General features: G+C 40.1%; 8 protein-coding genes across 14 annotated transcripts; 6 read left to right on the top strand and 2 right to left on the bottom strand.

The window, feature by feature from the left end:
• Window positions 1-6965: 6965 nt before the first annotated feature.
• Window positions 6966-43525, top strand: LOC306754192 (zinc finger protein 385C-like; the record flags this gene model as incomplete). Its single annotated transcript, XM_079238116.1, has 8 exons — window positions 6966-7239; window positions 34647-34801; window positions 35762-35872; window positions 39928-40099; window positions 41806-42195; window positions 42290-42492; window positions 42680-42778; window positions 43295-43525. The coding sequence occupies 8 exons, from the start codon at window positions 6966-6968 to the stop codon at window positions 43523-43525; spliced, it is 1635 nt and encodes a 544-aa protein (XP_079094242.1).
• Window positions 43526-48305: 4780 nt separating this feature from the next.
• Window positions 48306-55573, top strand: LOC306754191 (dnaJ homolog subfamily C member 7-like; the record flags this gene model as incomplete). Of its 2 annotated transcripts, none has more annotated exons than XM_079238114.1 (14): window positions 48306-48376; window positions 50072-50160; window positions 50458-50582; window positions 50734-50847; window positions 51016-51090; window positions 51462-51580; window positions 51702-51855; window positions 52438-52602; window positions 52755-52846; window positions 52935-53008; window positions 53115-53261; window positions 53353-53508; window positions 54622-54747; window positions 54862-55573. In XM_079238114.1, the coding sequence occupies 14 exons, from the start codon at window positions 48306-48308 to the stop codon at window positions 54897-54899; spliced, it is 1545 nt and encodes a 514-aa protein (XP_079094240.1). In that variant the 3' UTR covers window positions 54900-55573. The 2 variants fall into 2 exon arrangements, with proteins under 2 accessions (XP_079094240.1, XP_079094241.1); XM_079238115.1 differs by having other exon boundaries at window positions 54622-54717.
• A 4359-nt stretch (window positions 55574-59932) lies between these two features.
• On the top strand, window positions 59933-74724 carry aclyb (ATP citrate lyase b; the record flags this gene model as incomplete). Of its 6 annotated transcripts, none has more annotated exons than XM_079238106.1 (29): window positions 59933-60091; window positions 60622-60744; window positions 61773-61835; window positions 62256-62446; window positions 63243-63322; window positions 63672-63802; window positions 64042-64160; window positions 64450-64586; window positions 64850-64911; window positions 65198-65315; window positions 65583-65737; window positions 66403-66496; window positions 66730-66790; window positions 67431-67465; window positions 69109-69250; window positions 69627-69795; window positions 69918-70022; window positions 70193-70389; window positions 70545-70626; window positions 70747-70857; window positions 70964-71091; window positions 71185-71278; window positions 71782-71936; window positions 72039-72189; window positions 72365-72508; window positions 72695-72808; window positions 72991-73073; window positions 73324-73400; window positions 73487-74724. In XM_079238106.1, the coding sequence occupies 29 exons, from the start codon at window positions 59933-59935 to the stop codon at window positions 73579-73581; spliced, it is 3375 nt and encodes a 1124-aa protein (XP_079094232.1). In that variant the 3' UTR covers window positions 73582-74724. The 6 variants fall into 6 exon arrangements, with proteins under 6 accessions (XP_079094232.1, XP_079094233.1, XP_079094234.1 ...); XM_079238107.1 differs by having other exon boundaries at window positions 66730-66786; window positions 67436-67465; XM_079238108.1 differs by having other exon boundaries at window positions 66730-66786; window positions 67439-67465.
• Window positions 74725-75507: 783 nt separating this feature from the next.
• klhl11 (kelch-like family member 11) lies at window positions 75508-83001 on the top strand (the record flags this gene model as incomplete). Its single annotated transcript, XM_079238113.1, has 2 exons — window positions 75508-75938; window positions 81366-83001. The coding sequence occupies 2 exons, from the start codon at window positions 75508-75510 to the stop codon at window positions 82951-82953; spliced, it is 2019 nt and encodes a 672-aa protein (XP_079094239.1). The 3' UTR covers window positions 82954-83001.
• Window positions 83002-85678: 2677 nt separating this feature from the next.
• Window positions 85679-89135, top strand: LOC306753464 (7-methylguanosine phosphate-specific 5'-nucleotidase-like; the record flags this gene model as incomplete). Its single annotated transcript, XM_079237329.1, has 9 exons — window positions 85679-85759; window positions 85995-86093; window positions 86615-86684; window positions 86871-86917; window positions 87315-87400; window positions 87636-87725; window positions 88121-88283; window positions 88730-88930; window positions 89019-89135. The coding sequence occupies 9 exons, from the start codon at window positions 85679-85681 to the stop codon at window positions 89133-89135; spliced, it is 954 nt and encodes a 317-aa protein (XP_079093455.1).
• Window positions 89136-92201: 3066 nt separating this feature from the next.
• fkbp10b (FKBP prolyl isomerase 10b) lies at window positions 92202-97819 on the bottom strand (the record flags this gene model as incomplete). The annotated part of the gene is made up of 10 exons (XM_079237330.1): window positions 92202-92637; window positions 92897-93060; window positions 93219-93361; window positions 93446-93635; window positions 93912-94057; window positions 94146-94335; window positions 95341-95486; window positions 95718-95907; window positions 97165-97310; window positions 97623-97819. The coding sequence occupies 10 exons, from the start codon at window positions 97817-97819 to the stop codon at window positions 92443-92445; spliced, it is 1707 nt and encodes a 568-aa protein (XP_079093456.1). The 3' UTR covers window positions 92202-92442.
• A 1142-nt stretch (window positions 97820-98961) lies between these two features.
• LOC306753466 (endoplasmic reticulum protein SC65-like) lies at window positions 98962-101659 on the top strand (the record flags this gene model as incomplete). The annotated part of the gene is made up of 7 exons (XM_079237331.1): window positions 98962-99420; window positions 100088-100237; window positions 100375-100546; window positions 100689-100817; window positions 100906-101051; window positions 101152-101235; window positions 101531-101659. 7 exons carry the CDS (start codon window positions 98962-98964, stop codon window positions 101657-101659), a joined length of 1269 nt encoding a protein of 422 aa, XP_079093457.1.
• Window positions 101660-105578: 3919 nt separating this feature from the next.
• adam11 (ADAM metallopeptidase domain 11) lies at window positions 105579-126390 on the bottom strand (the record flags this gene model as incomplete). The annotated part of the gene is made up of 26 exons (XM_079234750.1): window positions 105579-105621; window positions 107145-107235; window positions 107672-107783; window positions 107886-108054; window positions 108557-108676; window positions 108821-108926; window positions 109067-109130; window positions 109209-109259; window positions 109343-109423; window positions 109555-109647; window positions 110025-110096; window positions 110240-110339; window positions 110586-110637; window positions 111083-111173; window positions 111356-111440; window positions 111604-111770; window positions 112346-112417; window positions 112579-112689; window positions 113627-113748; window positions 114541-114604; window positions 116565-116622; window positions 117397-117479; window positions 122470-122536; window positions 123015-123091; window positions 125936-126087; window positions 126333-126390. 26 exons carry the CDS (start codon window positions 126388-126390, stop codon window positions 105579-105581), a joined length of 2361 nt encoding a protein of 786 aa, XP_079090876.1.
• Window positions 126391-128765: the final 2375 nt, after the last annotated feature.

The following is a 128765-nucleotide window of genomic DNA, read 5'->3' on the forward strand; positions in this document are numbered from 1 at the left end:
GAAAACTCCCCGGTATATGTATTACAATTTATATTTTGTATTGTTCGAATTATTTGTTTACTGTCACATAAGACACATTTTGCGTTGCTAAATTAATACATTATTTAAATGAACTGCAGAATAATTGTGAACTGTCAATTCATCGATTTACCATTGCTTCAGCTCTGACATACAGTATATTCCCGACTGCAAGCAGTAGTCCTGTGCCAAATCATGTATTGTGTCTCAATAGCTGCAGCGTTCAGCATCTGTTTTTGTTTTCATCCTGATCATTTATAATTTCTGCCTTTTTTTTGTTTTAGTTTTTCCTGCCTGCCTGTGATTCCCGTTTGAGAATATTATTTTTTTGCCTCTGCTGACTGCGTGCCACTTGTTGACTTCTGCCTTGAATCCAGTAAACCTCTTCTTGATTTGTCTCTCACAGCACTCAGTTTTGGGAAAGGTTGTGGAAGAGGTTAACATTTTACGAGACAGAGACTTGGACATTCATACAACATTCATACAATATTCAGAACTTTAACAGCAGTAAACAACTATTTACAATTTTTAAGATACGTTGGAGAACAGAATAAAGTCGCTCTCCGTCTGTGTGTGTTGCAATCGCAGCTTCTCTCTGTTCCCTTTGTTCACGTAGCCGGGCTGGCTGCGAGTGACCTTTATTGCATAGGGTCGTGCTCATAACCACCGCTCTGCACAGCCCTCAGACCCACCTCTGGTTCGCACTGTTAGCTGCAAGCCGCAGGCTCAGCCGTTGCCATGTTCATTATGTGGTGACAATATTAATGCTCAGAATTTTTAATGTAGGACGTTTAACCAAAACCTCAATCTTCCAAAAGTGCTTTTGTGGCCTAAACTTTACCACATGCAGAACTTGGGATGCTTTGTCTGTCCACTTCCCTACAATCGGTTTGCAGTATAAACGTATTTGAGAAAATATTTTTCCCCATAGAACGTAATCCAGACGGGAATTACATTTCCTCACAAAATGGAATTGGGTAAAATAAATACCACCAAGAAGCGGTTGACGGCATGTACTGGCCCCACTAATATCACCATCAGACCTAGAATCCTCATTGTTTCAACGTCACAGTTTCATGGTCTTAAAATAAAACTGTCTCTATATGCTGAACGAATGGGAAATGCACCACATTTGAAATAGTATTGATCTCTAATGTAGTTCATCCACATGTCAGAGATCAATAAATGTTCTGTCATCAGACCGAAGTCCTCCAGCGTTCGTTCGTTTCCAGGCCAGAATCTCTGCAGAATTGATAGTCTGTGTTGCAGTAAAATGTTTTGCTCTTTTTGTCCATTTCTTTGCCTTCTCTGCACAAATTACAGCATAATTGAGCTGCAATTTGTGTGAAAAAAGGTTCCAATTTATGTTCTCAGCGGATGTGCGGGGTTGCCTAGCAACACAACTGTAATTGTAGTCCACCTGCCGATCAGTTGTTCAGTATGTCTTTTTGGCTGTCAGGGATGAAAAGACATGGAGATGTTGGTGTTTTGCATGGGGGGAATTGGTGGTGCTTGGACCCACGGACTCATCAGCCTGCAAATTTGAATATGAAGTGATTATTAGAAACATGACCAAGAATATTACTTATATTCCTCCAGCGTCCAGTGTCTTCATGCCTGCCATCGCACTCTATCTGCTGCCATCGGCGGTCGATGTACTGTGATGACAGGTGTTTGCGCCGAGGTCACTCATCTTGGCCCGAGTGTCTGGAACAAAGCCATTTTTAAAAGAGCACGCTCATGCCGTCACATCCCGTTTACAGCCGACTTGCCTATAGATGCTGATAGTCCAACACATTTGGATTAGACCCGCTTGTTCCAGGATGTTTCCCAGGTCGCAGACCAGAAAGAGCTGCAAGTTCTCAGGTTCAGGTGGACTAATGGGCTGGTGATGGATTTGCTCTTTCTTCATTCATTCAGGCCAGTCTAAACAGAGGATGTGTTTCTTTGAAATATGTTCTTCGGTCACCTTGTAGTTGTGTGTGATTACTGTGGATCCAACAGACCGTGTCGGGCAGTGTGCGGTTAAGGAACAACAAAAATAATAATTACTGCCATAAAGCCTTTATAGTGTAATAGATCTCCAGTTGCAGCGAATCAAGTGTAGCTATATATAGAGAAGTGCCGTGCAGTACCAAGTCCCCTTGAGAAGACATAGGACAATGATCCACATGCTAACGAGTGCTTTACTCATATAATGAATGTAATGGAACAAGATCTTTTTACAGTTGAAAGGAAGGAAGCGTCTGTTCATTTGGAACATTTATAACGTACATTTGTGTATTCAGGAAGAAAACCTGATATTCCAAATCAACTTTTCCACTCTTCACAATGCCAAAGCTTTTCTTCACCTCATTTGTCAAAGCACAGTGCAAAACATATTTATCCCGGATGTGAAACCAGAGCAAGCGGATAAAGCACGTCATGCAGATGGAGAGAGCAGCTTAAAGGAAACCAGCCCAACAGGTTGCCATATTTATCACAAGACACATCATCAGAGGTTCTTAATCTTTTTTTAAGCCGATGACCTCTTACAAGATAGAGAATATACCAGGGACCCCCTTATGTATGTCCCGTGGAATAATTTGAATTTGTTTTGCATTTCTATCGTCTTAGTTATGTTAAATAACGGCACAAGAGAAAACTATATTAGATGTGTATTAAACTAATTTGCATATCGTCACCTTCCTAAAATAATGGCATACGTCATTTTGTGACAATGATTTTCTTGCCTAAATCATCTCCTCATGATACTGGCCACCTCTGGTAAAATTGCCTACATCCTCAGTTGAACAGATCATGCGATTCTACCCCTGTAGTATAACGGCCTATGTCAAGAGTGTGATTTAGGCCATTTTATTTTGCCTAAGTCAAAAGACAATATGATTTAGACAATTTTACAAGCTTTTCAAGATGGCATTTTGAAGCTAGCATTTAAGCTAATTTAGTTAGCATTTTTGTCAATGAAAATCTCACTCGAACATAATATTAGTAATCATAACATAATTTGACTGGTATTACAGTATGCCTGTTGTGCAGTGTCTAGAGGCAGCTTGAGCACCCCTATTACATTTGGTCAAGTTTTTTGTGTTTGCTAAAAAACCTGAAAAAATTATTTTAGGAAGGTGACGATATTCTAAGTGTCAAAGGTTTGATCAATTAGAATGTAATCTTTGAAATATATTTAGAAATTTAAATGTTTTATCAAACTGATGTATTTTCGAGAAAAACAATTGTATTTAAGAATTTAAATGGAAATGAAAACAAAAGTATAGATTCAGAAAACTTTTAACCAATCTTTTTTCAAAGCTACCAAAAATGGGTTCAGCTAGTAAATAACACATTTACATGTCATAGAGCAAAATTAATGATTCCTCATTCATGTAGCCACTCATGTGGAGTTTGTGAAGTTAGTAGTTTGTGAAGTTGACATATCAGTTCCATGCAGCTGTCTCAGGCCATAAAGCAAAGATGTGGAGCATGCAAGTGACGGGGAAAGCTAATTGTGACACAAAGAGAAGAGACTTAGGCCTACGGGCGTGTGAACTTTATTGTGTCTGCTCGTTTGGCTGCTGACACGAATTAGTTGAAATCCTTTTAACAAGATGCAAATGCAGAATATACACTACGGAATATTTTGGACACTTTCTACTCTGCAGAGTCGTAATAACTCTTAATAACAGAGTTTAGATGCTGACGCTTTTAGATGGATACCAAACGTGATATTCAAGTGTGGCTTTCATTATATTTTGAAAAAAATGTTTTTTCATTTTGCCACAGTGCAGTTTGGAGTCGTGAAAAAGTGCAGTTTTGGGTGGGATTTCTTTAACAGTATTTGCACAATAAATGGCTTAATTCATTACTGTGAACAAGAAACTGTCTCAGGCTGACTGTATTTGGTCAAACAAACACACGTCCTACTATAGTACTTTGTGTCATGCTGATTTGTCTATGATTTCTACTACTGTATATAAGGGTCAGCAGTACATGGAGAAGCAATTACAACCTTTGCATAAATATTTTGGGCCTTGTCTTTCAGCCAGACAGGCTGATGAGTGCTGGTATTTAAAGAGCTGCTGAGGCCAAATAGCTTCACTATTAACTGGACAGCACAACAGATACTGAGTTAAGAGATAAAGCTGCTGGCTTTTAAACAAAGTGGTTCCTTCAGATCCTACTGCCAGCTCGCTGGGATTTATCTCCAACCACAGGGCCGGTGTACTGAGCTCTTTATCCTGCATGGATGATAAAACCAGTAAGTAACTCATACCGCTTTACTGTTCGTCAAAAAAGATGCTCTGCAAGCAATTATGATTCCCATAAGATATTGCAGTGGATTGCAAAACTCATTTTTAAGGGACATGATGTGTCATTTTTTGTTTATATTTTGCTGTTCGGACTTAATTATTTGTCTCACCTGTGCAGAATGGAATTTTGTCTTTCTTTTTTATAAACATAACTTTTTTATAAATCGAATGCCGAACATTTGTTTCAGAAAGTTCATGAACAGTAATGACAACAATGCCTGTTACACACACTCACTTTAAAGGATCAAATGTAGGCCTGTTAAGATTAAGTTTTATTTATTGATATAATTTCAACGCTGACAAAAGTTAACAATTTAAAAGTCACACCTGCCCTCTACAAGGTGTTAGGTCTGCTTTAAAAATACTAATTCATTATTGATGGACCTAAAGCAACAGCTACAGCACAGTATAGTGTCTATCTTGCTTTCAGCTTCATCATAGATGTGCCGGAAAGCTAACCTGCAGTTTAATATAAATGACACTTTATCTTTAGTAATAGTTGGAATTTATTAATATAAAATATACCTTTTATCCTTTTCAAATGGGACTTGATGTAATGCACTATTCTGTGTTAAAAAAAATTCTATGAAAAAACATGACACTGAATCCGTGTTAAGATCAACTTTTAAAGGCATACTTTACGCACCAAATGACAATTTGTATATCAGTCCCTCACCACTTTTTACCTTAAATTCTTGAAGAAAAACTTTGTTTTTGTCGCATGCCCCCACTGTGAATACGGCCGTGGTGAAGGGTGTTCGCTCCATAGCGGAGGACTGAGCAGTTTCCATCGGCCCACTCAGGTGCCAGACAGGCAGAGAAGCTCTGGCTGTGTTACAACGTGCCAACAGAAACCAGCAGCTGCTGGCCGGCTTGTTGTTTTGTAACGGAGCCGTCAGGTGCCAACTCGACTGTAGCTGACCACATAAAGATGACGAGTGAGAGGAGCAGCTCAGGTGGCTCCAAGTGTGATGGAGGGTTTACACATAGAATAGTGGCGTTAATGTGCCGTGTTGCAAAACACATGAAAACATTTGTGTCCCCAGAATTGACAGGAAAGCCTCAAAGACGACAAAACTGACTTCTGGTAGTTCTACCCTCCATTTCAGCCGAGGGACCGTTTTCGATGCAAACCACCTTAAAGTGAGTTAACCGGCCCACACCTCCCTCTGACTGACCCTGTCCATACTGTTCTGTGATGGCAGACCATTTACCGACAAAAGACTTTGGATCCAGGAGCTAAAGTCTGAGTTCTTATCCAGCAGCTGTCTGGCAGACAGCCAGAGAGTAAAATCATATTTCTGTTTCTATTTCTTGTTTGGGCAGGGAAATGATCATGAATCGTGGTATTTAAAAAAGAAATAAGGAAGAAAGGAAAACAATCACATACTTGCATGTGTTGCTACGTGGTGATCAATCAAATCAAAAAGTACTGATCCAGTTAAGATTGGTTACTCAGTCAGTTGATCAACCTAAAAATAAAATTCCCGTTCTGGACATTTGAATGGCCAAAAAAAAGCAATTCAAAGACATCGATTTGGGATTGAAAATCTGAATTTTCCCAATTCTGTTACTAGCAAATGTAATCCAGTCTGCATTACATCTCCTCTAAAACATAATTGCTGGTCTGTATTACAGCAGTGGCACATTAACATATATTTGTTTGTTTTTTTACACCTAGACACTCTCTCATGTCCCTGTCCTCTGCGAGGCTGTAGTAACATAATTGAAATACTCATGGAGATGGGCTACAGCTTTGAAGTCTATGCTGCTGGTCGGAGGCTGATGAATTCCAGCGAACACATTTCCCTTTCCACTTTCATCTTTCCAACAGTCAAATTGAATTTTCAGAACGGCAAAGATTTTCACTCGTGGAGGCTCCTTATTGGTGGGGGGCTGCATTTAGCGAGGCGGAGGATAAAATGTCCAGCTGCATGAGGACTTAACTGATGCCATTATCATGTGAACCGCACCAAACAAAGAACCCAGCTAGACTTTGGGGGACATTTCCACATGCTCAGCAGAGCTCGCATTATAGCTGCAGATTGATTTATGCTGTCAGTTTGCCGCAATCACTCAGCCATTACAGGTATTAAGGCTATGTGGTCGCACAACGAAACATGTCGCTTTGTGTACCCCGAAAATTGGCTTTTATTATCTGATAAATAAAAAGAAGCTGCAACAAGAGACTTATCTACAGACTGTAGTCTCTGTTGTAATGCTGTGATGGGTGATAGACATAGGCCATTATTTTCAGCGGATGCATGTTTTCGGGCTGGGTTATTCTAGAAAAGACGTGGTATACTATCCTCTTAATTTGAGCTCTTTAATAGAACAACATAGAAGTTTGTGGATACATCCAAGAGATGAGCATCTTTTGTCTGCCTTAGAAATCACTCTGTTTGGTACAATGACATATCAAGCACTATAATGGTGGTGCACATACTGCAGTTTGAATCACACTAAAGAAAAAGACCAAGACTACTCTGCTCTGAATGGAGCCATGCTGCTCTGTTGCCCCCCTGTGGATCCTTTAGCAACATGCATTTTGAAGAAATGTCTCATATGGGAAACTGTATTGTTTCTATATCACATGAATCGCTAACACTTGGCAAATGGCCTTTTTTACTTTCTCCAGATATGAAGCGTCCAAAGAGCCCCGACTCGCCGGACAGCAGCCGTCCTCCCAAGAGTCAGGAAGGACACGAGGAAAACATAGAAGAGGAAGATGAGGAGGAGAGGAAGGTGGCAGCGGTGCACAGGGCCAAACGTGAGCGGCGTCAAGGCAGCAGCAGTGCCACTATGTGCCGGGTGTGCCACATACAGCTGAATTCTAACGCCCAGGCCCAGATCCACTACAGAGGGAAGACACACCAGAGGAGGCTGCGCCGACTGGCAAAGGTCATCAGCACAGGTAAGGATGCACTGATGCTATTGTCTCTCTACTCATTTCATCTACCTGTGCAAAAGTTGATTTTCCTGCTGATTCACTGTAGATTATGATAATTATTTAGTTTAAGATTAAGTCTGGCCCTCAAAAGATACACTTTATTATTTTGGTTTGTAAATGTATGTAGGATAGAGCTGTCGGGTGCTTCTTTTTTATTCATTTTTATTTTGCACAATTCAAACAATAAAAAAAAATAATAATAATAAACATAACAAAGATAAATTAATACCACAGTGCAGGAAGAGGCAAAAAGCCAACTGGGTTTATTTGAAACCTCCACCTATATAATATTTAAAATTTTACAAAATTACAAACATAAAATGAAATAAGCATAAAACAGACAATCAAAGAAAGCTATATCTTCTATATCTTCTGCTATATTGGGCCTTATGCGATCTGTTCTTCATGTAAACTGTCACACAGGTGACTGTCTGTTTCTCCTCTACCTGACCACGGCAAAACACCACTCACCATGGGATTGTTTATTTCTGTTATTTACCTAATTTATGTGAACTTGTTTTAGCTCAGCTCAGTGTGAGAATTTCTTGCGGTCATCTATGGTGCATGGTGTTTCACCGCGGATCACACACACCACGCCGGAGAGCCAACGACAACCACATCCACCACGCCACTGCAGGTGGCAACATTAGCCCTGCGAGCAAAAAGCCCAAAAGAGAAATGTATTAATGTGATCCTCGCAAAGGATGGACAGACATAAACAACGTAACACATGTAGCACAGGTGCACCGAAGCAACACTAAAGGACACTTTTTAAAGGGGAGTGAAATTCCTTCAAGACAGCAACAATGCTCAAAAGATTGATTTCATATGGGCCTGGCCCGGCCCTAAATTAAATATGAAATCAATCTTACGTATGAAGAAAGTCAAAATTGATATTTGTAGAGTTTGATGCTTTCGCAAAACAATTTATACAAAGAGATTTTTTATAAATAGTCATCCGTAATGTGGATGTAATGACTAAGTGGGTGAAGGCAAATACTAGAACAGCTAAGAGTCTGGTATGTTTAGAAAAGTATATCACTTTCCTGTATGCAGCCTTTAAATCCAGGAACACTGAAGCCATATTATAATATTGCAATATCCTAAATCTAAGGCAATATCTAGTCTCATGCCATGATATCGATGTGATAAATATATTTTGCCCAACCCTCCTTTCAGGTACTTGAAGTGTGCACTGTGCAGCAAGAAAATAGAAGTATCGGACTGGGACACGGTATCGGCGGATACTTCGCTCGGGGCCAGAAAAAACGTTATTGGGACACTGCAACTTACAACCTCAAAAACACACGTACAGTTGTATTGATATTTTCTGACAATGTCAATTAACATTTAACATTATTATCTCCCCGCCCATTATTTTTTTAACCACATCAAACTTTCTTAAGATCAGTGGATGGAGGTTTCTCAGCTGGCATTGAAATAGATCTGTTGACATGCAAGCTCAGTAACTGTCATGTTTTATCCACTTTGATGCTGATGAAGAAGATTGTGTGACACAGTTGAAAGCTCTAGAAAAGGCAAACTAAGAGGAACATTTCTTACTTAGCTCTGTGGTTAATTTTTGAGGCTGTAGCTTGCAATATAGTTTATTCTGTACTTCAAAAGTGAATCATATTAAGATGGCGATCAAATGAGAATAAGTGTGAGCTTTAGCAGACAATCACCATTTTAATTGACATTTCAAGGCAAATTAAAACGACTTACAGAGACACAAAGAGGCCAAGAACTCTCAAGTGAATGGGCTTTTCGACATTTTGAAAACCACTGGTGTAACTAATAACATTAATAATGGCTCCATTATATTGAAGCGTCCCAGTAAGCCATGCCAGGGCGACATCATGTGCAATACCAGAGCCCTGCTGCAGAATCTAAATGGAACAGAGCCACGTTATTAATTACACCTTTTCGCTTTTCATGCGTTAAAATGTCTGCTTTCAAGGGTGTCAAATGTCCGGGCTTGAATCTCAAATATTGTGATGTTTTGTAATGAAACAGCTGCACCAGTTATTGCTAGAGAAGAACAACATTGACCAACATTGTCTGAAAGGCTCATAAACTGCCTCAAAATGACCACAGTTGTATCAACAGCTCTTGCAGTCTGAACAAAACAGAACATTATGAACTTCTCCAAATTGCTATTTACTGCAGGGCTGCTGTATTGTCAATTGTTCTGTTATTTTGTCATCCGGAGTGTTTTAATCATATTTCCCTCCTTAATCATATTTCCCTGTTTACAAGTGCTAGAAAAATGCTTCTTGGTGCTGGAGTTTGATATGAAGTGCAGGTACTGTGTCTGGTTTTCACACTGTTATCTGCTCCATAGACAGACAGGTTTGTGCAACATAAAAAAAAGCAAAAATATATGATGTGGAGCCACCCCAACCTGTCAGAAAAGCTTAGCTTCTCCTTAGCACTGACTGTGCAAGTTGTGCTGTATAGTTTAACATGTAATAGTCGTTCAGCAGACTCGGGAACTGTACCCTGATACCTAACACACCTTGTTTAGTCAGAGAGTATACTAAAAGTCTGAAATAAATAAACACCTCACTCACGATCTTGTAATTGTTCACATTTGCAAATCATGAGGAGCTGTTATGCATTCAGTGTATTTACTATTCCAGAAGAGCCCCTCGCCATTTCCAAGCACACCTGTTTTGATGACGAGGGGCCATTAATCACCTTCCCTCACCACCACCTTTGTCACTCTGCCACAGTGACCCGCTTGATCAGTCAACACAAAAAAAGCACCAAAAAAAGCCTCTAATGAACAACTGGCCGATAAGATGGCACTTTTTAATGTTGATTTATGAGGCTGTCTTTCTCTGTTGGCTTACCACACATATTTAGCAGTTTCAATCACAGGGCATGAAATTAATATGATATCCATTGTTTAATTTCTCCCTCACTTCAACCTCATTTTGTTACCATCAGAATGGTATTGACTATTTCTGTGTCAGATAATATTGCCTTTGCAGATCATCATTCATACTTAAAAGTGTGAGACTGATCCAGAGCACGAGACAATTTTGGCCTGTATTTATCTACCTTGTATTTTTGACTTTCTAGGGTCTTTGGTGCTTAAAGAGGCTTTTCTGTGAATGTTAACTTATGTTTTAGCAAGTGAATAAAAATGACTGGTGACTCTATGGTGGTAGTATGTGCTGCAGGGCAACCACAGAAGTTAGCACTGCACTGGTTGTTTCGACAAAAAAGTTTGTCATACGTACACATTTTGTTCCGCAAGATAATCATCGCAACTGAGCACCACTTTCAGGATTTTTGTGTGAATGCAATCAACAGAAGTATAAGGCTCATGTTAGGCTAGAAACGAACTACACCACAATGAAATGGGAGCCGGTAAACACACTGCGGCTGTAAAAGCGGAGTCGTTGGCGTGATGACATTTTTGTAGCAACCACCTATAGACACTTAAAAGCTTCAATTCTACTGGTATGTTTTGTATTGTAGAACCAACCGTTAAAATATCCTATGCTTGTGTTAACCACAGACCTTATTTTCGACATCTTATCAAAATCCCCTTCAAAAAACCCATTGACTTAAAATAAGGAAACCTGAAGTGCAAAAACTAATTTCCGGCTTTTAGGACCTATTCCTGCAGCACTCTATAGTGCACTTATTACCAGTTTTGGACACAGCCAAGACTTTCAGTGCCAGGGGAATTATCCATTCCAAATTGGGTAAAAATGTGAAAAACCAAAGCTATCCATCAGTTATGATGAAGACATATTATTTATCATTGGAAACATCTTCTAGTAATAAACCAGAAGAAAAACCATCGGCAGAAAGAACAGAGTGGTGCCATACTATAGGTGGTTTATGTATTGTATATGCATAAGGCAATCTCAAGTCTGCTAACCCTAACATGGTCCACAACAGAAATGTTACTCTGTCTCTGAGAATCAGATTTAGGTCATACTCCAATTTACAAAAATCTGGATTTTTATATCCACATGACATCACCATGCAGGCGACATGCAGCAGTGGTTTCCTCTGTGATGATAGACTTGACACAATGTATTTATCATTATTACTCATAGTCCTTCAGAAGGAATAAAGTTAATAAAACGAATGGTGGTTGACTGTCATTGGACTTCCTGCGAACTGCTATTAAAATATATTCTCGTTCGCTCGTTTGTGGCCGCAGATCGGATCTCACTGTATTTTATATATTTTTTATTCTGCATAAGGACCGTTTTAAGCACTTTATTTGTCACTTTTCTCTTGTACAGTAAACACAATGTATACTCAAAACCTGCATAATTTATGGAATTGGGTCACAGCTTATGTCTGTTTGTGGGTAGCTGTTGCCCATCATTTAGACTGCATTGGCATATTTATTTGACTGAAGAGATTTATTATCTGGAGAACCATACGAGTGTCACAACAATCTGAGAAAGTGTGAATGTGACCTCTATTCTGCTACAGTTTGCTGGCAACACAGCAGGGAGCTCTCAGATGTAAATGCTGCACTTACGGACTAATTTTTCTAAAATGGGGGGGAAGGGGTGTTTAAGAAATACTTCCCTACTATAAAAAAAAACACTTTGATATACAGAAACCTTTATGAAAAAAAGGACCTTTTTCTATTTTAGTGTAGGGCATAGCAAATATTATATGTTTATTGTTCATCATTGCATGCCTTTCATAATGCACACGGGTTGAGAGGTTAGACATCAATAGCATCAGCACCGACAGCGTTTAAACACCCAACATGCTGCAGGCCACACATGTCAGAGCTATCTCATCCAATAATTGATAGTTACGATGAGGCTCACTCACGGGCAGCTTGTGTGGGCCCTCAGGGTGAAGGGCCTCTCGTTTTCTCACATGGGGCACAGTGATTTCACACCGGCAATGTTTGAACTGGTTAAATGAACCCTAGAGTGTTTAACCCCTTTTGTTTGGGTTGTTGTGAAATTGACAATACCACAGTCAAACAGCTGCCGGTCCTAAAAATAGCCGTGAAATGGTTTTATGTGGAGCGAAAATGCAACTAGACCGTAGACAGAAAAATAGCCTGTGAATTCTCCTTTTAAAGACAGACTGCCTAATTTATTGATATGTCCTGTACTCTTTCATCATATTTGAAGCTGCAACATATGCATTTTTTTATATTATTATTATATATACATATATTATAATAATAATAATATTTTAAAAAATGGATTATCCTGGAGTCCAAAATTTTCTAACAATTTAAAAAAAAAAAAAAATTCTATCGATAGAGTAAGCGATAAAATACTAATGATTTAAGTATTTTTTGTTTCTTGAAAAATATTTGTCTTTGCAAAAGCATAGCTAATACGTCACAATATATTAGATACCTGTAATAATTATTTCTAACATATCTGGAGAGCTACAGTATGAATTGTAAATATGTGTTTACTCACACATATACACACATATGGTATTTTGTTAAGCGCTGGCTGTTATCAATGGACCGATAAAAACCTTAAAGGGATAGTTCACCCAAACATCTAAAATACATATTTCCTTACCTGTAGTGCTATTCATCAATCAAGATTGTTTTGGTGTGAGTTGCCGAGCTTTTGGATATATGTAGAGATACGTAGAGATGTCCGCTTTCTCTTGAATATAATGGGACGATCGATAAGATAATCTATCCATATAAATGCAAAATAAAGACAATACACAGACCTTGTTGTAAGCAGTTTCATATAGGAATTATGGTTGAAAGAAAGTCGTTTTGATACCTCCAAAACTAGGCAACTCGCACCAAAACAATCTAGTTTGATAAATAGCACTATGTAAGAGAAGAAACATGTATTTTAAGATAGAGTAAAAGTCCCTTTAAGATTTTATACCTAAACAACAAAGCCTCCAGTAGGATTTGTGTTTATATATTGAACTCTCAGCATCCAATTAATGTGGTAGCTGATATATCATTTTGTAAAAACAACATAACTCGTTACTGCATTCAACAACGGTTTGCCGAAACAAAATGGCAGCCAGGCATATCTTTTGTTAAACCTTGATAATAAATAGGAATATTGCTACACGCAAATGGCATGTTTTAAACAATATCTCACAAGACATGTTCTCTGTGTTGCTTGTTTCAAAGTAGAGAGACGAAAAGGAGGATGAGCCAAGTCAATTAAGTTGACTGTTAGTATAATTCAGTCTGTGCTGCGATGAAACCAGCCTAATAATACCCATCCCATCCCCACAGCTGAACTAGCATTCCCTTTATTCGGTCGCATGAAGTGATTGCTGAAATGAAAAGCGATTTTAATAGGGTGCTTCTCACTGGGGGTTTTTTGAAAAGAGAACGGACCAGAGCAGTTTCCCCTTCCTGCACTCAACACTAAGCTGCTGAACCACTGTGGAGTAGTTTCAGTCCAGAAGTTATGGTGTCCAACTTTTCAGGATGATGTTTGTTTTTTGTGTGATGCATATAAACTCACGTGAAAGTGACTTATCTCAAATGTTTTATTGTGCCCCAGATGTTAAGTGCTTTTAAAGGTAAATGTGCTTAATTCAGCGTCATCTATAGATAATAGCCCCTTTCAGACATGCATACCTTTATGTTAATCTGAAGGCAATCTTGTTGGTTTAAAAAAAAGAACACAAACATTTTCCCTTAATTTCTGCGTTTATCTGAATGTCACGCCGACATCTCCTAAAGATAGCACTCCTCCCCATGATTGGTGCTGTTTTATGAGGGAATGTATGTTGCCTTGGAGGAGGTACAACCTTAGAGGTTTAAGTCAGGCAAAAATAAAGGTTCTTGTACGCAGTTAACACCACATCTATGACTGTAACATAATTTCCAGCAAGCTTAACCTGCAAGATGTGCACTGATATGTATCTTTGGCTATTTTTAGGAGTATATATACGCGCTGTGCACGCACCACTACGTTTCAGCGTAATCTAATGTGACTGTACTTTTTTTCTTCTTTTTTTTTCTTCAAATTTAGTGTGTTCAAACACACACATCCTAAATCAAACCTGAACATGATGTTCGTGAGAGAGGTGACCTGCAGCATTTCCTGCACCCTTTATAACAACCGTCCCACATACAGTAAATACATGTCTGCAGCCACACACAGAAACGCACATTCATGCTGAAACACACTGTGTGAGCTTTGAAATAGGACATTTATCAGCTGGAGTCGTGTGCTGCTTGGCCTCATTTCTTGCAGCAAAGTCTGCTTAACAAAAAGCAGCCATTTTTAAGACGTCACTTAATCTGTCATCAACGGCCATTCTGCACAGTCTGAAGGCCTGCAGGAGTGGAGCTGGATACGGAGAGACAGAATAACAGGGGGCTTGCCTGGCTCACCATTTTCTAGTTTTTTTGACTTAGCTGTTGCCATAGAAGGCATCAAAACCCTCAGGGACTGGCTGTGTCATGTACAGCTCAGTGAAAGTCTGAGAAATTACCCAGGGAGCTGTACCTGAACTCTAGACCCAAATAAAACATATAAAGTCAGAACATTTGAAAACTTTAATACAAATATGAGGAAGGCTAGAGTCATATTTGTAGTGAAATAATCGTTGTGTAGTTTGAAAACTATACGCATGTATGCAATGGGCTGCAAAACTGTTCAAATACAGTACAAAGGTTTTGGGAGGTGAATTAGATTGAGAGCAAAGAGGCTTTGAAAATCCTTTCCCTCTAAATTTCTGTCTCCCTTTACCAAGTTAGTGATTTCCATAAGTAACCTGGCACGTCAATCAAACGCACCTAAAGAGTTCATATAGGTGAATAAGATTATGCATAGTAAGTCCACAGCTAGATGAACGCATGCTGTGTGTAGCCGACATGCAATCGCTCTGCTCAAGGCCGTCTCCCTGCACAATCATTTGAATGCAGCAGGCTGAAGTCAAGTGTATAACTGTCAGGATTCGTCAGTGTTGTGCTTCCACACCACATTTATTCAAGTGGACAAGGAGCCAGCAAGGAGCACACAGGGCAGACACAAGCAGCGCGTGTGTGTGTGTGCCTATGTGTATGTTGACAACACTTGTATATGACATTTGGTTTCAGGGTACAGACTATGAGAATAATTGTGTTTATTTGAGGTGATTATAGTGACTGTGGAATGAATAACAATGCATCAAGGGCCTGACCTCCCCAGCGGTGCGTCCGTGTCTCTCTGTTGCCTTTACAAATATCCAACGACGTGCTTATGGAATGAGTCGAGTTCTCAGATGCACTGAAACTCTGCCTCTCCTCCTCTTCCGCAATTATAAGCAGAAAGCAGTGAATCTTAAGATTCATTTATTAATTTAGAGAGAAGAGAGAGAGAGAGAGAGAGAGAGAGAGGTGCATATTTAATCTTCATCTGCAAAGCAACTAGTTGGGATAGCTGTACAACTAAATTAAGTGGTGTAAAGTTGGAGCGGCTTCATACCGCACTTGTTCTTGTTTTGGTATAAATCCGGAGTTTTAGTCCTTTTGCTTTATCTTTTGATGTCTTTTATCTGTTTCATGTGATTTCTGTGTGTCTTGTGTATGTTGAAACTTTGTCTATGCTGCTATCTTGGCCAGGCTTCCGTTGGAAAAGAGATCATTGTATCTCAACGGGACCGACCTGGTAAAATAAAGGCTAGAAAGTACAGTATGTATTTGTTAAATGTAGTAAAGTAAGTATAATGTAGGAGTAACATTGCATTTAATACAGCCCATGAATGAATATACTTAATTTTTTTTCTCCAGTGCAGGCAAGACCATTGCTGTCATACTGCAAAGAGCCTTTGAAGATGAATAACACAAAAAAGAGCCCAGAATCAAACTCTGCTCTACAGTGTGTCAATACAGTAATCATCCAAAGATTAGTCTGGAAAATGAGCGAGCTATTAGATGAACAACAATCTCTCCCACCTGCTCATTAAAATAAACACTCTGCTAGAGTTGCACGCTGCTGATCTCAAATAGTTTGAAATTAGCGTTGAGTATGGAAAGAGCTGCACTATCAATATGTGAAGCGTCCATAATTTATAGTTGCGTAACTCGTTACAGAGCGATAACCCTCTTTTGCATGGAAGCACTGGAAGATTGACTTCTACTGATAATCTGTCTAAAAGATATAGATGCAAATGAGTTATGCCTTTCCATAAGAAATCAAATATATATTTTCATGGAATATACATATATTATCATCGATGGCAAATATAGATTATCCCAAAGACGTATCTGTAACAAGGTCCTGTTACTTCTGGGTTCCCCCCAGCACCAATGACAATAGCACACTTGAGATATCGTTGCAACTGTTTTTATTGTCATATGCAGACTGTGCCTCTGCTCCTTCCTCTCTCCTCCGTCCATCTTACGGCTTATGTAGTCAAGACACACAACACACAACGCACACACACACAATCAGCTCCAGCTAAGGCCAATTAGGTCTCATCCCGGCACCTGTTCCCTGAGTTGCTTCTCCCCTCTCCAGCTGAGCTAACCACGCCCCTGCCACCATAGTATCTTTCTTTCAATTGTATGAATGTGTGATTTGTGTGTTGCATGAGAGTAGTGAGATCTACATCACTGTACTTTAGACCATTAGATATACATGTGTGGTATTGTCCTCACAAGTAGCCTAACTGAACTTCAACCAACAAATGGACAATCACAGTTCCAGAATAATTAGCTAAATAAAATATCTCCAAACTAATAATAATGCTTCATTAGAGATTCATGCAGTTTCCCCAAAAGTTCTTGAAAGGTGTTAAGTGAGACCGTGGCTACGTTCATATTACAAACAAAGGTGGCCAAATCCGACATTCTTTTCTTTTGTGTGTCACGGATCTGATTGGATCTGTTTTATTTTCATCTGGGCCACTTTCATAAGTGGTCTTGAATCTGATCATTTCTCTGATCACTGGCTGTGCGACAGCTGTGAGAACGATCATATTGAAATTCATATGTTTCTCAGAGTTCATCTGCTAAATTCAGCATCACGCTTCACTCCGAGAACACCGATGTAAAATGTTTGCTACTGTTACACTTTGTGTTTCTCATCAAAATGCAACATTTCAGCCATATTAGCCACTCATGTGATCATCATCATCATCATCATCATCAGAAACGACATGTAAACATGTATAAAATGAGAAACTCTGGGGGTTCAAATGATATGACTAGCAGCAGAGGGTGAACCTTCACACCACAAAACTGAGGAACTGTGGAGAAAATAAAATATTACTCCACTGCTGAACCGTAATCCAGTGCTGTTTAATGATCCTGGTGATTATAAAATTTGCACTGAAGCGGTGGTGGAAAAAATAATGATTATGTGCTGCATGATTGACTCAGGTATTTTGATTGAACGCTCTGCACACTCAACCTATTGGAAATGTAAACAGGAGTGTAGAAATAATTCATTCTCATCAAATAAGAGCTTATTGCAGTCAATCCGCACAAAGACCAGACGACAGTGTCGGACGTAAACAAATAAGGTGTATCGTTTGAATGTGCACCGAAAGCCTTTCAATGTTTTAGCTTTGTGCCCATGATGTTGATAGATGCAGACTCTATCTGCTGAGGAGACTCGGGTCTTTTGGAGTGCACGACTCTGGTGGCATCAATAAACTGGTCAAGAAGGCCAGCAGTGTGCTGGGGTGTCCACTGGATGTGGTAGGAGACAGGAGGATGATGGTTAAGCTCTCACCCCTGATGAACAGCACCTCCCACCCCATGCAGGACACTGGCATCTCTGCACAGCTTCTTCAGCCACCGGCTGATTCATCCCCGGTGTGTGAAGGAGAGGTACCGCGAGTCCTTCCTTCCTGCTGCTGTCAGGCCACACAACCAGCTGAGCTCCACAAAAACACTTAAATCACTTCAATTGAATCATTGTCCAATAGAAATACACTGTGGAAAACAGTTCTGCCTGTATATACAATAATATTTGGTTATTGTAGATCCTTACTGTTTTTATTACTGTTCTACTGTTTATTATTTATATTGTCTTTAAAAAATATATGTTTTACTATGTGTCTTGTGTGCACTTTACCCCTTTGCTGCTGTAACCCTGCAAATGTCCCCACTGCAGGACTAACAAAGGATTATTGTATCTTAACTTTGGGGAGCAACGTAGCACAGCTGCATTTTAAGCATGGACTGTAAGCCTAATAGAAACAGATTGATAAATTATTATATTATTGTTGTCAAGTAATCGCAGGAAGGAAGTCACATTTGAATGTCCTAAAGGAAGCTTGCAGTCATGAACCCTGAATAGAAAATGGAGCTGGGAAGAAGAAGAAAAATAAATGGAAGAGAGGTTCATGTTGTTGATAGCCAGTCCCATGCCAGCTCTCTCGTGTGCGCTTTCTCTCTCTCTCTCTCCCTCTCTCTCTCTCTCTCTCTCTCTCTCTCTCTCTCTCTCTTACACACTCATGCACACAGTAGAATACACACTTGCTCTTCAGACTCTCATCATCACACTCTTAGCCTCTTTTTCCTCCTCCGCTGTGTTTTTCAGTCCGCCCTCCACCGTTTCTCTCCTCCGTCTCTTAAAGGGCAGCGTGATCAGCGGAGCGCGAGGCTTTTAATTGAAGCACATATGCGTGCGTTCTTTAGCTGCGGCAGTTTGGCTCACAGCCAAGATGTGTGGTTGACTGAGGGAGGAGCTCAACTCAGTTAGAGAATCAGAGTGGATAGGAAGATAGACAAAGACGGAGAAGGTTATCTGTGAGGAAGCACTTTTTTTTGTTTGTTTTTTGCTCAACTTCTCTGATGGGAGATTAACTGGCAGCAGGCGCCTAAATCAAATACAGAAGAAAGTGTCAAGCAGAGGAATCCCAAAACACGTGGAGATGGTGTTCGGTAAGACCATGTGTTTACTCTTACGTTATGTGTCAGTGCCACTTGTTTATGGAAATACAATAGTCTCAACGAGTAGCTGAGGTTGTATTTGTCTTGCGATGTGTTGTTTCTGTGCATCCATCTGCGTAAATGCATGCGAGAACTCCCCTGTCAACGTGTGATTTATAACAATGTGTTCCCATCGTTGCTCAAGGGCAGGCTCAGTCTCCTGCCTACCATCTGCCCTCTTTCAGTTCCTCTGCATCCAAAATGAGTTCCTCGCCTGTTTGTTTGTCTAATTGACCTCTTTTGATGAAGCCAAGTGTGGAGTTCAGATACAACACGGTGGCTCCCAGATGTGTCAAGTCATTTTAAAGCCACACAAGAGCCGCGTTGATATCACTGCGCAGATTGCTGGCAATTATGTCTTTGCCTCCCAAGGGAAATATGCCCAGATTAGCTCGCATAATTGGAACCTGTTAAAGATAAAGGCAATGTGGGGATTTAAAAAAAAATAAAAAATTCAGCTAAGGAGCAAAATGCTGTTTGCATTTAGGGTTTTATGAATTTAGAACTACTTTAACCCTTTTTTATTTACCAGCACACGTTACATATAGAGAGTCTCCAGTTGACCTCTATAAATGGATGTAAATGAAAGTGTAAGCAAGATTTCAATATGGATGTGTGGTATGAGCTGTGATGATTAATCAGCATCTATTTTGATAATCCATTCATTTCAGTCACTTTTCAAACCAGAGCACTTCTGCAGCATTTCTGCCTTTATCTGTTTTATATCACTTAAAATGGATTGTCTGGGTTGTTTGGACTGTTGATTGGACAAAACAAATTAAACATGTCACCCTGGCCTCTGGGGAGTTGGGATGGGCAGTTTTCAATTCTTAATAGAAAAAACAATTGAACAAGAAAATAATAAGCAGATTAAACTGGAATGAAATCAATATAGTTGCAGCTTTAGATAAAGGTTTGTATTTTTCATTTTAAATTAACACTTAGGCAAACGTTATTGTAGTCATTATATGATGAGGATGAGAAGTCATTTCTCATCTCCTAGAGTTAACATATGGAGCAGGTTTAAATTATGTGTAAACATTTGCATTGTGTGATATACTTCAGTGGCTTATGTACACATGGCGTCGTATGGGCCTGGATAAAAACTACTAAGAAGTGTCTGTGTGGCAGCTCTGGATGCTTTCTTCTTTAAATGGCAGATTAGAGAGATCAAAGGGAAACAGTTGGAGGGGAGATAACTGTAGAGTTTTGCCTGGTGGCCATGCTGCAGCTGTTCCCTCCCCCCATCCTCCACCCCTTGTCAAGAGCTGCGTTTGGAGGCTGCAGTGACAGCCTATGTATATACATCTTATTCTCTGTTCAGTTTATGCAAGAGATGTAATGACATGTAAAAAAAAACTACAATAACATGTATTTCTCAGCTTTGAGATTTATATTTTTCTATACTTCAACTGTTGTTTATAGTAGTAGACATAAAATGCTATGTAGCACAGAAGAAATTGCAATAGTGTAATAGCACATTACGAGATCTGTTTCCATGGACGATACCACATGACGTGTACACATGACACGGTGACTGGTTTGGGTAATTGCGTGTTCAGAGGTGCACAACACAATTGCACCACAATTGTAAAATAACTGCATCCAGTAAAAGTGCTACATGGTTGGTTCACGTCTGGCTATGGATCTTTGTAGGAAATGTTAATTTAGCTCTTTTCCAAAGCCTAATTTTCCTAATAGAAAACTTGAAACAGAGAACTAATATGATAAAGCTAACCCAGAAATACAACAAGACAATTAATGCGTAAACATTTGGTAGAAATAGGAAAACTATTTTACTAAAAATAGACTCAATAAAATAATCAGGACCGAACAATAAAACAGGTTAAAATGATAAAAACAATAATTTCCCATCCAAGATTTATAACATAAACAAATGCATTTATTATGACATTGTAAAAATAATTCATTCCAGTATTTGGGGCACAATGTCCCTTTTAGTTTTCAGTTGAGTCATCAGCACCCTGTTCCCCCTCCTGTTGCCCTCTATTGTCAACTAATGCTGCAAAATGTTAACTTGTTAGTTTAAATGAGAAATACAGTAAATGGGTTGTGATTACAATACATATATAATCATAATGTGTGACACAGGCTTGAGTTGTATCATCCAATATTTAGTCCCTTTAAAAGCTGGTCAAACTAAAGTCTAAACTTAACTCAAATCTTATTTGTGGTTGTGCAAAGCCCTCCTGTGCATTTTCATAATACAATGCATTATGCCATACACATACAACGTATTTATTATCAGAGGTTAAAAACACCTTTAAATTGAAACAAAAGATAGTTGTATGATCAGTCTTATCTTATTTGATTGCCCCTGAACGTATACACATTAATGTAAAAAAACTAGACTGTGTTGAATTGTCTGGATAATCATTATTATCATTATGAGTGATTTGGAAAAGGCTTTCTAGCCAAAAATATAGCATGGTTTATTAAAATATTGATATTATCATGTAAGAAACAACAGCCTTCCACAATATTGCAATTTTTTCTCTATGTATTTCATTTTTATTTATGCAGTCATTATGATTCAATATTACCTTATTTAACATAGTTTGATTGCTAGTTGTTAATTTCAAAGGCTGTAACACAATGTAAGGTAAAGTGATTCCAATATGTCTTAGTGCCATTTAAAAAATGTTACGCATATTTTGATTATCAGAATAATATTACGAATTATTTTGCTCAGGATAATCGTGACAAGAAATTGCCTACTACATGCCTACAACTTAAGCAAGTGTGATATTACGCTCTATCAAATGAACTATGAGATAACGGTGTTCTGTGGGGATGGAGAGAGAAAGAAAAAGCAAGTCCTTATTTTTGTTATAATATGAAGAAGATAGTTCATGAGTCAGTTTGGGTGGGACAATTAATTTTCCTGTTGGGGCTCAAATTCACTATCCAGCAGCGTTAATGACTCATTATTCTAATCGTATGGTAATGAGTATGGCACAGTATTGTTTTAATTGCAAAAGTGATGGTGCAGATTATCATAGAGAACACATTTAATTAGTCTACTGTACTCTGACTTGGTGCCTTGTGCTGTTTTAAAATGTATTTGTGCCACAACAGTATCTATAACACCTGACACCAGTGTCCGTGGAGCCAAGTTTGCAAGTCAAGTATAAATGAAGTATGATATGCCGACATTATTTGTGTCTGTTACAATAACACACGTCACACACACTGTCTGATTGTTGCAGAATCCAATGTAACAGAAACAAATTAGACAAAATCATTTTCTCATGTCACTATGTGGAAATAAAAATCCCTCCTACATACTGTTAAATCTCAAACAACCTTCGTAAAAGTAAGAGTTATATTTAGGTCAAAAGTTCAAAATAAAAAGGAATAAAAAACCCACCATAACACAATTACTCTCCTCATGTCATCTTTAGACATAACTAGGTTTCTGGTGTAGTTATGTCTCTTTTACAACACCCTTTCATGGTAAGGGAACAGAGTCTGCATCCAATTGTACATAGAGCATGTATATGCTGGATTTGCATTTGAACACATTATTATTAATTCCACAAATTCCTTTGGTACAGTATGCATACAATCTGAATGGATAAATGTGGCATCCTGTCTAATTTCGTTTCTGTTTAAACAAAACGTGCCTTCCTATACCTCAACCGTGCGAACAGAGACTGACAGCCCCAATCAGTCATTGTAGAGTGTTAATAGAGTGACTGAGTCTGACTGCTAATCACTGTGGGAGCTCAGACACACACACACACACACACACACACACACACACACACACACGCACACACACACACACACGCACACACACACACACACACACTTGTTTATGTCACTTAAGAGGACATTGCATTGATTTACATTCCCTATCTACGCTAAACCCCAACCCTAACCTTAATGTAAACCCAATCCAATCTATTGCAATGTGATTATCGTACATATACATACTTGTACTTTACATGCATCTTACTTCCCAAGTGGTTCATAATAATCAATATAGAGGTTATGCACGTGATCATCGCACCTCCATCTTGCTTTTACACTGAACACTTGAGTGGGACTCAAGCGGAACAATTTTTTTTCACTTGAGTTTTTTATGCACAGAAGACATTATTTTTGATTGGCATGATTACTAAGACTCTTTACATTTATGATTGATAATCGTAAAATCATATTCATCAAAATAAGATGAATTTTATCTTGAGAAAATGCTTAATTTTCTTATTTGGATCTGTACGTTTAAAAGGTGCATAATAGGAGATTGGGAGCATTTTGATTGTCTCTCAGCGGGAGTTAGCAACTTCTCTGCTCAGGTAGATATTAACACACTATATCTTTACATAACAAATATATTGTTGCTATATATTAATTATCTGAGTGTCTTATAGTGTTCCTTTAATATGAATGGGTGCACCTCTCACACTTGAATGATTCTGTATACAAGCTGTTTCTATAAAAAAATATTTTTTATCGAGTTTTGAAACATCAAAAGATGAAGATTTATGGAAGGAATTTCTCTTCAAAATCATATCAAACTTCTAGTTGTACATGTAGAAGCTTAGAGTTACTGACATCATGTATTTTTCCAAATGTGCCCTGGGAATGGAGCTGCATGCCAAGACCAACTACATTAAGTCATTTTAATGGTTTAGACACATGCCATGAATTTCTGTTATTTTTTGGATTTGCCAAAAGCTCATGCAGCCTCAAGATATCTGGTAACCAGGACTGTACCGTGATCTCAGCAGTATAGAGGCCATGTGGGACTGTCTGTTGCACACACGGAGAAGACACTGATTGGTTATTGTTCAGTATATTACAGATTAAATCAGATTATTAGAGAACAATACAGTCTGGTGGAGATGCAGAGAAGAAAATTAGGGTTGAGCAAACTGATTTAAACTTCTTCTTTTTTTAACTCTGTGTGACCCTAGGCCTGCTAATTACATTAGTTTGCCTAGTTTGGGTGTGGTGGTAGTATCAGCAGCAGCAAAAACAAGATTTTGCATTAGAAACACAGAAACACTCATAAATTAGCTGTTGTACAGTTTAGCAGCTCATAAAACAAGTTGATGGCGATGTGAAGAAACGGGTGTTCAGGCAGAAAGCAAAGCACATTTTCACCTTGCATCATCTGTGTACATTTGACCGCTGCACAGTTAATGGTCTGCCTCCTCGAGAATGCAGCTCTGTAAATAATTTACCTTTATACAGCAAATCAAAGAATAGGAACTGGCAAAAAAGTTTAAAAAACGTACTGAGCACCTTTTTGATGAAGTGCTCCCCAGCGCTTCTCTGCTAAAGAAAAAACGCTGGATGGACGCTCAGCCTATATCGTCTTTAGTGGTTGCTTGACGATCGATTGTTGCTGAAAAGCAACAATAATTAATAAATCATATTTGAGAACTATACAAAAACTGTATGTGCAGTTGTGTATGAGCTGTGAGACCCCCTCGCCAATAGTGCTGTATAGAGAGCAATATTTTAAGTCTTATCACAGTAGCAAGCATTGAACACACCACCACAAACCCTACAATCTGACATTGTAATAGTGTACATGGAGGGATCGTTTCTCGCCAATGTCGATCTAGAGGAGGATATTTTTCCACAACTTCTGGTCAGATTGTCATGAGATTTGGTATCCAAATTATTTGAGTGACATCCTGACCTTTTGTCTTGAACCAGAATTTGCTTGCTGTGGATATTTATGGTCCGTCGAGGATGACCATTTTTAGATTATATTTCTGGTGACCTTTTTTGTTCTAGTGTCACAATCATTGTGCACATTGCCATGAAATTTGCCATGAAATTTACTGAGCACATTCAAAATGTACTCTGTATTCTGTTTGTTTTTTACCTGACAAAGTCTAGTGTCATGTGTCAAATAAACGGATTTCCAGTTAAACTGCTAAACTAAACAGTCAGGCTAACTGGGATACAGCACTCAGTGTCAAAATGACAATTTGTTCTGTTAAAGCATTTTCTGTGTCACCACCATTGGGGAATGGACTCTCGAGTCCACTGGCACTGATTCTCCTTCAACGTCCTTCAAACAGGAGTTGTTAGCCTTTGGCTCTGCCGCAGTCTGAATCCCGCTGTCTATATACACTTTGAGGAGAAGTGCAATGGTTAGTCAAAAACGCTCCTTGGATATGTAACAACCAAGACTATTTCTAATTTTTGACATGCATGAAGTTGGCTTTCCAGTATATCTACTTCCTGCTGGTTACATGAACGGCTGCTGACAGAGGACATTTTCTTTTTCCTTGAGAATTAATCTCTCTTTGGAGTGGTGACAAACGATTGAGGTCAATTGTTACAGAAACTCTTAAATGGTTCAAATGTTGCACACACTTCAATTTAAGATACATGCAAGCGTGCACACACACAAGCAGTCACACTCACACACTCAAACTACACACTGTCAGCAAAATGCATTCACGTTTTGGTATTTGCTGAAATGCTGACTTGAGTAAAAATATTGAGCTTCCCAATCCGGTGACGTGCCTTGAAAATCAAGCAGAAAATGCAAAACCTCCTGAAATATGCAGCTGTTAGGAGACATGACATTGCCCAAAAATGTTGACTACAAAATCTAGTGCTCTCTATTAGGATTCCTGCAATACACTGTCAAGATGTGTGCATAATTAGATTAGCTGCAGCAAAGTATGGACGATTTAAGTGTTGATACTTTCAACCTTAACCTTTTTCTTAAGACGCGTGGTTTACCCATCATGATGCCGTGAGTAGGATTACATTTTTTACATTTCATGGAGTGAACAGAGGTGTCACACTTCTAAACTGCAATAGAAAATATGTTTCAAAGATCACTACATTTCAGCCACTGAAATACATAAACAAGTTGATTATTAAAAAGGTGTTTAACCCTGTGAAATGGGTCTTAAACATAAACGTGATGGTTATATCATGCTAAAACTCTGTGGCTAAAGTTAATGAGTCCTAGGAAAATAATTTGCTTACGTAATTCCCCCCCTGTGTTTTGAATGATGTTTTAAATTGTAGGATAGCATCCAAGACGGGCACTAATGTTACACATTGGATATGCAGTTGTGAACAGGGCTTTATTTTTACATAACTACTAGCCCTACAAACTCGTATGATAAGCTAACACACTGCCTTAACGCTACGTAATGGCCATATTTTCAAACCTCCAAACGAGGACCCTTAAGTATCCCACATGTTCATGTGCACACACACACACACACACACACACAAGCATTTTCATCATGATTGGAGATAATTATCGAAGCACGTAGTATATTCAAGCATGTAAAACGCCCCCTACTGAAATGCATACATATATTAGATGGCTGTCGCTGGCGTTTACCCTGCTGAAGTAGGTCGCAACAGTGCTACTTCTCAGTTGGAACCAGCACTTATGTTTGAGTATGTCTCAGTATGATTTTTCACATAAGACCGAAAAATATAGTGTGTGCATTATGCAGTATTTTTGCTGCCAGGTAAAGCTGGAGTTACAATTGGCGAGTTTTTGAGTACTCGAGGGTTCTCTCAGGTCGATGTGATATTTTGTCATCAGAGGATGTGTGTGTAGGCTCTGTGCAGACGTCCACATACAGGCAATCTGTTGTGACCCCCAGGAGCTGTCCAGACGTGTCTAGTGGCAGCGTCCGTGTAAGTGTCGGTTTGGTAGATTACCGTGGGAAAAACTGGTAAAACAGGTAAAAATTTTGAAAACTGGGTCATTTCAGTGTTATGCAGATATTTGTCAGGTTTTGAGACACCCAGCTTGAAACTGGGACGAACTGGGACCTCTGGTCAACGTACGCTAGGTTGCTTTCTAGGTATTAAGCTAGTTAGCCTGACATGCTAACAATTGCAGCTCATGTGAGAGCAGATAAACACAATTCTCTAAACTTTTGAAATGCCATATGTCGCTTTACTACAACCCCATGCATGTGCTGATGCTAGCCTGTATTCTTTATTGTATCCCTGATAAACATATTTTATCAGCAGGGATCCTGTGTTTTTCAGCCAAGCCGCTAATGCACGATCCTTAAATTTCACTCCACTAGGCAGGCAGCCAGTGAGGAGCAGCCAGACAGAAAGCTGCTAATTACTAAGTTCATGGGGCGGATAAAGCTGCAACAGACTTTAAATATCCATAAGTATGTGCAGCACATCTGCTGACTGCTGTTCAGCAGGTCTGATTAGACTGAGGCTTATCTCAATTCAAGCAGATGGTGGCAGTTTGTTTTATGTGTGCTTGATAAAGACGCGCAGACGTTATGGAAGGGCAGAGGGTCGGTAAAGGAAACAAAACAATCTGAGCTGCACTGATAGCACATTCACGCTCATTTCCCAGCAGATCGACGTTATCTCCTCATGTTTGTTTATCCTTTATGTCCACGGAATCTAAAAATGCATCACGTGCATTCAATTTGAATTTGGTGTTTACATGTTTTTCAAAACACAAAGTATTCTCAACATAAAGAAGATACGTAAATGGATGATAACAGTGAGAGTAACTCAAATCATGCATTACTAGAACATACTACCGGTAAGTATCTTACTTTCCTAATCTACCAGACAGAGCAGTTAGTGAATAGGCTAGAATTTGATGCCAGGATTAACATTATACTAAATATGATGGCCTGTGGAAAATATGTGGAAATAATGTAAATTAAAAAGTCCCACCAAGCAGACAGCCTCCCGTAAAGCTCTTGTTTATTATCGGATCTGCTGTTTGGTGCCAGCAGTCTGGATAGAAAGATTGTGGACGCATGATGAATTTTGATTATCGTTGTTTTTAGTTTAATTCTTCTGTGTGAACATTAAGCGCTGCTTGTGTCTTTTGCAGAGTAATCTCAATACCATGTGATTTTTCTTTGACCAGAGGACACTAGTCCCAGATTTCACCTTGAACAAATTCAATAGAAATGTGTGGACCCTGGGGTGAAAATGGGCCCACAGTGCTCCTGTAGAAAGTAGGCCAGATTACCGCGGGGAGCCTGATCTGGGCTGGACGGTGCCCTGCAGGTAGAACTTCTCAGGAAGCTGCTGGCTCTGCCAGCTGTGGCTGTGTGAGTTTAAATAGACAGTGACAGCCAGTAAGAGAATGTGCCTGTTGGTCGCCAGTCGTGGCCTAAATGTACTATGTCACAATAAAGATGATTTATTTAAAGACCACGCAGTGTAAGGCAGGGGCAGCATTTTAAGCCGTCATGGAAATTAGGCTTTCACTTCCACCGTATTGTTTCCAGTGGAGGGAGCTAAGCAGAGCTGTCAATGGCAGTTTTAATGGATGCTAATTCATCCTCCAGAGCTCATCATAAATGCCGAGCTCTCTCCCTGTTGTGTAAGCAATGAATGGCATCATCATTACTGCAGAAGCGCAGTGCGCTAACCACTTCTGTTTTATGACTCAGAAAAGCTGTGCGCTTCATGCTATTATGAAGTGGAAAACATACCATTCAATTTTCATCGTTTGACAATGTGTTATGCAGGCTTTAACAGCAAAACCCTGTCAGAAGCGGCAACACTTTTTAGCTTTTCAATTCCACGTTCCTCAGTGTTTAATCCTGCCTATTTGATTAAACCGTTTGTTATGACTGGGTGCTTTTCTGCAATAGAAAGATTACTGTTAGTTAAAGACAGTAGTGACCTGATGTAATGTGTCAAACCATCTCAGGAATGCCAATGAAAACAGCTCATTTGAAATGTACTCATCATAACAGTATATTCATATATTAACTATATTAAATATGTCCATTGATGTGTTTTCTGATGCTGTAATTGTAAGGATCCTAAATCTAGTATCAACAGTAAAACACAATATTCCAAGTGCCCAAAAATCCATGATGTCATATACAATAGACCCTCAATTTTATGGAGTATTAACAAGAGTTGTAAAATGTAGGAGCTCTTCAGTCAGTGGCAAATGTCAACCAGTTTAACGCAGATTGATAAAATTACACTATAGGCTAAGATTCAGAATTATGATCTATGTAACGATGCCTTGATGTCAGCACAAAAGGGAGGAAATACAAATCCCCCAAAACACATATTATATTTGACCTAATGTGAATTCAGTATTAACTCAACACATAATTTGACCATGAGCTGGGAACCTTAGAAAGAAAGAACAATTCCACTCTACTATAGTGGCTTTTTGTTACAATTAAATTGGTTTAGTTAAATAACTCTTTCCAGTGATTTTACGGGCCGACTGTAACTTGTATATTTTTGCTCAGGAGATGAAGTTAAAAATTACGTTACAAGGCATTACAAACAGATTTCCCTTGGTTTGGTTGATTACTAGTTTTATTTATTTAAATTTTGCAGTCATTCCTTCCACTCCCCCAAACTCACCCCAATGCTTGTATCAGGGCCGTTTAACACAATACAGCAATACAATATAGTAACATTCTAAGCAGGAAGACTCCTGAGGGAATAAAGAGAGTCCTAAAAGGTCACAGACCTGCGCGGTCAAAGTCTGAATCAAAGCTCTAATATAGTATGTACATCACCTGCTATAATGTGAAAAGGTATATGCATTTTCCTCCAGTTTTCGATCTGTATTTTGTCTAGCTCTAGATTAAGTTTACACCACAATGTCTCTGGTCTTTGCCACTACATTTTTTCCCATGAGTAAATCCCTCATGGGAGCTGCATAATTCATTAAACATATTGTATTGGTGATATTATAGCAAAACCTGTGAGATGCTTTCCCACATTAAATTCAGTGAAGTGAAGAAAACGCCCTTATTCCGTTGTTAATGTCACAAAGCACCAAACAGAGGAAGCTCATCAGGGGATGTGTTGGTAGGCGTCAGAAATGAGAGTGCCTCCAAACCGCCATGTTGGTTCAGGCTGAAGACTGGCTGAGCCAGATGATCCCGGGAAATGCATTTACCATGAAAGGAACCAAAGCCGCCTTTCCTCTGATGCTTTCGCTCTGATTTGCCGCTATGAAAGCGTCTCATCCCCCCTTTTTTCTATCCTTCATGAAAAGATGCCATTTCCTTCCCTCTGTGATTGCTGTGATGTTGAGTCACCCAGAGACTAATCCTGGAAATAATAGAGATTAAGCTTTTCCCCCAGTTTTTTTCAAGGTGCTATAATTTCTCCAGCTCATACTCTTTTATCCCTTCTCAATACAGGAAGGTTGGCTTATGTGACCTACACTCGCAGCTTCCAAGAAGAAGCGATCCTTCCTGCATAGAAAAAGAAAGTCAATTCAGATTAGCGAGCAGGAACTGGATCCTTTTTAAAATGTGGAATTACTTTTATTGTCTAAAGAAAGAAAAAGAAAATCCAAAGTGACACGAGCCAAACTTGACTGCTAAACCCCTGCAAAGACCAAAGTGTAATGGATTAAACGGAGCATTTGTCTGCTCTTGCCCGCAGTTGTTAGCATGTCCTGCTAACTAGCTTACAGTTTAGTTTAGGGTAACATCCGCAGCTCGGTTCTGCTCTTTACTGGACTTTGAGATGTGTACACTCCAGCGACATCAGCCAACGTCACCTGAGATATTGTATGAATCAATGTAGATATATGGTGATATAAATATATATGTCTTGTACATGGGTCATCAACTGCTGAAGATGCAAATTTGTGCCTGGGCGTGAGAGTTTTAGCCTAATTCTTTTAGCATCATATATGTATGAAAACTAATATTACCGCAGCTTTAGTCGATCAAAGCTTTTTTGTGAACCTTTCTGGAATCAAACCAGATGGATAACTTGAAAGGGACATCACATCAGTACCGCGTTTCTTTTGTCGCCTGATGTTGTACAGATTCTCACAGATGCTGCCAGTTTCTACTTTGTTCGGCTCAAAACGCAGTTAATTAAACGTTTCGCCCTGCTGTGTTTTGTGAACATGTGCGTAGGAGATTAATGAGATCAATTTCAGATTTGTGTAGGAGAGGGAATCAATGTCCCCAAAAGTCATACTGACAGGCAGATTAAGCACATCGGCCTAGCGGAGGGGAAAAAAAACATCATCTGCCCGTGGTTGTCTCTCTCTGTCTCTCTTTCACTTTCGCTCATTTCTCACTACTCTGTCATTCGCTCCCTATTCCGTGTCACGCAATTCAATACACTTTAATGGCATCAGTGGTATATGAACGGTCCTGGTGGAGCATTTAAATGAAATTGGAATTCATCAAAAACAAAATCAAATCAGTCAAAACCTGTTAATTAATGTGTGTTTTTTGTGTATGTGTGTTTTCCACAGAGATCTGTGGTGCACATTACACATGCAGGATCACATAAGTAGTAACAATAAGCATACGGTGTACTCTTAAGATTAGGATTTGAAATGATTACAGCTGGAGTGGCAGTAAAAAACATGAATAAACATAATTAACAGTGCAAAGACAAGACAACAAGTGATTGAATGTGTATTTGATAAAGATTAAGATGTAACAACTTGGCGATTAGCGTTACCAATGGCCTTAGCTTTACCCCGTTTGAGGATGTTTTTCAGTGACTAGTATTTTAATCTAAAGTAACAGATTATTGATTCTAAATTTCTTCCCATGTTTATCATTTCTTGGACATTTGTTTTGCACTTTCATACCAGCCTGTAGTTTTTCCTCTTTTGGTAGCCATAATTTGTCAGTCTTCTATTACGGCTGTTTATTTTGGTTATATCTCGAATCTGTAGCGAGACAGGTAAAACTGCCAATTTGTATTCATGGCTTTAAATCAGATATAAATTGTTTGTGTGTTTGGTATTCAGGGTTCCAGAAAGACAGTTTCAGTTTCTCTGGGTTTGAGATTGTAAGGCGGCGCTGGTCTGGGGTTAATCCCTCATTGGCATGCTGGAGTTATTTGGTGGGTCAGTCTGTTGACCATCTGAGGGGAGTATTTTAGTTGTTTATCTATTTTAACACTTCTCTTCCCTGAATGCCACAATTGTTTTTATGTTTTTTTGCTATCATCTTTTTTTGCCATGGTTGGGCTAGGGATGACATTGACAGTTGGTCGGTCGGTCCACCACTTTGGTCCAGACGGAAATATCTCTATTACTATTATATATAACTATTGGAGGGTTTGTCTTTCAAATTTGTGCAAAATGAATCTTGTGACTTTCCCTTTTTTCATTACCATAATATTAATGTCTCAACAACTATTGGCTGGATTGCCTGAATTGTAATAACAGGTGATTCCTTTACTTTACATCTTGCGCCATCATTAGGTGAATATTTTGGATTTGTCCAATACTTTGGTTTATGAATAAATATCTAAAAATGAATGACATTTCAGCCTCAGCTGTAAATGTTAGCACACAAACACATTAGCTGAGATGTTAAACGTGGACATATTCAAGTTCCATATATAAAGGTGTCTGTTTGCATTACTTTGAATCAGATTTACAACAAATTCTGGCAAGCTTTTGCCATATTGACTGCCAGAATGAAAGTACCCTGAGACATTTGTATCTGCAGGCGATGATAAAACAAGACATTCAGTGATGTGTTACTACCACTGCTGCTGCTTAGTTGTTGCCTAAAATCAACTCCCCTACACAGAAAAAACTCAACAACTTTAATCTCTCTTAACTTCTTTTTATATGACTCCTAAAATCATGTGCCTGCATTAAGTATTCCATTTAACATTTATTTGAGCATGCTTTCATTCTGCAAATGTTTTTCTTCTCCCTTCCTCTTCCTCTGTTGTGTCTCTCTTCTCTGCTTAGGCTTTAAGAACCTTTTTGAATATGGGACCAGATTAGTTAAAACATGCTAATGCTCAAGGGCTTTCAAACCTGCCTCATCCCCAGAAATAAAACCTGAAATCTAGAGATGAAAGAAGCAGGAAATTGGAGGAAATTACTTTATTGTGACTGTTTCCAGCACTATGAAATAACACAATTTCATTCATACTTAAAGACTAACTGTATCTACTCTTTCTGGTATTTAGAGAAAAAAACAATACATTTCATTATAATCTATGTTTTGGTAATATATGCCGCAACATTCTCTTCACATATCTCCTCGCAGATCCTAAATCCAAAGTTAGTGAGTCATCGCTCCTCATCATCCAGTCGTCATCTGGTATGTGAATACTTCTGGCTTCAACAGTCGATTTCATTCAGTTTTTCAGTGCAGAAGTCTCCTCATACCAGCCGATGCTCCCTTCAGCTGTCTCTTCAAACTCCTCTTGGCATTTTCCGTCCCACTAAGGCCAAACCTCCACCCTCAGTAACCACAGATTTGAAATCCACACCAAGTTAAGCTGTCTGTCAAATGGAAGAAAAGCAGTTAATATCGTGTTGAATAAGAAAAAAGACAGCTACTTGCAACGTGCCTGGTTTTTCATCCATTTTGTTCTTTTTTATACCTCAAGATAGTTTGATCAAAACTGTGTTTCCTAAAATATTCATGAGGAATTTCAGCAGTGAATTGCAAACAAATACATTATTGTCAACTTTGAGTAAAGTTTACTTTTTTTGTAGAGAATTGTCTGTGCAACCGACAGGTTTTGATGTCAAGTTCTTATAATTGAATGATTCAAGAAGCACAACATCCTTTCTTGTACTCAATAAGCCCGAGCTTCTAGTGTCATTGCTTTAAACTTGAATCTCTACCAAAATACAACACTCATGATTGCTTCAATATGACCATTAATATTGCTAAATAGCTAAGAAATATCTAAAGGAACTGCTCTCACCTGTTGTGTATTAATTCCTAATCAATATTCAATTAAAACAAACACAACATTCAAACAGAAACTGACTCCAGATCCACTGCTTACTTATATTGATTTTAAGTGATATTTACACATGACCTTTTACCTTCACAACCTCATGACTTTCAGCATACAGGCATTACAATAATCAGCATGCTTATGTAAGATTATGCATTTCAATGTGAGCCCACTAGTGTTTACTTTGAGTCTAGACAAAGGTCAGCGCTGTGCTGCTCTTCAAAGCATGAGCAGTCTGAAAGCATTTAGGCCAACTAAAATTAAGCGTGATGAGATGAGAGGTCATGTGGAAGGAGATTTCAAAGCATGTGATGATGAAATTGCTGTGGGATTCATTCAACAAAAAGCAAACTACAATGTTTATTCGCATACAAATATTACAGTTAATCAGTTTATTAGGCCTTGATACTTCCTTGCAATCATTTTCTCTTAGAGTTGAATCTGAGGAAGAACAATACCACATAATCACACTCTCTAGTGCTGTGTTTAAAGGCCAGAGACATTTGTCAAGATAAACTATGGAGCTGTAAATCAGGAAAAGGCCACACAACACCTCTCATCATTTATCCCTTGCTATTACTGAAGTCATTAAACCTTCACTGTGCGAATGGGTCTTGATCTCATATGCCATATGCTGAACTCTGTCTTTCTCCGTGTGAGTATATGAGGACATGCAGCTTGGGTGGCCTCAAATGAAAACTGTCTCTCCACATATGCGTTTGAAATAGAAAATCTTAACAGAAGAAAAACAGTTGTCACAATGATGTGATCCTCCCTGCTGTAGGTACCCTCTCCCAGAGCCAGGTCCACCCTCTCCTGGGCTCCCTGCCTCTGCCAGGTCGACCCTTCCAGCCACATCCTCATGCCCATCTGGAGCACTTCCTGCCGCTCAGGATCAACAACTCCACGCCGCTCAACCTCTTCCCCAATTTTAGCACGGTAAGATACCACATCACATTGCTGTAAGCACACATGAGGCTGAAGTGATTCCAGCCCCAAACAATAGCTTCATTTAGAAAATAAATCTTTAAAAGATAGAAGAGTATTTTACATTTTTTAAATTGCAAATGAAATTGCAAAAATGGCAAATATGTATATATATATATGGATTATAAAAATGTGTACTTAATAACCATGCTATATAGAAAACTATCATTAGACTTATAAATATAACTTGGCTTGGATCAGTGGTAAAATGTGATCGAGACATAACACTTCTCTCTCTCTCACACACACAGACACACACACACACACACACGCACACACACACACACAGGGATGTTTGATGAAGTGGCAGACAAACCTATAGATTTAACCCTTCGTGAGACGATTCAGAAAAATGCGCTACATGTACCTGTCTGACACCTGATGCTGACCTGAGTCAACTAACACAGCTGCGCTGTAGGGATTACAAATATGAACACAGGAAGTGGTCCAAAATGATATTTAAACAGTGTAAATTCAAGACCTTAATGTCCTGATCTTTTATTGTGAAAAATATGCATTGCTTGTATTCTTTCGTCGTACATTTTTGACTTATTTTGACTAGATGTTCATGGCAAACTAATCTCTCTTCACCCTGAAATATTTAATTAAATTACAGGATGATTTATAGGATGTAGGATTACAGGATATATTATCTTATTTAATGAAAGGAATCACAGAAATCTGCATTGACAAGTTGTTCATCACTGACTGAAAAAATTATCATAGTAGTGTGGATAATTATTTTGAGAGGAGCGATGACATGCACAGAGGAGAGCCAGACTAGAACTGGGTACTTTTTGTTTACTTGGTCACTTGCTTTTAGGGAAACCTGTTTGCACTACTCTCTGAATTCAAAAGGTATCACCAACTTGAAGCAGGACCATGTTCAAGTACGTGCATTTGTGTTCTTAGATGGACCCAGTGCAGAAGGCAGTGATCAACCACACCTTTGGCGTGGCTCCAGTGCCCAAGAAGAAACCCATCATTTCCTGTAACATCTGTCACCTGCGCTTCAACTCCACCGTGAGTCGTTGAATCTTTTTCTCTGATATCAAAAAGGAAAAGGTTTCTTCTCTTGAGCTCCCTTTGAGCTTTCATCTGGTAAACTAAAACAAAACAAACGCTCAAAGACGGGTCTGGATTTATTTTTAATTCACTGCAAGAAGGCGGAAAAGTCACCAACCTGTGATGCATTTTTATATATTATAAATTGAAGTGTTAAATCAACATTATCTCACTTTACTCTCTGTGAGATTCTCTTGATGTTTGCTGTCAAACATCCACATATTTACATGTTTAATGTGTTTCGTATCTTAATGGTCTAAAAACAATCTTAAGGCAGGCTATTCTTCTTATCAGTCCAATCAGTATATTTCTCCAGCTTTCATTTTCTTAATCGACCAGTGGGTTCTGAAAAGGAAACCAGTCAGCTAGTTCTATTACTTTTTTCCTCCTTACCACATCTCACCATTCATATTCATTTAGCTCCCACTCCAATGGACTTTGTTTTTATACATATTTGCATTTATATTGTTAGGAGGAACCTGGTTGAATGACAATGACTTCTCTTTTGTGAAAACTTGAAGAAAGCAGAACACTGGCGCAAGCACATTATACTACCCTTACTTCCTCATCTGTCTCTTTCTCTCTCTGCTCTGTACTTTTGGACAAACAGTGATGCTGTTAGGAGTTTGTTTTCTAGCTAACAGGCTCTCTCCTCCTCCCCTCTGTGTCACCTGCAGCCGAGCTGAGAGTGCTGGCTTACCCAGGAGTTGGATGCCAGGTTACAGGCAGGTACCAGGTCCCAGCAGGGGGCTGCACTGAGCGGGAAAATTGACTAAAGGAATAGTTCAGAATATTTCAAGTCTATTAACATTGTATACTCACTGCCTGTGTGGTGCATACAGAAAGTTTCCTTTTCACAGTCATTCATATTTATTATTTGTATGTATTGGACGTGCAGCTTCAGGTTGCTATTTAAAGTTCAACGCAATTCTGAATCCACAGTTTGATACAAACTATGATGACAAAGTTCCACCAAAGCTAGAATTATTTTGAAAGGGATTTCATAGTAGTCTGTTATGCTGAAGTTTTGTCCATGACAATTGTTTTCAGTTCATGAAAGTTAATTGTAACAATGCTGTAAATGTAGTGCTAATTAAATTCCAATATTTATTATTATTTATAGTGTATTATTTATGATTATTATTATTATGATATTAGATTAAACTCTATTGTTATTGTAGTCCAAGTAGAATCAACAAAATGCTGTTTAGCATCAAACCATATGTGCAAAAAGCAGCAAAGTGCAGAGTAATGTACATATCTATAGCGGTAATACTTAGAAAAAACAATAAGGTGTAAGATATATGCAGTATGGACATGTGCAGCTGTTGCAGTATGCACAATATATGGTGCAGGTATAAGTACAATTGAAAGCTGGATTTGTTTGTTCAGTATAAAGACAAAGATGGATGGCTGTGAAAATGATGTCTGCTTATACTACATAACCCACGGTGTGCATAAAATAAAGAAATGGACTTGAAGACTTTCAAATTATTCCTTTATGGCTGCTAAACTCACTGAAAAAAGCATGAAAGATTCAAGCCTGAAGGATCACACAAGATATTCTAATTCTGTTGCCCTTTCGTTGAAAGTAGTTGTTGCTCACTGTGTATGGGCAAAGTTTGGGCATCAGTGGTGTGAGAATGCATAACGCAGCTTGAATCAAGATCAGGAGAGGCCAAGCAGTCCTGACAGTCTCTTTGAGGTGTCTTTAACTGAGGATCTTTGCCGTCTTTGGACACTTATCCTACATGTTAATCTCTCGTGAATTTACTATGTTGCAACATAGTGAACACATACTACACTGGCTTGCCAGATAGTATGGTAGTATGCAGATTGGAGCAGACTCTTCCCTCTGACTCAGTTGAAATTCACGCTGAATGATTAGTGTGCACTGACATTCAACGTAGCCAAAGGGGCCGTTCACCCTTTGCTCAGCCCTGTGTCCCCCGCCACACACTTTGATCCATGGTGGTACCCTTTCTGTTTGTGTAGCAGCATAAGCTTCATGCAAAGTGTTGATGGGGAGACTCGTACCCCACCACTTTATGCACAACGTCACTAAAGGATCATCTCTCCACACTGTGTACAGTGCGTGCCTGGAAACTGGATAATTTGAGCAATGACAAATTATCTAACAGCCTCGTGTGAAGCTAGATACTTGAAGCCTTTTTATACTGTTCAAAACTCAGACTCTCTGTTGGTTTAGTTGTGCACTTGTGTTCTTCAAATACTCTTCAAATGCACTAGTGTAGCAAAAATGTGTGCTCTTAAAGGTCAAGTCTGGTTATCTTTTATGTTTTTGTCATTGTTAACAAATCCCATCAAAAGAAGAAAACTAAGAATTCCCTAATCCATCGAATTTCCCGACTATGTCTGTGGTACTTAAGCTTTCTCACTTTTTTTTTTTTTTTTAAGGTTAAGAAAACTACTTAAAACAGCTGGTTAATGTCATTTTTAGCATATCACTAAAACAGCGACTATTTTTAGTGGCTGTTAATACACATTTGTCACAGTGCACATGTTCATGTAATAAAGGAACACGCAGTGCTGCTCATTTGTGTATTTTTAGTCGTTTTTGGACAACAATAGAGGCTTTATGGCACATGAACAAAATATATCAGGCTTTTGGATACTCAGACTATGCTTGTTAGTAAGATCAATCAATTGTGGGTTTTGGTCTTTTCACCGGATTTATTGACAATAAGAACATTTTAGAATATTGCCGGACCTTTCTTTTATACCTTCTGCTAGTTTTGTTCACTTGATGTAATTTATAGTTTGGCTGAAGCTATTGGAACTTTTCATCCTCGAGATTAGGTCATAGGTCTTCAGAAGACACTGACGTAAAGCACAGATGCAAATAATACAATGAATGGCGACATAATCCTACATAGCTGCTTCCGTTTCTGAGTCCTGGTGTTGTACATGCTGGCTCACTGTCTCACTGTCACACTGTCATGGCTTACTGGGACCCCTAAAGAGCACAGAGCCATCTTTAATGTTATTAGTAACACCTGTTCTGTTCCTACAATGACAACTTTTTCTGTGAATAAGACCTATTTACCTGATTATAATGAATCATCTATAAAATAGTTACACTTTTTATTCAGTATTAAACAACAAACAGGTATATTTAATCAAAGTGCATGTTGTACAATTTAAGTAAATATAACAAATAATATAAATAACCTGAGGTTCACGCACCAGCTTCTTTCAGGGCTCTTAACTGCCTCTCAGGTCTTCAGCAGATGGAGTTTGCTCATTTGTCATGAAGATGGCTCAGTCATCATCAAAATGTTCTTCATTATTAGGCCAAGTTGCTATATAACATATTGTACAGATAAATATTGTTGTAGAAAATGAGAAACAAAGCAATAAAAAAAAACTGGTACTTTATTTCTTTATTATTATTTACTTTATTGCGGTTTGTTTCCTGAAGCTAAATAGAGCATATCTTTATCATATTTAGATTTGCTGTGTTTTTTTCCTTCAGTTGTTTTGGTGCATTTCTACTTGCTGGCTCTTGCTTTATCTACAAGCATCCAGAGCCATTTTGGGCACTGCCCCAAATGTGTTTTCTCTAACAACAGAGGAAGGCGCAGGGGGCATTTTGTGTTGCAGGATATGCACACAGGCCATTTTCTGTCATAACGAATCAGTGGAAAGATAAGCCAGTGAGCTCAGAGGATGGTCATGAGATGCCATGAGCCCAACTGATGCTCATTTGTGCACAACCGTGACGGCGATGATGATCCAAATGCCGATGTGACTCTTCCTCCAAGTCAAATGCTCAATCGCATAATTTATCCCTGACTCCATGGAAGCATGCGAAGCCAGAGAGATGGAACAGATGGAAAGATTACAGTTTACTGATTTCATGCTGTCCTTCATTAAGTTAATCATGTCAGTGATTCTGTTCATACCCTTTACACTGTGTGTGTGTATGTGTGTGTGTGTGTGTGTGTGTGTGTGTGTGTGTGTGTGTGTGTGTGTGTGTGTGTCACGGTCAGACCCAGGCGGAGGCCCACTACAAAGGTCACAAACATGCTCGCAAGATGAAGGTGTTGGAGACTCAGAGGAACCGGCAGAAGAACGGTACAACAGGAAAAGACAGAGGCCGACAGAGGGGGATGATGGGAAGAGGAACGGTGCCCATAAACTCCCATTTGAAAGACATAACAGGTATAAATCGTTCTCTATTTAAAGGCACTGCATCCTCTGAGTAATAAGTAACAATTGTTGAGACGTAAGCACTAAGTCTTGGGTAGCTGCCACTCAGCTGGCTAATTACCCAGCTATTACCTGCCCTGCTATCATTGGCTCTGTCAGATAGGTAATTACTCTCATCAAGCAAAGATGAGAAGCCTTGAAGAGATGCTATTTGAAGAGAGATGTAGTGGTGTTACTTACTTTTAGTTTGATTTTAGCTGTAAATCAATAGGCTCAACACAAATCCCACTTACAGTTTCTCATTCCTATTAGGACAACACATTTGTGTTCTAAAGGTCTGAGGACCAGGTCACCTCTCGTCTGAAGTATAAAATGAAGTGTGTTTTGTTCATGATGCACTGCACAAAAAATGTTGTTGTGCAAGCTAGGATATGCCCCCTCCCCTCCCCCCACCCCCCCTATTGTTGATGTAAACTGCACTTGTGAAAATTCCCCCAAACTGCTTCTATTCCCAGACAAAATACTGAGGACATGAGTGTCCTTATTGAAAGCTGCAGCCCTTGATGCTTTCCATATTCTTAATGTTGTAGCTATTGGTTATTCTGCATCATTAGAGCTGCAGTGAGAGCAACAGCTTCGCTATCTTTTACTAACTTAACTTCTCATTCTGCCTGACTTAAAAATGTCAGCCTCTTCCTTTCTTTACGCTGTCCAGCTTTCCTTTTAATTATTGATCTCCCCTCTCCCATTTTGTTCCAGCACCTATCAATTTCCGTCAAACCCCACAATGATAAGCTTGTTACGTTCAGCAGTTGCCATGGTTTTTGATTGATGGTGACAGAGAGAGCTGCAGCTGAGGGAGCGAACAATTGACAAAGATGGAGGAAGAATGATTGAGATGGCAGGAAAAAGAAGAAAAAGATGCTAAAATTAAAGAGAGATGATAGCGCAGAGAAGAAAGTATGGGAGGATAAGAAAATTATAAGATTATATGAAAGAAATAGGAAAAAGAAAAAATTATAGGTTGACTGCACAAAAAGACAGATAAGAACATGAAAGAATAGAGGATCACATTAGTCAAGAAAATCTATTTATAAAGGGATTTTATAGAATACATGTATGGTTGTGGCATTATAGAACTGTTCATTAACCGTCCTGAGTGATTTTGCTCCTATTTTCTTATCACAAAGCTACTGTAATATAGTTCTAAGCACATTAAGTATTCATTTATATAATTTGAGTAATTTCAGGGCACATATATGTGGAAATGACTATCGTAAAACACAACTGTAATAATACAGTAGTGTCCACCTATGACAAATTCTAATTATTGACAAATACTGTATAATAATAACAGTCATTATATACTATTACAGCCACATTATAATGTGTCGTAAACTATTTTGTGAATCTTTATGTACTACTTATTAATGCTAAACAGGGGGACATACAGTGTTACCAAAACAACTTGATGTGTGTTCACTATCATAATTATGTCAAATACCCTAAATGTTTTCTGACTTCAGTAAATCAATAAAAAAAATATTGTCTGACTTCTCAAGCTGCATAAAATTGAAGCAGCTATAATTAATACTTGTATTCTTTGAGAGAACCAATTGTCATCTACATAATAATATCACATTCCTATTTACTCTTATCCTTACCAAGAAAAATATAATGTTACAAAAACAATTCTAAATGAGCTCATTCGTCTACAGGCATAAGTACTTCTTCCCAACCTGCACAGCAGCAACCGGAAAACATCCAGGAAAGCTTGCTGGAACCAACCACGCCCTCAAAGCCTTCATCCACAGACTCCTCCTCACTCCGTTCTCCTCCGCTCTCCCCACAAATCTCCCCTGGCACTCAGCTCAATGATCTACCTTCAGACAGTCCGCCTGTGGAAGGGTGCAGCCTGGCCAACAGTTCAGCCCCACACGCTGACCCTCAGGGGAGCATCATGGGAGGTGAGGAGGAGGAGGAGGTGGTGAAGGTGGAAGAAGCTAAAGAGGCTAAAGAAGAGGCCAAGAGCAACAAAAAACCTTTTCACTGTCCTACGTGCAAAGTCACGGTCAACTCCAGCTCACAGTTGGAGTCTCACTGTAGTGGTATGTTCTAAAAATACTACTGCTATTATTACTTAGTTAAAGTTAGTAAGTTTATGACTCACATTCAGTCCTTCCCTTTGTTTGGCGGAATCAGGCTTGAAGCACAAACAGATTCTTGATGGTCACCACAGCAGCCAGTCACAACGCAGGGTCAAGATGACATCATCGCCCAGGCCCACCAGCCGAATTAGGCAGCGAATGGGAAACAAGACCAGAGCAGTTGTGGGTGTATCCAGCCAGCCGTTTCATTGTGCATTGTGCCAGGTGTCAGTCAACTCAGAGACACAGCTGAAGCAGGTATGTGGGTTTATCCTGATCGAATAAATGTGACTAATTCTACTACTCACTAAACTGCTGACCTCTGTATACAATCTAGACATGTGGCGCCCCTAACCTTTGTGTTCTGAAGGAAAACTACCCGTAGCACTTGTTGGCTGTCAGAGCTGTCCTGAATGAATCACTTCATATTCCTTTCCCTTTTTAGCACATGAGCAGCAGGAGACACAAAGAGCGTTTGGCTGGGAAGCCTGTCAAGGCGAAGTTCACACCCTATAATAAACTACAGTCCAGTGCTATCTTAGCGGTGAGAATTAGTCACACACACACACACAGAAACATTTGTAGGGAAATACACAACACGTGCAAATGTTAGGCTCTGCCGAGCACACGTCAACATGTGTGCAAGTCCAATGGCTGCTTTGGGATTGATACAAATATTATAGACACATACATAACTACAAAGTACTTCTGTTTATGTGAAAACCACTAGTGGTTTGGTCCAGACTGAAATATCTCAACAACTATTGGATTGCCAGTTCATTTTGTTCATGGTTCCCAGATATTAAAACATCTGGCATTTTCTATAATTCAACGTGTCCAGTGCTTTGGTTTATAACCCATTCCAAATACCTGCATAACTAATATCGTCCCCCTGTACTTAATTTGTAGTGCTAATTAACTAACGTTAGCACGCTAAACTAAGAAATTAACGTGATTAACATTATGGATGCTTAGCATCAGCCTGTTAGCATTTTACAGCTTGACTATAACATGGCTTGGTCTTGTTTCGACTGAATGTGCCTCTTGTCTTTGCTGTCAGACCAAACTGGCCTTGCAGAAGCAGCTATGTAAGGCCCTGCCGGCAGGGTTCCTGACCAACCCCCTCAATCACGCTGCTTTGTGCACCATGGCGGCTGGACCCTTGGCGCTACGGCTGCCGCCGGGTCCCACAGCCTTCCTCCATGGTCCCCTGATCAGCCCCACACTCTTCAGGCCTGCCCCAGGACCTCTGAGGGCCACACATGCACCTATTATCTTCTCTCCTTACTAGCAATGAGCCACGCTAGGCTAGAGGACGTACAGTGGACTGGACCTAACCTAGCCAAATCTGGACTCGCAGAAAATATTTGCTTGGTCGCTGAGGACAAAGCACGGGACACCCTGAGGGACACCAGTACAATGTTATGCCATGATAGCTGCATATCAGCATGTCAAGTTTGGCAGGTTCAAGTCATAAGAACAATATGTACAATCCCCTGGTGTGGATTGAGATTTCCGTGCAGAGTGACCAGTGAAGTACCATCGCTCAGCTGTTTCCCCTCAACAAACTTTTGAGTGCATGTTCCCCGGAGTCTGGACCCCTCTTGAAGCCATAATGACAAGCATCTTCTAGTTTTATTTCTAGGACAGTAATAGGCTAATACACTAGAGTGTGTCAATGTGATGTGTTTGTTGCCAAAATTCTTTTAATTTCAGAGCTTTCTAGTTGTACTCTGAGAACAAGTACAATACTTCATTCCTGCTTTAGTCTTCATAACCAAAATCAAGGCAATCCAGATTGAAAGTGGCTACGTCCATAGAACTACCACCCTCCTCCAATGAAAAAACAAAGGAGATGCATAACATAACTTCCGATTGCTGAGGATATTGCATCTCAACAATTGCATATCTTTACAGCCATTGTCTGATGTGGATGCCTTTTCTGTATTTTAGATGAATACATACATTTGTTTCTGTGTTTCTCTCTTGCTCTCTGTGTTATGAGGTGACAATCAACCAACACCCTGATATGATGCCAAGAATACTCGCCATATGGAGACAGATTACATACAATGCATACAATGAGATGGTTTTATTTTAAGTGATAAGATTTATGTGGATAAATAAGTTACGATTTACAGCTTGATGCTGTTTGTGCAATATGAAGATACAGGCTGATATGCGCTACTCCCCAAAATGTTAATGATTTTTTCACAGATATTTAAATGTATCTTTTATGTCTTTATTAAAATTTTTAGTTTTTTGATAGAGCTGTATTAAAAGAACGTTCTTTAGAAATCTCCTCCCACCTTATTGTGCTGAATCATCCAAAGCAATATGTGTTTTTGATGTTTCACCTGGTAAAATTTTATGACAAGTGTAACTGTGCATCAATTGCAATAATGTAAATGATTATGTGCTAATCATGTCAATACTGTATTCTATATGAAATTATAAATAGTCATGTTTTTTTACACAGTTGTGGTGTTTCTTTCTTCATATGCAAACATCAGTCCCTTACTATTCATTTTAAATATTCAGTGAATATAAGCTTACTTCAGATATGAATATAGTTATGGACAAGGACACTGAAAGGTCTTTGAACATGGCTCACTCAGTAATAACTTGTATCATCAGTATGATACTGTTCTCATATCACATAAATCAAAGGTCAGTGAATATATACTTCGCCAGACTGAAAATGACATGGTGTTCGAGTATGAGAAAATATAACACAAAACACAAAGTGGCTGATAATGTACCCCTTCACTGAGTACATCCCATACTTTGTGATACTCTTATGCCATCTAGTGGTATTTTGTAAGCAAGCGCAAGATAGGACAACCTGTAGATGGGTAGGGAGATGTCGGTGATATTTCCTGCACTCATACATTTATATCAATATAAAAATAATTTGAGTAGTTACCATGTGTTTCAGAATGGTAGTACAACAAATTCAACAACATCTAAATATCTTATTATTGATGCACTAACCCCAAATCAGGTTTAGTTTGAATGAATTAATGAATATATACTTTATTAATCCCTAAGGGGAAATTTCGTGTCGGGTAGCAGCCATTTACACACAAAATAAGATAAGATATAAAAACAACAGGGATGAAAGATATATGTAATAATAATACTAATAGAATAAAGATAAAAAATAACAACAACAATAAAATAGCTGGATGAAAGAAAAAATAACAGAGTATTAATTTAGGAATTTTATTTTATTTTATTAACTTAAACTTAAACAGTAGAAGTGCAAGAGTGCAAGTATGTATGTGCATATTAAGTGTGTGAGGTGTAAATAAAAATAACAACAACAACAAACAATAGGAGAGTGCAAAAATACAAATAATGTATGTAATATGATATGTTAAGTGTAGATAACTATAAACATGTACAGTGATTAATTCACAGAGGAACTAGCAAGCGGTGACTTGTTGTAAAGCCGTATTGCTGTCGGCAGGAATGTTCTCCTGTAGCGGTCCTTATTGCAGCGGAGCGTGAGGAATCTCTTAGAGAAAGTGCTCCTCTGGCCCTGCAGCAGGTGGTAGAGAGGGTGGTCCAGGTTGTCCAATATGGACAAAAGTTTCTTCAGCGTCCTCCTCTCCACCACCTGCTCCAGAAACTCCTGCTTGCAGCCGATGATGGAGCCGGCCTTCTTAACTAGCTTGTTAAGTCTGTTGGTGTCACCGGCTCCAATGCTGCTCCCCCAGCAGACAATGGCAAAGTACAGGGCGCTGGCCACAACCGACTGGTAGAACATCTCCAGCATTTTGCTGCACACATTGAAGGATCGAAGCTTCCTCAGGAAAAAGAGTCGACTCATCCCCTTCTTGTAGACAGCGTTGATGTTGGCCTTCCAGTTCAGTCGGCTGTCGATGGAAACACCCAGGTACCTTTACTCCTCCACTATGTCCACGTCCTCTCCCAGAACACTCAGAGGACTAGGAGCTGTCGTCTTCCTCCTGAAGTCGACCACCATCTCTGGTCTTGGCCACGTTCAGAAGCAAGTGATTCTCACCAGCCCACTTCACAAAGTCACTCACTACTGCCCTGTACTCCTCCTCCCGTCCATCCCTAATACACCCGACCACTGCAGAGTCATCAGAGAACTTCTGCAGATGGCATGACTCCGTGTTGTACTGGAAGTCAGTGGTGTACAGGGTGAACAGGAAGGGAGACAGAACAGTTCCCTGTGGGGCTCCAACATCACTGACCACCGTCCCAGACAGCACACGCCCCATTCTGACAAACTGTGGTCTGCCTGTGAGGTAGTCAGTGATCCCCCACCACCCGCAGCTTCTCACCCAGTAGCAGTGGTTGGATGGTGTTAAATGCACTGGAGAAGTCAAAGAAAGTGACTCTCACAGACACCAGTTCCATCCAGGTGCGACTGGGCTCGTTGCAGCAGGTAGATGATGGCGTCGTCCACACCCACATGAGGCTGGTAAGCAAATTGTAGAGGGTCCAGCGACGATTTCACCTGCGGTCGGAGGTGGGTCAAGACCAGCCTCTCCAGCACCTTCATCACATGGGAGGTGAGGGCAACCGGTCGTTAGTCATTGAGGATGGATGGAATCGACTTCTTTGGGACAGGAACCAGGCACGACGTCTTCCACAGCACCGGGACCTCCTCCTGCCTCAGGCTCAGGTTGTAGAGGTGCTGCAGGACACCAGACAGCTGGGTGGCGCAGGTCTTTAGGACTCTGGGGCTGATGCCATCAGGTCCTTCAGCTTTGCCTTGGTGGAGTTTCTCTAGCTGTCTTCTCATCTGGTCAATTGTCACAGAGAGAGGGGGGAGGGTGGAGGAGCCCATTGTTGTTGAGTGCTCATTGGAAGAGCAATTGGGTGTTGAGGGCTCAGTGAATGTGCAGCTCAACAGGGGGGCAGAGGAGGAGGAGGTGTGGAGGTGTGGTGAGAGGAGGAGACGGATGAGGGCTGTGAACTAAACCTATTGAAGAAACAGTTCAGCTCGTTGGCCCTCTCCAGGGAGCCCCCTGGTTGTCTCCCTCCCACCTTGAAGCCGGTAATCTGCTTCATCCCGGTCCACACCTCCCTCGTGTTGTTCTGCTGGAGTTTGGCCTCGAGCTTCCGCCTGTAAGAGTCCTTGCCCTCCCTGAGCTTCACCTTCAGGTCGCGTTGGACTCTCCTGAGCTCATCCCTGTCCCCAGACCTGAAAGCAGCTTTCTTCTTATTAAGAAGAGCCTTCAGGTCCCTGGTGATCCAGGGTTTGTTGTTGGGGAAGCAGCGCACAGTCCGGGATGGTATGTTGGTGTGTTCACATAACTTGATGTATTCTGTGATGCAGTCAGTCATGCTGTTGATGTCCTCCCCATGTGGTCCACACAGCACATCCCAGTCCGTCGACTCAAAGTAGTCCTGCAGGGCATCATTAGCCTCCTGAGACCACCTCCTAACAGTCCTGGAGGTTGCAGGCAGCCTCTGCACCAAAGGAACATACCTGGGTGTCAGCAGGACCATGTCGTGATCAGACCTGCCAAGGGGGGGAAGGGCAGTGGCCCTGTATGCATCCTTAGTATTTGCATACAGGAGGTCCAGAGTTTTATTGTTCCTTGTGAATCACTTTGGCCTCTAAATCCTGGCAATAGCAGCCTGGGCACCAAAAATACTTACAAGCATGTAGAGCTTCAGGTGAGTGGATGTAACTTCATGATTTAAAGAAGAAAAAAATTACGTTATACAAGCAGAAGCTTAGAGGAGGGTTTCAAATGGAGTTTAAGTCAAGCGAGCTATGAAGCAGCAGCACATTAGTTATGTTTTAGTCATTTTGTGTCATTTATTTTTGAAATGCTAATGTTTGAATAAAAAAAGTTGCCTCATATTTGATCAAATCAAATTAAAATATTTTAGATACAATCCCTGCTTTGGGAAAGTTATATTTAAATATATGTTATATTTTTTTACGCAACGTTTTCCTTTTTTTTTGTGGGTCTGGCCTAGTTTCTCATGACCTGAAAAAAAGAAGAAAAAAAAAGAAGAAAACCTAACGAAGATTAGTTCCCGGAAATGACGTCGGTTCGTGTTCGTCCTTTCCAGAAAAAATGGCAGCTGTTGACATCGACGTGCCGGTGGACACAGAAGATCAAATCCGCAATCCGGACGAGATGGAACGGTAATCACAAAATCGCCCGCGGGGTTTTGTCTCGCTGCGTGTACGATGTGAGAATAGTCCGGGATTCACTGACTGAACTCAACCGTCGTCAACTGACAAGGATCCGAAACCACGGCGCGACCAGCCTGGAGACGAGCTAACCGGGCTAGCTTTCCGGGGGAGAAACGGCACATTTAGAGTCCGCTAAATCAGATATTTAATTGTTTGTTTTATATAGATGGCATGAGTTGGTGTTTCTTATAGTGTCGAGGGTTCACTTTAAACTGCACATATCGGGTTCTTCAAAGTCAATTCCCTTCGGCAAGAGAGCCTCGCTGAGGTAATCAGCGTGTCTTCACCGGGGTCTCGAGACACGCTCGGCTAATTTTACCGCTAGCGTCGTCCAACAACCAATGTGTTTGGGGTCTCGTTGGGTAATCGTCCCGTTTGGACAGACACGTTTTTACCTCTAAACGCGAGGAATAAAGCATTATTAGTTAGTACGGTCTCTTGGTGGAGAGTTAAAATGTCCTCTTTCTAGAAAGTTCCATAAGAGGCTGACGGGACAGAATTGGCGATAACTCACTTTACTTGGACCATCAGATAAAGATTGCAGTCCTTATCTAACATTGTACACTTCCCGAAACAACTAAAACTTGCTCAGTTGTGTAAATTTAAGTGTTGTGATTCGGGTTTAGCTCATACTTTAATATTTGTGTGGTGTCCCATCACATAAATCAGCTGTGTTACATAAGTAACGTTAACGAGGTTGTTTGAGATTGAAATAATCCAAAATTACCAGAATCAGTGAGTTCAGGCTCCCTGAACCCGGAAGGAGTAAAATGAGTTTGGCGACAATATCGTACTATTTTCTAACATAAATCTCAAATTTATATTTTGGTAATCATGAAATAGAGGGAACACATTTGCAACAAATTGAGCTGTTAAATATTTCCAAATGGCAATTATATTTTAGGCTTCTCCTACAAATGCCTATTTGGAGGTGCCCTTTTGTCATTATTGGGTTTGTTTGAATTTGTATGATATTTAAAGTAACTACAGTGGTTTCCCTATTACAGGCACTGCTGGATTGTTTGTGCTTTATTTGCAGATGACGAGAGATGTACTCAATATAGATATGTGTTCTTCTGTGGATATTTAGGTAGGCCAATTCAAAGATTTGAATTTTAGTCAACTTTTGTACAAAACCAAAAGGTTTTTGTTTATTGAATCTTAATTTCTACATCTTCAGATAACATCACAACGCCATAGTGTTTGGTTTGTGTGTTGTGAGCTACTGTAGAAACACGGCGGTGCAACATGAGAGCGCTCATTCTAAGCTAACGGAATCTTAAATTTACGTTGATGATACACTAATAAACATGTAGTTATGAATAGTGTATTCCATGTCGGCTGATTTATTTCCCTCCACACTGGACCGCTAGTTCCTCTGCAGGCATTCTTTTTGGAATCATAGCACATTTTTTATTTAATTGATTTAACAAGCCAGCAGCATGTTAAATTAACATATGTTGTAGGGAATACTCTGTTTTGACTTTCATCTTGATAAAGATTACATATTCATATTGTGGAGGGCTTTGATTGGTTTACTGATTTATTGACTACATTATTTTATTTATCTTTTAATTACTGAAATATTAGTAAAGCATCGGTTTCACCCTGACTTTGCTTTCTGTTTTGTTTTTTTCTCTGCAGTGAGGCTGAAGGCTTCAAAGAGCAAGGAAATGCATTCTACAGTCAGAAAGATTACTCTGAGGCTTTCAACTATTACACTAAGGCCATAGGTGAGATTACCACTAATTACTATTTGCCTGGTGACCAAACTTTGTCCATACTTTCCCGTTGAGAAGTGCAGATGGTCTCCTCTTGTCACAACTCTCCCAGCAAATCAGCAAAACAAATAACAGTGAATTTCTATTAACAATTGAGTCAAGACATGCTCCCTCAGTGTACCTAAAAACTGTATCGGGACCATCTTGACTCCTGCCGTTTGTATGGACTTTCAATGTAATTGTAGTATTTATTTGTACCCACATGTTGGCTTGCCTGTATGACATGGGTTTTCTTTCTATTATCTCCAGATGTAAACCCCAAAACTGCCAGTTATTATGGCAACAGGGCAGCCACCCTCATGATGCTCTTTCGCTTTCGAGAGGCCCTAGAAGATTCCCAGCAGGCTGTGCGGCTGGATGACTGTTTCATGAAGGTCGGTTTGAACATTGTCTTCATTCTCATCATTGCCCGCCACTTGTTGTCTCAACCCCGCCAGCTGAACCTGCAGAAGAGCGCATAGCATGTAACCGTTTTTTAATTTGTCCATAGTCCTAAGAAGGAAATGTGCTCCTCCTTTACCACAGGGCCATCTACGCGAAGGAAAATGCCACTTGTTGTTGGGAAATGCCATGGCGGCTAATCGCTGCTTTCAGAAGGTTTTGGAGCTGGAGCCCAGCAACAGAGAGGCCCAGCAAGAGGTGGGGATCCCCTGAACGTTTCACAATTTATTTAACGTAATAACTATATCAGTGCCTTGAATTGCATACTAAGCACAGTATTGGAGCCAACGTCTAAATCCTGCAACTCAAGCTGGCCTGTTAACATTTTAAAGAAAGTGTTGATACATTTGTTTTGTTATATTTTAGAACAAGACTGCAGCGACTCTACTGGAGTACGAAAGAATGGCGGACATTGGCTTTGTAAAGCGGGATTTCAGAACGGTACTTTACACCCTTTCTCTTCTTTCACCAAACTCTCAAACGACACTTCATCTTAGTTGTCATGTGATCAGTTGTTCGTATAAGCAACATCTAATGTAGTTTATCAATATGCTTTGGTTTGTAATAAGCACCAGATTTAAGCTCAGTTTGACAGTTTTTAAGTTAGCATTCTATTTACATCCTAGTGTTTCCACTTGAACAACTTGTTTGACTGGGAATTAAATCTTTTTTTAACATCAATAATAATACTAAAATGATTGAATATTGAATAAATATTTAGATTTTTCAAAGCTCCAAATATCCGCATTTCTTTTTTATAATGAATGTGAAGCTAGAGTGTAACAGGTGAAGTGTCTCTTGTCCTGATCCAGGTGGTGTACTGCATGGACCGGGCCTTAGCTGTGGCTTCTGCCTGCCACCGCTTCAAAATCATCAAAGCCGAGTGTCTGGCTCTGCTGGGCCGCTATCCAGAAGCCCAGTCCGTAGCAAGGTAGGAACAACATAGATTCATGGTGTGTGGTAGTTTTGTTGCAGTGATGCACAGAGTCTGCTTTAGTAGTTGTCCAATAAAAAGGTTGCATTTGTTAACAGATCAAAACTTTCTTTGACAGTGATATCTTGCGAATGGATTCCACAAACGCAGACGCGCTCTACGTGCGAGGCCTGTGTCTCTACTACGAGGACTGCATCGATAAAGCTGTTCAGTTCTTTGTCCAGGCCCTGCGTATGGCACCTGACCACGAAAAAGCCCGGCTAGCCTGCAGGGTAAGATGATTATATTGTCTTGTTTTTAAACATCATTAACTGTGATGACATCATTTGTACAGGGATTTTTATTTTAAGCTAGTATTTTTTAAATCTCTCATGTTAGACAAATCTGTACAAATGGGCAATATAACCCAAACGGTGTGTTGTAATGTTAGACATTAATATTTGGGTGCGGTCTAACCTATTTGCAGTTCTTTTTGCAATAGCACATCTTTTTTACGGCATGATATAAATTACAAAGGCAAACACACACGAATATTAGCAACACGCTCGCAAATACAGAAACCGAAGAAGACTGATGTAAAGTTAACACTTGAGGCAAACAATGTTGGATTTCAAATAAATAAATAAAAATGGCTTTCCAAATGCAATTGGAAGACTAAAACAAATGGACAAAAAAAACACATCTGTTCTTACAATTTTTAAATGGCACAACAAGGCATCTTATCAGAGCAAGCACAAGGGTCGAGACAGGCTGAGATACGGAAAACAACTTTTTCGTGGCTTTAAATTTCACTGCAAGTGTGAGTAAATGTTTGAAGAAAGACAATATAAAGATCTGTTCTCTTCCTAAATCAGAATGCTAAAGCCTTAAAAGCCAAGAAAGAGGAGGGCAACCAGGCATTTAAGAGCTGCAGCTATGACGCCGCCTACCAGCTGTATACTGAGGCCCTGACGATAGACCCCAACAACATCAAGACCAACGCTAAACTCTACTGCAACAGAGCCACAGCAGGAGCAAAGGTAAAAGGCGACAAATCAGCACATTACCAGTCAGAGGCATTTGATCATTTATGCTTCTGATTCTTTGCTTCAAAATAGCAACCGTGCATAGTGCTCGTGCTTTTCTCGCTATTTAATCAGTTCACTGTCGTTGACTTCCTCCTCATCAATAGCTGAAGAAACTGAATGAAGCCATTGACGACTGCACCAGTGCAATAAAACTAGATGACACGTACATCAAGGCCTACTTAAGAAGAGCTCAGTGGTATGCTACACAAGTCAATATGAGTTAATTTTTTCCTAATTTGTGTGTTAAGCAGTGAGCAGTTTGAGTGACTTTGTCTGTTCCATAGTTACATGAACACTGAGCAGTATGAGGAAGCTGTGCGGGACTATGAAAAAGTTTACCAGACGGAAAAAACATCAGGTAAGCTGTCTTTTCTTCTCTTTGCACCTTTCTCTTTGTTTGTCTTTATCCTAACTGACACTCCAGCAAGCAAGTTTTTTCACACACTCGCATTGTATTCCTCTAGATCACAAGCATATGCTGAAGACTGCACAGCTGGAGCTGAAGAAGAGCAAGAGGAAAGATTACTATAAGGTGCTGGGGGTCGGCAAGAACGCCACAGAGGACGAGATCAAAAAAGCCTACCGCAAACGGGCCCTCATGCATCACCCAGGTAGACCTCTTGGTCTTCTTACTGCCATGCAGGAAACCAACTTTGATTACATTTGATGGTTATTTATCTAAATTGTATTATGGTCTTGCAGACCGCCACAGTGCAGCAACTCAAGAGGTGCAGAAGGAGGAGGAGAAGAAATTCAAGGAGGTTGGCGAGGCCTTCACTGTGCTCTCCGACCCAAAGAAAAAGATGCGCTACGACAGTGGCCATGACCTGGAAGAGGAAAGCTCCTTCGATGGCGGAGGTAAATGCTTCAAGTTTTTTTTCTGTTCTTCGGCCAGATTTACATTCAACCTGCAGATCATCAGTGGGATGAAAGGGAACATTTTTACACTTCTTATTTTAAAGGAATACATGTCTAAACATGGTGATATGCTTCTTTAGAAAGTCAACTATTGGGTGCTTTTAAATAATAAAAACAACTAGTCATTGATGACTGAATATACCATTTTCATTTGAGACATTTTGACTTGTTGCAGCTAAAGCACAGTTCTAATTAATAACTTAAATGGTAGCTGTATTCCATTTAGCGGCTTCAGTTTCAGGGTCATGGTATTCATGTTATTGATGCAGAGTTTATAGCCAGAGGTTTTGCACTGCTAATATTCAAATCAAATCATCAGGTGAGATCAGCGGTCTGTCCGAAAGAATACTTAGTTTTTTCCCCCAACACATGTTGAAATGAAAGAAAGCCTTTGCTTCTCTGTAATCTGTGGTCGATGACAAAGTCAATCACTCAAAATTAGCTAAATCCCAAACAACGACAAAAAAATTTATCTGCTACCAAATTTACAATTAGCTATCTGGTTAATTGTCAAAATGGTGTAAAATAGGCCACAATACTCTACACAGAATATCAGGACATGCATCATAACTTTATTTTATTTATATATATATACATACATACATACATACATACATTTTGGTGGGTATTCAAACTTCGTCTCCCATAATTCCTCACGATTGAACTCATCCTATGAGAACAGAAACCTCTATACTCATTGTGCTTTTAGGTGTTAAGCACCACACCGAAGTCAATAAACCCAAATAATCCAACTATCTACCTTTTTGGTGGTCTAGATCAGCGATCCCCAACCTTTTTTGCACCACGTACCGGTTTCGTGTAAGACAATATTTTCACGAACCAGCCTTGAAGTGCATAAAAATACACGGACCGGTGGTTGGGGACCATTGGTCTAGTGGTTTCAGTTTCTCTGTAGTGTACATACACACTGTACTGATGACACTAGTAAAATGTGTTTCCAGTATGTCAAATGGCTTTGTCTTCCATCTTGTCCTTCCAGAAGAATGTCACGACCAGCTAATCCCAATATATTTGCATTTGCTTTCTCTCTAGATTTTGATGCAAACCACATCTTCAGGGCTTTCTTTGGCGGCCATGGTGGTGGAGGAGGAGGAGGAGGCGGCGGCGGAGGAGGAGGCAATGGAGGAGGTGGAGGATTTAGTTTTGATTCTAGTCCAGGTATTTAGACAACCAGTTTAGACATAATTTAGTTTATTTAACAACAGGAAAATTTGATCAGATGAAGTTTATGACATTAACTTATCTTTTTTTTCCCCTTTTCTCTCCCCTAAGACTCTGGACCTGGAAATTTCTTTTTCCAATTTGGCTAAAGTGAAGGAGCATGCGGGAAAATGCAGCACTGCAGTAGAAAAAAATAAAGTTGGACCCACAGTCGCCTCCTGATGCTCATACTCCTGAGTGTCTTGAGAAACCTCCCCAATGTTCTTTTTAAAGAGGTTTTTGATTATTGCATTCACTCCTAAATTTACTCAAAAATGGTGGGACAGAAAAATGAAGAGACTTTAGTTAAGAATTAACATTGTAAATAAAGAAGTGCTTAAGAAGTCTTTTTTTTAAGAGGTTTGGATCAGCTGATCAGCATGTCCCTGTTGCCAAAATCAAAATGATATTAAATGAAAAATCTTGTAAAACTGCCTCGACCTTAACAATGGTGAACCAGTAGTAAGAAATGCATTGGAAGTTTAAACATCATGGTTGATTAGTTTTACAAGCCATAACATGGCATATGTTTTTATGGTTCTCCTGGGACAGCATGCCTCTATAGAGCAAGAGTTAATGTACTGTGGAAGTTCAATGTCAAAACTGACCTCAGGACAGCCTGTTTAGGACAATGCTGGTCTCTTGCGAGTGTGTGTTCAGGTTTTATTGGCTCATTTGCCAAATATAGAATCGATGTGCAGGGTTTTTGTTTCTTCTCCATGCTGCATTGTATATTTGACTCGAATGTAAAGTGTTTTGTGTCCATAAATTGTTTTCTCCTTCAGTCTTCCCTCGGTCTTTATATTTATTGTACTGTATATTCTGACCTGTATACAGCAGAATGCCAGTGTTCATTGTCTTCCTCCTTTTTTCAGAGACAATTTTTTTTTGTTTTTCCACATCATCCTCTCTTTTTTTCCCCCCTCAGATTGTGCAATGTATTTCTTCTTTCTGAAACCGGCCAAAATCAGCAAACACAACACCTACAGATTTCCTTCTCTTGAAAGCACCGCCCACACATCTATCCCACTGTCCCTAATGACCTCAAGTGGTGCCTTACCAGAATGAATCAACCTTTTTGCAGTAAAACCTAAATCAAAAGCTCCAGAGCTTGTCCTATTTGCAAAAAGGCAACAGCTTGTATAGTATGTTTTTGTTTTTATGCACTTTACACAGGACTTTTTTCATATCTGCCCAGTGACCGAAATTTAAATTTGCAAGTGAATTCTGTATCCCATCAAACACAAAAGACTTCATTCCATGTCATCGTCAATCACACCTAGCTGTCACCCAGCCATACTCACCACGCTCGTTCTTTCAGTCCAGCCCTTCCCCTACTTGTTCCACCTGTTTCAAAGGGGCACTGATAGTAGGTTGGAAGCTTCTATTAATTGTTCTCTCACTGATCTATGTATCATTTTTAAAACTTGTCACAGTATTAACGATATGCTTTTCTTATTGCGAAAAAATAAAGGCTCGTCTTTTACTGTAATGTTGGACTTTTCTTTCTCAAAGAATTTTTTATGCTACTTTAATTTATGTTTAAAGTTTAAAAAATATATTTTTATAAAGCAAATCTTTGTACTATACAAATTATGTGAAAGTATCAAAATTCCATGGAGAAATACAGTTTGTTCTGAAGCTGCCTTTAGACGAGTCCTTTTCCATATGGTTGTGATGTCACAACTAAACAATAATATAGACCATTTTCCAATTTTAAACGGAAAGTTTCTAAATATGTCCCAGTTTAAATTACATCGTACATCTGGAAGTAAATATGGACCCAAGCTGTTGCCTCGCAATGCAATTCTGTTAAAAACTGAAATATAAAGAGTTTTTAGTTTTCTGTTTTTTTTGCATTAAAGCATGTAAACATGTTCTAGTAAATGTGCATAATATGTCTCCTTTAAGGAGTACTTCTTGAAACACTGTCTACAGATAAAATAAAATTAGAAAAAATACCACAAAGTAATATGAAAACTAAAAGTCATAACATTAAAAACACAATACACGTTGGAAATTAAATGGTGCGCTCTCCTTATTAAGAAGTGTTTTTATTTTAAGATAAAGAAAACATAAAATGAATCTTCTTGTATTATTGTTTTCATTGTAAATCCCTTATAGCTTTACGTGCAATAAAGAAAAAAAAGGTTATCACAATTTCCTAGAATTTCCTAGATGTTATTTTTTACCAGTGCTTAATATAAACGTTGCACTTTTTGTAGTGATTTATTTAAGGTGGATTCTTATAATAAAGCTGTGGGTGGAACTATATTATCACGTGACCGCGCGTAAACCAATCAGGTGCCGGTAAACGACGTGTAATCGGTCGCCAGATTATGGTGCGACAGGGAAAGAGTGAGGTGGCAACTGACAGCAGCGGACCCCGGTACGAGAACAAGTATTGACTCTCAGCTGCGTCGTCTTTGACCGAGACGCGGTTCCTTTACATCGAGGAGGTGCTACTTTCATTGACAAGGTAACCATTTGCTCTAAATGATGTATATTTTAAACTCCAACCTCTGTTAGCTTCTCCGGTCACCCCGTTAGCGGTTGTTTGCAGCGGTGTGAGGCTACAGCAGTTAGCCGGACATGGACTTCCAGGTTAGCCGTGGTTGCGAAAACTGCAGTCACTGTCATCCTGCCAGAGTTTCCTACATCGCTTTCCTTAGCTGTTCCTCTTGGACACATAGTTTGAATATATTTAACTGGCTCATCACTCGCCTGGGGGTGAAAGCGGAGCTAGTTGTTATTTACAAACGTAGGCTAACTTGAACCTGCATCATCTCTCTGCCCATCTCTCTGGCCAACATTATTATTTCCCGTCATATGTCACTCCGTAGGTTTCGCCACACCTAAACTAGCATCGGTCCACCTCGTCTCCTCCCTAGGAAGTTGTACCTTATTCACGCACAGCGAGCCGAGCCAAAGTATTTATTGAACTTGCTCGGCTAGCAAGTTAAGGATGTGGAGTGGGTGTGGTAGCTTGTTACAGGAGCTTCGTTCACGTGCAACATGACGGCGGGTTGCATCGGGGAAGGTGATGCTGAGAGCACGGCCAGGCTCATCAAACATGAGCTGTGTCTGAAGCAGTGCGACCCTTTCTGGCCCCTGTGACGCTGCTACCTCCACATCCAGCTTCCTTCGTGTCCGGAGCCTGTACAGTGACACATATTTCACGGCTAGATGGCTTCAAACAATGGACATGACCCACGGATTATGGTTGGCTAAATACTGGGACATCTGGCTTTGAAAGCATGACAGGATAGCGTGCTAAACTCAATCCTAGCCAGTCCCCACCCACCAGGGTTAGATGTCACACATATCTTACAGATTGACTTTCTGTGTCAAGGTGCTGCAGCTAATGCAGAAGCTGTTGCCATAAAGCCATTGCTAGTATTTCAGAAGCTGTAATACAGCCACCATAAACTGTTATCAGCTGCACAAAGACAGATGAGATAGGATGCATGTAATCAAGACTCACTTCTTATCTTGGCTGTTTATTTGTTTGTAGCACTGGTGGTAAAAGTAGTTCCTGGACCTGTTTTGGGCTGTTCCTTCCAAACACTGGAACCATAGTTTTGTGCTTTGTGTTGGTCTGAGCAGGTTTGACGACATGCATGATTAAAACAGGACTGGCAAGACCGTCAGTGCAACGTTTTGTCTTTGTTTGGGATCTTCTCATCCTTCACACCTTTCTACGAATACACGTATTGTTGTGAAGACGGATATATTGTAGTGGTGAGGGAGTTTCTTGTCAGTGTTCGTGGATCATATTTGGTTAAACAGGATTGCTGAAATGCAAACGGGCCTTTGAATTTGGACTCAGTTGGCCTTATCTTTTTGGCTGGATGTCTTGTGGAAATAAATGTGATATTAATAGGGTATCAACACTATTAGTGTAATGGTTTATTAAGTGGACAGTGCACATTAATAAAAACATTTCTGTAACTGCACCAGCGTTAGCCAAGAGGCTATTTTTCATCTGTAGTCCCGACAGGCAGATGTTACAAAACAAACCTAACCTATTGTGTTTATTTTGTCCCTGGCTGTTTCCATGTTGCTTGTTCAAAACCCAATGATCCTCTAATACTCTCTTTACAGCAATATAAAACAGAATAATAACTATCTTTACATCTGAGAATCTGGAAACAGAATAGTATCATAATTGTTTGTGTGGAAAACGATTGAAACAATTAATCAATATTGGCAGATCAATTTTCAGGTGATCAACTAGGCATTTGTGCTTTAGTCTTTGCTCTGAATACTGACATGGGGCAGTTTGACACTTAGTGAGATGACACCAATCTATTGCTCAGTTGTTAAACGTATAACAATACGTAGAAGGTAGAGAGAGATTTATTTTTAGAAGATTGTATCAAAGAGTAACTGAGCTGTCATCAGTCAATATGAGAACCCTAAAACTCAGCAGTATTCATGTTTAATCTCTACTTTCTCCAGTAGTCTGCCTAATTAATCGGAAGGTATTTATGCACACTGCTAATACAATAAGCAGAGACAAGCTATGATGATTGGATGGAAAACTGTATTATGCCAAAAAGATATAAGTTCATGACATTTTTAAGATGAGCTCATTTTCAGAAATTCTAAGTTATGATTCATATAATCATCAGTATATATTGGGTCATAACTGTCTCCAGTTACCCTTATAAGGACACAACATTTATATTTTGACAGCTGATTTTATTGCCAGTTGACTGGATAGATATGTGGCAGCAGATGGGGAATACTTTTACAGTTTGGAGCAAAGGATTTGTCCCTGTGTAAATACAATGCACAAATAACTGTCACTATCAAAGCATCTGTTTTTTTTTGCTTGAATTTGATCAATAATTTGGTTATTGATTTGTCTATACTGGTCGTTAACGTATCCCACATACTGGTCGTTAACGTGTCCCACATAGTGCCCCACATAGCATGTGCACAAAACCTAGATTTATTTCGGGGGATTTCAGATTTTTCAAAAGGCTTCATAATGTACTTTGCCTGGAGTGCCTTGGTGCTCAAAAGGCAACTATAATTAGTTTTTTGTTTTATCAGTACAAACATGTGATGATGTTGTAACTCTGTGAAATAAACCCTTGGCTTCTCTCTAAAAGGTCCTGTGCTTACTGGCGCTGCCATGTCGGCGAAAGCCATCTCAGAGCAGACGGGAAAAGAGTTCTTGTACAAGCATATCTGCACCTCAGCGGCCGTGCAGAACCGCTTCCGCTATGCCAGTGTCACCGCTGAGACCGACTGGGACCGCCTCACACAGGAGCATCCATGGCTGCTGACAGAGGTGAGGCAGCTGGGACAGACTCAACAGGCCTCTATAGCCTGTTTTACTCCCAGGTTGCATTCTTCTAAAAGGAATATTATAATAATAATATTATGCTAATAATATAGCAAAAGTCATGAGGCTGATTATGTTCTGTCTATTACTGTAACTCTATGTACATGATTTGCAGGAAATAATGTAATTATCATCACAGTGGCATGTGGACATGTTTAAAGAAATTAGAGCTAGGCTTATGTATTTATATTATACACCAAAATCTATTATTAGCATAAGCAAATACCACATATCTCTGAGGCTGAATTTGGCATTTTGTATTAAATTAGGGTAAATAAATGGATAAAGGGTTATAACCATCATTGTGTGTGTTTGTACTTAAATTAGCATGTATTACATGCCATATTATTCGTAATGGGGAAATTATGTGTTACCAGTATCATATTTTAGCCTGGTATCAATTATGTTGGTCACACCAGTATTGATGCAAATCTGTGGCCTTTGTTTAATATTGGGCTGATCTGTCTTCCCCTTAGCGGCTGGTGATAAAGCCAGATCAACTAATCAAACGGCGTGGGAAGCTCGGACTGGTGGGCATCAACTTGGACCTGCAGGGTGTCCAAGAGTGGTTTAAAGCCCGCCTCATGAGAGAAACCACTGTGAGTAATCGCTCTGTCCAGCGTTGCATTTTTATGACAATGAAAACAACTAGTCAGTAAGTCCAGCTTGAGTAACGGATCCAAGAAATTTAAGGATTATCAGACACCAAAACACAGCACAGTTGAGGATTGTACTTCTCCGTAAAGTTGTTTGTTGTGACAATCCGCAAGTAAAACAGAAGAATTATGCTGTTACAAAGTAGCTTTACTGGTGACTTGGCTGTCTTGTCATCCAGACAAAGAACAGTCAGTCTTTTGTGAATGGCCAACAATTCTGTGTCTGTATCCCCCATTCAAAATGTCATCATTTAATTTGCTTAGAATCTGCTCCGATAAATAACCAGCATTCACTTTGTCAACGTTTTATCCCATGATGGAAATTTGGGACATAACTACAGACGCCGACAACTCATTTAAATGATGAATATGCATCTTAGATGTGTTTAGCACACGGCCCCTGCTCCTCATTGTGAATTTACTGACTAATTATGTCGTAAATGAAGATAACAATGCTGTCTAACAGTCTGGCCCATGTAGTAAATAACATGACTGCCATGTTGTCTTTTGTACAACATCTTTAGATACTGTATGCTACAGTTCCTTCGAGTCCCAGCATAAGAACCTGTTCTGAGTTGAAGGTTGTGTCCAGTGCCGGAGGCCATGGGCTTATGTTTAGCTCTACCAGGTCAAAGGTTATATAATGCCAGTGGAGGAGGGTGGTCTATTTTGGACCAGCATACATACAGTGCAGAACTGTCTCTTGCTATACATCCAGTCCATGAGAAAGGGAATTTACGAGCCAGCCATGCCAATAGTTGTTGCTTTTTATTAATGTCGGGTCAATTTTCAAACAACCATGAACATTATTATTGTTACTATTAATAATAAGATAATTTGCCATTCAGGTAAATATGACAATACCTTTTATAAATTAAACCTGGGAGCAGAATGCAATATACGTACTCAACTTCAAAGTCTTTAACTAGGTTAGACTAACATGCTTGTGATTTGTGTTCGGACTTGAATAGGTTGGAAAGGCAAAGGGTGTGCTGAAGAACTTCCTCATTGAGCCGTTTGTTGAACACCCACAGGTAATGTCAGTTAGTTTCATCAGCTTGTGTTTCGTCATTCTACATCATGTTTATGTTTTGAAAGCCAACTCAAGTTTGTTTGTGTAGCCTTTAATCGTAGATAGACACAAACTAGCAAAGACAACAAATAGTCGACCGTCTCAGCGGATTAATGAAACCTCCAGGGCCGGGATGCAAAAAATATTTTGTGTTGTATTTAGGTCAGCGTGCATGTGATTAGTTGGTTGATTCTCACAGTGTGTGTGTGATTTGTTTGTCACTCATGACGGTGTGAAACAAATGTGTCTGTGTGAAGGTCAGTTTTCTTAAAATAAGGAACTGGATGTTATTCAAACAAGCCTGTCAGCGTTTTATAAATAAATGAAAATGCACGCTCTGCTGTTTGCAAACTAAATGTGTGAAAATTACTGGTCCACCCAGGAAGAGGAGTTTTATGTGTGTATTTATGCCACACGGGAAGGCGACCATGTGCTTTTCCACCACGAGGGAGGAGTGGAAGTGGGTGATGTGGACACCAAGGCCGAGAGGCTGTTGGTTGCAGTGGATGAGAAGCTGAGTGAGGAACGAGTCATGGAGAAGCTCCTCACGCACGTTCCTGATGAAAAGAAAGAGTACGGACACATTCTTTTTTTATTTGTTTGTTTGTATCCGCACAGAAAGATCTACAGCAGTAAACCTCACTTAACCTACTCGATGTCTCCTCAGCGAGACGTTGATAAGAAGTGCTCCCCCTCATGCGTTTAGCCGGTTATTGTCACAACCACACTCCATTAACCAGCCATATTTTATATCATTTTTTTATATATATATATATGTATGTATGTATGTGTGTGTGTGTGTGTGTGTGTGTGTGTGTGTGTGTGTGTGTGTGTGTGTGTGTGTGTGTGTGTGTGTGTGTGTGTGTGTGTGTGTGTGTGTGTGTGTGTGTGTGTGTGTGTGTGTGTATATATATGTGTTATTGTCCCACATGTCACGGCAAGTAGAAACCTGGTTTTGGTGGATTTTAGTTGTTTCTGTTAACAATGTTTTTGTGCCAATGAATTGAAGAGCATCTTTATCTTCGCTGCAGTTTGCTTTTACTATTTTACTGTGACCTTGAGCAGTGTGTTTTAGATTTTTTGTTTTGTTTTCCCTTTTACAAATACCATCCCCATGGTGCGGAGAACATGCTGATCTCTCTTTTATGCTGCGTAACATTTCTGTTTGACTAGTTTCTCACAAGCTCAACCCTTGGACGCTAATTGTGATTATAAGTCTGATATTTCTTCGGCAACAACATATGTTATTTAGTGTTAATTTACATATGGAAAGCAAGCACTTGTCTACACTCATTTTGTCGTATGTGGTTTTCTAGTAAGCGTTGTTGTGTGCTGATTTTTAATAAACTGTTTGTTTTTCTTCTTAAAGAGTCTTGGCCAGTTTTATAGTTGGCCTCTTCAACCTGTATGAGGATCTCTACTTCACCTATCTTGAGATCAACCCCATAGGTATGTCTTTATAACTTCAGACACATGCATCATACACATGCACCGGTGCATATTCATTTCTACTTTATGACTCAGAAGCAGATCCAGTGTTATTCTTCACTTGGGAATATAGGAAGTATTTTATTACTAGAAAGTCAAGAGAATGAATTAAGTACTTTGAGGGGATCCATTATTTATTTATTTATTTCTTTATGGGAGCAAGTCACTAATGTGTGTACTAATGTTTTACATAATCTTCTGGAACAGAATGCCTGACTTAAATATAAATGAAATACAAATCTTTGTTTGAGGAAAACATTAAAAAAAAAGTTGAATTAATGGATAACACAACTTTTATTCTCATAACCAGTCGTCACCAAAGATGGCGTGTATGTCCTCGACATGGCAGCCAAGATTGATGCCACAGCAGAATACATCTGCAAGGCTAAATGGGGTGATGTGGAGTTTCCACCACCCTTTGGCAGAGAAGCATATCCAGAGGTGAGATCTGAAGTACAATAAAGCATTGTGTGTATTAAGGTCCATTGAGTTATAAAATATACATCGATTTTTGACTGCCTCTGAGAACAAATATTATTCCAGATGTAGTTCTGGCCCAAGCTTTCAAATGGCACTCAACACCTACATTGACATTAGTCAGCCACTTAAGTAAATAAGTAGCTTGAATCTTGGTTCGTGCCTCAATCCTTGGCCTTATTCCCACCATTTGTCTATTGTAGGAGGCATACATAGCTGATCTGGATGCAAAGAGTGGTGCCAGTCTGAAGCTGACCCTGCTGAACCCTCGTGGCAGGATCTGGACCATGGTGGCTGGAGGAGGGGCTTCCGTAGTCTATAGGTAGGGTTTATAGCAAACATTTGTGGATAACAGAAGCTATTCAAAGTGCTTCACTGGATGTAAGACATACTATATATTTAACATATCAAATGTTTATATAATGTAAATATTTATAATGCCAAAAAAGATATGGGTTTTGTGACTTTTGTTAGACTTCAAGTAAACACACAATGTGTTTGCGTGAGTTAAACTGAATGTAAAAATAACTTTTGTTTGTTTACAAGAAAACTCAGTTGATTAAAACCAGAATCAGTACACTACTTAACTGTCCACCTTCACTCTGCTTTAGCGACACCATCTGTGACCTTGGCGGGGTGGATGAACTGGCAAACTATGGCGAGTACTCTGGCGCACCCAGTGAACAGCAGACCTACGATTACGCTAAAACCATCCTCTCTCTCATGACACGGGAGAAACATATACAAGGTTGGTACAGCCAACACTTTGTTCGGGCTTGTTAGCACAAACAAGCTCAATAAAAAGTTTGCTTTAAGTATGGAAACCAGTGTTGGTTCATTCCTCTGTATGTGACCTGCTGCTCTCCTTTAGTGTGTCACATTGACACTGCTCACGGTGTGCCTGAGGCCAGCAATAGCCTTCATGGCTGTCACCAAACTGTTACTGAGGTGTCCCATTTCAGTCATGAACATATTATAACATAACAACTCTCCTGTCTCGGTATCATGCAGGAAAAGTGCTGATCATCGGAGGAAGTATTGCCAACTTCACCAATGTAGCAGCCACATTCAAGGTAAAACACATTCATGTAAATATCTTAACACCATGAAAATAAACTATGCCAGGTCTAAATGGTATCACATGCCTTCATAGTGTGATTAAGTCAACAAAATGTGGATTCACATTTTTTTTTAATAAAAAGGAGAAAATCTACTTCAAGTCACTATTTTGTCAAGATATTAAAGTAATGTTTCTTTGTTGACTTAATGGCTGACACACCCATGCAGATATTTCTGAAAACCTCACAGACTGAATCACATAGCCGACCTGCCTGTCTCTCTCTCTCTCTCTCTCCTCAGGGCATTGTCAGGGCCATCAAAGACTACCAGGGTCCTCTGAAGGAGCACGAGGTCACCATCTTTGTTCGACGTGGCGGGCCCAACTACCAGGAGGGGCTGAGGGTCATGGGGGAAGTGGGTGAGTGAGCTGAAGCTAAAGATCTCAAATAGGAGCCCACTCTGAACAAAGGAGTAGAACGACTGTAGTATGTAATTTGGGTAATATCTGGTGTCGACCCATTTTCAGGTTTTTTTATTTTTTTTTATTGGATTACACATGGAGAGAGAGGGATAATACTTTTTTTTTTTTTTGTTTTGTTTTTTGTATGCATACGCAGGTGATATGAGTGCATAAAAGCCAGTGAAGTTTTTTTGTTGTCATTAAGTTGTTTACCTCCTTCTGCAGGGAAGACCACGGGTATCCCTATCCATGTGTTTGGTACCGAGACCCATATGACGGCCATTGTTGGAATGGCTCTGGGTCACCGGCCAATCCCTAACCAGCCCCCAATGGACGCACATACGGCCAACTTCCTCCTCAATGCCAGCAACAGTGCAATGGTATTTTCATTCCGTTCCATTTTCCAAGGGAAAATTAGGATGGTCTGCAGGTCTTCTGCCTCTCTTTTACACACATTACAGATGTCATACTGCTTAAGATGGGCACCACATTTTCATGTGATATTGATCTAGTGACATTTCAATTGGGAATTGTCCTGTAAATCCACTTATCTTGTGTTTGTGTTTGAGAGATAAAGAAAATTATTATTGCTGAATAAATACCTTACTTCAGATGCATTAACATTAGAGATTGCACACACATGTTGTAGCTTTTGTGCCCATGTTGTAAAAGGCTTTGCATGTTTAAGTGCCTTCACTTACTTGTGATACAATTTATTCATGCATGTTCAAACACTAAGCTTTGAAAGGTTTGGATCTTGTTTGAGTAGCTCTATTGTATAGCATAACATGTATTTCTTTTTGAATAGTCTGTGTGCTTTTTAGCCTCCTTTCTTATTTGTTAACTGTGGTGCTTCACGTTCTTTTATAAAATGCATTCCTTCCGAGGCTTTGACTGGTGATGAACTCATACATGGCATGTGTATACTAAAGATGTACAAATATTACTTTAAAAGGGGAAATCATTAGTTCCCTGCTAAAGATTATCATTGAAAGCACCTGTGAGGCTTTGAATAACATAAATGTTTGTTTCTTTTGTTTACCAGACTCCAGCTACAACAAGGACCGCTTCATTCTCCGAACCCAGGACGTCTAGCGATGTCAACCCAGCCAAAAAGTCTAAAGCAGGTCTTCCAGCAGGTGATTAAGACGGTAGCACTCGCCTCACTACTGCGTATTATCAGCAACACTCCATATGTACTCATACACTTCTGCTTTTTTCATTTCACTTTTCCTTGCATCCTGTATTTCTTCTTCCCTGCAAATGCTGCGATTCTTGCATTTTAATTTTCTCTCTATTTCTCCCACCTCCTCCTGTGTTGCTGCACAAACTGTCCACTCAACCTCATCTTTTTCATGCTCATTTTTCTAAGACTCTCTTCATTCTATACTGTGGCCTCTGAAGAATATGGTCACAGGCGATTGGAAAGGTAAGTGATGGTGTGCCATGCCCACACTGCGCTCGCCTGCTCACACACTCTACAATGGTGTCCCTCTTTTTCTTCTTACCCCTCACTCTCCTAAAGGAGTGCGTCTGTGTGTGTGCGACGCCTTGATTTTGCATCACCTCAGTAGTCCATTTGAGACATTACATTCTTCAGCAATTACATATTTGTATGTTTTCATCTTTTGGAATAATTAAAAACTGTTGAAAGAATTGTAGATAATCCACAAATTAAGCATACCAGTTGTCTAATGCTCAGACTCATAAATACAGGGATCTTTTAAAGAGATATGTTATCTTTAGACTAAGTTGTGTGTTGTTGTGCAGGGATAGTTTTATTATAATAAATGTAATAGTTTTAGAACATCCAGCACAGGCAATGTGGATATATGATTTTAATTGCCTTTGACTATACCTTTTTAGATTGCTTTTCACAGTTAAGGCATGCTCCTGTAGCAGCTGAACTTTGCATGGTCTTTCCTCGGTTGTGCTTTTTATGAAGTGTTTTCAGAGATGACGCAGTTACACTGAATGAATTGAAGCCTGTTCAATGAATAAGAAAAATATGCACTCATTCTTTTCTCTTTTTTGTGCTCATTTTGTCACATTTTGTGTTCCGTCCCATGGGGTCACAGAAGCACAAGCCTCTTCAGGCTGCAGTGGAGGTATGGAAGGGTGTGAAAAACCTGTCCTCCTGCCTTCTCCGCCCTCTGTCCACTTCCCCCTGCCTTCCCATTTTTGTGTGTTCGCTGATGTTTCTCCGCAGTATGTCCTCCTATTTCGCATTCTTATGGTGGCTTACTCACCTTTTTTAAGGGGTGCTGTTTTATGTCTCTGGATGGAAATGCTTCTTTAACAGATTTATTTTCAAATTGACATTGGCAAATTATCTTGGCACGACATACCAGTATTGTGAAAATAAACCATGGCGGACGTTTCTTTAATATGGTTTTAATTAAATTGTAAGGATACCTCAAGACAAAACCATGACCCACAGCCAGACGAAACATTTCAACATTTGCTTCCCCTTCAAAACCAGCTTCATCCTAAAACCTGAGTCTTGAAAAAGTCTTAAGAATCTGACTGGTTTTCCATCATTGTTTCATAAATTCGCCGGTTTGATCTACACACGGGTATTAAACTGAAATCTCTGAATACATTAACTTTGTGATATCTGCAGAAACCCTGTAAAACATTACTGGTCACTTTACGTGTGTGTGTGTGTGTGTGTGTGTGTGTGTGTGTGTGTGTGTGTGTGTGTGTGTGTGTGTGTGTGTGTGTGTGTGTGTGTGTGTGTGTGTGTGTGTGTGTGTGTGTGTGTGTGTGTGTGTGTGTGTGTGTAAAATAATGAATAAGAGGGCTGGACAATTGATAGCTCTGTCCACAACTTCCTTGGCATCAGATCCCAGAAAACCACAAAAGGCAGTGATTCTGGACTGAGAGGAGAGACTTGGGAGGACTTTAACAAATGTGTGGCAAGAATGGTCATTTACTTGACAACAAATGATTCAAAACACATTGTACACTAACATGTTGACTTTTCAGGTTCAGATTTTTGTCTTGCACCACTATCGGGTTGCTTTGTTATCTGAACTTTACATTGAAATGTATGCATTTAATTATTAGTAGACAGCTTTTTCATCCACAGTCGAGGCTTTTGTGGTAGTCCTGCTTGGTACTGAGCAAGTAGGGGAATGTTTCTAAGAGCACACGGCAATTTTTACAAACATACAGTAGAAAACGCTTTTTTAACTAGTTGTCTATCCGAGACGGTGCAACTGCACAGGCCTTGTGCCGATCTTAGAGTTGTTAGTACCATGTGTGAACGGAAAGAGTTCTCAATCTAACTCTTAAAAAAAGATGTCCCCTATTCTAAATCATCTACCTCAACCACTGGGGCCATTTTAACATTGTGAGACCCCAAATTATTCCTTTTTACTGTGTGACCTGGAGGTGGACAAAATAATGGAGTAACTTGGTTATATTTACCAATGCGAGTTGTACATGGTTGAATGAAACTGCAGCACAGTGCCCAAATTACAATGCAAACTGACATATTCCTAATTCAAGAGAACTGCAGCAACAAAGAGAAACATGACTTTCCTTTTGAAGCAGTGTTTGCAATGGTGAGAAGTTATTTTCTCTACCTCCCGTATCTCTGTCTTCAGAGTGAGTTCTCTCTGTACTCTGCTTGTCACCGTCCCCATCCTGCTATTTTCCTGAGCCTGAGCCCCTCCTCTCATCTGTGGGGATTTTCTTTTTCTTATCTAGCTCTAACTTGACTCTATATGTTTCTTTGTTCTTTTAGCCAAACCCACCACACTCTTCAGAAAACAAACCAAGGCCATAGTCTGGGGCATGCAGACGCGTGCCGTGCAAGGCATGATGGACTTCGACTACGTCTGCTCCCGGGACGATCCCTCTGTGGCAGCCATGGTCTACCCCTTCACGTAGGTTCCCAAAGATCTAAAGTGTTTCTGAAATGAGTTGATTTACAATACTTGATATTCCACTGATCATCTTTGAAGATCGTTTCACTGCAGATATCATGTATCTGTTTGTTTTTTTTCCCCCGAGTTCCTACAACCCCTAATTCCAGCACTCGCACTCCTTTTCAAACTCAACCTTCATTTTGATGTTAGCTTCACATCTGTATAGTTTCGCGATTGTACTAGCGACACTATCGCGGTCACACAAATCTGTCCACGGACATACACACAGAGGAAATATGTTCTCAGTGATGCAAATCAGACTGCTCTCATAAAATGTGTGTGTGATATCTATCTATCTATCTATCTCAATATCTCACATTTCTGTGTTGCCCAGTGGGGATCACAAGCAGAAGTTTTACTGGGGCCACAAAGAGATCCTGGTGCCGGTTTATAAGAACATGGCCGATGCCATGAAGAAGCACCCTGAGGTGGACGTCCTGATTAGCTTTGCTTCACTGCGCTCAGCCTTCGACAGCACTATGGAGGTCATGCAGTACCCACAGGTAAAAAGACAGTGTTAAATATGGTTACATACAAGCCCATACATCACTGCATAAACTTGTGACTTTATGTAGTGATGTATGTATATGTGGTATGTATGAAACTTATCTTATTGTGTTTTCAGATCCACACAATCGCCATCATAGCTGAGGGCATACCTGAGGCTCAAACGAGGAAGATAATCAAGATGGCTGATGAGAAAGGTGTCACTATCATCGGCCCCGCTACGGTATGAAGCCATATCTAACCAACGGAGACTCTTTCAAAGTACTGCACTAGACTATACATTTAGATCTTTTGCTATTTGAGAGTGCGTAGGTGGAAAAATTAAGCAGAAAATTATCAATTTCAACTGTCTCACACAAGTTAATTTGATACCCATTCTTTTCTGTCTCCCAGGTTGGTGGCATCAAGCCTGGCTGTTTTAAGATCGGCAACACGGGTGGCATGCTAGACAACATCCTGGCTTCTAAACTTTATCGCCCTGGCAGCGTGGCATATGTGTCGCGCTCCGGGGGCATGTCCAACGAGCTAAACAACATCATCTCCCGCACAACAGACGGCGTCTATGAAGGTGTTGCCATCGGAGGAGACAGGTACAAGAACTGATTTGCAAATATTGTCTGAGGAGTGAGAGACAGTTGTCCAGTTGAAGCCTGTTGTAAAATTATATATTTTTTTAAATTTTAAGATAATTTACTCATATTGTCATCTGACAGACCTTGTAAGATCTCTTGTTCTCTTCATCCAGATATCCAGGCTCCACCTTCATGGACCACGTCCTACGTTACCAGGACACTCCAGGCGTTAAGATGATAATAGTGCTGGGAGAGGTGGGAGTAGATCCAAGAATGTTTACATTTTCTGATTATTATTTTATTTACTTAATACAATGAATCTTTAGGCACATTTGTTTCCCCATTTTTAACATCTCTTTTACTCTGATTACCCAGATTGGAGGCACAGAGGAGTACAAGATCTGCCAAGGCATCAGAGAAGGCCGGATAACCAAGCCTGTGGTGTGCTGGTGTATTGGAACCTGCGCCACCATGTTCGCTTCAGAGGTTTGGTGGCTTTCTTGCAAAGAAAACAAACTTTCTTTGGATTGTGTTGTCGTGCTTACCATAAAATTCAGAGTTTTTAATCTCAACCCGTCTCTGCTATCTCCAGGTTCAGTTTGGCCATGCAGGGGCCTGTGCCAACCAGGCTTCAGAAACGGCAGTAGCCAAGAATCAGGCTCTGAGGGACGCTGGCGCTTATGTACCAAAGAGCTTTGATGAGCTGGGGGATGTCGTCAAGTGAGAAATGCATCACGCAGACCAAAGTTTATCATTCAAATGTGTTTCCGGATACGTTTTTTTTACTGATTTTGTGAATTCATGGTGAAACAGGACCGTTTATGATGAATTGGTGGCCAATGGTACCGTCATTCCTGCCCAGGAAGTGCCTCCCCCAACAGTGCCTATGGATTACTCTTGGGCTAGGGTAAGAAACTTCATCATTACTCCTTAGTAAACCTCAACAGCTTCTGTCTCAGCCACGGATTAATTAAATGGTCGTCAAATCTTGTATAGTAACAATTTGGAGCTCATGATTTTTGTGGAGTCAAACTAAAACTTAAGTAGCGGCCAACAAATAATAGATTTAAGTAACAATCTGTATTGGTTATATTTTTGGCATAGACACATGACACAAACAAACACAAGATAAGGTCAGTTTGTTTATTGCATAATTGTGGCCTTGGTATTAACTGAGCAGGACAGTTAAAAAAATGTACTTCTTAAATCTGTGTCCTCTAGTGCACAAAACAGGTTTCTATTACCTCCAACATATTGGTGGCAGTTCTGTACTAGTTTCCTGTTATGTATCAGCTGACGTATAAGCCGGTACTGATCTCTGCTTCACACTGTACAGGCGTTGTCACTGTTTATTACCGGTGTGATAAAACCATCTTCTATCTGTTTTACTCTCCACTGTATTTCCTCCAGGAGTTGGGTCTGATCCGTAAGCCGGCCTCATTCATGACGAGCATCTGTGACGAGCGAGGCCAGGAGCTCATCTACGCCGGAATGCCCATCACTGAGGTCTTTAAAGAGGAGATGGGTTTAGGAGGAGTGCTGGGTTTGCTTTGGTTCCAACGCAGGTCAGTATGAAGGCTCGACGACAGCGAGAATTAGTGTTGGCTGATTTAACTTTATTACAAACCTATTTTCAGTGGGATAAGCTGTACTGTGTTTTTGTTTAGGTTGCCGCGATATGCCTGCCAGTTCATTGAGATGTGCCTGATGGTGACTGCTGATCATGGGCCTGCCGTCTCTGGTGCACACAACACCATCGTCTGTGCTCGTGCTGGCAAGGACCTTATCTCATGCCTCACCTCCGGCCTGCTCACCATCGTCAGTACTGCTCACACGCAGACACTTGCGCACATACACTGTCACCATCTTTAACCAGACCAAAATGAAACAAACTATAAAACCCATCCACCCATCTTGTTTTTTCTGCCCACTTTGACCATGTGTCTAAAACTAGTGTTTCTGTACTGAAATATGATGTATTCATTAATTCCAGGGGGACCGTTTTGGAGGTGCTCTGGATGCAGCTGCAAAGCAGTTCAGCAAGGCGTTCGACAGTGGCATGCTGCCCATGGAGTTTGTCAACAAGATGAAGAAGGATGGCAAGCTGATCATGGGCATCGGACACAGAGTCAAATCAGTAGGCAGTGCTGCGCTTTTCACACTACCTCAACTTACATTATTAAGATCCATAGAGGACAAGACATTTTTAGATGATAGACAGTTTAAGTTCATATCTCTGAATAATTCTTCATTAGATTAGAATGAAAATAACAGTTAAGAGCTTTAATTGCAAAAAACTAAATTTGTCTATTTTCTTTTTCAGATCAACAACCCAGACATGCGGGTGCAGATTCTGAAGGACTATGTGAAGCAGAATTTCCCCTCAACCCAGCTACTTGACTACGCCCTGGACGTAGAGAAGATCACCACCTCCAAGGTACTTGTCACCTGAATTAGCAGGGCAAGAGTGAAGTAAAACATGATCATTCTTTCTCCCTTGAAAAAGAAAAACCTAATGAAATGTCTTTTGTCTCTCCTTTTGTTAATATTGGCAAATTAGTTGGCTCAATTATATTATTCTGACATTTTAAATACATTTATTTACTTTCTTATTTTCAGAAACCCAACCTGATCCTCAATGTAGACGGTTTTATTGGTGTTGCCTTTGTGGACCTGCTCAGGACGTGTGGTGGCTTCACACGGTAACATATTTTATATCATTACAGCTGTGTTTTACTATATTGTCATTTATTGACTGTAAAAATAAACACCAGCTTCAGCAGGAGAAGTTATAGATGTTGATAAACAAATATATTACATGTGTTTTTATAAACCCTTTTTCAAACTAACAACAAATTATTCAGATGCCAAAGGTCCATGGTGTGTTTTCTTTGTTGATAGCAAGCACACTGTCCTGTATTGTTTCTCACATGAATGTTGAACTGGTTCCAGAGATGAGGCTGACGAGTTTGTGGAGATCGGTGCACTAAATGGGATCTTTGTCCTTGGACGTAGTATGGGCTTCATTGGTGAGTCCCAATCAGATGGAACCGCAACACTAAGTTTCAAAGTATTATTAAAACAAGATATCTAACGAGTGTCTGTCTTACTTTAGGACATTACCTGGACCAGAAGAGGCTGAAACAGGGTTTGTACCGCCACCCCTGGGATGACATCTCCTATGTGCTTCCTGAGCATATGTCCATGTAATCCCCACATTACAGAATATACACGCTTCCAGATGTGACTGCCCAAAGGAGTCAGGCAGCATTACACATCTCTCTTAATGTATATGTACTCTCCGGGTATGACAATGGTGGCCTTGGGAAAACTTTGCAGGGTGATTCTGGGAAATGGAGGTAGTTTTTACTGAGGAAAAAGGGGAAGTATATTTGTAGATTTAGTTTTTGAAAAATAATTTAAACTCAGAGGTAACTTATTCAGTTTTGACCACAGACCCAAACCAATGCAACCAGCAGTTGCAAAAGCACAAAATCAATTGGTAAAAAAAAAAGGGCCCGGACTCAAACCGGACACCTGCATTACGGAATCTGATTAGGTAACAGCTAGTGTGATATTTTCTCAAATTCAACAATAACATGTTTTTCATACTACTCACACAAATCAGAATTTGCCTGTTTTCGGCCACAAGAAAGTGTGCTTAATTATGTTCCCTGGCTTTGAGTATTGCACCTTAGTTTAAAAACAAGAAAGTCAGTTTTAAATTCCTTCTCCAAGATTCACTCCCAATGAGAACAATCATTGTCGTCTCAAGATAAACCAAAGTTATGTTTAGGAATTTGTTAAAAGCTTTGTTAAACTAAAAATTGATCCAATTGGTTGAGATTACAAAGCACATCTTAAAAAAAAACAGACAAACAGATTAAACAAACGTATGATGATTTAAGTGTCACTCCGATGTTGTCTTTCCTCAAACAACCAGAAGAGGTGGTAGACTAGAGGTTGAGATTTAGCTATTGTACATTAGATGCAATTTTGAGGTATTCAGGTCTGTCACACAAAGTATGAATTGAACTACTTTTGTAAAATGTAGATTTATAAAAAAGGGGGAAAAACTAAATGTTTCATGAATGAGCACTTTGTGTCTTTGAAAGCATCTTTTGGTGAGAGACCATGAAAACTGGGGAAATGATTGCACATAATACGAAGAATAATACATCTCTGGAAAAGAATTGTCCAACTTTCACTAAAGACTTGACACAAACGCTTTGTAACCGCCCACTGTAGTCTTGCTGTGTTTTGATTTTTGTTTTTATTTAACTGTGGAAAAAAAAGCTTTGTTTTTTGTAATATGCTGCAAATGGTATAATAAAGGACTTGTTTTACTTTTCATTTTGGCTTAAGTGTATGTCTAAATCTGTTATTATAGGTGAATCTTTGATGTGATAAGCGTTATCTACCATACTGAATTCCCCCCATACTGAATACTATAGAAGTTTAAAAAGAAAGAAAAAAAGGTAAATATTCTAATTTAATCTACATATGCAACTTATTTATACTGCAATAATGATAGTGACCGGAGACAAATTAACCAGTCTAAAAAGAGTGACAATTTGAAATGTTCAGCCGGTAAAAAAAAATAAACTATTGACATCAAATTACTGCTAATTCATGGACTGAATGCATGTTTGCCCGGTATCAGTTAACCTGACGTGGTGTTGCGTCCTATGATTAACAAGTGCACATCACCAGAAAATAGAAGATTCACAACACGCATGCGCGAGGTACTGCGCATCCTTTTTAAACAAAGTTAGATTTCGCTTAAATCAGGACGTGTTAATGCGTCATAACATTAAAAAAATAAAAAATAAAAAAAAATCTATGACATGACGGACTTTTTTTGTATGCGTCCGGGGTATAGGTCGCTTGTGTGGACGTATTAGCTTAAATCTCAGAGCCTCCCATTGACTCACCAGCAAAAAAAAAAAAAAGCGAGTACATTTGGAAAATTCTTAAAGACGGAAGTGAGCACTCCTGTTTCCCGACCACAAGTCTGAACGGTGCGCATGCATGTCAGTTTTTGAATGTTTATCTGCGTGTGTCATATTTGCCTATGAGTTGTTCCCAAAGGTAGATAATAGCCTTCATTTGCGTCGGACTCGACCCCGCCGCGGTATGGCAGCGGCAGCAGAAGCGCCGGAGGACCGGAGCAGCGGCGCACAGGCAGCGCTAACAGGTGACGGGGAACCGGAGGAGGCCGAGGAGTTCACCTGCTCGACCCACTGCTCGGAGCTCTCCCGCAGGCAGAACGAGCAGAGGAAGTCGGGGCTGTTCTGCGACGTCACGCTGGTCTTCAGCTCCGGCGGGGACCGGGTCCAGACCCTATCCGCCCACCGCTCGGTGCTGTCCGCGGCGTCGGAGTACTTCACGCTGCTGCTGGGCGGACAGTTCTCAGAGTCTCTGTCGGGGCGAGTGGAGCTAAAAGAGTGGAGCTCCGCGACGGGACCCGACCCAGAGACCGTGGAGGGTATCGTACAGTTCATGTACACGGGACAAATCAGGGTCACCACTGCCAGTGTGCACGAAGTGCTGGAACTTGCTGACAGGTAAACATTTTAGCCATACTGGTGAACAAGAGCAGGCTTTTGTGTTTCCAGGTAAATGAGCCACACCTTGTCTGTGTCCTCACTGCACCAGCAGGTGTGACTTGTTTGGAGTTCACACACACACACACCTGTTGATTTTAGCACTCTTTAATAGCCATTTTGATCTTGAGCTGGGACTAACCAAATGGCCAATAGCTTTACTATTACCAGAGTGAGCCTATTGTGAATAGGTGTTGCTCATAATTAAAGTTATGGATTATGTTTTCTTAACGTTTCCAAGGGCCTTACACATCCAGGATTTGCCCTCTCAGCTGTTTTGACGTTCTAATAATTATAACCATTTTCAGCACTGATAACTCCCTTGTTCTCCTATATTGCTGCACCTGTCAATGTGGGACAATGTTCACTTCACTCTTTTTGTTAAAACATGGACATTGATGAATCAACCACAGCAAGACATTTCTTTTAGTGTTATTAGAATTAAGTTGTAGGAGTACCACGAGACCAAACCATGACCCAGAAATCATTTCAATATTTACTTTCCCTTTTTAAGACCAGCCTCATCCTTAACCCAGCGTATCTGCAGGTCGTGAAAAGACTTAAGAACCTGACTGGTGACATTGTTTAATAATTTGGCCGGTATGATCATCACACGTGTATTCAATTTCAATATCTTTCAATTCAATTCAATTCAGTTTATTTTGTATAGCCCAACATCACAAATACAAGTTTGCCTCGGAGGGCTTTGCAATCTGTACACATGACATCCCTGTCCCGGGACCTCACATCGGATCAGGAAAAACTCCCCCAAAAAGATAGTAAAAACCCTTTCACAGGGAAAAAAAAGTGGAAGAAACCTGAGGGAGAGCAACAGAGGAGGATCCCTCTCCCCGGATGGACAGAAGCAATAGATGTCATGTGGCCAGAATGAATAACGTAACGGAGTTACAGCACATTGAATATGAATATGACAGAAATTATTCATATAATGAGTAGTATACATGGTCCATGATCCAGATAGCCACGACCCATTAAGCAGAAGGAGGTAGAGAGGAGGGGCATCCCAGGGGCAGTGGGAGGAGAAAGCAGGGCCATGGCAGCTGGCAGGACGGCTCCAGGCCAGTTGCATCAGCAGGGCCATGGTTGTATCAGCAGGGCCAGGGGGAGGACCGGGGTCCTCCCCCTGGTTCCAGGCAGCCACGAATCCATGGAAAAAGAAAGTAGAGTTAGTAATATGCATTGAAGAGACAATCATTTATCCAGAAGGAGAGAAAGAAGAGGTGAAGAGGAGGAGAGGAGGAGCAAAAAGAGGAAGAGAAGGAAAGGAGGAGCTCAGTGTATCCTAAAATGTCCCCCAGCAGTCTAGGCCTATAGCAGCATATCTAGGGGCTGGACCAGGGCAAACCTGAGCCAGCCCTAACTATAAGCCTGAAACAGCCCTAACTATAAGCGCCATCAAAGAGGAAAGTCTTAAGTCTACTCTTAAATGAGGTGACCGTGCCTGCCCCCCGGACTGAAAGTGGAAGCTGATTCCACAGAAGAGGAGCCCGATAACTGAAAGCTCTAGCCCCCAACCTACTTTTTAACACTCTGGGAACCACAAGTAACCCTGCATTCAGTGAGCGTAGCGCTCTAGTGGGGTAATATGGCACTATAAGGTCCTTAAGATATGATGGTGCATCACCAATTAAGGCTTTGTAGGTAAGGAGAAGGATTTTAAATATGATTCTCGATCTTACAGGAAGCCAGTGGAGAGCAGCTAGTACAGGAGTAATGTGATCTCTCTTCCGCGTCCTCGTTAGTACACGAGCTGCAGCATTCTGGATCAGTTGGAGAGATCCAAGGGATTTACCAGGGCAGCCTGATAATACGGAGTTACAGTAATCCAGTCTTGAGGTAACAAATGCGTGGATCAATGTTTCTGCATCGCGTTGAGACAGGATGTGCTGGATCTTTGAGATGTTCCGTAGGTGAAAAAAGGCGGTCCTTGAGATCTGTTTCACGTCGGAGCCAAAGGACAGGTCCTGGTTAAAAATAATTCCGAGATTCCTTACGGTGGTGGTAGATGCCAGAGCGATGCCATCCAGAGAAACCATATCATCAGATACTTGATTTCTGAGGTGTTCTGGTCCGAGTAAAATAACTTCAGTCTTGTCCGAGTTCAGCAGCAGGAAGTTGCAGGTCATCCAGGTTTTGATGTCTTTAAGACACGCTTGAAGTTTGGCGACCTGGTGGATTTCATCTGGCTTGATCGACAGATATAGTTGAGTATCATCGGCATAACAGTGAAAGTTTATGGCGTGTTTTCTGATAATATTGCCTAAAGGAAGCATATATAAGGTAAATAAAATTGGTCCAAGCACAGAACCCTGTGGAACTCCATGGCGAACGGCAGTGGTCATTGAGGCCTCATCGTTTACAAATACAAACTGAGATCGATCTGATGAATACGACTTAAACCAGCTTAGTGCTGTACCTTTAATACCAATCAACTGGTCTAGTCTCTGTAATAAGATGTCATGGTCAATGGTGTCAAACGCTGCACTAAGGTCTAACAAGACCAGTACAGAGACAAGTCCCCTATCTGATGCAACTAGAAGGTCATTAGTAATTGTCACCAGTGCTGTCTCTGTGCTATGATGTTTTCATGTTTTAAAAGACTGTGGTACATGACCAGTTAGTAAAGACCCATTGATAATATCTAGTAGAGAGGCACTAACTAAAGGTAAAACTTCCTTAAACAGCTTAGTCGGAACAGGGTCCAGGAGACCGGTAGACGATTTAGAAGTAGAAACCATTGAAGACAGTTGATCGAGGTTGATGTTAAAAAATCCATCCAGACACACAGCAGGGCCCACAGCCTCCTCCATGGCCATCCCACCTGAGGATGGACCGGCAGTAGTCGAGGGCAGGAGATTACCGATCCTGTCTCTAATAGCCAGAATCTTACCATTGAAGAAGTTCATGAAGTCATTACTACTGAGGTCTATAGGAATACACGGATCCACCGAGCTATGACTCTCAGCCAGCCTGGCCACAGTGCTAAAGAGAAACCTAGGGTTGCTCTTGTTTTTCTCTATTAGTGATGAGTAGTAGGCGCCTCTGGCATTACGGAGGGCCTTCTTATATGTTCTCAGACTATCCCGCCAAACCAACCGGGACTCCTCCAGACCGTTGGAACGCCATATGCCCTCAAGCTTCCGTGATGCTTGCTTTAATATACGGGTCTGAGGGTTGTACCATGGAGCAAGCCTCCTTTTGCTTAATGATCCTCTTTTTTAGAGGGGCTATCGAGTCCAGTGTCACTCTCAATGAGCCAGTAGCATCATCGACGAGCTGATCAATCTGGGAGGGAGTAAAGTTAGCACAGGAGTCCTCTGTTATATTGAGACATGGTAATGAATCAAATACAGAAGGAATCGCTTCCTTTAAATCTAGCAACAGCACCGTCAGTTAGACATTTGGTGTAAAAACTCTTGCCTAATGCTGTACAATCCGGTAGTATAAACTCAAAAGTTATAAGGCAATGGTCTGATAAAAGAGGATTCTGTGGAAACACTACTAAATGCTCCACGTCAATGCCATATGTAAGAACATGGTCGAGGGTGTGGTTAAAACAGTGAGTCGGTTCCTGTACTCTCTGACAGAAGCCAATCGAATCCAACAATGAGCTAAATGCAACACTAAGGCTATCATTGCTGACATCCACATGAATATTAAAATCCCCTACAATAATAACCTTATCAATCTTAAGGACCAAACTTGACAAAAACTCAGAAAATTCTGAAATAAATTCTGAGTACGTACCTGGTGCTCGATATACCACAACAAACAGAATGGGCTGTACTGTTTTCCAGGTTGGATGTGAAAGACTAAGAACAAGGCTTTCAAATGAGTTGCAGTTCAATCCAGGTTTAGGACCCATTAACAGACCCGAGTCAAAGATGGCAGCTTCTCCACCTCCTTGGCCGGTGCCTCGAGGAATGTGCATATTAACATGACTTGGAGGAGTAGATTAATTTAGGCTGACATATTCCTCATGTCTCAGCCAGGTTTCAGTAAGACACAACACATCAATATCATTATCTGATATTAATTCATTTACTAATACAGCTTTTGAAGACAAAGATCTAATATTTAGGAGTCCACACTTAACTCTCCTATCGTGTTGCACTTTTGCAATAGTGGTGTTAACCTTTATGAGGTTATTTTCAATAACTCCTCTTTTGGTCACTTTTAATTTAATTAATTTAAGTGGCCGTGGGACAGACACAGTCTCTATAGAGTTAAAGGTGGGCATCTGCCCTAAAGAAAATGCAGGGAATGCAGAGAAGGGTGTAAGACTACAACTCTGCTTCTGCTTCCTGGTCTGTCATGTATGAGGTCGACCAATAAACTTGGTCATATTTGCAGAAAGGAGATCCGCTCCATCCGAAATGGGATGGATGCCGTCACCCCTAATCAGACCTGGGTTTCCCCGGAAAGACCGCCAGTTATCTACAAAGACCACATTGTTTGCTGGACACCACCGTGACAACCAACGGTGGAAAGTTGACATGCGGCTATACATCTCATCAGTCACCGTGTTTGGGAGCGGGCCAGAGAAAACTACGGAGTCCGCCATTGTTTTGGCGTAAGCACACACCGACTCCACGTTGATTTTAGTGACCTCTGACTGGTGAAGTCGGGAGTCATTACCGCCGCCGACGTATCTGTCTACATTTTATTCATTTAACTTTGTGATTCCTGCAGAAACCCTGTAAAACATTACTTTAGCCCTCCGCTAAAGAGGCAGTGATGGTGCTGGACACTTGATAGCTCTGTGCACAACTTCCTTTATAATATCAGAGAACCACAGACAGTGATTCTGCACAGAAAGGAGACTTAGGTGGATTCATATAATTCCCGCTTATCTTCAACCTGAGCAAAGATCAATCAGGCAGAGTACTATATATTGTATTCCTCAATATTTGTTTTGAGCAATACAAATAGGACTCTTTTTTTTTTTAAAGGCACAGGTGTAAATACTACAGTTAACAAACTACATACAGCTGCTTCAGTTTCAAAGACCTGGCATTGGTTGTATGCTGACTCACTTTCACACTGTCACCGCTTCCTGGGACACCTGTTTATGTCGGCCCCAAAAGTACCGAAGATGAAACGAGATATTTGCAACACAAGTAAAAACACTTCGATACCTGCAATTAAGGTTATAGCAGCATTGTGCTGCAAGAAGCACAAAGGCAACATGTCTTAGTGCAAATAATCAACTACAGTAAAACAAGGGATGTCTAATGTTTCGGTGTACAGTGAGCAGGGTGTTGTTCTTACACTTTTACTGCTTAGTTCATTGTGTCTCGTGCAAACTCTCTTTTTGTACTGTAAATGATTGACCGTCCTTCTAATCACTACGTCATGTTCACACAGGTTCCTGTTGGCGCAGCTGAAGCACTTCTGCGGAGAGTTTCTGATGGAGAAGTTGAACTTATCCAACTGTGTAGCAGTCCACAGCCTTGCACACATGTACACTTTGGACCTGCTGGCACAAGGAGCCGCCAAGACCATTCGGAGAAACTTCCACAAAATTATCCGCAACGAGGAGTTCTTCACGCTACCGTTTCACCTGGTGCGGGACTGGCTGTCTGATTCAGGAATCACTGTGGATTCTGAAGAGGAGTTGTTTGAGACAATCGTAAAATGGGTGCACCAAAACGCAGAGGAGAGAGAGAAGCAGTTTGAGGAGCTGTTCAGACTTTTGCGGCTCACTCAGATTTCTCCTACCTACCTGACACGGGTAGTGAGAAAGGAGCCCTTAGTGTCAAACAATGCAACATGTCAGCAGCTGGTGTCTGACGCCCTTGAGGTCCACGCTGTCCACTTTGAGAACCTAAGTCAGTCAGCGGATTTAGAGCTCAGTGGCGCCTACAATGCAGCAATCCAGCCTCGCCTTGGCCAGACCATGGATGTAATCATGGTAGTGGGTGGTGTATCAGAAGGTGGAGATTATTTGAGTGAGTGTGTGGGCTACTTTGTTGCTGAGGACCGTTGGGTAAACCTGCCACACATTCACAACCACCTTGACGGACACGCCATTGCCGCCACTGACAGCCACGTTTACGTGGCAGGCTCCATGGAGCCCGGCTTCGCCAAGACGGTGGAGCGCTTCAACCCCAACCTCAACTCCTGGGAGCAGGTCAGCAGCTTAACCACTCGCAAGCACTCCTTTGGCCTCACATGTGTCAAGGACGTGCTGTACAGCATCGGCGGTCACGGCAACTTCAGTCCAGGCTTTAAGGACGTTACTGTATACGAGCCTGAGCTGGACGAGTGGCACAATCTCGAGCCAGCACCAAAGATACTACGAGATGTAAAAACAGTGAGCATAGAAGACCGCTACATATACGTGATGGCCAGAACTCCTGTAGACATGGACAATGAGGACGGACTGAGCACTGTGACCACCTGCTACGATACGGAGAGTCACAAGTGGCAGGAAGTGGACTCCTTACCTCTGATCGATAATTACTGTGGTTTTCAAATGGCTGTCGCGTCCACCAACTTCTACCACACCGCTTCTTGCTGCTCGAAGAGCTATAAGGTAACAGCCGAGGCCGCTCAGCTGACAATAAGCAAAAACATCTCTGACAACATCCTCGACAGCCTCCCTCCAGAGGTCCTTAGCATGGAAGGCGCCGCTGTTTGCTACCTGGGTGAAGACATATTCATCATTGGCGGATGGAGAAACTGCAACAACATGGACAAGCAGTACCGCAAGGAGGCCTACCGTTACTGTGCGGAGAAGAAGCGCTGGATGCTGCTGCCACCCTTGCCTCAGCCACGGTGCCGAGCAGCAGCCTGTCACGTCCGCATCCCGTACCATTGTCTTTTTGGTTGCCAGCACTACCCCATGCCCCAGAACCTGGCTCGTCAGCGAGACCGCATGCAGCAGATGCAGCAGCTCCATCGGCGCACCCTCACTCTGCGCAGGCAGCTGCAATCTCAAATTGAATGTTGAGAGCTTCCTCTAGTTAGTACTTGATCTTCTGATAAATGCCTTGTTGTTGCCACAACACTTTTAGCTTATTTATATCTTCTTCTCTTTTTGCCTTTTTATTTAGATGAAATGCCTGCACGTCCTTACTTTGGGCTGGTTTAAAACAATTAAGAATTAGCCAGACATGCTTCCAAATGATCAGTCTCGCATTATAGTTTTGGCTTTACATTTTTAGTTGATGCCTTACTTTCACTCTGCTGGTAAATTAAACTGTGATCGCTGTTACATTTTCTGGAAAGTTTATTGATTTTAAACAACTTAGCTTAACTTTTTACTTCTATGATCTATGTTAACACCTAATGATGTCATCATACTGTATGTTGTGATGCAAGTTAGTTATACCTAATATCAGTGACATCTTAAGGTGAAATTTGGTCAGGTTCAGTGTTGAGATATGAAATTAGTAAACTAAATCATGTCTATGTTTTATTGTGATGTATTTCAGAAGAAAATCATTCATTAAGTGGAGTTTAGATAAACTTACTGTAACAACCAGCTGATCTTTAACTTTTTACTCCTCTCGTTACTTGCATCTAATTTCTCTTCTACCTCCAGTTTCCATCATGCTTTTTTGCACAGTATCTAAATGTTGATCGTCTATAGTGTGTATGTTTTGTGTGCCCCCCTTGAAACAGACAATCATGTATTGAGCTAAGCACCTTATGGGGAACAGAGTGTTCAATTATTATTTAATGATTATTTGCTTCCTATCTTTTTTCCATTCCAATGAATGTTTATAAATATGTATGATTCATTTCAGCTGGTCAGAAATTGCTTTATTTGATTTGTAAGATTGCTGATCTATTTCTCACTTGAAAGATAGATCAGCATAGTAATGATGAGATGTCACTTTAGGCTACAGAAGCTCAATTTTATAATTTGATTTAAATTGTCCCACGTCATGTTGTTGGGACACTGACTAATGGCTCCAGTGCTTATTAAAGGCGGTGGCTTTGTGGAGTTATTTTGTTTGTTGGTTTTAGTGGATTTATTAGTCCATCTTTAGAATTGCTAGTACCTGTGGTATATCATTCCAAGTATAAGTATAAATACTATCTAATTGGGCTTTGTGAGCCTAACAGTTTTCCACTGACACACTATAATATTTGAACAGTATTAAATGATGAATGGATATAATTCCATAATTTGTTTTTAAGCCAATTTGCACACAACCACAGGAGCAGAGCAGACATAAACATAGGCGGTAGCATACCAATATCACATTTGAGGTTTGGGTTCATGGTCAGATTTTTGTCCCAGTTTGATTTTTGTAGAGCTTGATAAAAGTATGATTTGGCAGTGTCATATATTTAGATGTCATGTATCCACATGTACTGTGTTCTATATGGTGCCATTCCATTTGTACTGCAAGGGCAAGAATGTGTACAGACATTTGCAATAAATAATGAAATATGTTTGGTGTAATCTCTAAAGATAGTTATCTATGTTCAAATATGCATTTTTGTCATGACAGAGAAAACCCCACAGATGTGACGCCAAAGCCACGCAAGTTGTAGTGATATCAGTGGTCTACAAATTACTTTATCAGTGCAAGATATAGCACAATATAATTTGGGAAATCATAATATATGGATGAATGTGATTACTTTATGGAAGCTGGTCATAAATGTATACGAAGAGGCACTAATATATTAAGATAAGATAAAATATTGCTTTATTAGTCCCGCAGTGGGGAAATTTGCAGACGTGTAAAGTGCACACAAGAGACACATTGTAAAAATAGAAAAACAAGTAATATAAATAAACAGTAAAGAATCCACAATAACAATATTATATATACAGACAGAATAAGAATGTATTTATATTGCACCAGTTGAAGTGATTACTGGTTATAGCTTTATTCAAAATGCTGGCTCTGTGTCTGAGGACTCACAGATAGAGGTTTTACAACATGTTGATAAAATATCATTTAGTTTAGGCCACTGTAGCTACTTCCTCTAGTCTAGCCAAACGGCTAATCTGTGAAGTAGGAACGAAAGTGCGCCGGAACCTTTGTGTTTGTATAACGTAGTCTCGGGGGAACGCTGTGGATGCGACACAAATGGGACGTAAACAAACCATTCAAACCACCAGTCGGCTGTAAACTGTGAGCCTTATTTGTTGTTTAACATGATGTACTAACAGTTGTTTCGAGCAGCGGCAGCTAACAGCTCTCCGTTTTAACAATGGTAAGTTAAGCTGTGACGTCAAGCGGCTGTTTAAGGTCCAATATGTTCAGGTTTTAAGTAAAATTCAAGTACAATTCAATGAAATACAAGGTACTAGATGGTGTATAGCGAATCAAACACGGTGTGGTTAACGGAATAGCTGTACTGTAAGAGCACTGTTGTTTGAAGCCAGTAAATATGCCCAACTTAAGACGTGTGGGGGAAAAGTGTTTAATTTAGATTTAAATTGGAGCTAATTAACGCAAAAGAGTCAAATCTCCTTAAAATAACAGCCCAATTTCAAATGAATTGAAAATTCATAATTGTTTTCTTTATCATCTGAAACATTATTCTCCATTTACATTTTTGCATACAGTTAACCTGTAAAATACTCTTCTGGGTCCCCATAAGAATGTATTTAGTGGATTTCTATTTTCCCTAAATAATGAGTATCAAATCACCAGTTGCGTATATGGAAAATTACAGACCTGTGAAGTATTACAAAAATTAGTTTTTACATGCAGATACACCATATTCCCTGGATCTACACACCAGTGCGGACTGTCCTGGCAATCTGGCACCAGCTGACCAAGACCGAGGTGAGGAAGCTCTCCTGAATAAAAGATGATAGATGTTTAATTTCAGAAAATGTACCTAGCCATGATTATTTTTTTGAAACTATGTGTGCTGGGTTTTAAATGTATTCACCTGCAGACACTAAAATAAAGATAATGCCTGACTTGAGACCTAAGTGCATGTATGTAACTCTCCTACATTTCTGCTCACCGTGTCTGGATAAACATGCATTGTAAGACTAAACTCGTCTCTGTTCAGATCCCAGAGCTGGCCAAGTGCTCAGTGCTGATGAGGGAGCGCAGCAGAGTGGAGGAGACGATGCACGCCATGCAGCGAGCAGGTGCAGGCCACCTGCAGGTGAGTGAACGGTGCAGCATCTCATCAGAAGTCAAATACAGAAAAGGACACCAAATACATAATATGTTTTCTTCTGGAATTAAAGAGGTGAATGGTATAACTAATAGTGACATATGCTTGGGAAAGTTTACTTTAGCAAAATGAATCAAGGGTGAACTGCAGTCAGAACCAATGCTCACGTTTAGCTAATTGCAAACCAATTATAAGCAGAGACATGTTAGAGTCTCTGTGGTAGAGTTCAGAATATCCCATTTCTTTAAAATGTATTTGTAGGGACTGAAGTTAGATTTTGGTACTACACACCACGGCCAAAATCTTAGACCTCACAGAAAGACGGATTACTATCCATGTGTTTTTTGCCCATAAGAGTCGGTGTAGTTACAGCTGAGAGTTCCAACCACCGTGCTTGCCCACAGTCTTAACTAAAAACATTTTTTTACTTTGTGTGATTGTATCATGAATGTGTATTTTCTGAGTGATGTAGTACTATTATTCTGATCCAAAGTGTCACATTTTCTCAGGTAATCTCAGACTTTGATATGACACTGACCCGATTTGCCCACAACGGAAAGAGAGTTCCCACCACGCACAGTAAGCACACATATAACTGACTCTTTGAAAACATTATTTGCATCTTGCTGAAATCGTGTTCTTTTGATGTGGGGTCTGAACTATTGTATTATTATGGATTGAGTTTGCATTACTTTGTACTTTTTTATCTTGGTGTCTTGTGCCTTTCTGAAACTGTTACAAACATGTGTTCCTTTCTTTTTCTAGACATCCTTGATAACCGGTTGTTGATTGATGAAGATTGCACTAAAAAGGTTAATGCACTGCTGTATAAACTGTTTGTTTTTGTGCAGTGACGTGCACAATGATATTTACAAATCCAAATGCGATCCAATCCAATGAACTATGGAGGGAAACGAGAATCCAAATTATTTATTTTTCGAAGTTTGTATACACAGGAAGCTTTTCATAAGCAAACATTATGACATATATGAAGTTAAGGTTTAAAATCTGTATGTAAAATATTCATATTTATTCAAGTTGTGTTCAAATTGCCATTTTGAGTCTATTTCTTTTACATTATGAACCACAAGATGAACTAATGTTCGCTGGTCTGCAGTTCTCAGAAAGTGCATGCTGATACGCCCCCTGCAGGTGGTCTGTGCATACAGTATACAGTCTGCTAAGTATTGTTTTTCGGTGCACCGACAGATGAGGGAGCTGTTGAACACCTACTATCCCATAGAGATTGATGCTTGCAGGACTGCTGAAGAAAAGCTGCCCCTCATGGTGGAGTGGTAATAAACAGACATACTGACCTAAATAACACGCATTTTAAATTTAAGCCTTTTAGCACATACTATAAAATACAATTGTAATTTGACTGACAAATCACACAATTGTGATTTTTGTTTTGTGTCTGTGTGTGTACAGTTGAACTCAGACATAACCTCTTTTTTTTTATCAGTATTTTAAGCTCCACTTCCCAAGCCTGATTGAGATGTTACATTTGTGTTGTGCTGCGCTCTGCAGGTGGACTAAAGTCCATGAGCTGCTGATTCAGCAGAGGATCAGGAAGGACATGCTGGCCCAGGCTGTCCAGGAATCCAGCACTATGCTCAGGTAAGCTATGTGCTCAGATCTCATATTAACCAAGACCTCGGAGCGGGTTGCACCAACTGGTCTTAACTAATATGTAGCTAATATTTAGCATTTGTAAAAGCTCAATGTACTTTACATTTAGAAAAATAATTAAAGAAGCTTTTTTTAAATCGATCAAACTAAATAAACATCAGGCATATCCCAACACAGTGGTGTAACAATAAAGAAAATGAAATGTGAAAAATTAGGAAGTATTTATAACTGAAGGATTAAATGTTCCTTTATGCGTTGTCAAATAAATCTCCTTCTCCTTAAGATAAATAAACTATTTAAAAAAAAAGCTCTTGGATCAGCTGGAAAATGCAACTTCCTGTTTTCAGTCAATGTCAAATGGGTGGTCTGTGTGCTTTCTTTAGGGACGGCTACAAATTGTTTTTTGACCGTCTGACGGAGAAGGAGGTCCCGCTGCTGATCTTCTCGGCTGGTGTTGGAGATGTCCTGGAGGAGGTCATTCGACAGAACCACGTCTTCTATCCCAACGTCCACATCATCTCCAACTACATGGACTTTGACCAAACTGTGAGTTTTCCCACACTTTGCTTGACTTGGCTTTCATATCATAGTTGAGAAGGTACAAGCAAGATTGTCCCTATCCAAAAGCAATACACCATATCAGTGAAGGTTTTTTTCGATAAATACAAATTAAATCTTTAAATAAATACCAGTTTTTCCCATCAGTTTATGGATTTCAAGGCATCAAAACAGTAACAAGATGAACAAATTACATCAAGTCCTTGAAGCTAATAAAAGCGAGCTGGTGAAGTATTTTTCATCATAATATTAGGTTATGTCGGGATGTTTATGTTTATTTATCATATTAAAAATCCTTCTTTGTTTCTATTAGAGATCAGTAAAAGTTTAGTGCAACATAGATCAATCATTACAAATATCAACATGATTTAACAGCTTCGGTCTCTATATGCGAGTGTCTGGTGACCTGAACTGAAGATTGTTTTTTTAATAAGGGGGTCCTGCGAGCCTTCAAAGGCCAACTGATCCACACCTTCAACAAGAGGGAAGGTGCTCTGTCGCATGCAGCTGGCCTCACAGAACTGCAGGGTCGACCCAATGTGCTGCTGCTGGGAGACTCATTGGGAGACCTGACCATGGCCGATGGCGTGTCTGAGCACCAGAACATCCTCACCATCGGCTTCCTCAACGACAAGGTGAGACTGATGTCGAAGAACTAAAATCCTGAAACTCTGTGTGTTGCTATAAGGAATAACACTAGTGTCTGTGTTCTGTGTTTCTCAGGTCGAAGAGAGAAAAGAGTCGTACATCAACTCCTTCGACATAGTACTGGTGCAGGACGAGACGATGGACGTTGCGAACGCCATCCTCAGATACATTACCTCATCAAGACACAAGTAGGAAGCCCAAGCAAGAGCTTTATGACAACATACACACAGGCGGACTTGTTCACTCCAGTCACCATGTTGTATGCACACAGCACTTACCTCAAACCAGACCTTGAAACTGGTCTTTTTGTTTGTTCTCACACTCCGTGTTTTGACTGTAAATCAAATTCTTTCCCATCCTACCAAAGTGGAAAGGCTTAACAGATCTAAACTAGGTGACACATATTTGCAACTAAGTTTAGAGGAATCTGGGATTTATGCTGCTTCACAGACTATTTGAGAGCTGGATTTAGCATAAATCTCTTTTCTTCCTGCTGTTTGTTCATACAGTGCAGTACCAGCAGCCTTCCCTCTGAAAACCAGTCAGAAACCTTTTAAAGACTTCAGTATAAACAATTACAGGCTGGATTTCTAAATTTCAGTTTTTAGCACGAAGCCAACCAACGTTAAAATGTTTACATTGTTGTTTCACAGAATGATGATGCTTTTAAATATATTTTACATTATACTTGTGTACATGCAAAGACGTAACACATTTTGTAAATGTCTCTTTATGGCAAATCATCTACTCTGTGACTTTGTTCAGGTGTGTTTTGTGTGTACTGTACATTGCATCTGCATACACCGCAAGTACCTCATGCTCAAGTTTACACATACTTTGCGCACAAATCATCAGTTTACTTGCAGGATACAGCGAACGTGAAAGTGCTGTCAGTCATAGTTCTTTATTTATTTTATTCTGAGTTATTCTAACCATGTAACTTGTTAATGCCAGCACACGTATTACTTGTAAGTGTGCTCTTCTCAGCTAAAGATATACAGTAGTTCACATTTTTAAATCACAGTAAAAAAAACAGCAAGTTGCAAGAAAATAGATTGCTTTTCGATTTCCATTAATATTGTTGAAGACCTACGTCTCAAACAGAAATTCCTCCTACGAGAACAAAACTAAATAAATGTGAACTATCCCTTTAATCAACATTTTACATTGTCTCTCTATGCTACTAATAATGTATTCCAATGCAGTCTTGTCACGGTACGGTCCGTGTATGAGAGATGTATCAATATAAATAATGCTTGTATTCATATGTTAAATTACCAGTATTCAATAGTTTCTCACCAATATTAATCTAAACTTGTGCATTTTTTTTTGTTTTAGGACATCTGCAGGTATACATGATTGGGATTTTCAGATATGTATGTGTTAATTACCTGCTTTTTAAAATGACTAATACTTTTATTGTGTTACTAATTTGATTAAAAAAGAGCTACGTCATTTAAATGCTAATGCTTAAAGAAAATGATGCGCTTCATTTGTTTTTTCGTGGTCTTTTTAAAAGCTGCTCACAAGTTCTATGAATGTATTTCTGGTGCAGGATGCAGAGCTGCAAAATTGTTAGGTGTGCGTGTGAGTTCATGTGAGCACGTGTGCAAACGTTTTCATTCAAATCCAATTATTCTTCTGTGTCTCAACCTGGCACCTACATTACCCACAATACAACTAGACCGTAGATAATTTGGTTATGTGTTATGCAGTACTTTTTTTCCAAGATGGCAAACAGATGTGACTTTGCATCGTGCATCCAAAAGTGCAACTTTGAAAACCAACAGTTTGTTACATTGTAAATATTGGTGTACCTCTCTTTTTGACACTACAGTTGTAGTTATGTCAGATATCAGATGATTTCTTAAGCATGGATAAAAGTCCTAAAAACAGAAGTTCTTCCTGGTAAACATTTTAATTTATGACTTTCATGAACAAATTATGGTGCTTGTTCGGTTTTCTTGAATACAACTATTAAAGACAATTACATAACACAGAACTCCACGGAAAAAACCCGTTGCACTATTTTCCTGTATTTAAAAGAAGAATGTGATACAGAAAATGTCAAACCATGATGTATGGAAAATGTCCATCGTTGCTTAATGGTGTTGGGTTTTATCCCGGAGAGAGAATAAAAGCAATTTCTCTCATCACAACTCCTCGTGCCCCTTCCTTTTGCTTCTCCTCGTCTACCTCCGTCCTGGTTGTGGAACATGTCGGTATTTCTTGACATGACTTTTTTTACAACATACATTTCACATTACTTTTTTTACAACATACTATTATATATAACATTTGTGTTTTTAAATGATGATATCAGCTGCTACCAACAGTTTTTCAAATGACAGATGATTTCTTTAGCTGGGAAGAAGTCTTGGTAAAAAAAGAGAAACCATTGTTTAATTTCAAGTACATAAGAAACAATCTCACCATAGATACTGCAAAGCTGTACCTTAATGCAATGATCATTCCATATTTGACCTATTGCCTAACCAGCTGGGCTCAAGCCACCAGCACAACTCTAAAATCAATTCAAATCCTTCATAAGCAGGCTCTTAAAATACTTGATAAAAAGCCCAGGAGTTATCACCACTGTGCAATTCTAAGTAAACACAGTCTCCTGAGCTGGGATAACATCACTAAATTCTCCTATATGTGTCTTGTCTTTAAAGTTCTTCATGATATGGCTCCTCTTCCACTTGGTGAATTTATCAAACAAAACACGCAGAGTGGTAGACAAACTAGATCTGTGGAGAGAGGTGACTGTATCATCCTCTTTAGGAAAAGTTCCTTTAGCCAGTCTGCATCCTCAGTAAAAGCAGGACACCTCTGGAATGCCCTGCCCCTGCATATCCGCACTAGCAGAACATATCCCTCTTTTAAACACGGCCTGAAGAACTGGCTTATTAGCAATCAGGTGTGTGAGCATGAATCGTGACTCCCTCCTCAATGATTGTGTGTACAAAATGTGTGTATGTTTATTGATCTTTATTATGTTTTCATGATTTTATGATGAGGCCTATTTATATATTTGATCGTAACCTGTATGTTTATTGCTTTTTATGATGTTTTGTTATAACCATTTCTTTCCTTTAGTGATGGCTTGTTATATCTGGCCACAGGGACTACGGTTGAAATGTAGCCTTAGCTAAGACTGACACATTTACCCCTAAGGTTGATTGATGTGTACGGTCCTTGTTCAAATAAATACAAATGAAATGAAATGAAAATTTTCTTTTTCTTACAAACATTTTTATTGTGACTTTCATGGACAAATAAAGGTGCTTGTTTAGTTTTCTGAAATACAATTATCAAAAACAAACAATCATACAACACAGAACTCCACAAAAATAAGACCCTTTTCACTATTTTCTTGTCATTTAAAAAAGACTGTCCAAAGTGTACAGATAGTATGAAACCATGATGATGGAAAGTCTCTCGCTTGTTTTTAAGGCGTTGGGGTTCATCCCTGAGAGAATAAAACTAGCTTTTTTCATCACAACTCCTCGTGCCTCGCATCTTCTCTTTCTTTATCCTCATCTACCTTCAGTTTGAGTTCATCGGCTGTGATCACTCCATCCTCATTTCGGTCCTGGTTGTTGAACATGTCGATAACAACCTGCTCCATGGTCATTCCTGGCTTAATGCGACCTTTTCCCTCCGCCACCTGCAGCTTGATGAACTCCCCAAACTAAAAGGATGTTAAAAAAAAAACACCATCACTAATCATTAACAAGACATTTGGTTAATTACTATAATATACATAGGTATACATTTGTTGTTGTTGTGTTGTAACATTGTGATATGGCGACTTTAACTCAAGGAGAAGATCTAATTACTTCATCCAACACTGTTGGTACGTCCCTCATTTAAAAATCACCTCATCAAGAAACTCATCTGCCAAGGAAAATAATGTAGGTGGTGTTATTATAGTATCAGCAGTAACATACCTCCTCCTGCGGCACCACTTCGTTCTTGTTGACATCCAGGGCGTCAAACAGGTCTTTAGGGCTCTCCTCCAGCCACACGAACAGGTAACCAGGTGGCACTCCCTTCTCAAAGCTCACCAGTTCAATGTCAAAGACCAACACAGCACTACCTGGCACACCAGTGGCTGATGGAGAGAAAGCAAAAAATAACACAGTTTAACTATGGGCATACTTTATAATATTTTTGTAAACTCGTGGTTCGGCATTTAAAAAAAGTCTGTCAGGGTCCAAAATAAAGTATGAAAAAATGAAGTCTATTAAAACAACCCTGATATTGTCTCACCCCCTTTTTCTCCGTGGCCGAGGTGAGGCGGCACCGTGATCAATCTCTTCTCTCCCACACACATGCCGCGCAGGCCTGAGTCCAGCCCGTCGATCACCTTGTCCGACCCCAGCACTGCATCCTGAAGGCTCTCGTAGTCGTGTCTGGGAACAACATTGATTGGGCAAATTAAAATAGTTGTAATAATATCAGTGTTCAGAAAAACATGGGATGTCTGTGTGACTCACGAGGAAAAGAGCTTTGTGCCGTCCACCAGGGTGCAGTTGTAGTGGTAGCGCACAAGGTCGTTCTCTGCGGTAATCTCTTTACACGCCTCGGGTTTGTGGGTGATCTGGATGTTCACCGTGTCGTTGGGGTTGTGGAAGTCGATGACGTCAATGTCGAACACTAGCGCAGCATTGGGGGGGATGACGCCACCTAGACAGACAACGCAGAATTATTTAACCTCTATGGGAACTCAGTGTTGGGAAATATTCTGTCCATACTCAATTATCTTATCTGATCATCATATATACAATTATACAATGTTGTCTTATTTTTAGGCTTAATTAAACTCTTGATCACAAAAGAATGCTATTTCACGAAGATTTAGTGGGTTATTTTTCCATAGACATAGCTTTGTGTCAACAATGAACCACCAGTTATTGAAAATATGATAAATCAAGCAGCAGGCAAAGCTTCAGAATACTTTACCTGCTCCTTCCTCTCCATACGCCAGGTGTGGAGGGATGATGACCCTCCGCTTCTCTCCAATGCAGACTCCAATGAGGGCCTGGTCCATGCCCGAGATCACATACCCCATCCCGATGTAGGTGTTGTATGTGCTGTTCCTCTGGTAGCTGTTGGCAGGAACACATATATAGTAACACATGGTTAAAGGAACATATACCCTGAGGCCAGAAATACACATCTTTGACCTAAGATCACCTGGTGTCAAAGGTGACTCCGTTCAGGAAGGTGCCATTGTAGTGGTACCGGACATAATCCCCAGACACAGATTTGCGTGTGCACGACTCGGGCAGCACCTGGTTCATAATAGTGAGATTATCCTTTGAGTTATGAATGTCCACCAACTGGACATCAAACACCAGGGTCGCCTGGGAGGGGATATCTGTACCTGGTGAGCAAAAGGGGAGAAGTTTAAGGTTCACACCTACCGACAGACAAGTGGTTATGAATATGTTTTATGAGTTTTCTTTAGTGATTTTTATTTATTAAACACTATTAATTACTTGTTGAATCTCGTCTTCTCTGTATATGATCTATTTGTCTAACATAATATAATTTACTAAAGGTAAAATATGGCCTGGAAAGGATACTTACAGTTATTGAACTAATTTATATTTTAAAAAGGGTGAGTACTGACCTCCTTAAGATATACTGTAAGTGGTATCACAAAAATTGCTGTGAATTAAAATAACCACGGTAGATCTTGGGTTGAGTTTTGTTTGTTGGTCCACTGACAGGTGAGAGAGCTGTTGAGCATCTACTATCCCATAGAGAGTGATGCTTGCAGGACTGCTGAAGAAAAGCTGCCCCTCATGGTGGAGTGGTAAAATAACCACGGTAGATCTCGGGTTATCATTTTGTTATTTCTGTGCTTTTATGAAAAGCAGAAGACGCTACGCTCTATACTTACAAAACAAATGAGAATCTGAGCGAAATAATACAATTTTAGTTGAAGAATGGTACAAAATGTGTAACAAGATGTAGGACAAGTAACTTAATTGCATAAATATAGAATAGTGCTACTGTCATGTTGTTAATGCACAGATTAATATCAATACAATCTCTTGTTTACAACAATGTTTACTTAAGTGTTCATCCTCATACATGTAAATGAATGGGGACCCGCCCCCAAAAATAGTGCTCCATAGCACTATTAGTGCTAAAAAAAAAAAAAATCAAATAAAAACTCCACAAGGGAACTTTAAATGCGTTGACAAAAAAGTATGTTCTGTGTATTTTAGTAATAAGATGTGATATCAGGGATTTGCCTGTTATTGCTTGTAACATTATTGTATTTCTCTGATCTCTAATTCCGTAATGTCACAAAGCAGGGATACAAAATCCGCTAACACCTTGTTTTCATCCCTTTTAATTAACCATCATGTGTGCTTACCTGATCCTTTTTCTCCGTAGGCTTTGAAGGGCGGGACTACAATATTTCGGATCTCTCCCACACACATGCCCATCAGGCCTTCGTCCATGCCCTTTACCAGCCAACCCTCACCCACTAAGGAGTCATGGGTCTGCTTCTTGGTGTAGCTACGTAGGGCAAAGTCAAACACACAATATACCTGGATGACACAGTACAAACACACAAGAGAGCTGTCAATCGGACAGGGCTTTCTTTCAGAGATAAGAATTATATTTAGATAAGAATAAGATAAGAATGAGATTAAACTAACTCTTTGCCGACTATGGTATATTTACTATTTTTAGGGCGACAAACTGTGAAAACACTTGTTGATCACAACAGTCGTCTAGCCAGAATACCTGGAATCAAAGACGGTGCCGTCGAGCAGACTGCCGTTGAAATTGTAGCGCACAAAGTCGGTGCGCATCACGGAGCGTTTGCAGTCTTTGGGAGTGCTGATGGTTTTGGTGACAACCAGGTCGGCTTTGTTCCACAGATCCAACAGAAGGATATCGAACACCAGGGTGGCATCTGGAGGAATCACATCACCTGTAAACATGGTTAGATGAGAGTTAGATGAACGTTAGAGAGCAAGGACATCAGTGGTTAAGGAATCAACACTAGCAAAAGCCTCTTTGAAATGACCCCTTAAATCATTTTATTTCCTTAAATAAACACCCCAGTTGAAACAGAGTGTTGGGAGTAAAGATCCCTCAAGAATTGGTGGTTGCATTACTTGAACGTATTTATACCTGTTGGTATTTCATGAAGTAACCAATCAGTGCCCATCTGCATGGTAATAATTATGATATATCAATAGTGTTTTAGTCATGGTAGCAGCATGGCTCCAAGGAATGTTGGTCAATTGGTCTGTTGACTTTGGTGATCCCATGACTTTTCCTCTGGCGCCACCATCATGTCATTTTTTCACTTGTACGTGAAATATCTCACCAGCTAATGGGTGGATTGGTAAATATGTGGATGCAGACATTCATGGTCTCCAGATGATTAAGCCTATTGTCTTGTTGAGCCTATGACTTTTCCTCGATGCCACGATGAGGTTCGGTGATCTCTTCTCATCTAGTTCAGCCACCTGGCCAACATTTCAACTAACAAGAAAATATTAGTACGCTAACATGACAAACTAAGGTTGTGAATCTGGAAAGTATTATACCTGCGTCGTATCTACATGTTAGCATTGTCATTGTTAGCATGCTAATATTAGCATCTAGCTGAAAGCAGCACTGTGCCAAAGTAGGCAACAGGCTCACAGAGCAGCTAGTATGGCTAGCATAGACTTGTTTTCTTGTTGGTATTTATTTAGCGGATATTTTTCTTTTCAAATGGACCTCAACACTAGAAAAGCCTAAGTAGGCTAAAATAGGCTGTGGTCCCCTGCTGAGACCCAGAAACCAACATGTATTTGCTGGAAAACTGTCATGACTCAGGTTGGATATATATCAACTTGTGTGTTATAATTTGACGAGACACAAATTTGTTTATGGATATGCACCAAAATATCAACTAAAATATAAAAGGTAATCAAATTACATTTTGACAAGTTGTTGAGTGCATTAAGTGTATTATTTTGTATTACCATACGAATCTGGAATTCAAAATACAACTACTGAGTAAGTGCCACATAGACAATCTGGAGCCCCTGGGGCCCCTGAGGGTCTGGGACAAACCTGAAATATCAGATATGAACTACTGATCTGCAGTGATTTGTCTATTGAAAGAAAATAGAACTTAGTGAACACTCCCAAGCTGCCACAGAAGATTTCCCTGCAGGACATTTGCATTTACCTGCTCCAGTGCTTCCATAGGCCAGGTGAGGCGGGACGGTGATCGTTCTGCGCTCATTCACACACATGCCCTGCAGACCTTTGTTAATTCCAGCTATGAGGCGGCCCTCCCCGAGCAGGCCTACCTTAGCGTCTCCTTTCGTATGACTGAAGAAAATCAAAAAATTGACAAAAACAGAGGAATTTTCAGAAGTGGGTCAACTTTAAGAGGATGTAGGCCTGAATTGTGGAAGTACAATTACTTCATTTGTGTCGATATGTATTAATACAATTGCAGACTTGTCTTGACATGTAAATCTCAGCCTTTTTTACATTTCTGGGGGAAAAAACACACTAAAGCTTAACCAAACTTTGCATCCAGTTGCATGGACTCTGCAGAATGATAACCAACTTTGAAAAGAAGAAAACAAACTAATATGAAAGCATTCATAATTTCAGATCAAATGCAGCCAAACTTACCTCGAATCAAATGTTTTCCCGTCGGCAAATGTGGCGTTATAGTGATAGCGAACATAATCGCCCTCTTTCGCTTCTCTTGTACAGATTTGGGGGATGAGGTGTCTGTCCACGACTACATCTCCTAACGCAGGATTGGGATTACACTCCACGGTAGACCACGCAGTTATGAGGAAAAATGCAATGCAGCAGGCAAACATCTTTGCAGAATAAGGTTAAATAAATTAGAAGGATTACAACTAATAAACAATAATAGACACAAAATGGATAAATGTGAGGCCTGGGGCCGTGTGCACTCTCTACGCAGAGGGCCGAGGTTGCAGATGTTGAGCAGGGCAGCAGCGTCTGAATGCTGTAAACGTGGACAATCTCCAGGTTGCAGTGAGGGGGTTTTACCAGAGGGAAGGAATGTCGGAGTTGGGAATGGGAAGCGCCTCAGTCAAGTTAATCCCAGTAATAAAAGAGCACTACTTCCTTTAAAAATAAGATCATAACAGAAGGAACAGAACAGAACCCTTCAAAACGTTGTTTGTATTTTCAATGCAAATCGTATACACACATGTTCTGTAACTTTATGTGATCCTTTTAATGTATAGCCAGTTTTAAGTATGTTAGTATGATTAGATCCGTGTTTATTGCTTTTATTTTGAAAGGACAGTTGCCCATTACGTGTGGTTCTTCAGTACAGCCAGACAGCAGAGATCCGCCTCTCTGGATCAGCATCGTATCCGAGCCGTAAAGTGTCCCGAGAGCCCACAAAGTTTCAGCTTTTCCGTTAATGCCGTGAACATTTCAAGATTCACTCTTCAGCGACAAAACGTCTGAAGGGAATTTATTTCCAATATGATCGTATAAGAGAAAAACAATATAGATGTACTGATCTCAAACTATTCTGGGACAAACTACAACTGCTGAAAACAAAATTTGTATTTTGTATCGATATAATCCGCTGTTTTATGCTCCAGAACACGTCATTGTCATATCATAAATCCCTTTAGAAGACAATAATTCATGACTGTCGGATTTAAGTTTATAAATCTCATCTCATGCCCCTTCACTATCATGGTTTCAGTGAAATTGCATCAGTGAGTGATCAACAACACCAGAAGAAGACAACAATGCACACGCGGTCACTTTTACGCACGCAACTTATTCCTGTGCCAAATAAAGACACTTGTGACAGCTGTAGATCTGCACTGAGAAACCCGAGACAGTAACTCTGAAAGGCCCAATCCCGGAATTCCCAGAGACCCCCTAAACTCTTCAGCAGACCACCACAGACACGTCGCCAGCAGGAGCAGACAAGAGGCAGACGAACTAATATGTGGTGTATTATCTTATCATGGTTGCATTTTGCGTAAAAGGAGACGCGTTGTTGACTTTGCTATGTTTGAACTATGTTTTGATGACAGCCGCGCAATATGAAAACTACAATTATAAAGATTTCCCCACAGAGGAGCTCATGCCGCTTGCAACTGCGTATGGATTGGCTTTGGACCATTACGCAGCAGAGCGGTGGACTGAATCGATCACATATTTGGAATTGAGTTTGCGTCTGCGTCGGCTTCTTAAAGACAGTGTGATACACTGCATGCTGCACTGTAATAGTAGCAAACATGAAGAACCGTCCGTGGAAAACCAGGACCTCCGAGTCTACTGGCACGTTATGATGAGAGCGTCCTGCCAGAAGAAGTGCAGAGGGCATTCCCCCGCGTTGCAGCTCACTCCTCCCGGCAGAGACATCCTGGAAGATTTCAGCAGAAGGTCTCCCTACAGATACCTGCACTTTGCTTACTCCAGGGTGAGACACACTATTCAGAATCAAGACACTTTACATCAACATAGCACTGCCTTATTTATAACACCATCGTGAGACCACAACTAAGGTCTCAATTGGGTCCTTATAGTTATAATATTGCTTTTATTTTTAAAAGTCCTTCAACAGACTTTAAAAAACATGTAAACTCTAAACTGCAATATTATAACCGAGGACCTAATTGAGACCTTAGCTGTGTTCCATTAAACCAGTGGATCTGAAAGTAAAAATTTGCAATAATACAGCTGGAAATTACTGAATTATCAGGGTTATACTAAATGACAAGCAACAAAAACATCTTGCAAAGGTACAATTAAATGGAAGATTGCGTCCTCAGTTGTGTCTTGAGGCTGCTGTAATTAAAATGTCCTGTTAGCTTAGTTGTTCAGTTCAGTACTTTGGATCTGGTTCAGGACCTTTATGATCACTAGTCTTGCTGTACTTAAAACTAAAAAGGGCAAAATGTCCCAAAAATAACCATCAATATATCATATTTGTAGTGCTTATTTGGATACGTGATGATCTTGGCCCCTATATTTGACTTTAAACTTGTAGCATTCTTCCAAGTTATAGGGCACAAGAAAGAAAAGCATTAGTGTCTATATCACTCATCTTCAACAACAGCTGGGCTAATTCAGTGCTTTACTCCCAGATGAATGACCTGCAGAGGGCCGTCCCGTGTGCCTACACATACCTCCAGAAGAACCCCGGGGACCAGGAGATGCTCCAACTGATGGAGGAGTATAAGAGCCAGTACGACCTGAGTGGCTACCTCACCGACCACGAAGAACAACCATATGAGGTGAGGACAACCTAGTGTCTTTTCTGTATATTACACATATTACTAGAGAGTTACACAGTTTAATATATCATCAGCAACAACAGTCTTCCCATCAAATTTTCTGATGTAAAAAAATGGATGAATCATTTAATTTCTAGGCCTCCTTCCTGAGAGGAGTGAAACTCATCAATGCAGGTGACTACAGCAGCAGTGTTGAACACATGGAGGGAGCTCTGAGACTCTACCTACACGAGTATGACCTCTGTCAGGCAGACTGTGAAGGGATCAATCAACTTCCACCAAGCAGTGACTTCTATACCGTCATAGCAGGTTGGTATGCAGTTTTAAAAAATGGTATCAAATACAAAATAATTTAAATTGAGTAACGGGTCTGAAAACGTCTGCCACCATCTCTGATTTTATTCTGTGCCTCTTACTAAAATAATACACAATCTCTGCTCTGCTTTTCCAGATATTTATGTTGGCGCATTACACTGTAAGCTGAAGTGTGAAGAAAACTTGATGCCTAATATTGGTGGTTATTTCGTGGAAAAATTTGTGGCCACTATATACCACTACCTCCAGTATGCCTATTATAAGTGTAAGTGTACAACCGCAACCGAGCGTTCCTTCACTGATCTTGAATGAAAGTCAACACTCATCCGTGTATCGGCTGTTTGTCCAACCAGTGAACGATGGCCGCAGTGCGTTGCCCTGTGCTTACAGCTACTTCCTGTTTGAAACAGAGGACCAGGTCATGACGCAGAACCTGCAGTATTATAAAGCCTACAGCGAGCAGTGGGGCCTTCAGCCCGACCACTTCACACCCAGGATGGTGAGAGGAAACATCACACATCGCATTTGACAAAATCCATTTGTGTACGGTGTCTGCTGGAAGCTACTAATCTTTGTTTAATGTGTCTATGTTTAAATAGGAGGCTCTAAGACACTACAACCACACGGTCACTCTAAAGCAGATGCTGACATCTGCAGAGAAGTACTTAAAGTTAGATGATGAGGTAAGATTAAAAGAACAACTACATATCTTCTTAACAGAAAACTGTGATTATCCAAATATTAGGGTGGGGGGACTTTGAGGCTACATAGCACTGAGTAGCGCTGCTGTTCTTCAGGAACATGCAAAACAGGCTATATGTTGGAATGAAGAAAACCTGAATTACAGCATTGAGATACATCCTTTAAAAACATTTTCACAAGTGTAATGTTAGTTTACAATTTGTATAAAACATTTATGGAAAACTGTACATCTAAAATTAAATGTCATCGTAAATAATTTGGGGTTTCTTTCTTTAGGAAGCTGCACTTTTGTCCTCCGAGTCTCCCGATGTTGAGTTTGAAGGGATGGGAGACTACGAGGAGTCCATCTACGCCGACTGGAGACAGCCGAAGGGCAAAGGAGACGCTGGGGAGTCAAATGTCTGACGAGAATTTAATATAACGGTAGATCTGAAAAATGTCAGGGATTAATCATTCAGTAACAGAGACGGTAACAAGAGAGAGCGTGTCTTATTTCACTTGTCCTCTTATTTCACTTGTCCTCTGTCTTCACAGTTAGAATTATTCTCTTTTGTAAGAAATACAATAAAGTTAATGATAGAGCTGTTTTCACTCTGCCTTCAAGTACCTTAGGGTTTGACAAATTAACAACTTCTCAAATGATAACATTTTATCAGCTTAACTAAAATACAGTTTATTACCATATAGATGAGTGAATAGCCTATAAATAGGCTCCTGTAACCATGCACCTAAACATAAAATAATGTACTTTTAAGTAGCACACTCATGGGCATGCTTGGATTATTGTAAAGTAAAAAAGAAAAGATTTCGCCCAATTAAAAAGATTAAAGTGCTCTGTATTTTTTTAGTAATTAAAAATGTTATCTTAATGCTGTTGAAGATATCACATCTTTGTATTTGGCACTTAAAAGATTGTGTCCAACTCCTGGATTGCTGTTTGTAATACTTCTTATGGCAAACTAAGCATGAATATAGATTGTACATTTAATGGGAATACTTTTGTTGTTAACACTATGAGAGGCTCAGATACACAGATACCATTCCAGTCCTCAACAAACCCTGTAGAAACATCACTGAGGTCCAGAAAATATGTACAATACAACCTGCTTCATAAGTAGGAAGAACTACAAGACAGTTAAAGTTAACCCTTAATCACCGAGTTTTTCACTGATCCAGACAAACATCCTGCAAAAGTTCTTTGTTAATTTACACAACAGACACATGTCCAATGGAACACACAGTTACTGTTATTCAGATATGTTTTAATAGGTATTTCAATATACAATAATATGAGTATTTACATTTTAGGCTAAGCTAATACCGGTTGCCTTCCTGTGGGAATAAACAATGTTGACTTCTCTGTGTGAATGGTGCCAAAATCTAAATACAATGTGTGATCACCACCAGTGGCAGTAAACACAGTGTGACCTGAGCCGTCAGCCAACTCTGTCCTTGAGAATCACATTTGCATACAGCGTGTATACGGCATAAAAGATAGCTCAAGTGTGATTAAAGGGATAACCACTGACATTTTAAATTATGAGACAATTAGCATTTAACCTCACCTGCCGTTTAAAGTCAAAATAGGCTGAGCATTTTGTCTTCAAAAATCAATTTCCATGACTAACTGCACTCATTTTAGTCAGTAAGGAATGTCATTAGGAATTGTTTTAGTGTGTCTAATTTCAGAGGCTGAGAACATGTCACCATATTTCTTCAATGCTACTGTAGGTTGACTGGCAGTGTATTTTGGATCATCTCTTGTGGCACCTGGGCACAAATGCCCCCTTTACAAGTTGCATTAAAAACCTTTTTGGGTGATTGGATCTCAATGTGGACACAGGAGATGCATATTAAAACTGGGGAATGTAATAAGTTTAAATCAGATCTAGATACAATCTGAATATGAGATACATTTTAATGCAAGGTGTTAAGGGGGTCAAAGCTTCTCAAGCAGTCTTTGTACATACTAACCACAGAAGGACATCTTTTAAACCTGATTTAAGATTCTCCGAAGTCCAAAAAGGCGAAAGACGGAGAGAGTGATGCACATGAAAGCGGCAGAATAGGACTCTTGTATTTCCTATGGGAGAACATGTTTCTGAAATTATTCATCAAAGGTATATTTATTGCTTATTGATCTGGTCAGTCAGAATTAAATGATCTAATGCCATTTTCGAGATAAAGCGTATTTTAATTTTCTTTATTTCTAGTTTTACACATAGAAGCCAGATTATAAATTTATGAACATAATGTAGAATCAATTGAAATCTGTTAACCATTTCATAATTTCCCTCACACATCTTCCTCTGTGACCCAAATAATCAGGTATCCCACAATTGTGGAAAACCAGAGGAGCTCAAACTTCACTAAACTGCAAAGGTTCAAATCTTCTCTCGCGAATTAAAATCATCAAAATGAGCAGTTTTACGCTGAGAGGCAGGAAGAGTCTTCTCTCTCCAGACTTGTGCTTTCATTCAGATCAGCAGTGAGTCACTGCTGTTTAAATGAGTCAACCGTATGATACACTATGTACATCAGCACCCATGTTCAGCATATTGGCTGTATATAGATTACATATCATACAGCGGGATGAAACATTTGCTGTTTACATGTGCAACTGACTAAAGTAAAAGTGCTTTGATATCATCGGCACAGAGACACAACTAGCTTCCTTGCAGGCCTGAAGTATACATTCATACATTAATGCATATTATGTAGAAGCATTGATTTAGGACGGACGACTGTTTGATAATGAACGGCAGCATAAGGGAAAGTATGACTATTCCCGTGGAATGTAAAGGCCTAAGACACAAAATAACTCATTCTAGACAGATAAGATGTCAACATTCACTATTTGGTGATATTCATACACTTCTATTGCACCTCTGAGAGGAGGTGGTTGTGTTCTCCATGAGGTTAAATATCTTTAAAAACAGATTAGAAGTAGTACATGACCTTCTTCCAAGAAATTACTTCAAGGGGTAAAACACAACAACAGTCGATATGGCAGAAAATTAGCTGTAACCAGTGGAAGGGAAATCGAGCCGAAAAGTTGAGTAAACACACTTCAGTTAAGGGCTGTGTGTGTGTGTGTGTGTGTGTGTGTGTGTGTGTGTGTGTGTGTGTGTGTGTGTGTGTGTGTGTGTGTGTCCTGGACACAAATGTTGTCATTAAAGAATGAGCGTGACAGCAAAGCGAACATTTGGAACCAGACAACCCACGACAGCCCTTCAGATCTGGTGGTTCCATACTGCAGTTAAACAAAAAATACTTTGGCTTCCCGGGAGGAGAATACCAGCATTAATGAAATCAGAAAAGGAAACAGAAAAGGTTTGAGGGATCAGAAGTGGAAGACGTCTTTGACTCATCTCCTCAAAGCAGACTGGACACCGTGTAAGGAAGACAGGACAGCGAAGAGACACAACGCAAACTCAAGAGGATCTGGAAAGAGAAGAGGAAGGAAGTATGGAGAGAAGATGAGGGGAAGATAAAAGGAGGAGTGGGGAAGAGAAAGACAAACATTGAGGAATCTGATAGAACTGACAGGACAGCAAAGATTAATTTAAAATATAGAAAAGCTTGGAACGGCTACAAATTATTATTTTCATTAGAGATTTTTTCTTTCATTGTATTAATTGTTTGGTCAGGTAAACAACATCCGAAAACATTTCCTAAAGCAAAAGCTGACATCTTCAAAATGTCTTATTTTGACTGTCAAAAAACAAAGACGTTCAATTTACTATAAGACAAGGACATTCTCACTTCTTAAAGCCTGGAACCATCAAATATTAAAAAAATGTTTGGACAAAAAATCAATTGCATCAAGAATAAATTATCAAAATAATTGTTGACTAACTTTCTGTTGATTGACTTATCAATTAATTGACTAATCGTTCCAGCCTCAATGCAGATAGATCATAAAATAATAGCCCAAAATAACCAAAAACTTAAAAGAGGAGTTCAATTTTATTATTGAAAGTCATTACAAAGTCGACGCTGCAGCTATAGTCTAGAAATGGCAGCCAAGTTGGTGAGTGGACATGCAGTACAAATAATAATGAAACAAACTAGGATTTTGTTTTGTGTATTTAAAGGCCCATATATGGAAGAAGACTGCAAACTAGCATAATGCTATATAAATAATGTGGTGTGTGGCAATGGTTCAAGCTATATACTCGTCCCTATACAAATAAACATGAAATATAAATGTGTGAAAGATGAAAAATTACGTGTGTGGGCTTAGAAAAGTCTTTAAAGGTGCTCAGCTGATAAAGAAGCAGAGGATTCCTATAAAACATTTTGTTTAATAATGAACAGGGATTCAGGACTGAAAGGCGGGGTCGTACCTTCCTCTTCGGATGTTTCTGGATCCGCAGTGAGGCAGAAACAAGATGGAGGGAGCAGACAAAACAGATAGTGAAGTAGAAAGACAGGTAAGACTATCAACTGTTTCATTTGAGTGAAAGCAAAAAAACATGCAATGAACCCAAGGCCTTCAAAGCAAAGCTATAAACAGGCATCTGAAATTTCTTGTATCTTTTGCTATCAAGAACTTTCACTCCCAATAGGAAGTTGCAACTGACTCATCTATCCAGGTAGATTCTAACATTTTAGTTTCTTTGCATCCTGCAGGCATGCCACAGCAAAGCTAACAGCATTTTTGAATGTGAATAAAACCAACTGCAGAAAAAAGATTCAGCCGTGCGGAGAGAAACATGGAAAGAGTTTGTTAATCTATTAATCTATTTATTTGGGATTGTTGGAAACCTGCATAGTTTCTCCATTCATCTAGCATTGCACTCTATAACACTGTCAGACATGCTTACTTTACTGTATTGTTTTTAGGATTTATATTTTGATTGTACAGCACTTTTTGGTCAGCTGTTTTGGTTATTAAATGTGCTTTATAAATACATTTAGATTGGAAACTTGTAGTCTTCAACCCAAACCAATACTGACTCATGATAAATGTGTGAAATCAGTTCCGCTAACACAGTATGGGGTGAGACTTTGAAGCAGTTTCACTTGTGTGTTTTTGATTAATGAATTATAATCGTTGAGTCTAATAAATATCGAGAAGTGGTGAGTAATACCTCAGAGAACAAAGTGATGACGGTCCCAAACCCAAAATATATTCAAGTCACAATGATGTAAAACAGAGAAAAAAACAGCAAATCATCTGAGGAGCTGGAACCAGATACTGGTATAATAATAGTTATATTCTCATTAGTGATTGATCTGCTCATTATTTTCTTGATCAAATCATAAAATCGTAGAGTCCATAAACTGTTGGCAAATAGCGAAAAATGTTGTGAAGGTTCCCAGACCCCATGGGGACGTCTTCACCATGGGGTCTTGTTTTGTCTGACTGACCCAAAAATATATTGTTTACCATCATAGAAAACCAAGAACTCCAGAAACTATTTACATCTAAAAATGTGAGCAAATTTTGCTTACAAAAATAATATTCAAAATGATTAATCTATATCTGTCAATTGACTGTTGATTACTTAAACCAACTGGTTCAGGACTTGTCCAGTATTCAGCTCCCACAGCCCACTTAAAGTCAGTTTTCATACACTCCTGCCAGTCATCTAATGCCATGATGGGAATGCCACCAAGAGCTTACTGGCCATGACAAAAATGAGGCTTGTAGGTGCAATCATTCGCGCCGTCTTCCTCTCACAAGACCCACAGGTGGAAACCCATCTACCGCACGTCCCTAACCCTAACCCGAGCATCAATAATAAACCCACATGGTCTCTGGTTGCGAGTATGGATCAGACAACAAGCAGAGGAGCATTCAGCAGCGAGCTGCAGGCGTGTGTGTTAGCTGACAGAGGAACACAGCAGGCACACACAGAGGGAGACATGCCAGAGCTCTTACTTAAATCCCCAGCCAGTTCCCCCCAGGACTATCGCTGCCACCAGAATTGCACCAGCAACCGAACCTATTATGATATTGGTGCCACTGGGACCTGTTGGAGTGAAGGAGTGAACCAGTGAGGAGGTGTGGGGGTAGCATGTGAGAGTGCGGTGCACCAAAAATTACCAAAGATTGTTATATGTTGTATTTCTGTTGACTGCAATGCATCAAAAAGTGATGTTAAAGTCACCCAAAATACTTTCAGCCAACATGAAAAAGTAGAACATGTTATGATTCATATTTAGCTTTTTTATTTGCTTTTATCTCACTAATTTCTTAAAACATACTGTAATTCATATATTTAAACCACTTCCCTCATATTTTTATGTTGAATTTTAATCTTCTTTCAAATTATCATGTGAGGACAAGTTAAACTTGAAAAATACATATTTATAATTTTTTTGGCACAGCAGCATATTTGAGCCAGGAATAACCAAGTGTTCCGTCTGTTGAGGACTATGTGAAGACAAACTGCTCGGCGTAGTCACCTCTGTGTTTCTCTGAGCCGTCTGGCGTGGGGATGACGATCGGGTCAAACACACTACAGTCCTTCCCAGTGTAGTCCGAATCGCAGATACACTTCACCTCGTTGCTGCAAGTCTGCGAAATGAAAAGACAAAACATGGGCGGATGCGTCAGTAACATCTGGTTTACTACCCACAAAACTTTGATTACGGCGGCAAAACTCAGTGACGGACTCACCCCGTGGTGGGAGCAGATGCGTGAGGGCGAGGAGCCCGGACAAGTGCTGAGGTTGAAGGTGGTGACGGGGAGGCAGCGGCGCTCCAAACACATCATGTTTGGCCCACATGGCGTCCCATCCTCCACGTAGCCCATATCCAGGCCGTCATCCAGTACTGCATGGCCGCCCCTGTAGGTCACATGGTCACATATCTTTGTGACTGTCAAAACAATAATGCAAGTGTAGCGCTCTGAAATATGTTATTTCATATGTCTTGCTGCTTTAATACAACTGTGTCCATTTCTGATAATTTACTTTAAATGCGTGTTTAAGTTCATTAATATGTTGTTATTCAAATGTTTGAGAACATTAATTACCTGTACACATACTGACTGCGAAGGGAAGAAAGTATTGTATTGACCCTTTAAAAGAGAGCGCTGTCTCTTTAAGAGAGAAGTTAAGAATATGTGGACCGTGGATTTGTTTTAATAAAAGTTGCCAACTGAAGAAGGGCGTGTTTGTGGACAGTTCAATTTAATTTAAGGATGCAACACAAGTACCTCAAATTTAAATTCAGTAATCTTTTCTGCCTGTAGTGAATGCAGATTTTATTAAGCAGCCTACTGTAATTGTTTAATCCTTCAAATAGCTTTTTCAAACAAACCAAGCAGCCCAAGAAAAGCTGCCTCACCTGCAGTCCAGGTATCTGTTCTGATGGTGGATGGTCAGACTGGTGAGCCTCCCTTGAAGTTCACCAAACCTCGGCTTATCCGTCAGATTGGTGCACAGCAGTAAACCGCACAGGACGTCCCTGATGGAGATAAGGGAGGAAGTAAAAAAAAGATAATACTATTAAATGATGACAAAAACTCAACACATATGAGATTAATAAAGCAAAAAAAGCATTTGTAGTTGCTATCAAAATGTATTTAATGAAGCCATGCTGTTCTCTTACTGCTTGTTGCACTGCACCCATCCCTGACCACTGGAGTCCGGACCACAGTTTCCTTTCTCTGTGCCCTCAGAATTCAGCTTTTCATAGCAGAACCTGTCGGCTGAGTCTGAGAAGAGAGAACAGACTTTAACTTGTACGAAAACCCATGGCCTTGCTTTAATGGAAGCTCTCTCAGAAAAATAAAAATGTGAGCCATGACATTTTCATCATTTAGAACTAAAGCTTCAATATCTAATCCAAACCTACTGTAGCCCCACAGCGCCCTGCACTGGCCGTTTCTTGTCTTACAGCGGCCTCCATAACATCGACCCTGAGGAAAGAAAATGTGTTTAATTAAAACGTAACAACAGAAGCAGTGACAAACATTTAGCAACTTGCATGGCTTTACCTGTCCCGCATCACACATGTAGCCATCCAGTTTGTGGACGTTATGAGGACACTGCAAGAGAGAGAATATTATCTCTGTCTGTTCATCGTAACGGTGGGTTTCAGGTGTCTGAACTCTTTAAGCATGTATATTACCTGGCTGGAGTCTCCCATGCAGGTCTCGGGGCTGTCGCAGTCGTTAACAGCTTCACGGCACGTCACCCCTCTCAGCTCGTACTGTCACAGACACCCAGAGAAGAAGACATGAGGAGGGAGGAACTGAGCAGGTGGGAGTATAAACACTCCATCACGGCCTTAAGAAATAGCAACAAACTCTCCAGTTAAAGTGCTGTATTAAAGCAGCTCACCCTGCAGTCCCTGCAGCAGAGCCCGTTGCTGCACATGGCATTGTGGGTAAGGGTGCACTTCTTACAGCAGTTGGCTCCACTCCGTGCACACTCCTGTGGGTCAGAGATGTTTATAGCACATCTGTAGATCACGAGTGTCAAGGTTCTTTGAACTGACTACACTGCAAATACAGAGGGGTTGTAAGCTAAATATCGTCACCAGTAGAGTCCTCAGTTTAGCTGTCTGAACAGAGAGAAGCATTTCCTTGAAATGTATTTAAACTGTCGGCTCTCTTCCAGGATACACGAACAGATAAAGATTATACGTGCAGCTCGATTTAAAGTGAAATGTTCTGGACAGATTAGAAAAAGATGAGACAAATCAATACTGCAGGTATCATCTTTTCCAACTAGGTTTCAGGCTAAAAACAGCCCTCATACTTTGTGTTTAAGACAAGCAACATGAAAGTAGTAAATTAAAATGTGCTCACCACAAGTGATCCACAGTCACATTCCTCTCCTGGCTCCACATATCCGTTCCCACACTCTGATGGGTCTAACAACTACAGGAGGGGGAAATATATGATATATGCAGGGTAAATATAGCGTAAAACAATGCATATCACCAGAACGGACAATAAAAATACATTCAAATCAACTTAACTTTGGTAAGAAAAATCTATGATGATGACCGACCATCTCTCACCTTGCTGGGCTTGTTGAAGAGACAGCTGCCGCCTCCCTGTTGGAGGAATCGCAGGTACTCATCTATACTGCAGCGAGAGAACTTCCTGGGCAAGTAGTAACTAATTAGCAAAAAGAAAGAAAGAAAAAATAATTTTTTACTGTCATTTGTTGGCAACATTGCTAAAGCCTTTCAAAAGTCTGAATAAAATATGATAACCTGTCAACCAAAATGCTGTTAACATTTCACACAGATAAAGATGAAGTTGTGTACTTTTACAAGCTACTTTTCATACTCTTACTTGATAGGTATTGCTTAATGTGCTACAGGTCACAGATTCATTTATACTAAACTTAAAATTGCATACCCGGTGTCCTCCATGATACAGCCCAGCCATGGGTCTGGACACCTGCAGTCTCCTGGACACACACACACACACACACACACACACACACACACACACACACACACAATACATTTGTTTTTAGCATCTCTGTGATCTCCCCACTTGAGGGAGCTGTTAGGACAGCAGAGGTGTTTTCTGTCCTCTGAGACCAATGTAATACAATCAGCACGTTCTCAGTGGAAAGTCAAATGAGTGCAGTATAAAAGCTTTGCCCGGTTTGAGTATGGTGAGGGCATTTGCAAAAGACAGATTTTTAGATATAACAGCAATTACATTTATAATTTTATCTGAGACAACCTGAAGATACCGTGCTCAAATCATTAAATACAGCAGGAAGGAATGCATGATGGAAACCTCCATCTAAAGAAACACTTTAGTCAGCCAAGTTTTTAAGTCTCTGAATCATTGTCCTCCCATGACGGAGCTCAACCCATATCCGCACTGTGCGTCGGTCTCACCTGCAGCCAGCCTCTCTTTGTTCCTCAGCATACCAATGTTCTGGCCCAGACTTTGGCTCAGTGTGATGGCCATGGGGCCCACGCTGCCAAACTGAAGACACACATAGAAATCAAGGTAATGACTAGAGGGAAGAGAGACCGAACCGGCCTGAGTTCTCATGAGAATGATTCATTACTTCTGCAAATATCCATCTTCATGGAGTTCATTGGACAAACACCATGATTTGTTGCTAATCTATCTAATCCAATCGGAGTAAGGGACACAAGTCTCACCTCGTTGATGCCTCCACCCCTGGTGACCGAGCAGATGCCCCCAATGTAGGCGGCTTCACTGCGGCTGCTCATGAACGTCCTCCCACTGTGGGGAAGACAGAGAGACTTAATAATAGGCAGGAGGAAGAGGAAGACAGAGAAGAAGAAGAAGAAAAAGAAGAAGGAGAAGAAGAACAAGAAGAACAAGAAGAAGAACAAGAAGAACAAGAAGAAAGCACCAACAACTAAATTCAGGAGATTGAACTAACGAGAAGAGGTGGACGGCGTCGCAGCGTTCCTTGATGCTCTCCTTCCGGTACTTCATGAAGTCGCGCAAGGTGAGCAAGGCGTCATCGCCCACGGACACCCTGTTTTCAGAAGACCAGGTTTCCATGGCCACCAGGACGATGCGAGTGTTGAGCTGCTCCTTGTAGATCTGGAAACATCGAAAGGGAAAGATTTGCCATCGTCATTCAAAACAATTGAAGCAAAAACTGATAACACATTAGAAATGAAATGAATGGCGCATTTTTATCTAGCGGGAGAAAAGTATAAACTAAAATAATAATAAACTACTAAACAAAAAATTCAGATCCAAAGGGGTTAAGTGGGAGATAAATATTTAAATATTGCAGATAATGGAGCCGGTTGAATCCATCTCATCTTTAGACATGCGAGTGGGAGATGGCAGGCAGCAGTTTGTTGCCATGGACACCAGCATCACTGTGTTTGTCAGTGAAAGGGTTTCCCACACAGTGAATTGTTCGCATATTTTTCTGCAAATATTTGACATTTAAAAGATGGTTAAAAATAAAACCGACAGTAAAGCAGCGTGTTGACTTTCTGTGAATAATTGGTGGCAGCTTTCCCACTCAGGAAAGTTTCAACTGCAAGAGAAACTGGCAACGGCCTTGAGTAAGCTCAAGAGACTCCTACATTCACTATGAAGGGGTGCCATGGATTACAAAAATAAAGTTATATAGTCAACTCCTCAACAGTATTTCGACTCACCGCGTCGGCCATGTTCACCACCGCTTTGGCAAAGTTCTTCGTCTGAGTGGACGACCGGCGAAGCTGCACAAACTAACAAGAGGAGAGAAACGTTGCTGCCATTCATCATTTTTCTGTGCTGATTATAAAGTCTTATCAGCGGATTAAAATCCTTATTTTAATGAAAGTCACGCTCACTTCTTATTAATGGCTTCATGCAGGGAGATAAGGAAAAGAAAAAGCTTCACACCTACCAGCTCATGATCGTTGACTACCATCAGCTCGATGTACTTGGTCTCGGTCTGGACGGTGCGCTGGACGGCGCGCTGGACGGCGCGGTGGACGGTGCGCTGACCTCGCCGCACCTGAAGGAGGCAAAAAAAATTCACACAGCCAAAACTTTTGAGTCTGCTGTCATACTCACCTTCACACAGGACGAAGAGACACACATATACACACACACACACACACACCCAGCAGGTGAAACCATTACTCAAAGGGCACAGAGCACACACGCGCGCTAATGCTTGTGAAACTCTAGTCTTTGTCCTTGAGAGGGAAACACAACTTTGAGAGCAACAGTCGTTCAGCAGAATCAGAGCTCTGCGTCTGAAAACATAATTTGCAGCTTCTGTCTCCAATGACTTCTGGAGTCTCACGAGAAAGAAAGCTAGTTTTAAAGCCTGTGAACATGTTTGATCTTTTTCTCAGCAACATTGAATATTTATTACTAAATAAGAGACAAATAAAACAGTAGGGTATTATTGGTCTCGTCAGATTTAGTGACCTGGTAAAAAAAAAAAGCAAACAACCCAACAACTGTCCTCACATTTTTCAACTGATCCCAGCCCATCTAAAACCAGTGAGAAGAGAACAAAAATACAGACTTAAAAACAGAAATGAATGTTGAGGTCTCGGGTCAAAATGGATGCAGCAGTGGCTCAGCATCCCCCTCAATACGTTAGAAATGTGTAGGAGAAGACTGATCAACAATTAATCAATTGGTATCAGTTGAGTAATATTCTGAGATTTGAGAAATCTCCTTCATACGCACGAAACCTCTCTCTCTCCCTCTTTTATTATCTTATTAGCGTGAAAGCGGAGACAAGCTATCAGCATTAGTGTGGACATTTGGCATCGTCTGACAGACGTCTCTGTAAAATATGAATTGTGTTTGCATATCTCAACTCTGATGATTCCTTCATGGTGACACTTTTTGCAAATGATGCAACATGTTCCTGGCGGGCTGTCAGTCTGCGTACATGGAGGTGTGTTGGGAGAAAGAGACTCATGAAAACTAACTTGTCTTTTTGAGCGCCTCAGGCTCTCTGTAAAGACAGGCTTCTCCTCTTCAGACCAGTTGTCTCCATCCTTCAGCTCGCCGTCTGTCTGCCCCTCGGGCTTGGTGCTGTTCGGGGAGCACCCTGGGAAACACATGCATGCACAGAGTAAGTGAGGGTAAAAGTGGCTCGCCATCAGTCCAGGGATGGATGTAAGCATGTATTTCAGTCCACTGATCTGTAGGAGAAATCAATACCACACAGCCGGCGGAGGAGAGAGGAGGAAGGGAGAGAGTATAACGGGCCAAAGAGGAGGGAGAGAGAGAGAGAGGGGAGAGGAGAGGAGGCAGGGAAGGAGGAACAGTAGGGGTTGGGTAACAGGAGGGCGGGTGGGAGTCAAATGAGACATTTAGTGCAAGGACGAGGAGGGCAGCTGGACAACCTGAGGAGGACGCTGTACACTGCAGTGTGTGTGTGTGTGTGTGTGTGTGTGTGTGTGTGTGTGTGTGTGTGTGTGTGTGTGTGTGTGTGAGAGAGAGAGACAGAACCAAAAAGCAGACTTGATCGTTTTAGAGCCATGCAATGTCAAGGACAAGGATGGACGCGTCATCTCCAAACAAGTCGCGGCGAGCCGCCTTTTGGCTTATCAGTAACAAGCTGCATCCTGCCAGGTTTCGTCAAATTTAATCTTTTAACAACAACGTTTCATCAGAATCAAGACAGTGTGAGATGTCATAAGTCTATAATTTGTATTATAGCTGGATTTGTGCGGCAGGTGTAGTGTCACTGAGGATTAGGAATCAGAAGGCGGACCAGACACAGGGATTTTGTATCCACCAAACCTTTATCACTGCATCAGGAGGGACTGAAATACTTTTGGTTTCAGGGGAAAGTAACTTTGAGGAGTCTCAGTGTGCAGTTTAACGGTGGTCCTACCTGGACAGGGAGGTGGGAAGAGGTCAATATCTGGCATACGGTACACAATGTGGTCATTCTGCTCCTCCTGAAGGGCAGCCTCAAAAAGCATAGCAAACAACAGCAAGAGAGAGAGAGAGAGAGAGAGAGAGAGAGAGAGAGAGAGAGAGAGAGAGGGAGGGAGGGAGGGAGGGAGGGAGGGAGAGAGAAACAGATTGTTTTACTTTTTGGCATTTATGTCAGAGTTTAGAGTAAAAAAAAGAGTTTTTACGTTCAAACTTATTTCCTGAGCTGCTTGTTTTTAAATAATGACTCGGTGCAACTTAAGGCAACTTTAATTGCCTGAATCGTCTTTGCATCTTTCTTATTTCGGAAGATTTTAAACTACAAACGCCACAAAGAGAATTCCAGATATGAACATTTTATCTGCGTAAAACTTCCCCTCAAGTCAAACGGAAACCCTGGTCAGACCTCAGCAGACACTGAATCACACCACTGTCTCGAATCTCTCCAATGAAAGAGAAACAAACTATTTTGAGGAGCCATTCCCAAACACTCGGTTAGGACCGATAGGGGGAAATCGCAGAAGATTTTATTAGGGTCACCAAATAGATTACATTAAATTACATTTTATTTTAACTGAGAGATTATCTTCCTTATATTTATAACTATAGACCAGATGTTTAACTGCAGTACACCTTTAAGTTACATAAGGGAGCCTGAATGTTTGAATTGTTCTGATAATTGTAGCCCATCTATTACATTGAATTCAACATAAAAAGGCTAGCGTACCTTCTTTTTGTTTTACTGATGAAAGGAAATGATAAGAATGAGAAATCTTGTTAACTCTGTCTGAAAGCATTAATTTGGTCCTATTTCTAAAGCATGTATTAACATGTATATGTGTTTACAATAATAAGTGCATAAAACAAAGTTGTGAAGTTGTGTGTATCTCTTTGTCCCTTTTCATGAAAACAAACAAACATACCTTTTGGTTATTTTTGGTAGTGGATAATTTCCAGAATAGGAAATGAGAAGTGAAAAAACTTCAGCCAAGCCTCATATCAGACAGCAGCATATTGGGGATCAGATGGTCGGAAGAAAATCTGACATTGGCTTTTCAAGGTGTACCAGGTTTTGAGAAGTGAAAATGCTGAACTTTTCTCTGTGAAAGAGCATGACTATGTAGACCTGAACATATAGTTCATAATGGTTATATTGTCATGCAAGCATTGAAATGACTTCTTCTCATTCTAAACTCAAGTCCACGGCTTCTGCCGAGTCCTCTGTAGTGCAGATAGTTCAACAGGAAGGAAAGTGCTCTGATGCATAATTAATCAATCACTAGGCTGGCATAATGGCAATAACACTGCTGGACACTGTGGTACACTTGAGCTCGGGATAAATACTTTATGAAAATAAGACATCTGAGATAGAGCGCCGAGGAGGGAGGGGTTTTAAAAATGAGCTGGGAGGCTATTGATTCATCTCTCCAGTCTATGTAATAGAGCTGTACTTCGATTACTGTGGACCTTAATGGGAAAATTAAGCTCAGCCTCTTCCACTCTAAACACTTTCTCCTCACTCCCTTCGGTCACTCTGTTTTACTTCTATTTCTTTGTCTATTCTACAATCAAATCAGAGTCTTTTTTAAGGATCTATAAGGCTTCTTGTTTTTGTCGATCATTTGAAATTTCTCCTTTGTGAGATGATGTCTCCCTCAGATATGAGACAGGAGATGGGTTTCAATGGTGGTGGATTGTGCGTCAACTCAATACTTTCCATACAGAAGCTCAGAGATAGAGTAACACTGTCTGGACTGACAGTAGGTCACGGACACCGAAGAGAGAAAGCAAGACTGTGAGGGACTTTTCAACATATTTTGTCGAGCTTGAATGATTGCTGCCGGTTTTGGGAGATTTCTTTTTTACAACCTTGTTGCTGCCTCAGTTTGATGCCAAGAAATGGGATGTGTGTGTGTTTACTACAAATTTGACTAGTTGACACTCCTTGGTAGGTTTCTCCTCCCAAAAGTCCTGACTCACCTCTCCACTGCCAACAGGTTCAATCCCGTAGGAAAAGTTTCCGTCAGAAAACATCCCCCTAAAAAAATACCAAAAACAGCGGCATGTTACAGTTTGTCTGGGGATCTTTTTAGCCTCTACCAGCATGATTTGCAAATGTAGTAAGAACTATTTAAATGTTTGAAACCCTGCGGAAGGATATTATTTATAATATTTTAAACTATAAATATATGCTTGTTTGCTTTCTTAAAGTGAGTCAACTGAGTAGATTGATACCACACACGTATGTACGGTAAATATGATGCTGTAGCTGGTTAGCATAGCTTAGCACAAAGACTGGAAACAGCTAGTCTGGTGCTGTTCTTAAGTAACACGTCCACCGAGTGGCGCACTAATTAACTCATCTCATTTGTTTAAGTGTAAAAATTACAATTCTCCATTATATGTGGGGATATAGAGTTTTTCTTGGCTTTTTGTACGGCTTAAACAAACCAAAGATAATGTGTTAATTAGTGAGATTGAGAGGTGCTGGTAGGTGGATTTGGTTGAGACAGTGCCAGACTAGCCATTTCCCCCTGTTTAGTCTAAGCTAAGCTAAGCAGTTACATATTTACCATACAGGCATGACAGCAAATAGACTCACTTGTCAAAATGTCGAACTATTCCTTGAATTTCTAAACGGATAATTTTGTACTTTGAAAAGAAATTGGATTGTCTACTTGATTATGCTTAATGAGCCGTCTAATGTATTTTATACAAATTTAAAGCAAGTCTTTTGAACCACTTAAAAAAACTAACTTTGGGTCCTGATTGAGACTAGAGTTCAGGTTAAGTGACACAGTATTGGACTCACCGGAGGCCGTGGCAGGTGGACAGAGCCGCCCAGGAGCCCGGCAGCCCTCGCACACGCCCGTGGTAGTAGCAGTGCTCGCCCCCCTGGAAACAAAGCATAGATGACGGTGAGACACTGAACCCTCCATCATTTAGTAACGCGCCGACGTCACATTTCAGAAAATCAAACCAACACTGACTGTGAACCCCCTGATCTCCTGGCCCCTAAATAGAAAAAAAGGGGCAGGTATTTACTGTCAACCTGACGGGATCGACTGAAGGATATCAGTGACTACAGTCAACTTAGCGTCTGAGAAAACCTACACCGACAGAGGCTGCACCTGAGTTGAGTTTCACTGAGGAAAAGCTGTGTGTGTACAGTGTGTGTGTATGTGTGTGCGTGTTTGAGTGATGGGGAGAGCAACTTAAGTGCGAAGGCAGAGGTCAAATGGGAGAAATTTAGCAATGGACTCTGGTTTCAATGTAGAGTCAAGTGTGAGCATGAACTCTTTTCATTCAAACAACACAGATTTGCATAAGAAAGTGAGTTGTGTCCATGAATTGACCATGAAATTGTGAGTATTAAAACTCATTGTTTTGATTTAATTTGGCAACAAATGGCAGCAATTTGAGTTTCCTGCAGCAGAAAATCAAAGAATGTCACAGTGTGTAGATTAACTGTAATTATTCGGCAGCCAAAAGCTGGTTTCAGCTATTTCATTATGTTGCTTGACCTACAAAATCTGTGGAAAGCCCATATAGAATAAAATGACAAGCTTTACTTTCAGTTTGGCAGAACCACTGTAGGGCGTTAACTGTACACCTCGCTTCACCCGATTCTTCAAAATCCTGTGAAAGGCTCCGACTGGATGGCCATGCTTTGAATATAGTGTTTCCACGCCGCCTCTCACAGTACAGGAATGATCAGATTACAACAATCGGAGAGGAGACTTTCCGCCGTCAGTCAAGCAGCACCTGCATGTTTAAATGTGTGAGCTAGCATAAGTTGTTAAGAAAATGAAAATAAAAGGATTATACTCAGGAGAGAATATTTCATAATCAAGCAGGCTTCTTCTACGTGGATGGAGATTACAGTAACGCATCTCTGTTCGTAGCTACAGAGAGTGTGTGTATACGTGTATGCCTGTGTGTGTGTGTGCGTGCGTGCCTGTGTGTGTGTGTGTGTCTGTGTAAGAGAGGGTAAGTTTCAGGTGTTAGTAATGAACCCCAATAAGTAATATCTGCCACCTGAGCCTGCTGCTGTCCGACACGGCTGACAGACCCAAAAGAAAAGAGGCAACGTGGATGCGCTGCTCTTTATGCTTGGCCAACCTTTACTCTGAGCTGCAACTTAAACCTGAAAATATCTCCTGGATGTCCTTTCCAATCAAGTACAACCTTGGAAAAAATTATCAATAAGACTTCACCTGCTTCTGTGCATTAAGGAGCTTCATCACTGGATCTAAAATTGACTAGTGAGGAGGATTTTAACATTTCCGCTGGGATCTGCTTCAAGCAAAATCTAGAGGCTTTTTCATCCCTCACCAGGAGTCCAGCACCAGATTTAAATTAATTTGTGTCTGTCAAACATGAAGTCCTCCATCTCAGAGGACACACAAAGCTGGTTTGGTTTTTATTACATTTGGGGGCAGGCAGTGTTAATGCATTTTGTCTGTTTTGGTGTTTTACTGATCTGATTACAGTGAGGAAGTTGTTAAAAATTGCAAACCTTAAAAGGCTCTAATTGAATTTACACCAGTTCCACGTGACAAAACTAAGGGATGAGGCCTCCACTTAGAGTGGTGAAAGAATGCTTCATTCTTTAGGGATGAAATCAATACAAAAGTAAGCATTGAAATGCATTTGCACCAAAGTCACTACAACGCCCTCCTGCAAAAGGTAGTTGGTCGGAAATGTATCACAATTCCCCTTATTTGTGTAGGATGTAGAATTCATACGCGATATCTCCTTTTAAATACATCACTTTATCATTTGATAATTAGCTAAACATTGTAATCCAGTATTTCTCATAGAGTTTATTTAGATTCAGTGCCAGTTAATCTGTTGAGGGAGATAAGGACTTTAATCATTCATACCAAATAGTGAGACCGCCCACAGCACTTAGTCCAGGGCAAGAGAATAAATAAATAAAAAAGGTAGGATTACAAGGCTAAATGGAGTAAATCAAATTGTCTAACACAGCAGACACACACACCGACTATGAGTGTGCTTTTCAGCTAGATGCATGTACTTCAAATAATGGCCACTCACACACATAAAGAAACCATGTTGAATAAGAAATCTTGGATTGAACATGAAACATCGCCTGTGATGGGAGGACAGGGACAGGTAAGCAGGACACCACAGTATAAGTAATTGACTATAAGAATTAAATAGAAACTGCTTGCACGCACAAATAGAGGCAAATAAACAGTTATGTCCTGGAGAGACAAGGATTAAATGTGACATTATAAACTAACTGAATTAGAAAAGCTGGAGTTTACGTGTCTGGACTTTGACTCAGCATTGTTAAGCAAAGAGGACCGGCGGAAAGGTAGTGAAATAATTGGAGCTAATGTAAAGTGAAAGGAAGACTAGATACAACAAAAACAGGGAGGAATATTAGACGCCATTAAAAAGGAGTTTGTTGGTGCTCAAAGCAAACAGAAATCTCAGAAAATACAAATAAAAAGTATTCAGCAGCACAATGAAACATGTATACAACAGCTCCAGATCAATTCCAGCACATCCTCGTCACTAATTAAATTCCTCTTTTAGTCGTGTGTCATTGAGATTCCATCCCAACGAGCCGGTCACCAGCGTGACGCAGCAGCATAGATCCATAAGGGACCAATAAAAAAAGTGACAATCAAAGCAGGAGGAATTTATTGGCACGTCAATAAACCTAAATTAATCAAGATGAAGATGGTGTTGGTGTTGGGGAGGGGGCTGTGTACACCGGGTTCTCAGTCCAACATGCAGAGAATGAATTTCTCTGCAATTTGTGCATTTCTATTGTGTAAAAAGTATTATAACATCCATAGATGCATGTCGGTGTTTCCATGTGCACCGGATGTTTGCAGGTCTTTAAATATGTTTAGTTCATGAAGGAGCTCAGACAAACGCATATAATGTGGTATATAATGTTAACTGACATCTACCAACCACTTTATGGTCATAAGTGTGCATCATCCAAGCCAATCAGAAACAACTGACTTCGTTCTTGGGCGACTTTCTAACCACAACGAACATCTGTTCGTTAAATGTTTTGAGTTTTTTTTTTAAATCCTACTTTGTTATTTTCAGTGGCAAAAGGACGTATCGTTAACATCATAAGCCTTTAAACATCCAACACCATCATCAGCAAATTTGGTTCACTACATTTCTCAATATTCATTTTTTTTGATAACGACAAGATATACTTTCCTGAGTAGGCCATTTTACAGATGAAAAATACACTTGTCTATCCTCTGGTAGACATCGTATTAAATTACTTTACCCCCTTTGGCAGATTTATCAATCAGGCTCTAACAACTCATGATCTCTCTTGAGGATAAAAAAAGATGCCGCGGGACTCAAACATCTTACCAATTTGTGGGTTTCTTTTAGGTTCAGTTAGGTTTTACAAGACATGTATCAACATTTATGTTTTATAATTTAGCTCTTACATAATTTGGATCTATCTCTTTATATAATATATTACATTACATTATTAGTAGAGAGAATGAAATCCATGTGTTTACACCCCCTGCACACATTTCCCCATATTTGTTTGATTTTTACCTCTGCAAATAAACTCAATAATTGGTCAATATTACACATCTGGTTGGAAGTGTGTTTGCAAGGTTTGGTTTATTTGTTCTGGAAATGGACATGATTTGAATTCTCCTCACGGCACGACACAATAGACCCAAGATGCTGCTGACTGCTGGTACCCATGGCAACTATGTACTGATTGGTCAGGTGGTCGTTGGCAGAGACAAAGAGAGTAAAAGAGAGAAAGAGATAATGAGGAAGGGATAGAAAGAGGGAGGGACAGAGACTAAAATAAAGCAGGGGATACAGAGAGAAAGAGACCATCTCTCCCAGATGTTCTCGAGTCTCGTAAACATACTGGATTATAACACTATTATAAGACAGTTTGCTCTAATTCACAAGGCACAACAGAGGGGACGACATCAACAATTCAATTGTCAGTCCATCAGCAGCCAGACTGATTTTTGGACCTAAAAGATTAAGAATGATGTGTGGATTGATTGGTAGAAGAAACTAGAGTATGCAGCAAAACACACGAGCCAATAGTCAGCTGAAGCAGAACGCCTTCATTGCAAATTAGACAAGCAACTGAAAAATCTAAAAAATTTCCATTTCAATTCATTTCTGCCCGAGTTGAAGGATAAACAAGCACTGCTGCTATTTGTTATTGATTCACCCATTGGAAACATGTTCTAATTTACACACTGAACATAAAAGCTAGCCTGTCGTATGCATATGCACATTATCAATTTCTATAAAATAGGCTATTAAATTGTGATAGAAAAGAGGATGAAAACCTTTCCCAAAGATTTATTTAACGGAATAGCTTGACATTTTTGGAAATAAGCTAATCATTGTCTTTAGAGTTAGATACAAAAATTGATACCACTCATGTTTGTATGTTAAATATGACGCCACAGCCATTAGCTAGTTAGCTTAATTTAGCACAACTACAGGAAACAGCTAGCCTGGCTCAGTCCAAAAGGTCAAAAAATGATCAAATCTAGCAATAAAATGTGTTAACTAGTTCAGTTTAGAGGTGCTTTAAGGTATATTTGTTCCATTTGGACATAACCAGGCTAGCATTTTCCTGCTGCTAGCTTTAGCATCTAATTTACTGTACACCGATTTATGTTCCCTGCTCTGCCTCTGAGGGGCTAGCTCTCGTTGCCTTTGTTGGTTGGGTTGGTTAAGATTAGGAATGAGGAGTGAGAGTGGTTAGGCTGAGAATATCAGGGCAAGCCAGTAGAGAGTGGTAACAATCTTCTCATCCAACTTTCAGCAAGAAAGCAAACAAGCACATTTTCCCAAGTTCAACCAATTTCTATAAGATACGTACCATATTCTGTGACAGCCGCCCGTTCTCATCATAGTGACGTTCCACATAGTCTGTAGATAGAAGATTGCTGGAAAGAAAAGAAGAAAAAGCAAGAATCACTCATAATTTCCTACTGAATTCAATCATTGTTGGAAAAAGCAAGATTGGAGTCCTGTGTGACTGCTGGCAGCCATTATGGGTCATTATTTTAGACAGCCATAGTCAGACATGCATGAGCCTAAATCAACAAACGGCTGATTCATAAGTAAAAACAAATGTGTGAAGTGTTTAGAAAGCCAGTGAAAGGTATTACATTAACACAGTCCATTATAGCAAAATGTGTGGGGTGAGAAGAGCGGGAGGGGAGGTATACATTTGTTGCCTGCGGCCAGTCCGTTTAATGCCAACGCACAGGATTTACAGTACAGACTGTAGATGGGCGGGTAAGACGGGTGAAGGAAGAAAGGCAGTGTGTGCATATGAGTATGTACATGTCGGTGACTGCTGTCAGCATACTGTAGTTTGGTGCAGATGTGTGAATGCTTTGCAGACATGTGGTGACTTACTGGTTGAGTTCCAGGTCAAGGATGAAGGACGTGCCAAAGGCCTCCACCAAGAAGCTGCTCTGGGCCAGATGAACGGGCTGAGGGAGGAAACGTTGGAAAAAGTGAGATTTACATTTGATTAAAATTACTGAGATACCGAAGTAAGTAGCAACAAAAACTAGAACTGAATCTGATTGATTCCATCTGTCTGTTGATGACAGTTTACAGATGTGTTCACTTCAGTAAATCAATTTAATAATTTAATTGCCTTATTGGACCAATTTCAAAATTCAAATTTCAAGTGCCGTGTGCTGATCTATACAACATACTATACAGAATGTACATACTTACTCTCATATACTAATCCTTATGATATACCGATTTTGTGGTTTGTTTGCAAGAAGTATACATACTTAGATGTTACTAATAGATAGGCTCCCATAACGACATCTGATCCATGGCTCTTTGAACTTTACAAGAGACTGCCGGAAAAATGTCCAAAAAAACAATCGTTGTATTTTTAAGGTTTTCCCATCATCCCCAATTGGTTTTATTTATTAGATGTGTGTGTCTGATTACAGCACATTAAAATCTAGGGTTTTTAGTATGCATACTGAATGTTTTGAGTTTACTTTATTTACTGTATTTTGTTACATTTTTAGTGTAAAACAAAATGCTTGGGATTAGTGTGTTGTATGGAGTTGGGACACAGCTTTAGTGTTGCATTTGCATTTATACTTCTTTTAGAGTTTCATGTTGATCTTTTACTTCAACACTGCACTCCAATGCCTAATCAGGTCAATTTAAAGCTACTTTATCCATAAAGACCATGTTGACATATTTGTCTTAGATGACTTTGCATGTCATTAGACCTTAAATTCATGAAAAGAATAAATCTTTTACTGTACAAAAACATGCAGGAGCTGCATGTACAGAGTAGACAGAGTACATCGGTTCCTAGTTTATGTCTCACAGAGTTGTCGACAGGGAGGCAGTATAATGGAGAACAATAAATACGAAGACTTACAGTGATGAACAAAAATATGCATAAAAAAGTACTTGGATGTCTCAAGCTTACTTTAGATCAATAACCCCCGCATGTCTAGTTCATATCTCTGCATCTCTGCACTGACTCAAACAAGTAACTCACTAATTTGTATTTCATGTTTTCAGGAAAAAATGTGACAAAATATGATAAATAAAAAGTGGAGGAGGGAAGATTGATGGATGTTTAATATGAAATAACTTAAATTAGACCCTGGGACCAAATCAAGAAATATGGCTATAAGAAAAGGGACGACCTATTTTGGGAACCTGTCCCTGAAGATGAGACAGCTTCGTCCATCCCTGAGGCTTTTTAGGATAAAATTGGGGATCGGGACTCATCAGCTCCGTCTAACCTTGAGCCTCATCCACAGAGTTCTGTGGTGGCTCCCATCACTTACTGGCCAAGCTGAAAGGCAGGTCTCATTAGTATTACCATGCACTCTGCAAGCCACTTAGTATCAATCTAAACCTCCGCTGGGTCCATATACAGTACAATAAAAAGCCCACAATGGTGCCTGTGAGCAGAGATAAGAAAAGCTGCATCAGTTGCTTACTGTATTCTATTTTTTTTATTTTAACATAAAAGCCCAAACATTGGCACACCAGTATCTCAGCTCACGGCACAGAATCAAATAGTCTAGATACAAATAAGATATCAATTAAAACAACATATAGTTACTTAACTCCATTTTAAATGCAATGCAATTATTATATAGGCTCTGGTAAATTATGTCATTAATTTTTGACGTTTTAAAGTCTAAAACATGGACTAAGTTAAACCTTAGTTTGAACCAACACTTCTACCCTTCAGAATTTTAAACCTCCATTAATTTTTTTGGGGGGGCTTTTTTATGTTCTTAAATTGAGAGTGTGCACAATTGTAATTACTTTACCATTAACATGTCGAGGAGCAAAGCATCATTAGCATTCAGTCAGTTTCTGTAAACCTGACAAAGGGACATCCAATAGTTACTCTACTTTAAGCTCTAAAGGGGAAATATCTAGCTCATCAGCTAAATGCTCCACCATGTGCACCAGCTAGTCAATAACTGTGTGGCAGCATTCAGACTTCTCCATAAACATCAAGCAGACCCACCTTCTAGTCTAGAGGGCTTCTACAGTCTCAGAGAATCAAGGTCTTAAGATGGCACGCTGCCCACAGAGGGTAGCTGAAGGTCAGACCTGTGTCATATCCACTGACAGGCCTGCAGCTGACTGACAGGCAGTGTTTATAGTGAAGGTAACGAGAGAGGACAGGTCGAGGTGTGAAATATAATCTAATGGACTGGAAAGGAGGAGGCTGCTAGAGGAGGGGTTGGTGGGCTGAGTTTGTTGTGCCCCGGATAAGCTGGGCGTCATGTGGGGGGTGTCACAGAGGTGGCTAGGGGCGACTGACACATGACCTCAAAAGGGAGGACAAACAAGGGAGAATCAGGCCGTGACAGAGTGCAGATGAAGGTTTGGGGTCCATTAAGAGATTTAGATTACACAACAATCTTTCTCTCTTTTTCTATCTCTCTGTTCCTACTTTTCAACTCTTATATCCATCAATGTATTATGCAATACTTTTCCCCCCATTGAAAATCAGATATTCGTTATAATGTAAGTTTATCCGAGTGGGCGTACATACAGAACCTGTAAGTACATGTTTATAAATCATCAGTGTGTCCCTTTAAAGAAAATAGTAAAACTACTGGGAGAATTCCGAGAGAGGGTCAGTTGAATATCACTCTTCCTCACCTCGTTTTGTTTGGAGGAACTCAGCCATACTTTATGAAAACAAGCATGACACCCTGATCACACTTTGATCTCAACAACAACTTTTTAGAACATGTAGAAACCGAGAGTAAATAAAACTGGTATAATAGCTTCAAACATGCGCAGACCAAACTCACCTGCGCTTCGGCTGTGTAGTTTTGGACTCGAGTGTTTAGTCGGCTGTGGAGCAGCTCCTCTTGGGAGTTAATCTGTTGCAGGAGCCGCTTGGGCTGAACTACCTCTTCTGCAGGCGGCAGCCTTCCTTCCAGACTGACGCGTGCCCTCAGACCTGCACAGGCAGCACGAGTCAAAGTGAGGCTCCATGGGTCTGAATGTGAGGTTACATGTTTTATTTCTGCAGAATTCAACAGCTTATGGCGAGCTGCTTGCTATGCAACAATAGCACGGTCCGTGTTACTACACCGGTTGAGTGGATGCAATAACGAACAGAAAACACATTATTCCGTATTTGACCGGATGCATGTGATAAACTAAAATCAATAACATGAAAGAAAAAGCGTCGGAGAGGCTCACCTGTCACGGCGCACCGTGCACACACTGCAGCGAACAGCAGGCATCTCACAGCGTGCATGATGCTCACATAGTCCCGGGGATCTCCTCGGTGCAGCGCCGTTAAATGAACCGAGCGGAGCCGCGGTAGGACTGTTGTTGACGGGGAAGACGCGCGCAGCAGCGGGGTTCCTGTGCGCGCGGCGCCCGCATTTCTCAACCCCTCTCCGCCTGTGGCGAGCTAAAAGCCCCCTGGCGAGGCTCCGCTACTCGGCTCCAGCAGCATGTTGCGTGTCGGTGTCAGCGTTATTACACACACTAACACACGTACACACACTCCTCTATCGGCCTCACGATACTCCGCTTGATTGAAGCAATGAGGCTGCGCGCGGAGCAGTGGACCGGGAAACGAGGGGCACGTGGGGTTTGACGGCACACCCACGCTCCTCGGCCATAAACCCAGCTCCGGGTTTAATCTGCCTTTTCCCCTTTTCATTAATCAAAGCAATAAAGCAAATATAATCAGAAATAATGTATATATATATATGTATGTATATAATGTATATATATATATATATATACATATATATGTATATATACATATATATATATACATATATATATATATATATATACATATATATATACGTATATATATATACATATATATATACATATATATACATATATACATATATACATATATACATATATACATATATATACATATATATATATATATATATATATATATATATACATATATACATACATATATATACATATATACATATATATATATATATATATATACATATATATACATATATATATATATATATATATATATATATATATATATATACATATATATATATATATATATATATACATATATATACATATATACATATATATATATATATATATACATATATATATATATATAAATAATATATATATAAATAAAAAAATATATATATATATAAATAAAAAAATACAAAATAAATATATATATGTCTTTGGATTAAGGCCATATTTATTATTCTCATCAGTGAACCTGGTGACCTACATGTCTCACTAAAGATCGGAGGAGCTGGAACCCCCCCTTTAAATAATCTGATATGAGAAGGAAAAATCCCTCTTTGTCCGACCTGAACAATTTTCTGACACTTCTCAGTTTTAATGTTTTTTTTTTTTATGGTCAGTCAAATCCGACCAAACCAGTCCTGATGAAGCATCTTAGTTTATGCCTGTTTATCACATAATACCATTTTAAATATAAAATACTTTTCTTCTAATTAGTGTGCATTTATATTGAAAAAAACTAAACAAACTTTGAGCTAACTTGTAAGCCAACATGGATAAGAAGAAACATTTACAGTTACTGTAAACTACTGTGAATTGAAAAGACTAATTATTAATTAAAATATATAACTTGCTTTAATGATCAAACATGACTGCTGAGTACAATCCATCAACCCCTCACACAAAAACTTGTTAAACTTGTTAAAGGTGGTTCTGGCCAGGGTCATTCATACATGGGCTCCCTTCATTCCAACAAATCTGGAGTCATGGGTTACGTAACCAGTCTTGGGAGATGAGATATCAAATATTGTTTGTGTCAGCTGGAAGCTGGGCTGATGAGCCAAAGAGGACACATCGACCCACCGCTGTCCTTCCCTCATCCTTCCCTTCCCATTCGGCTCCTTTAGCCTACACGCCGAGTCAGCACTTATTAAGCCAAGAAGAAAAATGACAGTCAGCAAACCCAAACTGTTCTTAATTTTGCTTTACTTGAGCAACAATGTTTTAATGATGCAGCTGGAAATATTTATGGTTAAAATATTTATTTAAAAACACTGTAAAATAATGTACTTCACATGTTTATATAGAGAGCAGGTATTCTTCCCCATACTGAAATCATGTGATTTCTCTTTGAGTGTTGCATTCTGCATGTGTGTTTTAAAAGTCCATTTAAGATATTCAAGAAAGTGTGATCTTGGACAAGATGGGATTTTTTGTTTTGTCTATTATGATGAGCGATGACATGTCTTTTATGGCAGGTGACTTAACACTTCAAAAACTAACAAGCGAAGATAATTAACCTCCCTGCAGCTGCAGCACACATACCGTGAAGCAGCAGCCTCCACTTAACACAAGTCCTTTGGCTAACCTTCAAAAGGCGGGAAAAGCAATTTTACATTAGAGATTTCTTTCCCACAGGTTGTGAGAGTCCTCCACTCTACGGACGCCTGATCAACGCCAGCGCAAGTGGGATCTGATCCAGACACAGCACTTACAGTAATTGAGTAATGCCCCTTTCAGACAACCTCATTAAATTCTCAATACCACCATATGTTCCCGGACATAGCTGCTGAAAGACTCCAGTCAGCATAACATACAGAATACTGCTTAGGGTTCTGTGCACGAGGAGGATTAGGGGTTGAGAGGAAA

This window comes from Taurulus bubalis, assembly GCF_910589615.1.
Source record: "Taurulus bubalis genome assembly, chromosome: 2".
Taxonomy (NCBI): domain Eukaryota; kingdom Metazoa; phylum Chordata; class Actinopteri; order Perciformes; family Cottidae; genus Taurulus; species Taurulus bubalis.